This window comes from Hetaerina americana, unplaced genomic scaffold (assembly GCF_022747635.1).
Source record: "Hetaerina americana unplaced genomic scaffold, ioHetAmer1.1.p SCAF_46, whole genome shotgun sequence".
NCBI lineage: Eukaryota > Metazoa > Arthropoda > Insecta > Odonata > Calopterygidae > Hetaerina > Hetaerina americana.
The window spans coordinates 1,777,001-1,921,179 of NW_027287052.1; the positions used below are offsets into that span (position 1 = coordinate 1,777,001).

At 39.1% G+C, this 144,179-nt stretch overlaps 5 protein-coding genes and 2 long non-coding RNA genes across 7 annotated transcripts in view; all 7 read right to left on the reverse strand.

Annotated features, from left to right (window-relative positions):
- Positions 1-12,952, reverse strand: part of LOC139693291 (uncharacterized) — a 13,002-nt gene extending 50 nt beyond the window's left edge. The window contains exons 1-6 of the mRNA XM_071591403.1: positions 12,650-12,952; positions 10,480-10,919; positions 7,954-8,188; positions 5,298-5,465; positions 4,407-4,599; positions 1-588 (exon numbers count right to left, since the gene is read on the reverse strand). The exon at positions 1-588 is cut by the window's left edge and continues 50 nt beyond it. Of these exons, the coding sequence (XP_071447504.1) occupies positions 107-588; positions 4,407-4,599; positions 5,298-5,465; positions 7,954-8,188; positions 10,480-10,919; positions 12,650-12,952 (1,821 nt within the window). The 3' untranslated portion in view covers positions 1-106. The remainder of the gene's footprint in view (positions 589-4,406; positions 4,600-5,297; positions 5,466-7,953; positions 8,189-10,479; positions 10,920-12,649) is intronic.
- Positions 12,953-15,993: 3,041 nt separating this feature from the next.
- LOC139693292 (uncharacterized) lies at positions 15,994-18,939 on the reverse strand. Its single transcript, XM_071591405.1, has 3 exons — positions 18,844-18,939; positions 17,790-18,011; positions 15,994-16,611 (listed from the first exon to the last, which is right to left on the reverse strand). Exons 1-3 carry the CDS (start codon positions 18,874-18,876, stop codon positions 15,994-15,996), a joined length of 873 nt encoding a protein of 290 aa, XP_071447506.1. The 5' UTR covers positions 18,877-18,939.
- A 22,075-nt stretch (positions 18,940-41,014) lies between these two features.
- On the reverse strand, positions 41,015-74,327 carry LOC139693317 (colorectal mutant cancer protein). The gene is made up of 14 exons (XM_071591432.1): positions 74,257-74,327; positions 71,381-71,616; positions 70,555-70,668; positions 67,903-68,209; positions 65,707-65,906; positions 62,177-62,485; positions 61,431-61,577; positions 58,249-58,401; positions 55,045-55,787; positions 51,801-52,065; positions 50,215-50,382; positions 46,885-47,087; positions 44,794-44,896; positions 41,015-41,649 (listed from the first exon to the last, which is right to left on the reverse strand). The coding sequence occupies exons 2-14, from the start codon at positions 71,390-71,392 to the stop codon at positions 41,521-41,523; spliced, it is 2,853 nt and encodes a 950-aa protein (XP_071447533.1). The 5' UTR covers positions 71,393-71,616; positions 74,257-74,327; the 3' UTR covers positions 41,015-41,520.
- A 58-nt stretch (positions 74,328-74,385) lies between these two features.
- On the reverse strand, positions 74,386-79,712 carry LOC139693323 (uncharacterized). Its single transcript, XR_011702037.1, has 3 exons — positions 79,519-79,712; positions 79,203-79,355; positions 74,386-74,570 (listed from the first exon to the last, which is right to left on the reverse strand). It is a non-coding gene; the product is annotated as an uncharacterized lncRNA (long non-coding RNA).
- Positions 79,713-83,797: 4,085 nt separating this feature from the next.
- Ude (Uracil-DNA degrading factor) lies at positions 83,798-96,380 on the reverse strand. The gene is made up of 4 exons (XM_071591435.1): positions 96,316-96,380; positions 92,525-92,761; positions 88,648-88,977; positions 83,798-84,231 (listed from the first exon to the last, which is right to left on the reverse strand). The coding sequence occupies exons 2-4, from the start codon at positions 92,759-92,761 to the stop codon at positions 83,998-84,000; spliced, it is 801 nt and encodes a 266-aa protein (XP_071447536.1). The 5' UTR covers positions 96,316-96,380; the 3' UTR covers positions 83,798-83,997.
- Positions 96,381-118,590: 22,210 nt separating this feature from the next.
- LOC139693326 (uncharacterized) lies at positions 118,591-128,048 on the reverse strand. The gene is made up of 2 exons (XR_011702039.1): positions 127,918-128,048; positions 118,591-125,519 (listed from the first exon to the last, which is right to left on the reverse strand). It is a non-coding gene; the product is annotated as an uncharacterized lncRNA (long non-coding RNA).
- A 124-nt stretch (positions 128,049-128,172) lies between these two features.
- The window catches only part of LOC139693315 (protein couch potato-like), a 280,979-nt gene continuing 264,972 nt past the window's right edge, over positions 128,173-144,179 (reverse strand). The window contains exons 8-9 of the mRNA XM_071591430.1: positions 140,696-140,775; positions 128,173-128,219 (exon numbers count right to left, since the gene is read on the reverse strand). Coding sequence (XP_071447531.1) covers positions 140,712-140,775 — 64 coding nt within the window. The 3' untranslated portion in view covers positions 128,173-128,219; positions 140,696-140,711. The remainder of the gene's footprint in view (positions 128,220-140,695; positions 140,776-144,179) is intronic.

Here is a 144,179-nt window from a genome sequence, read left to right on the forward strand (position 1 = left end):
GATAAACAATACATTAACGAAGCAAATCAATGCCCATCTCTTTACAAAGTAATAAACAAAATGCTCAGCACTGGTTGCACACACCCCAGCCGAGAGAAGGGGCCAATTAACAAGATTCAGCGGCATTTCCACCCTCAATTGCCTTCTCCCCCTCTACTCCACCGCCAGACAATGGCCTAACCACCTCCTCCTTCACAGTCACCTCTGCCTCTGCTACCGCCACTGTGGTACAATCACTGCCATCCAAATTCCCCTCATCATCATCTGTTACCACCCCTGCTGCCACTTCCTCCTCAGCAGTTGCCGTCGTCAACATCTTACCCCCCTCCTCTTCTCCCTCTCCTGCTGAAGCCACTGCCTCCGCCACCTCCTCGACTGGCAGCACTGTCTCCACACACAAGTTGCTGCTGGGCGATGGCATCTCCTCCCCACTACCATCACCACCTGCCCCCGCCGCTGCTTCAACCCCCTCCTCCTCCGTTTTCCTCTCGGGAAGCAGGGTGCACACAAGTGAGCACCACAGTGCCGTCCTTGCATAGCGGGAAGCCAGACCCAGCTCGTGGATGCCAGATGCCAGTGCCAAAATATCTGATCATGAGCAAACATCCCAAAAAGAGAATTACCATTGCACTGCCCTGCAAGCACATGCCACTACTGTGCATGTGGTCAGAAAAGAACATGTAAAGCTGTTTGAAAGTATGATACATTTTTGTCAAATTATCGGGTTGAATAACAAAATAAATGTGCCGAAGTTTCCAAAAAGCTAGGTCGCTCATACTGAAAATATTGCAATGTTTCCTTTCATGGGGTAAGTATATATGTATTTTTAAATTCATTTTTAGCTAGTTGGAACCTTGTTTCAATGCACTTAGGTAGCAAGTTTTGACAAAAAATAATGATTGCATCATTTATTCTTAGTGCCGTTACGATTTGACCAATGTGGCAATTCCCAGAGGCATACGTTGTCCGTGCAATAAATGTGCAAATTGATGGAATCTGGCGGCCATGATGCAGACTACAGCCCCATCCTTGATATTCGCCTCAGATTTCGCCCCCTGCGACTTTCCCCTGTTCCCAAAATGCAAAAACGTGATTAGGGGACATCACTGGGAAGATGTGGAAGACACAATAAAGAAGAAACGACGTGAAAACTAAAAAGCCTAACTGCTTAGGACTTCCAAGGGTGCTTTAAACAGTGGAAGAGAAGATGGAATAAGTGCATAGCCTACGAATGGAGAGCAATTTGAAGGGGACAAAATTGAGGACTAAATTTTGCAAAATAAAGTTTTTATGGTCTCAGTTTGCATATTTATTGGACAGGGTAGAATCTTACCCGACAAATGGAAAGACATAAATGTCAGCTCATCAAGAATGTGCTTTCAGGGATTCCTCCTAGACCTGGTCAACTTCTGCCAAAATAATGCCTACTCCCAGCAGATTACTAAACCAACACTAGACAACTCAATACGATGAACTGGAGGGTGTGGCAATGAGATCCCACCTCTCTCGATCAATCGCAAATTTACACATGATGAACTTTGACATCAAACCCAAGGAGTCATATGCAAAGACACCTTCACTGATTGCCTGGTGTGTGGTTGACACGTTCAGTATCTGATCAGATAGGAACGATGAGTATTTAAAGAAGTTTCAAAAACACTTGAATAGTTCCATCTACTTTATCATGAGAGAGAGCAGGATAAACAACTTCCTCCTTCAAACTTTCCAGGGACCAAAAGATGGGGTAGGACACAAAAGAACAGAACATAAGGAGTCCAGCTATTTAATTCCCGCCACTTCCTGTCATCAACCAAGCCAGAAATCATTCATTGGCTATCAAGTCTTTAAGCCACAGAGTTTAAGTCTGAGAGGATACTGCCTCCTAATGCAAGGAAGAGGGAAACCTAATGAGGACAATGGAGAAGAATGAACATCCAAAATCATGGTGTCCAGCAAAATCTAAACACATAATTCCCTGACATTTCTAGGTTTAACCGACAACTTCAATAACTTCATAAAAACAGATGTTGGTGACATAACATTCATAGGCTTTATGGTGCCAGCTCCGAGTGTTTTAGAATCATGAAGACGAATTAACAAGGAAAATTATCAGAATTGAAAAAAATGAATCAGAAGGGAAATATGAAGAACTTAAAATAATTTAATGTTTTTTGCTACATTAAAGAACATTCAAATATAAATTATTTACAATCCATAAAGAAGCTCATGATGTCTAAGAGAGACACATCAGGTTACAGATCTGGTTCCTCCAATGCTCAAGGGAAATATAAATTTTATTCCCCTGAGTCGAAAAGGTTGCCGACCCCAGAGATAACACGGAGAAAAAATATTTCTTAGCACAACACCACGTAATGTTAGATGCTACAACATGGGATGCATAGTAACAGAGAACCTGGGGAGGTTAAAAAATTGAGGGTACCACTGATTGAATTTGTGCTTCAGAAATATACACAGTTCGATACAGTTATCTAAGGATAAAATGAATGGCAGCTGGGGACAGAGAACAATAATGAATATAAAAGAATATAATTTGAAGTCCGCAAGCTTCAACTGGACTGATTCTTGGAGGGAGGTGAAACAGCCCACAATTGCATATTTCTAGAGAAAGGTGTTGCATGAAGAGGAGGTTGATTTCCACTTCACAGAATTGGAACCTGAAGATTACCAGGAACTTAGGCAGACTGCAGAGGAAATATCTTTGAGAATTAAACATGTCGAAGGTGATCCAGGTTTACAAACATTAGCAGAAGAAGAATAGCCCATGGTTTTGGCACAAGGGAATGAATCTTTAGAATTAGAAGTAGTCAAAAATTAGTTGAAATTTTGAAGTTCCAGAACCCTGGATACCATCATAAACTTTATCGATGAAACCTGGGACCCAGACATGCAACAATATTATTGACATTTGAGAACTCTACAAAAGATTTTAATTCATAAGTTACTCCAAAGAAGCAGGCGAAGTCATATAAGCAGCTTTTTCAAAACATTTCCCTCTTTGTCCCACACATCTCCACAGCCTAGTACACCATATGCCAATGATGGCATGTAGAAAGTCTCTATGCAAGTATGTGTATTTACAGATTTAGCTTTTGTAATATATACATACTTGCATATGGACTTTCTATATTCCATCATTGGCACATGGTGTACTAGGCAGCGGAGATGTATGGGAAGAAGAGGGAAATGTCTCCAATGAATGACCCATCATGAAACCACCCAAACTACATGGCAGGACTTCATCTGGATGAAGCAAGTGTTTAGATTGAGTGAGTCTGTATTGGGTTTAACTGGCTGGTTTAAGTTTGAACACAAAAAGAGAAAAATAGAGAAATCAACATGCTGGTCTTTGAAATAGGCCAAATCAAAATAAGAAAAAGAAGACAATAAATACACTGAGTCACTCCAAATTTTTATTAGAGCTGCACTCAAAATGCAAAGATTTACTATAAAAATCTAACAGCAAGTACATTTGTGAGATACATAGCTCCCTCTCCACTAATATCAAATCCTTTTGGAATCAAATAACTTCAATGATGAATCATAATAATGATTCCCTCACCTAAATATAGTTCACTTCTGAAATTCCATCATCTCTCATGAATGAGGCTGAATTATTTGCAAATGTGTACGAGTAACTTCACTGTAATCAGTAACAACTCGTCTCTTATGTCTCTTACGACCAGGCCCAAAATTTTAAACCACAAACAGGTCATTTATCAAGCAATGCACTTGCATACCTTGGTTATCCTTGATCACATAAACAATACTGCCCGTCAAATTCAAAGGAACTGCGGGAGAAGCCACAATGGTAACTTTTAATGGAGTCATCCACTAATGCATGTCACCATGCAACAATTTCAAAGAGTAAAAATCATTCGCATTGACCACGATCTACAAGCACCTGTGACATTGTATGCATGGCATTTTGTCATAACACCTTGTTCCTTTAAAGCCCCCAAAATTTCAGAGTGTAAGAGGATGCCTCGGTGGCTAAACTGCCTGAGCATTCGGCAGGACATAGACGGATCTGGGTTCGAATCCCAGCCAAGGCCAATGATTTTTATGCTCTATCGTGAAAGTGTCAAAGTTCTTTCACTCAGTGTAGAATTTTTTGCAATGTCAGAGAACTCAGACATGGAAAATCCTTCCTAGATCGCGCCAAAGAACTATTATTCCAAATTGAATTCTTGAATCTTTGAACCCCCCCCCCCCCCCCTTTCAGGAAAATTTCCAATGAGATTTTCTGAGTTCTCAAGCTCAGCAAAAGCTCTGAGAAATGAATGGATATGAGTACAAGTTAAATTATTAGAATCGAAACGGCACAAATCAGGGCAGGCACCTTGACTAAAACACACACACACACACACACCCTGTTGCTCACTCACCCTTCTCCTCTTGGATCTTGGGATACACCAGGGGTGGAGGGACACTTGTCAGGGGTGACCCATCTTGTCCCAGCAGCAATCCTCCAGGGAGATGTGCTGCTGTCGCAGATGACGTGGCCAGCAAGGGTGGGTGGTGCTGATGGTGGACAGCGGCAGCAGCAGCTGCTGACATCAGAGACTGGTGCAAATGGTGCTATTTATTGAAGATACCAAGAGAGTAAATCACCTTGCTGAGAATTCAAACTGGGGTAGAAACATCAGAAGAGCATACATGCTAAAGGGATACAGTAAACTCTTGATTATCCATACGCAGATTATCTGTTTTGTGGATTACCCATACTCTTCTCTTCCTAGTGCCTCATAGTTTCAATAAAATTAAAATAGTATGAATAATTTAATGCTTGGAAGATTTAACTTTCATGTACAAATTGATAACTTGTGGGATCCTCTTTAATATGAACCTCTACATGGGAATGCCAAAAGTTTGGCCCCACAAATTTTGATTCGAAGAGGTTTTACTGCACACACATGTATGTTTGAGGTTTCACTGTATTTCAACATTAAATCACACACCTGCCAAAGTAAGGTTGAAAGGTACTCTTAGAAACATCAGCATCTAACCCAAAGGTTTTGAGACCCATTTATGAGCAATCAAATGAACACTATGTGTGCCAGGTTGAGCCCCACTACTGATTTATTTCACTTGTTAGTCATAGAGCAATAAACTGTACCTTGGTCACAGTTTATTTAGCTTTATTACTGATTTATTTCACATGCTCATTGAGGAATGAACCGTACCTTGGGTACAGTTTATTGCCTCGTTGTACTGTACCTCATTAGAGCAAGGTTCTTGTTATATGCCACATATGTTATATGCCAATATGCTCTCACCTGTGCCACTTGGCTCTGATGCTGTCGGCTGTTGGTGTTGGCAATCTCCTCCTTCCTCCTGGACTGCACTGCCTTGATGGCAGCCAGCCATCTCTCAAGGGCCGAGTGGATCCGGGCATGCAGACTCTCCTCACTCAGGCGCTCCATCTTGGCCACCAGTGTTATCACCTGCAGCCAAAACAATATATATATATATATATATATATAGCATATATATATATGCTATATAGCATAGCATATATAGCATATATATATATATAGCATAGTATACAGGTATTATATATATATATATATATATATATATATATATATATATATACTACCTTGATCAAAAAGTTCCCGGAATAACCACCGTGTGGCGCTCCCATCGTTCCGATTTGAGTTCTGTTTCTTTTTGTTAAATTGGTACATCTGTTGTTGATGTTCCCTTTAAATCTTAGTGTCATAACTTGACATTTGCAAAAGTTACGTAGCCAAGAGTACATCTATCTCTGTGTGTGTTGGCGATTTTTTACAATTTCAGAAATGGATTTAAATTTGCAACAACGAACTTGTATTAAATTTTGCGTAAAAAACGGATTTAGTGGCGCACGGACGTTGGAAATGTTGGAAAAGTGTTTCGGCAACGATTCTCTAAAAAAAACGGTCGTTTACCAGTGGCACGAGCGGTTCAGAAGTGGTCGTGAGTCAATCGAAGATGATGAACGCAGTGGCAGACCATCGACATCGAAAGTCGGTGAAAAAATTGATAAAGTAAAAGAAATGTTGGTCAATAACCGCAAATTAACCATCAGAGAAATAGCGGAGGACTTGAACATTGCCTATGGATCCGCCCAAGACATTGTGGTTAATGATTTGGGTTTCCGTCGTGTAGCAGCAAAGTTGGTGCCAAAAGACCTCAATTTCATGCAAAAAAGAGACCGTGTTGACGTCGCAAAAGACATGATTTGCGAGGCTGAATCCGATCCCACATTCATCAAAAGGATCATTACTGGAGACGAGACGTGGGTTTATGAGTACGACACGCAATCCAGACATCAGGCAAGTGAATGGCGTTCACCAAATGAGCCGAGACCAAAAAAACCACGTCGTTTTCAGTCAAAAAAGAAGGCAATGCTGACGGTTTTCATGGATTACAACGGTGTAGTGCATCATGAATTTTTGCCAGAAGGCCAGACAGTAAACAAAGAGTATTATTTGGGCGTTATGAGACGTTTGCGTGAAGCAATTCGCCGAAAGAGACCAGAAATGTGGGCAGAAAACTCGTGGATTTTGCACCATGATAACGCACCGTCGCACAGTGCTATCATTATTCGTAATTTTTTGACGAAAAATGCAACAAATACCATCCAACAGCCACCGAATTCACCTGATTTGGCTCCCTGTGACTTCTTTCTGTTCAATCGAGTTAAAAAACCATTACGGGGAACGCGTTTTAGCAGCCGAGAGGAAGTAATGGAAAAATCGCAGGAAGCACTGATGGACATACCGAAAACCGAATATAAAAAATGTTTCGAGGATTGGATCAAGCGCTGGCATAAGTGTGTTGCAGTCGATGGGGATTACTTTGAAGGGGACAATATAGATTTAGATGAATAAACTTGTATTTTTAATTTTCTGAATAAATTCCGGGAAATTTTTGATCAAGGTAGTATATATCCCTCAACAGTGCCTCTTCCATTAAGCCACGGATAAGTAGACAACTTGAATTTAAAGACCGTGATACTGCAATTTACCTTTCTGAGGTATTCAGTGGTCCAAAAACACTTCAGGTTCAGGTAAGTGTAATTTTGGGAGGAAAAAAATACTGTATTTGTCAAAATATAGGCATTCCTCACTCATATTTATAGTCATAATTTAGGTAAATAATTAATTTCTACCAAAAATATCTTTCTTTTCCTGGAAAATATACCTTATTTTAATTATCATCACCATCTTCAAGTGTCTTATTATGCATTTCATAAAAAACCAGCTGGGATTACCCCTTCTTCATACAGGATACTTCAATAAATCATTTTTACCCTCCCAATCTTCTCTGTATATTGCTGACATTGAGAAGATACCGGGATAATACAGAAAATAGGATAGCTAAAACATGGTTGCGACTATTTTTCTGACTCCAAAATTCCTCAAATTTTCCAGGTTTTCCTGGCCAAAAATGTTTTCTAAAACCCCTCTATCTAAATAAAAAGAACATGGATGAACTAATTCCAAGTAATGCAGGCTTAAACAATCTATATGTATATACAATATAATTCTCTAGCATACTGTATAAAAATCAATGGGATCCTTTTGACCAAATTTGTAAAAATAATTTTACCAATAACCACCCAGAATGTAATTTTTTTAAATATCTATGAGGGAAAGACAATTTATCAAGAAGAGGTACAAGGATCACTTTATACATACACATATAGATAGAGATATTTATACAAACACATACAAAATAGACATTGTATTGTGCATATGTTCCTTTTTTAGCAAACTAGAGTGAGTTCTCTATTTACTGGAGAAGAATGCCTTTTCTCCCTCATATGCCCACCATCCCTGATGCCCTCCACACCCTTCCCTCCAACCATAATGGCATCCCCCTTGGCATCACCACTGCGTGCATTGATGAATGAAAGGTCACTCTCACTCCCTAGCTCTCACTTACCCTAGCGTGCTCTCGCAGCTGGTCCACAATCAGTCGGTCGACACGTGATGGGGACGGGGGCAGCCTAGGGATGGGGATGTTGTTGGCTGAGGAGAGGCGCTTGCCTGGGTGATGACGCGCCAATTCTGCTTCCGTTTTTTTCCTTTCCCTCTCCAACATTCGGAACTGCCCATAGCACTCCTCCAAGCAGGCGTGTAGCTCTGAAGACGGTCCACATCTTCGAAAGAACATTGACCTGAGGGGCAAACAGGAGGGACAATTCAACCTTGATGGATAATACACCCTAGAAAGAGTTTAACACTTTCATTGCTAAACCTATGACATAATGACATAATACATGACATCATATCTGTGGAATTTTTTTTTCTTAGATAAGAAATCAATGGATGAAGGGGCAGAGCTTCACCCACAAACAAAGCTAAGTGTTTCCCGTTATTGTATTTGAGGGTGATGAACCTTTTCATAACTTATTGTGACTTCAGTGATGTGGCTTGAATTTAAAATTTATTTCATCATTTAATTAGTTTTTGCTCCATTTATTTTGTTTTTATAATCTTGAACACTGCCATAAAGGTCCAAGGTCCAAATGCTGATGGACACCACCGTGTATATGGGCCAATTCCTTTCCCTGTGCCGGTTATGGTTTACCAGGAGGCACCCGAAAAAATCACACAGCTTGGGTGCAGCAGAGGTTGTCCAGAGAAGCTTGCCCGGGAATTGAACCTGGGCCCTTTGGTCAGCAGTCCAATTCTCTACCCATAGACTAATGCCACCCACATTGATAGAAGTAGCATTAGCAATTACAGACCAATGTCCAAATCCAATTTTTTCCAAAATCATGGCATATGTTATGAAAAATTGTTATAATAATATGCTTCATTCACCATAGGCAGGTTCAGCATGGTTTCATCATAAAACAAAAATATGTGCATCAATTTCTTAACATACATCACATGAAAAAAAGGTTATTTACATTACATAGGGATATTTAACAAAACAGCATTTTAAACTTATTACACAAAATTCATCTACTGAGTACAAAGGTTCAATAAGCAGGTTTGCTTTGAGATTACACTTGAAATTATTTAAAGGAGATACATTAAAATTTGGAGGAAGTAGGACAAAAAATTTGGCTCCTAGGTGGTATGGTCCTTCACCACTCAAATTAGACAATCTTGCCTCAATGTGTATGGTAAGCTTAATACGTGTATCATGATGAAAGTTAAATAGGATTTGTTCACACTCGTATATATGCATGATATTCTTAAAAAAAAAGATTACATTGTATACATAAAGAGCAGCCAGTGGCAAAACTTTCGGCTCATTACAATTAGAACTGCAGGAGTGTCTGAAAGGCAAGTATAAAATAACTCTTAAAGTCTGTTACTGAACTTAAAAATTCCTTTTGGCTATGGCTTGAGCCACCACAGAATGCCATATGATTATTGAGATTGAAAATTTTAATGATAAAGGCATTTTAGGATATTTAAGCTAGTACTAAAAACAAATATCTTAGCTGAAAGAGTTTTATTAAGTTTAGATTTTAAGTTTTCAAAATACATGGACCATTTTTAGGGATGACTTAATCTGTTCACCCATGAAATTTAGGCCGTCAGCAAAAATTAGGTCCATATCATACAGTTTAACAGACAGTGATGGATTTTTGCCAAAATGTATGCATACTTATTTGCACATTTATTGACCAAATCCATTGTCTATTTATTAAATCAAATGATAAAATTAGTGAATCTCAGTTTAATCTCAGACAGGATATACGAACTGTGAATTCCTGGCTGGGTTTATTTCTTATGTTATAGATGAATTTGAACAACACAATAACACTAAAATTTAGTGTGATCTGAGAAAAGCATTTCATTGTGTTAATTATCATGATAGATTAGACTAGCATGAGGTAAGGGGAACTTTAAAAAATCCTTTAATCAAATATTTCTAGACAAACTCAAATTATTACTGCGAACAATGAAGCCCTGTTTAATATCTCTGTCTATAAAGGCATTTCTCAAGGGTCTGTGCTGGGTGCATTTCTTTTTATTGCCATCATCAATGACTTTTATGTAAATTTATTATTTTAAATCCCTTTTTTATGCAATCACTCAACTCTTTATCTATCTGGTACGAGATTATATGATCTAAGCCAAACAGCATATGAAATTCATGCACCAAGGTATGGGAATTGTTTATCTGTATCACCCGTAGATCTGTTATCTGAGAAATCACACAGCTTGGTTGAAGTTGAGGTGCTGAGAGGCATCAATCAAAATTGGGAAGTCAAGCCCTCCAGCCATTAGTCTAGGGATGAACCCACTAGACTATCATACTGCCCTTCTTGGAGATATTAAAAAAATCCATTTACAGGTATATTTTTTGTAACTTCTTTTTCAACTCTTTTCAACAATTTAAGATGCTGCCAATCAACAGTTTCATGGGTCTTCATTGACTATAAATTTCACTTATTGAATGATGACAGACTAAGGATTCTATCTAATGAGCATATGAACGACCTACCTCCAGGAGCGCAATCCAAAGGCCTGTGGGGGAAGTCCAAGGAATGCAGGGGGGATGTCATATGAGGACATGACATCTCCGCCATGAGCAAAGAGATGATCCGCCTGAGACTGTCCGCCTGGGAAGGAGGTGGTGCTGGCAGCTGCCGTGTTGGCATCCGGAAGGACACCCCCGCTGCAGTGCGGTGGCTGCTGGAGGTGCGGTGGCAGTGGGGGCGGCACAAAGAACTGTCCATTCCCGAAGAGGCCCTGGTAGGAGGGTGGGATTGGATGTGGGGGTGGAGGTGTGGGATCAGCATCTCCGGAATGGTGGAATGGAGGTGGGGGAGCGTGTGGGGGCCTGGGGGGAGGGGGACCCTTGCCAACCCCACCCCTCATGGTCGGAGGAGGCACGCTGAAGCGCGACGATGGGATGCTGCCTTGCTCGGGGCTTGTCAAGCCCTACAATGCACACACACACACATCAACACAACACTCTGCATACAACAAATCACTCTCTCCTCAAGTCAAAATGAATTTTCACGCAAAACTCCAAATTATGAAAATGTACATTAAATTCCCATTGAAACATTTGAAAACCAGTTATTCTCCAATTAACTTGAATATCCAGTAAAAATATTTTCTCAATAGCCTTAGATTATCATTTAACCATATTTTCAATTAATATTTCAGAAACTCCCCTGCAGTGAGCAAGCACTTAATTTCATACAGAGAAAATTGCCTTGAGCAGATCATGCTAGTTAACCAGAAATTATTCACTATCTGGGAAAAGGTTTGGGTCCCAACATGTGCTACGTTTTCTTATGCAATCCAACCCTGTTTTAATAGGAAACAGTCAAATGCAGAAACAATTAATTTCCTCCCGTTAAAACCTTTGTTAAGTAGAATCTCCAGACGATCTCTTTAACCAATGTAGCAAATGAGCCACAGCCATAGGTCTTTTGCATACTCATCTCAATTTTTACGCACCAATGTGAGTGGGAGAGATTTTTATGCAAAATAATATTTATTAGGTCTTACCACATACCTAATATGCTGATACATAAAATAATATTTATAGTTTTTCCATGATTTTTCATAATTTTGACTTTTTTTACCACACAAAAGAGAACCTTTAAATGAGGGTATGCCCTTCGAAATGAATTCCATTAACTATCAGGAGCACAAAATCACAATTAAAATTAGAAAGAGTTAAAAATATTTTAACATGTACAAAATACTTTTCTGCTTTTCCAAAATTAGTCAATTCAACCAGTTAAGGTAGTTTAAGTAACTTATGCCCAAAGAATATCACAGAATTACTGTCTACTTCTATCGCCACAAGACAAAATGAAATTCTCAATATCCGAAATTCTAGTGATACAACTGTCGGTAACAATAACCTTACAGCACTAAGTGAAAATTGAAATCCTTCAATTTATGCAACCTACGGTAATATTATTTAGTCCAACTTACTACAGTGCAGTGGAGTTTTCAGAAACCTGATCTTAGAGGAAAGTAGATGAGTATAGAGATTGAGTGTGGTGAACAATGGTTCAAATAACTAAGATGGAAAGAAAGACAAAGGCTGAAATTTTAGATAATAAGTGAAGGAAACTAATAGTGAAAAATATGAAAGAGGCAGAAAAAGTGGGTTAAGGAGTTACTGAATGCATTGGGTGGTTGAAGGCCATGACAGAATGGAGAATGTTAGGTAGGTGGAGTAGAAGAAAAGAGAGGTCTTTTAAGACCACAGGAAGGAAGAGAGAAGTTGCAAAGTAATGAAGAAGGAAATAATTTGGAGCAAACCAAAGGAAGTTCTTGTGATATGCAGAAAATGATGGGCACTGGTGGTGGTGGTGGGGTTCCATCTCCACCTGCCAACTCAAGAGGCAGAAGATTCCATTCCCACCTGGGTGGGTTTTTCTCTACCTGGGGCATGGGTGTTTGAATTTGTCTTTGCTTTCACTTAAATGCTAAAAAACCCTATGAATACATCAAAAAGACCTGTTTTTGGATTGATGATATCTAAATAAATAATATTTATTTGGAACTCTACAAAGCCTACCATTCTAGGTAACATTACCATGCAATAAATGAATGAATAATCTATAGTTTAACAGCTGCACACACGGAAGAGATAGCTGTGGGCAGAAGAGGAGTCCCAGCACATCAGTGAGACAGGCACTCACCTTAACTGAGGCCCTGGTGACTTCATAGCTGCGTGGGGGAGGAAGGGAGGAGGCCAAGGCATCAGGGGTAAGGTGGGGAGGGGGCAGCGTGGTAGGGGACGGGACACGACCAGAGTCATTCCCCCGGCCCATGGGGGTGAGTGGGGGAGGTGGTGCGTGGTGGTGCAGCATGAGTGCACACGGGAGCACGGGATGGGAGGGGGTTGGGAGGGGAGGGGAGGAGACCGCTGGATCTGCCTTGCGGCTGCTATGGAAGATGGGCGAGAGAGGGGAGAGCGGAGTGGTGGACGACTGCTGTGACATGGCCGACCCAAGCACTCCCCTATCGCCATTTGCATAATCCCGCTGATCAAACATCCCCCCCTCTCCATTCCGTGACACCTGGAGCACTCCCAGGGGGAATGGCTGCAATGGCAATGGAAATAAATGTCTATTAGAATGAAGCTATCATAGGAGGACAAGTTACATAGATAGAATTAAGGATACCTCATCAGGAACACATTGCACCAAATCCATAATATACATATGATCAATCATTCAAGGCATAAAGTTTGATTGCATTAAAGACTGCGCATTTTAAATTGAAATTCACTTCAATTGAAATAGCCATCTTCTCCTTCATCATATCATAATTACATCACATTTGTTTACAGAGGAAATTACAATATTTGAACGATATGAAGAAATATGTATATCTCTGTTTTAGGCTAAGTGCCTCTAAGGGTGGAGCTATTATTTTTCATATTGAGAAGTAATTCTTCAGCCCTTGGCATTAAACTGGCATTGGAAAAGGACCAGGAAGACTGGGGTCCAACATTCAATGGAAGGAGCAAGGAAAACCAGAAAAACCTTGCCTTGAAAGTTAACTGAATAGTTTTGGGACATTCAGCCTGATTTTCGAACCAAAATAAATGCCCATTGAGTCAAATACATCATTATTATAGAGTCATAAAGTTTTCTTGAATGGCCTGCCTGATCAAGACATTATTCAGGGTATTCTATTACTTCCTTTGATCCCTAGTATTTGCACATCTAAAACCTTCTTCCCTTTTATTTCTTTACCCTTCACGTTCTCCGAAATGGTATTTCCCTCACCCCTCTGACAACTAAACTGACACCAAGCAAACCTTGTCAACAATGTAGTAACCCCTCCCAGCCTGCTACTTAATCACCTGACTAATTACCCAGTGCCGTTCTCCCCGTTCATATTACCCATTCCCCACTCCTCTGCAAATAACCCGACGTCAGGCAAACCTTTTTCAACATTGTATTAATCCATCCTCTCAGCCTGCTAATTTATCAATATTACCAATCCTCCTCCTCCCCCTCTTTACACCTCAACTAATCCTCTTCTTCCTCCATCCAAGATACGTATCTACTGCGTTGGACCTGTATTTTTACCTGATGATAATAAACCATAACGAAACCTAGGTCGTAAATAAAAAAATTCTACGTGGAAAAGCCAAGTTGTTTATTTTCAATTTCAACATGAAGATTTTCCACCAAGTCACGCCAGAAACTGTTTCATTAACTCTAAGTAATTAAGTTCTATAGATAAAACATCCATTATGAATGGATTTTATACCTGTCCACTTCAATTGTGATAGACTCCAAAGATGTATCTTGTCAGAGTTCACTCAAGCACTGTTGAGTCAATGGGTGTGGTGGGCAATAATGACACATATGCTCTCCACATTATAGACATCTCTACATCCATATCACTATACTATCCAAATAATGGACTAAGAGACAATGGATGCCAAACCTCAACATTGGGATACTACATTTCTATTAGGGATCTCATTGATGCATAATATTTAATAAAACACAATCATATTGTTCGCCGCTTTCTTTATTCCTTGATATTCTCATCTCCCATGTACGGTACATTTCCCTTTATTCACTCAATTTTATCTACTGCCTCCTTGCATTATTTCCTGTTTACCCCAGTTGTCTTCGACATTCAACTTCCTTATACTCCTTCCCATCCTCATGATCTTAAATTTAACATTGCACACAATTGGTTCTAATTTATGATAACAATGCACAACTTTTACAGTAAAACATTCATCAAAGGAAATATATATCCTTGGGATCAACTAATCAGAATCAATACAGCCTCACGATGACTACCTAATTTTATATGACTTGAGTGAACATACCTTTCCATTAGGAGACCTCCTTGGGGGTTTCACAGCAGCCATCTCCAAGCTCAGGTTGTTCTGACCTGAGCCCATGGATTGAACCAGTGAGGTAGGGAAGGAGCAGGTGGTGCCACTGGCAACAGGCACCCCATCCATTCCCTTCCCCCCTGCTCCCATGAACCCCCCATGATCTGCACCCAGGATCTGCACGTAATTCAAAAACTGCTGCTGGTCACTTGGCATGCTCTGACCATAGAATGGCGGAGGTGACACTAAGAAATGAGACCAAAATACGTTCAGTACAACATGAAAGTGCCATGTCTTGATGTGATATCACATGTTAAATTCAGTTCAAGAAATTAGCAAATTATGAAATGTTGAACATACTCTACTGAACAATCACATGTTCAATGGTAGATTAAGACAATGATTCAATTAATAGACAATAGTTCATTCCTCATCCTTCCTCATCTGCTAAAACAATTTTTCCGCTGAGGAATTTAAGAATGCGTCCTTTCGGAGTTCATCTACTACAGGAACCTCTACTCTTTGGAAGCACCTTCACCTACTTCAAATTCCAACAAGATTAAGAAGATATATACTCATGATTTCTTGAATGAATATCCTATTTTACAGTGGAGCTCTTGTTTAATACATTAGTTGTATCAAATTTAATGCAGCTCATACACATGGGCTAAACAGTTAAATGCTAAAAATTATACTATGAATGACATTTACAACTCTGCTCAATATTTATAATCGTTCAATGAATTAGTCACTCTTCTCACTCAGCTGAAAGACAGCCAGCATTTGATGCATAAAAACTCGAACCCCGACACAAGGATCCCACTTTCGTTCCATATCCTTTACTTCATACTGTTGCCAAGCCACTTGACAAAAAAGGGACTTGAAAGTGGGACTGGGGCTATTAATACATGGGAGCTGCAGTTATGAGAATAAATAACATTTTATGGAAGGTAAACTAGTTTGACCCTAGTCTTGACACAAACAGGATGCGGCAACAACTTCCTTTTATCAAATGCAAAACGCTTTCAAAAAAGGAAGTTATGTTTCCCCACCCTGTATTATTCCAGGATTCAGAGGGTAGGACATAGCTCTCTGAATAGCCCAAGAGAAGAAGAAAGGCAGGCCTAGGGAACACTTTCTGCTCACATGGGAGCATGAAATTAAATATCAATATCAATCCAAAATTTCATAAAATAGACTGGAAACATCAACATGCAAGAGGGAGAACAGTAGAGGTGTGCGAGGAAAGAGAAGGCTCCACGTACATTGGTGGCCGTATTCCATGGAGTTAAGGGCAGAGGGTGTCACATTGTCCATCCCCAAGAGTCCATTCATAGTCCTGGTGGGAGGGGTTGACTCACAGGATGACGGAGAGTAGAGGGAGAGGGGAGAGGGGAACCCAGAGTCAGAGGACGGGGAGAGGTCTGCGAGGAGCACATTGGCCGTAGATGGGGGTGACGACCTCGATGACGGCACGGCACTCCCCCCTCCACTGCCAGAGGACGATGACACCACCACAGTGTGCCGAAGGGCACTATTGGTTGAGGTGATGGCAGGGCTGCAGTAGGGCGGAGGAGGCTGTGAGAAGGCCCCTGAGAGGCGTTGGCTGGTGGCATAAGAGGATGAGGAGGGGTAGTAGGAGGAGGAGGAGGGGATGATGGAAGAAGACGAGATACTGGCGGCAACGTCCAGTCCCTTCTGTAGCGAGGGAGGTGGCGGTGGTGGCTGCGAATCAGGACCACAATGCAACAGAGGGTGCAGCTGGGCTGAGGGCATCATGGGAACATTTGCCTGTAGAGTGGAAAGAGAGAGTTAACGTCACACATGCAGTTGGGCACAATACTCCACGGCTTCCAGGAGACAATGATCAAACTTAATCCTCATTACACTCATTTCAATGAAATGGTATTTTTAAGCTCAACTGTTGGTCATGAATTTTATGGCAAACTTTAACAAGACCAAGTAAAAAAATCAAAATTTCAGTACACATCAAAAAGAGCAGGAAGAAAATAACACTTCCCCGTGGCATGCATTAAGTTACAATCCACTTCAAAGAAGAAGAAGACAGTAAAATCAGCCGACTAGGTCATGGCCACAGTTTTTGGGAGAACACAAAAAATCATTCACATCAATTACTTGCAAAAAGGACAAATGATAAATGGAACTTAGTTTGAATTGTTATTGCACTCATTGAGCGAAGAAATCGAGATAAACGTCCTCACTCCACAAAGAATATAAATCCTCTTCCATCAAGGCAATTTTGATGGTAAAAATCATACAATTAAAGTTTGAATTATTACAGCATCCATCGTACTCACAAGATTTAACCCTAGTGACATTACTTGATTTCCAAAATTGAAAAAAATGACTCGCAGGAAAACAATTCACATGTTCAGGTCATCGCCATCACAGATGCCTATTTTGAGGACTTTCCAAAATCCTACTTTTTGGACGGCTTAAAATAGTTAAAGAAATTTTGGGGAAAGCAGGAGCTGCCGTGCAGTACTCCCTATACTTTCCCAAGCATTTCTCCAAATATTTTAAAAAGGAGATTATATTGAAAAATGGAAAAAATTTACCCAAAATTATGTTTTTCTATTTTTTCGTCAGGACTTATTGAACGAACCACATATATTTGGGCAAATGCATCCTAAATGCCCTGACGTGCAAGCAAAGATGAATGGACTGTCAACCGAGCTACCATGAAACAATCTGCCTTGAAAAAAATGAGGAATGATACAAGAACATATGAAGTATTAGCATAGAAATTAAAATAGCATTTAGCATAAAAAATGCTCATCCTGATTATTAGATTTCTCATAATCTACCCTTCCTGTATGTTTAGGAAAACATAAAGACTAGATATAGCAGTGCAATGGCACCACATCACCTTAACCTTATCAAGGTTAAAACATTAATTACATAAGCCTATGAGGAGATCGCCCCAGGAAAAGTAACAAATTACTCACTTGGAGATGGTCAGGGAAGGTGTCACCATGCAGTGGGAAGCCAATCCCCATACCATCTAGTTGTGAAAGACCAATGAGGTTAGCAGTCGCAACTGCAGTAGCCGTTGCATCTTCATCCAGACCAGACTTCCTTCCCTGTAGGGCAAAATCTACTATATCTCCACCAAGGATGGCAGCCAACCCGCCAGACCCTCCCATGCACCCCATGTCCATGTGGGAAACCTAGAGAAAGGAAAACAAGGAGGGAGGGCATGTATTGCCGCAATTCAAGGCGTTTAAGGCCGTGGAGTTTTCCCAACCCAGCATTCTCTCACTAGCCTTCATTACATGCGCACAGAATATAGTGAGTGGGCATTTTTTAAGTTATGAGAGAAACACGCAGAGAAGTTTGTATGAAGCATATTTATTACACGCCCTTGTTTCCACAAGAATACCCCTACTGCTTGAGATTGGGAATCGAGAACTATTTTATGCATCCGATATGTTCAAAATGCTTTTGTCATTTTCATTCATCACATATAAATAAATGAGAAGAGCTATACATGGCTGCGTAGGTTTTCGCGGCTGTGGTTTGAAGGATTCTGAAACCCAAGAATGCAGAATCCTTCGAAAAGAGCTTTAGTTTAAGGGATAAATAATAACCTTGCTCTTTTACATATTGTTTGTTTCTTATTATTACCTACACTACAGTAAATAAGCATGTAAAGGTGAAATTTCTCCTTTTCCTTTAACTGGCATTTTTCCACAACTCAAGCTTTTTTTTGGGGTCCCAAGAAAAGTGCAAATACAGGGTCCCACTGTACTTTGAAAATTTATTTCGGTGTCACCCAAGAGTTGGCAATGACAGAATGATTTCTTGCTCCCTGCTACTACTATTTTGGGAGAATGGTTCACAGTAAAAGTCATTCGATAAATAAAAGCACATAAAACGATGAGAGGCTCAACTAGCATGTAATAATTCTAATAGACTGAAGTGCAACTGAGACCTCAATTCAAAAATGTGAGTCACAACTGAAATTATCAATTTATCAATGGACCGACCACAATCACTCACCTCCCCTTGGCTGAAGTCAAAGCCGTTTGACATGTTGTGATGCTGCTCATTGACATCACTGTTGCAAATTCCCAGAGCACCCTTGCACGCAGCCAGGTCCCTCCTATGCCCTGCCTGGGAGAAATCTGATGAGCCCACCTCAAGCGGTGACACCCATCCATTATTGCTACACAGCGACAAGAAGTCACTTTGATCACCAATGGGAGGCAGCCTGGGAAGAGAGCAAAACATTTAAAATAGATGATTTCCTCAGAAATATCAACTGATTTCCATCAAGTTAATCGATGAAGTGGATACTTTAGTGTTATGCGCTTGTAAAATGATAACAAACATCGATTTGGAGTAATAAAAGTCTACTTCAAACTTAAAACTTTGTTCCCTATAAAGTCCCTAAAATATCGGAGTGTGAGAGAACTCTGCTAGCTTAACTGGCTAAAGCACTCGGCCGGACATTGAGAGATTCGGTTCAAACCCCAGTCAAGGCAAATCATTTTTACACTTTGAAATTGTTGCATTATAAGCTGAATACAACCTGTCTCTGTTATTGTCAGATTATCGTACTTTGACTTGGACATTCAGAAGATTTGAAAATAAATGCAAACCTTTCTTAACTTTCTGTCAAGGGTCTTTCTTCCATGATATCTGGAGGAATTATTTCATTAGGTAACCTAATAACTTGACTCATATGCTCTTTCAGCAACACTCTTATGATTTCTCATGCAACAAGTCATTCTTTCTTTGTGGAATATTTATGTTCAATATTTCCAGTTTTTGAAAATATTTTTATAATGCAATATTGAGCTTGATATTTATTAGATAATGTTATTAAATGTTTAAATTGGGAATTTTTAATGATCTGCATGCACTGATGTTTACATTTCAGAGTTGGTATATTTGTTATACCAATATAGCATTGTCCCGGCTTATGTGAGCAAATTTGATTGTTACACCATCTGCGTATGGGTTGGTTAATTTCATTCTTTGTTTTCATATTATTACAATAAAGTATGTATTACTGATTATATAAAGATTGACTTGGCCAATATAAATTTATGTCTAGATTAAGATTTCGTCATGATTCTTTTATATAACTGTTACAATGAATGTAATGAATACAGATTATTATGAGTATCAATGCATATATACAGTACTTCACAATCTTAAATGTATTTGCAAATGTGGGGGCATAAAATAAAAGTTAAATGAAAGGACATTAAAACAGAGTTAAATTACAAAGTTTCATTTATAGTAAAAATTACTCTGGAGCTGACTTTTGCATGGAAAATTTATCTTGGATATATTTTTTACTTCTCATTCCAATTCAAACATTTTTTCTGCTGACTATCTATGAGATCCATTACTATGTTTGCTCCCACAACACTTGATAATCTTTGGAGTTAAAGCTGGACTGCATAACCTCATCACATTTCCCATATTGCTGACAGATTATGACTTTTTCTAGCTCTGAAACATCTTTAGTTCCTGAATTTTAATTGCAGCTTAAGTGAATTTCAAACATGGCAGAATATTCCAAAAAGGAGGTTATTATTTGGTCTCTTGAGATCACTGATTTTTTACTGTTCTAATAAGTATTCTTGTACTGTCAATCAGCTAAGTTTAAAGGCAGCCTTAACTATTACCATGGGCACTCAAATTTTAACTAAACTTTACCACCAAATATTTCTTAATTTCCCTATTTCAACTGCACAAAATATGGAGACCAGGGAATACAACACCACAAGGGGATGCCAGCAACAGTAAACTGCAATTCATTGTGGAAAAAACTCAAAATGAAGTCCATATATTCATACTTTAATTTTATATATTCTAACCTACATGTAATACCGTAAAAATGCAGTTTTCCAGGTACATACAGAAATCAACAACATAATGAGCCATTATTTTTTTACAGTAAATTATGGCATTAAGTTTGATTTCAAAAGTTCCTTTCTAAGGAAGTAACATCAGTGAAGCCAAAACATGACAAAAAATGACAAAAAATGCCCTAAAACTTATGTCAGCAATAACTACATTCTCAATGTATTGTAATAATTATTCTATCCTCTGTATCAGATTTAGACCACCCGGCATCTTTCTATCACTGAATTTACTCTTTTAGCTTGAAGACTCCATAATTATCTCAAACATATGTGGCACAGTATTTTTCATTTCCCTTTCTGGACAACGAAGTAACTCCTTTTCTAGCGCAACCGAAATTAACTGATTTTGTTCAGGATATGAACCATTTGTATAATATTTACAAGGACTTATGATAAAGGAAGGTATTATGTAGAGAATTAAAATCATTATCACTTGCAAAAGCAATTTAAAAGCCAGAGAAATGACACCATTATGGGAAAACCCTTTCCCATATAAGAAAATGAAAAAAATAATTCATCTTAACCTACACTTAAAATTAATAATTTAAAAAATATCTAAGGTGATTTATGTTAAAGGACGTACACAAATAGGATTAACCTAATTACTGATGACTGTTCCCACCAATTGATTTAAAAAAAAAGAGAAAAAAATACTTGGGTCACAGAGTAAAAAAAAATTGCACAAATTGAATCAAACTTTGAGGAAGTTACTAAAACTTAAAACAATGGCTCAAACAAGCCCTTCTTTCTGAAAGAGGAGGAAACCTCTTTCAAGTGTCAGCTGGCAATTGCTCTCACCCAAAGGCAGATGGAGAGAGCAGTGGAGCATCAGACTGTACACTGGGTGATGAGAAGAATGGCCGGGAGGAGTCCTCCTCCAGGATTTTGGTGACCAGGTCATGGATGAGGAGGGAACTGCCACCACCAGCACCAAGCTGATCCCCCACCACTGATGGGGAAGATGATGACCCAAACGCCTCTGCTCCAGTCCCGCTCATTCTCATCTCACACACCCCATCATCCCCTCCTTCCCCATTCACAGCATCATCCTGGAAAGACGAGAAACAGTGGGGGGGAAAGGTTAGAGCAGGGCACAGGGCTATGGGGGCACTGCCTCACTGTGCACCACACAGAAACCAATTTATGCTGCCCAAGCATAATACACATTCCATTGATTAAATGTGCAAATCGATTCATTGAGATTTAAACAAGTTTTAATTACATTCAAGGAACTGTAGGAGATGCCACGATAATAACCTAAACAGAATCATCCACTCAGGTGCATTAATATGCAGGTATTTCAAAGAGTGATAATCATTTGCCTTAACCACATTACATATCAAGGCAAATTACTTTAGCAGCTTGAAACTGTTGCATTTTAAGTCTTAATTAAGTTTACGCATCATAAATCCTGCTGTTGTGTGTGAAAAGAAAATAATTAAGTGGAAAACTTAAATATACAGACAGGGTGATAGACAAAAAAGAGAAGGAAATGGAATATCAAGACACAGAACTAACAGTAAAACTGTTCATATAAGTAGGTAAAGTAGACCAATAAACTTTGAGTCCAAAAACTAATAAGAGCAAAAAAAGTATGTTTTTAAAAAGAGTGAGGATATGGAAAGTTTACAAAGGAAGGGTGAAATGGATGCACACTGTATAGAAAGGCGAAAGATATATCTGGGGGCAAGGAATCCATTCAAGCATTCAAATAGAAGTCACGCAAATGATTAATTCAACCAGGGAAAATTTACAGAGAGATGGAGGGGATATGTAGAGGAACTACATATATGGTAAAGGCATTAGGAAATCAATTTTAGACATAGAAAGAGAATATGTTGTAGATGAGGATAACTTAGGCCCTGACATACTTGCATTTAAGAGGGAGGAACTCAGTCAAAAGGTTTTGTTAGATCAGGGTTGGTTCCCATCCAAAAAAAGGAAAAGTCAGCCACATGTGAAGATTACACAACCAAAAGTTTGATTGCACATGCAGCTTGAATGGTACTCAGAATCAAGAAGAGAATGGAGAGGAGGGAAAATTATTACTTGGGGGATGATTCGTTTGGGTTCAGAAAGGGGAGAGGCAAGGGTGATGCTATAGCAGAAATGAGGTCTCTAATATAGAGGAACATAGAATTCTATCAGGACGTATTTGCTTGTTCGGCATATTTTAAGAAGGGGTTTGATAGAGTTAACTGGTAGAATTAATGAATCTATTGCAGAAAATTAGAATTAATTGGAGGGATAAGAGATTTATCTGCAGCCTGTACTTGTCTGAAAACTTTTCACGTGAGAGTGGTGGATGTAGAGACCAGATGGGCAGTACAAGGAAAAGAATTAAAATGGGTAAAGAAGTGTGAAACAAGAGCCATTATCACCCATGCTTTTTAACATATACGCAAAAGAAATGATTAAAGAGGCATGAGGAGAATGAAATATAATTGAAAGTTGACGGACAATTCTAAAATAAGTCAGAATGGTAGATGATCAAGCTTTAGTAAGTCAGTCAACCAATGGGTGGCAAGTAAGGAGTTGTCTGCTGGATAACGTCCTCAACTGCCAACCCAAAGGTCGTGGGTTCGATTCCCGCTTAAGTGGATTTTCTTCCCCCTAGGGCACGAGTGTTCGTAATTGTCCTCAATGTTGTGGTTAGGGGTTGAAGAAGGGACTATATAGGCTCACACTTATCCTAATAGAAGATGATAAATAAAATAAAGTAAATAACCTTTGCTGAGCAGATTGGAAAGTTAGTCTGATAGGTATGGGATGAGAATGAATGTCATCAAAACAAAGGTCATGTGGTTTTTTGAGAAAGATGAATCATAAGTTAAATAATTAAGTAGGAGCTGAGAATCAAGAGCAGGCAAAACAGCTTACCAAATTGGAAGTATTTTGAATAGATTAAAATGGGAAAAGGTTTTTAAGGATATAAGAATAATAGTCTGGGGAAGATGGCTTTCCCAAGGAGGTGGGAATGGATAATAGGGATTGTGATAAGGATTCTAAGAAAGGGTACATCAAACTTTAATATGGAGCATGGTTTTGTAAGGTGGGGACACATGACATTTGTAATAAGATGATATTTGTACATTGGTAGCTTTTAAGGTATGGGTGGGGAAGAGGCAGGGAAAACAAAACGAGGAAGTGCTAGGCATGGTGAGAAAGGAGAGGGATTGTTGGTAGAAATACAAAGGAGACAGAAAAGATGGATGTAGAATGCAGATGGATTTTGAATGACAATGGGATTCTGGGTGAGGATATGGGGGAGAACATTAGGTAAGCAAGAAGGGATAGGAATAGGACATGACATCTCATCCAGCATGAAGGGAGGAAGTACACAAAATTGAAGAAGAATTTATTGCAGAGTCAGATTGTGTTTTGTCAGAAGAGGCAAAGAAATTTATTGTTTTACTGTTGTATAGTATACATCCATCCAAATCCCTACCTCAAACAGTAGAATATCATTGGCAATAATGATTATTTATTTAACAATCATTCATTGTTTAAATAAATGCCCAAATAAAGACCTCTATCTATTTATCTATTGTTAGCCATCTCAACTATAAATCAAGTATTTTAATTGTTTACTAACTTCTAGTAGAGTTGTGGACTAGAGGGTCCACATTTTTCCCAGACAAATATTGTTCACCATGAGTTGTCGACTTTGTGACACATTATAGTACCCAGTAACTCACAGCTAGGTCGCCTAAGGCATTACTGGAAGTAACCTTATTTGCTAATGTGTATAATAACCAACTGAAGCGCCAACTTTGCCGCCAATTATGCTAAATAATTACTCTTATAAATTATCTTAGCATAAATTGTATGGGGAAAAGTTAAGGTTCTATGTGCAATGCTGGAAAACTAATGTTGACAGAATTCCACAAGTTAAATTGTTTCAAAGCTAGGAATTAAAACTGTAGTAACTTTAGCAGAGGAGAATAATAAATGTTTTAAATTATGAGCTGATGCTGCTGAAGACCTGAAAACAATTTGTCAGCATTGGAAGTGTTATTTATGAAAAATTTTGAATTTCTACAAAAAAACTATGTTGCAAACCTACCAAAAATTACAAAAGAATAGTTTTAAAAAAATCATTACAAGCGTTTCACAATTAATAGTATTTCTGACAGAGTAAAGAGTAAACCAGCGCAAAAACTGTGTTTCACATGCATAGGTCTCTAATTTACAAGTAACAAGAACAAGTAGTGATGAAACCGACAAATATCAAGTTGAAACCCAAGGATTTTAGAGGTAAATTAGTCACCTTCAAAAGAGGTAAATATTTTACCAGAGGAAGATACAATCTTAATTCATCCCCGACTGAAGTTGGCTTTTCTCCTTTACAATTGGAATGTCCTATTGAACATTTAAAAACTTTCTCATGGAAGGAAAAACTGTGCAAGTTTCAGGAAACTGCATTGAATTAGACTGAACAAGTGTTGGGTGTAGAAATAACCACAGTAGAAGGCAAAAAACAGAAGCTTGTGCAAAAGAAAGATGCTGATATGGGGAGTCTTTCATTAATTATGAATGAAATAATAAAAGTGGATGTAAAGAAAAAGCAAGTTCAACCGTTAAACATTCTTATTTCTTTGGCGAGGATTAGGAGAAGAAAATAAACGAAGCTTTTGACGCTCTGTAATTTTTTGTTTATCGACCTATAAGATTTGCCCGAGAAAAAGGAGAAAAATTCATCAAAATGTTGCATCACTCACTCCAGCAACCCAAGGGGATTAAACCTACAAGGAACTACCTTAAAGTGTTTACTTTGTGAGGAAACAAACATGCTAAGACACAGCAGTAAATACCCACCCAAACTAACACTAGTGAGCTTCTTGGAATCAATAATTGAAGATTACAATGAAGTGATCCTACTGACTGTTCCTAGTGGGTTTCAACTGATATGAGAGGTATGATTAAGTTCACATAGACTTGAAGGCTTTTTTGAAGGGCTAGGTGGCAAGATAGAAAAACTGAACCAAGAAACTTTTATGGCCAAATCATAGTCAATCTACTTTAAAATTCTGCATAAAAATGTACCATTGGATATTGCTATAATTTCAATACACTTCAAAGAGAACTACTTTTTTTTTAATCCAAAATAAGAACCAGGGCCATCACTGAACTTCTGGTAGAACAACTGCTCACCAAACAGTAATATGTAAAATGTAGAGACATTGATAAAGATAATACAGGTTTAACACACCTTTTTTTTTATATGGTGACCTGACATATGATCTAGGCATGATTTACAAAACTCAGAAAAAGTTTCTCAATTGCTAAAAGAAAATTTTTTGCGCACAAAAGAAAATCATTATTTCCATGAGAGCTGGGCTGGACATCAGAAAAATAAGTACACTTTTTTTAACCCTGTTTTCTTTTATGCATGAGGTTTCCAGTTAAGAGCCTAACAGTTATTTTAGCAGCCAGCCATTGCAAATCAGAAATTGATGGAATTGGGGGAATGGCAAAATGATTGGCTCCAGAAACCACTGGGGCGCATCTGAGTTTTCAATTTTTTTAAAATAAGCAACGCAAAAATCAATTTCCACTACACCCCAGAAGACAGAATGTACCTGGATTTTGAGGGCCATTTAAAAGACATGCAAACACCTCCTGATGTAGGTAGTTTTCACAACTTCAAACCTTTAAATAAATACTTTATGTACTATAGAGGGTAGGAGGATTAGTGTAGATGACAAGATCTCTCTTATGTTGTAGTAGTATTTAGATGAGGCGATTGACATCTGAGGTCATTTGCGCCATAGGGGATGGACAGGAAAGGATGAAGGGGGGAGAGAAACCCAGCGTCGGCATTAGCCTACTCTTGACGAAAGGTGCCTAGGGGTCCACAGCTTAACGTCCCATCCGATGATAATAACATGTGGTACTTCGAAGTGGTGTCTTAAGTAGATAAGGATGAGCGAGACGTCATTGCCAAATTTATTGGCAATGACGTCTCGCTCAATTGGCAAATGGCCTCAAGGGCCATTGACACCATTTTAATGGGAAAGGATAGAAGATTGCTGTCCAATACTCACTCACTCCCATTGTACTTATTGTAGTTGACCACCCAAAGACCATATCAGAAAGAACATACCCTTTCTCAACTGTATGTACAATATTAACCCCTTACTGCAGGAGTGCATTCCATTTGTTGGGATTTTTTTAGTGAAATTGATTAGTTTTTTCAACCTCTAGTTATATGAACCATATGTAGATTTCTTACAATGAAATTGAAAAATTATTGTTAACCATTAGGTCACAGCCAAAATGAAATACAAGAAGAATTCAAGGGGACTATGAAGGGGAATCGGAGAATGACACTAGAAAAGTCTGTGCACCACCAAGGACATAACCCACCAACTGCATGTGCCTGTGAGTTGCCACTGTGCATCTCTAACACAGCGATGGCAGGATCGATACGTAAAAACAGTGCACCTGTACAAACTTACCAGTTTGGTGCTGCATATCATAAACTGTTAAATATTTTAAAGTCATTGCTAACATTCTTTCTAAATATATAAAAACACAGCTGTAGATTTTTAGAATATAGAGACAAAAAGAAAGGACACTCACTATTTGTTATTTGACGTTTTGACAGCTCGGCTGTCGTCTTCAGATTCTGAAGACGACAGCCGAGCTGTCAACACGTCAAATAACATATTCTGAGTGTCCTTTCTTTTTGTCTCTATATTCTAAAAATCCACATCTGTGTTTTTATATATTTGTGCGTCGCCAAAGGGCGTTCCCTTTCGAAGATATTTTTAATATATATATATATATATATATATATATATATATATACATATACACACACACATACATATATATATTAAACCATACACACAGTAATCAACCCGAAGGTGGGTTTGGTTGGTGATGATAGAGTTCACCCAGTACTAAGCCCTATATGGTGTGTGAAATTCACACATCAGGGTAGGTGGGCCAGTTCTTTACCCTGTGCCGGTTATGGTTTCCCAGGAAGATCTGGTACCCGAAAAATCAAACAGCTTGGGTGGAGCTGCAGGTGCCCAGAGTGCCTTGCCAGGGAATTGAACCCAAGAACCTCCAGTCAGTAGTCCAACTCTACCCCCTGGACTACCACGACCCACACATACACACAAACATATATATATATATATATATATATATTATATATATATACATATGTGTGTGTGTGTGTATATATATATATGTATATACATACACCCACCCACACATACACGAGATCTGTCCAATAAATACTCAAACTGAGGCCATAAAAACTTTATTTTGCAAAATTTTGTCTACGTCAATTATGTCCCCTTCAAAGCCCTCTATCTTTATGAGGGTAAAAAGAAACTTTACACTTCCACAATAAAGATTTATTATTTCATGGTCTCATAATGAAGGAATTTCACAAAGTTAAACCTGAAACTGTTATGTTTACTATCCACCTGTTGCTATGCACTTATTACATCTTCATTTCCATTGGAAGTACTCAGCAGTTAGGTTAAGTTTTCCCATTGTTTCTTGCTTTATTGTATCCACATCTTTTCAGTGATGTCCCCTCATCACATTTTTGCATTTTGGGAGTAGGAATAAGTCACAAGGAAGACTTGGTTCTCAAAAAATCACAAAGCTTGGGTGGAGCTGAGGGTGCCCAGTGAGGCTTGCCCGGGAATCGAACCTGGGCCCTCCGTCCAGGCATTCAATGCTCTACCTATATATATACACATTCAAACACAATAACCCACTATAAAGTGAACAAATATTCACATGGATATAGATGTATGGAAAAGGGATGGGAACACATTTCAAGACAAACATAGGAGAGGTGATGTACATGCATATATGTAAATATGTTTGCATATAATATACTGAATTACTTCATCCTCTACATTCTTCACAAGTTATAGTCAAGTAATTATCCATACAAACATTTTTGTGCGCTGTTTCCTTAATTGTAATCTTAGGTTCTTTGAAAGCATTAGTTACTTCTTCATTAATGCCTTCTTAGCTTGAGCTATTCTTCCCTTGTGGTCGGTCGAACTCATTCCATCCCAAGTTAAATGTAGGCCAGGAGATGAAGGATTACACTTACCCAATTTTCACTCCTTGCATTGTGATATCTGCCTTCAGCTTCTTCCTCCCATTCATACAAGCGTTTTAGTTTCCTTCTAGCTGATAGTGATTTCCCCAAGTACTTGATCCAAGAGTTGCTGGCAGGTGTTTCTGCAATGTCATCCGTATTACCAGAGCAAGTTGATTTCTCTTCCATTTTACTTGACTACTTTGATGTTCAATTCATGTGCTTCCTTAATTGCCTGTTCTAGATCCACATTAACTACTGCTGGTGAGAGGTTGCAACTGTGTTTTAACTCCTTTGTTTATTTTGGCTTCTATTTTCCTTCCATTATTATTTGCATGGTTGATATGTGATTCTTGTAGAGGTGGTGGATTATTGTTACATTATTGTTCCATTATTGTAGTCTATTCAAATCCCTTCTACTATCTGGATCCATTCAGCATTGTCAAAGACCTTCTCCAAATCAACAAATAATGATTGGCTTGTTCATTGTGTATCATTTTTGTGGCCACTACCCTTAAGCTGAGTATTGCCATTCTTGCTCATCAGTTGTTCTTCAAATCTTCAGCCTATTATCAAGTATTGCATAAGATATCAGGCTTATTGCTCCATGTTCTTCACATTTATATTTTCTTGGTATCATCTGTATTGCAATCATTACACTCTCCTCTAACTCCTCCACCAGTTTTCCACTGCCATAAATATCCTTGAATATTCCAAAGAGGGTATTCTTTCCTTTGACTTTGAGTGCCTTGATTATGTCTCAATGCCTGGCCCCTCATTTTTCTTCAGATCTTTCACAATTCTATCAAATTTGCTCAGCAGTATTAAGAGTTCCTCTCATGCCACCTCCATTAGCATCTCAGAAACTGTGGGTGATTGTTTTTCTTTCTCTAGCAAATGAAATGTGAGGCTAAAATTATTCTGTTTGCATTGCCACCAAAATTTTCATCGTGGATTTATCCATTATTTAAGTTGAGCAGAATATCTCCATGAAAGACAGGATTTTCAATAACCATTATCTACCAGATTCTAATCACTCACACCATTAAACATAAGTCAGGAATTTATCACATACTTACCTTCTTTTTCTTTATTCCATCTAAATTTTATTTGCATCTAAGAAAACAATTGCCTATTTACCCATATAGGTGCATATTTAACATTATTAGCACATTTACTACACTATACCTGTGAGATAATTTCATTATCTTCCTTATAACAGCCAATGTCTTCATTAAATCCAATTATGAGCACCACCACCACGTGGTATAAGGGCTGCTCCATAAGCTGTGCTGAAGTAATGACAATTACTCCTGATAGATGAACCAATACCAAATAGGTTAAAGGTTTAAGATAAAAGGACTACTGCAAATTAATCAAATCGGTGAAGCAAAACAAAAGTATCTGACACCGGTGGGGTGGCCATTTTATTAGATTCTGCCACATTAAAAACACAAGGGAGGAAGGCAGTAAAAAACCAACTCAAATATTTATCCCAAAAATGATATGATGGCCACTATAGAGACAATGAGTGTATATGGATGGAAACAAAGGGATAATTAATTCTTGAGGACTCTGCCCACTGGGAGAGATGTTGTGTCTTGTAGCAGAGGATGATAGGTCCCCCCACAGACACCATCACATAAAATAGCTAGCATAACCAAACTGAATACACTGGGAAAGAAAGCTTAACCGAGCATCAAACTGGTTAGAAGAGGGTAAAAGGAAATTCTCATGACATGTAACAATTACTACTCAAGGAAAGTTAAAAGGCTACCTTTATTATGAAGAATGGTGTGAATGAAATCCCAACATTGTCGCATGAAGGAAAGAGGTTCTGCCTATTCCCACCAATCTATTCAGCAGTCTAGTTCTACAAAATTCTTAGGGTTAAAATTAAATGAAAACCTTGATTGGCAATATCATATTGAGGATTTAGTTAATAAAATGGCAACGGGAATACATATGATTCGTAAACTGGCTCCAACTACTTCATTAGAAATACTGAAATTAATATATTATGCCAAAATCCATTCTCACTTGGCTTATTGTGTTGTTTTATGGGGAAACACAAGTGCTGCTGCTAGGGCATTCTCTATGCAAAAAAGAGCTTTGAAAGTTATGGCAAACGTGTCCATCAGGTTTCCAGGAAAGCCATTATTTCTAAAATTTAATATAATGACACTACCAAGTATGTACATTTTTTACTGTGCATTATTTGTAAAAAAGAACCCTACTTTATTCTTACCAAACTCCACGGTTCATGCTTATTTGACCCGTGGGAGTGAAAACATACATATTTTACAACAATTATGTGCCAGAAGAGGTCCCCATCACTCAGCTTCGCTTATTTTTAACAAACTGCCTTTGAATATAAAACTTATTTCAAATATTAACGTTTTTAAGACAGAATTAAGGAAACTTCTACAGCCAAAGGGTTATTACAATGTAAATGAATTTTTATATGATAAGTTATGACAACATGTACGCTTTGATGTCTTGCCTGACAATGTTCTATGTCGCATGTATGACCTACAGAACAATAAAGATTATTATTATTATTAATATTTGATTATGTACCTAACACTGCATACCTAAACATTTACGTATAATTGTTAACAGTGACGTTGCATGTAGCAAACATGAGAAAGGTACCCATCACCCATATTCCATAATTTAAGTGGTAAAATATGGTAGAAACATATTGCGTTTATTTTTGCTATAGTAAATAGTCTTTCTCATTTCGTCTTGGTAAAAATTGGCATTTACTTGTCCGATGCCTTTCGATTTTTCACGTAATTCGGTCTCCATATCCGTGACTCGCCATGACAAACCCTAAGAAGGCCATGTAGACTGATGACTAATTAGTGATTTTAGAAATCATCTACTCTATTGTTTGGGCGCTATGTGCCCCACCATTGCCACAAACATCAGACCGGTATCATGGATTGTCACCTGACGCCATCGATATAAGCGTCTTGTGCTCCACAAACACGAAATACGGTATTTCAGAAATACGAAATGGTGGAACTAGGGGAATACAAATAAACTGTTTAATGCAGTTTATCTGTGCTGGGATGGTCGAGACGAGCAGCGGTAAATACCTTATTGTTTTTGAGTTCCACGAGTTACATTTTTTTCTAAAATTCCACGGCCATCAGGTCAATAAGCGTCACATTCCAAATCTTAATTCAGGCAGCGTAATATCCCACTCCACACGGGTTATATACTACTTTACAATAAGGAATACAAAACAAATAGCAATCTCTTAATGTTTTCCGTTGCAGGCAAATATTGCAAAACAACTTTTATGTTAGACCCAAATACTTCAGTATAGGAAAATCATTCCAATTACCTCTTATGTCATGCCAAGAGTTTATGACGTCTAGGTGCATGTGCTAACAATTTATGCCCACTATCTCATATTTTCGGAGCACGCACACTATATCCATCAAACTTTCCACGGACAAAATAAGTAATGCTTCAGAGAATTCTCTATGGCGCGTTTACTTCTCTATGGCTCAATGGCTGCTTAAGGAATGATTTCTAAATATATAACTTGCCTGGCAGAATTCAGCATAGGCCGCCTTTCCAATCATGTCGTGGTAATACCACCGTTGTTGCTGTTGCCCACTGTCGCCTCTCAAAACACCACAGTTCCCAGCCATGTCACTTCGCTCTCCATTATTAAGTGATGACACGTTCTCCAATAGGCTCCGTCCATCTTGGTCGCCCTAATGCGGATTCAAGAATAAACAAATAAATATATGATTTCTTACACTGTATACCAGGTTAATTATTGCTCGACAAGATTTAGAAAAAAACGGAAGAACAATTTATACGCAATCATTAAGTAGCAATGATAATAATAAAACCTTAGTCGTTCGAACTATAATACTATTCATTATTCATTTGTGAGCCTAAAACTCACAGCATATAAGCCTAAATATAAAAATAAAATGATCCGTATGTTATCACATGGGTCATTGATGTTTACCTCCGCCAAATATGATAAAACATTGAATTCTTACTGTTGATTTTCAAATACTAGTTGATCTTACCCAAGCAGGCGGACCTTTCCCCAAATATTGCATTGTTGATATCAAAGACAATGGCCTACTTCCATTTTCCGACTTCTCTGAGTTCTATGAAACAGATTCAAAATATTTTCTTCTCCCAACTCCACGTCCTCCATCCAATTTTGGTTCCCACGAACGAAATTTCGCCACATATACCTAGTCGATATGGCAAATAAAAAATACAGCACGAAATGACACCATGTTGCTCGAAATGGAAAATCTCATCGAGGCTGACTTAATTATTGGGTGGAAATGACACTCCGCAGCCCTTATAATATCATCTATAATTTCATCGCAGAGCAATCTAAATTCTCTCCACTGTAATTGCACAACGCACTTTCTAATAAATTAGATTCTGACACCATTCATATTTTGTATCTTCTAACGCCGAAAAGGTGGCATTGCACTTTGCGTTGATAGTTCCCCGGTAGGCGAACAGCCGCAGCACAACAAAAATACGTTTACCGTCTAACCTGAAAAAGTAGGGACCCCCAGCTGGCAGAATAAGGCCGATGACATCTCCTCACGGTGTCATTTACCTTACGTGACCCTTCTCCGCCGTAAATCTGCAGCCTGAAGGCAAGCTCTCATTTAGCAAACGTCTTTATTCGTTGCCCTAGCTTTCGAGACACACTCGCGTCCTATGCCACGTACCACCACAGCTCACACGGTGTTAGAAAAAATATTAAATATAATGAATGCCGTATTTTAAACGATCACTTATCCTTCATCGCCACAACCGAAATGTTACTACACACACAGCAGACGAGATGACGAGTCAAACAGCATGTGGATCAGGAAAAGACAACACGGGCCATAAACATTGATAGTACACTAAGTGCACTAAACATACCTTTCGTAATGACAATTTGTTTGATTCCAGCAATCTGTGCACGTTACGATGATCGGAAAGAGCCATTTATAACAAACTTCCAGCATTTTTCATATTGTCTTTTAAGATGCAGACTGATGCAGACTCTATTTTTCACGCTGTTCCAATGTAAGGATTCACTCCCTCATACTTAAATCATACCTTTCACATTTCAAGAGTTATTATTAAATACTTTTAAAATTATTGATAGCTCTTTTTTCCCAAAACAAATTCAAATAAAAATATTATTTTTCTATTTAATGTTTTATTGTGTTTATTACACTAACATCCGCTATTGGTAACAGCCATTAGAAATCCGTCTGCTACCTCTGCTTCAGTTGCTGGGTCTGGCGTGCGTCTCTATTTCAAAAGGCTTTAATAATGGTATAAAATTCCCCCATCAAGTTTCCTTGAAAGCATTTGGATACGAATTTTTCTAAAGTTTCGTGGATCCTGAAGGGAGCACTGTAATTGACTCCTGTGCCCAAATCTCTGTACTTGTATTATAACCAAAAGATGATAATAATTTTTTGTCCGGCGATAAAAAAACAAATATCACACAAATGAATTCTTTATGTTTATATTAAATGTAACAAAGATACTGTGAAAGAAAAATAGGCTTCTGTTAAGGTCGCTATTGAGTTCGACTGTTTTTCTGAAAACAAAACAATTGAAAATTTCCTACAATATTTTTTTCCATGGTTAATTGCGTTTAAATGCAGATTGGCTATTCAATGATAGACTCTTTGGGAACTAGCAGGCAGGAACTAAGAATTAGTGGTACGAAAATATGGCATAAAAATGGTTGGAATCATGTGATTTGGTTCACGCCAATGACTCGGATCTGTCAACTCGTTCGTAATGAAATAAGCGATACAGCAATAAACCAAATCGATTCGTCACCCGATGCTATTCCTCGAATGGCATCGGTGGATGTTTCCTGTTACTACCCGGACATCAACTTTAGCAAATGACATAGGTAGACCACGATGTCTTTTATGGTGCCAATAAGTCTTCGAGATGAGTGAAGTTATTACCATATGCATGACGTATGAAGTTAATGGAAGCTCGACAAAATAAAAACTTTTTTCAATCATTGGTTGAAATTGGTTTTTAGCAAAAAATACAGCATAAGCGGATTATTAATGGTCATTGAAAAACTACGCAATTTTGTTAGGTATTATCATGGTAGCTCATATCTGCCGCTCACGTCAAAATGCATTGAAGAAATTAAATATTAATTCAGGAGTGCATAAAAAATGAAAGCCACTTTAAGTTAACGTGAAGCAGAGCCTTATTTCTTTCCATTTTAAAAACTTATACCTACCTTGCTGGCTTGGAATCATGCTCATGATTGATGGCTATCTGCAGCCATACGTTTTGGTGTGAGCAGGAGTTGATTTTGTGCTACATGCCATTTTGTTAAAACCAAGAAATTTTGAAACCCAAAATTTTGTTTAAAATAAAAAAATATTATGAACAAATTTCCCTCTATTTGCCGAATGTAATCACATGCAGTCATATGTTCCAGATTATTTATTTATTATGTGCTATGAACTATCTTTATAAACTTGGCGAATTCAGGATTTAAAAGTTGTGGATCAGTAAAATCTATGGTATGCCTCAAATTGCTGGCATAGCTATACATTTTGACAATTAAATGTTCATCATGAACTCAAAAACAGCAAAAATAATCTTCTTAGCACACTGCAAAATTCCGAAGATCACCTTCAGAAGCTGAGAGCTTCTTGAAATCACTGATGAAGTTCTCTGCTGCAGTTGAATCATAGCTTTCTTCCACCATGCCTCACAATGATGTGCATGCGACTTCTTATCTTAAATTTTTCGAACCACCTACAGCTTCCCTTAAATATTTCTTTTTTGACCATTGATGATTTTATGGATGGTATCATCTTAACAAGGTCGGCAAAAATCGCTTACACCTTCTCACATATGATATTCTCATTAAAGCGATGCATTGTAATTGCATTTAGTTTATCCACACGAGAAGCAACCTTGAAACATCATTGACAATATATAAATATTGAATAGATATTCTTGCCACTCCCTTTGAAACATATATCTCTTTAATATTGCCCTAGGTCTTGAGGACTGTACAAATCAACAAAGTCGACTGATTGTATTTGTATGCTAGATCATCCACGCTAATATCCAGTTCTTGCTTTTGAATTATTTTACTTTTCACCTCAATGGTAAGTTTTATTCTCTTGTGTCTGTCTCCTTGTGGCTTTTTCTTTGGGGACATTTTTATAACTATACACAAAATATTACTAAAAATTACACAGAAAAATTACAAATAATGTCTGAACTCAAGTTTGGAAACATTATGATCACTAGTTACATTAAGATCCTAGCGGAACAAGTACTACACACAAACTGAAGTGGTCGCGTGCTATCACTTTGCCACTTGTAATGCAGAAAGTCACTTGTTAAGGGAGTCATTTGTTATCAATACATTTTTGCTCATTATGCAAATTATTATTGTTGAGTGAAATTCACATTAAGAAAGGCTCAACCGTATTTTCATATCATTATCTTACAATACACACACATTAGTGCCTCTTCCTGTTTAACTCCAATACACTTCTGAAAACACCAAATTTTGGAATTCACAATATAAGTTATGAAGCATTACCTCAATTCAGAATCCAGTGGGTAACCATAAATGTCCTTGATCCAAAATGGGTGGAATATTTTAAATATATTCATTTGCTGTGCCACCCTTCATTCCAAAAATTGTAAGCTTTCACAAAACTCTCACTTTAGGGAAAATCATACTCACCTGTAAGACTTTAATCCAATCTTTGTTGAAAATTTTTCAGCCGGTAATTACCATTTTCAAAACCATTCACTGCCCCAAATTTTCTCAGCCCCACTTAAATGACAGTCAAGTTTCCAGTCTCTTCCCTAAGGAATTCAGAACCTGGAGAATACTTCCCAGATGTCACCTTGAATCACAGACCTTCAGCCTAATCAGGAGATGCTACCAGATAAGATAGTTCCAGATGTAAACTCCACTTTATGATTTAAATCAGGATCATAACTCTCAATTACCTCTAAACATCAATGATTATCAGTCATGAAGCAGTTATCATCAGGATGGGTGGCCAAGAGGCGCAGGGAAAGAGCAGACGGGAAACTAGAGAGCTAGTAATAATATATCGCTGGGTGGCACACGCCATTGTCCTGGGATACACGTGCAGTGAGGCAAATATGGCAAGCCGGAAGGCAATGTTGCATTGGTCATACGTGGCAGCATTTGAAAAATTGTGAATCAACACAATAAATTACCTGTGAACAGGCATAATCCAACGAACGTACTTGCAACATGATGCCAACTTCTAAAGTGGAGTCAACTCTCAATTGTCCATTTAGCAGATTATTCATTTTATTTTCCTCCTGACACCTCAAAATTTTCACAAAAAATCGAAAAGATAATTAAATGCCCTGAAACATCAATATACTTTATGGAAAATACAAAATTGAATTACCTGAGCTTACTCTAAAGTTTTTAATTTCACAAAATCTTAAGCCGTCATTAGTATTTAATATTTTAATTTAAACATTTGCGTACTATCCATACTTTCCCACTATCTTTTCCCTTGCATTAATTATCTCTACAAATTCCACATTCTCCATTAAGGCGAGCAAATACATAACTTTAGTCTGTGACAAATAAGTCATTAACCATCTACACTGAATTATTTTAATTACTATATCATATTTATTTATTCCACATTATTCCGAAAACAGCACTTTGGCCTTTACATCAGACTTTAAACAATAATATAACTATGGAAACAATTACAAACACCCAAGCCCTAGATGGAGGAAAACCCACCTAGGTGGAACCCACAACCTCTGGGTTGGCAGTAGTAGTTTTGAGGGGAGGCGACCGACAGCTAAGGTCATTTGCGCCATAGGGGATGGATAGGAAAGGATGAAGAGTGGAGAGAAACCCGGCGTCGGCATTAGCCTACTCTTTACGAAAGGCGCCAAGGGGTCCGCAGCTTAACGTCCCATCCGACGGACGGCGTACTCACTCAAAGTGCCCTCCACAAAGCACCTCAAGTAGGGATCGAGATACCTCTGAAAAATATTCAACACCGCCGGGATTTGAACCCGGGCCCTCTGGGTAGGAAGCCAGTACGCTAGCCCCCGCACCATCTCGATCCCCCTCTGGGTTGGCAAGCAAAAACTTTACCCCCCCACCACCAGGGCCGATATGATGAATATCAATCCCATCAGCAATCCTTTGGTAAAATTTGTCCTTTACCAGTCAATTGTTTTTTTCTGACTACGTGAATGGTTTAGCTTTCTGAAGAAAACACATTCTGCTATACACTTAATCAGACAGTTCTGTGTTCTTCCAAAACTACATATATAATTCCACCCGTATAAAAATGGCTGAAAAATGCACTTTCCATTACTAAAAATCTCAAATTAATCAAACAGAATGAAAAAGGAGAATTTAAAACAAGACCATATTTTCCTCGTATTTCAATTTTCTGGGTTTTCTGATTATTTGCACTTAATCTTGCATCCAGTAGATAATTGTGAGTTTACCATATGAGTAATGTTTAATGTTAATGATCCCAAGTAGTAAACGTTATTAGAGGAAGCGACTGACAGCCAAGGTCATTTGTGCCATGAAGGATTGATGAAAAAGGAGGGAGGATGGAGAGAAACCCGGTTTGCCTACTCTTAGCGACAGAAGGCAAGGGGTCAAACAATTTAAAGTCCCATCTAACGGACAGTGTACTCACTATAAGTACTCTCCATGGAGCACCTCAAGCAAGAATCGGGACACTACTGAAAAATATCTGCCGCTTCCAGGATTCGAACCCTAGGTGAGAAACTGAAAAAAGATTTTTTTTACCTTACACCCTGGATAACTATTGCTTGAGAAAATCTAGATTTGAAAGGTACATTGGGTTTAGCACAAAATGAACTCTATCCTTATCTATCAAATCAACCTTCAGGTTGGTTACTGTGATGTAGCACACTTATTAGTATGCATTGATATGCAAATTTTGAATATTTTTCCTTGTTTGCATCCAAAGAATTGAGGCAGTATTCAAAGTGAGGGACAATTATTGATTAATCCACTGTGAGCCTTGTCAACAATGATAAACATTAACTTGAACAACATAGCAATTTTTCAATATACCTAATTGACTAACATTATTGAAACTGGGAGGGAATCCACAATGGTGCTGAGATATGTCATTTACATTTGGTATTCTTATATCTGAACCTTTTGTTCTCATCCCTTAGGGGATATTTTGTAACACCTCCACCTGCTTCCCATTTGAATTTTTAAACTGTATTGCTACAGATTTCGTTGCAGATGTGAACATAAAATATTTCGTTCAGCAGTGAATGACACAAGTCCTCCTGCAAAAAAATCTATTTGGTCAGTACAAGGAAAAAAACTCAAGGTAAAAAATAATGAAATGAAAATGATCACACTTGTGGATAAGAGGGTGTTCTCAAGTGCATACCATTCCTCTCAAGGTGAATGGGGAGTACACAATCAAGAACTGAAGATCATGAAATCCTACAAGTCATCATTCTATCTATCCATATGGCTGATTTAAGTACACACAAGCAAGCCCTTAGGTCAAATCCTTGGCAATAAATCTCTAAAGGCTGTCAAAAAAGGAAGGGACCTTGAACTTTTCAGGGCACAGTAGTGATACTAGGGCAGTGCCACTGTGATTGGGTGGAAGGAGGCAGCTTCATGCACATGCTTAAACATTTCCTCCGCCTTTGAGTGAGCCAGTCGCTGACTGCTGGCTGCCAAGTGAGGTGCTCACTTATGTGTTCATCGCTTTTCCATTTTTCTCAAGATGACTGGACAAATTGATTCTGTTGAGTTTTCCAGTTATCATGGCATTCAGAAAGTCTGGATCAGTGCTGATAGTACCCAGGAGATACTGAGCTGCATATTAGTCATGAATCAGACCCAACAAAACTAAGTCGTTCATTCATTTCGAGAGAAATGGATAAGCGATGAACACTTATGCCAGCACCTCACTCGGAGTGACCGGCAGGCAGCAAATGGCTCATTTGAATATGGAGAAACCATTCAAGCCTGCGCATGAGGCATCTTCTTCCACTCAATCACACTGGTGCTTCCCTGGTATCACTACTGTGCACTGGAAAATTCAAGGTGGGATCGTTTCTCGACAGGCTTCGTACACCAGTGGTCTAGTGTTTATCCATCTCGTCTTCACATTCTATGGGTCTGCTGCTGCCGCCTCATCCCTTTTGAGTACAGGCACCTTCTTCTGTGACGATGGAGAAGATATGCAGCTTATTTAAATAGCTTTCTCTTTCATTCACTGGCAAACATTTATTGAATCCCAAAGAGCCAACCAATTGGAACAATCAATGAGCAAAGTGAAGAAAATTAGGCCTCGCCAGCCAAACAGCAGATGTGTTTGTTCCAACTGCATTAACATCATAATTATCATTAGAATACACCATTCCCTTCTGAGCAATCTGTTTTCTTAAACCTTTCTTTTCACCAAATTTCAAAACCCTGCTTCCATTCTAATCCTTAAAACTCAACAGTTGAGTAATGCAAACAAAATGTTATGCTCCAAAACAAATGTTTCCTGATATTTTCTTTATATTTTTCCGCATATTGTATATAATGTTTTAGGAGTATAAAATTGCATTCATGCAAATTAATTTGTAGGACCATAGTACAGGTAGCGTTTGCATTTAATTAAACAGGGAATACTAATTAGTTTATAATCTTGAACCAGCATGCACCATGTCAGCGTATTATGTTATGCTTTTTCCAATACAAGCCTGAAAAATCACCCGTGCTTTATTAAAGCAATCTTTGATTTTTTTAAGTCATGGCTAGAAAAACCATAAATTCTATGAATACGAGGGAACTGCCGAAGGATCATATTGCTGTGAACTTGAGCTTCCTGCTTGGTTACTCTCATCACCTCCCTCATATGTATACACCTAGGACTCTTCATACACCATGCATTTTGTACCACAATTCCCAATTTTTTGTACTTTTTTTATTTCTAATAATAATTAAAGCTTTTTAATAAGTAATTTAAGTTTGCACTTAAGATAAAATACACTGCTTTTCTCTTTCTATGATTTAAAAAAAAAACATTTAAGTCAATACCATCTTCCCAACATTACCACTTTCTTTTTCTTACCCAAGAAGATGCACCATGCTATGAATAATAAGACAATCCATAAGTAGTAGTGCTGTAATTAGAGATTTATTTTTTTATTTCCCCACATTTCTTACAGCATTCTCTCATAAAAGTATAAGGTTTACAAAATAGACGTTAGGATGAAGCCAGGCAATATTCTGTTGGTGGTGCTAAGTTGTCATCTACAAAAGGGAAAAGTATGAGATGGGAGGCATAACACAGTCAAATGTCTCATTTACTCTCATCTAGTATCCCTCGCATGCAATGGGCAAGAGAAAAATATCTGAAGAAAAATATCCTCTCTTAAAAGAGGATGGACTTATAAGCAGTGCTACCCAGCACTATATTAAATTACACAAGATACTAAATGTTGACAGAAATAAGCACTTGGTTCTCCCACGAAGAAAAGGACTATAGATATAAAAGGTTACAAAAAATATTTACAGGCAGTGTTCACTTGTTTGTCGATCCTGGGCCTTAACTCACACATGCACACACACACACACACGCACACTCAACTGGTGCATGTTGGGGGGTGAGCGGTGTTCGCTGCTCACAGAGGCACCTCGTCCTCATGCACCAGGGGGGTACCACTGCTGCACCTGACCTCCCCACGCCCAGCACCAGAGCAACTGCCCCCCTTCTCCTCCAGCTGACCGATCCTCTGCCGCAGGGTGCGGACCTGCACAACATAAACAAACAGAGAGTCAATACAAGAGCTTAAATCATGGTGAGTGCCCCCTCCACTTGGGCTTTGAGTTGGCACCTGCCAGCAAGTTTAGGAGCAGCCACCCACCAAAGGCAATTTGAAGAGAGTTGCTCATCAGGGGTGCAAAACAACAAAGGCCTTCTTGACGAGCATGCAAAGAGTGAATCCTCATATTTAAGCGACATTTTTTTGGTTTAGACTGATTTCCACAAGGTTAATTACGTAAAAATCTCACATTTTTTGTTTCTGAACCTGGGATTAAATTTCACTGCTCCTTATAAATAATTATATTTTTGCCCGGTTTCATTCATAACTAAGTTTTATGCCTATATTAAGAATGTTGAATGATTAACAATATTTTGTAGCAAATAAATTGGTTATTAAGGCATTGGAGATCCAGCCTGGATATCAGGGTTAAGGAATAAGGATCAGGAATATTCGTATGCTTATGAAGTTCTCCTGGGCATTACTGTAGACAATGAACAGTGCCATGGATTTTTAGCCATGTCTGAAATGTAAGATCAAGTTACCTATCACAGTCTTTCAGGGTATCAAGCCCTTTTTCTGTTAACATAAAAGTGCTCAATTTTTATTTCAGACAAATTTGCTGCTTGGAAATGGGCTTCTCAGTAAAATTTTAGAAAATTTTTCTAATTAACATATTTTGTTTGTTAACATTGCTCCAATCAGAAAAGAAGCACATAACACCCTCAACCTTTGACTTGGCAAAATATTCTTTTTATTTCTCCATAAAAATATTAATCTGGGCATGAAAACTAATCTTTGGTAATAACCTTCAAGTGGTTGGCATTTTGTGACATATTTGTGAGTATTCCTTTACACTTGTCCTTTAAACAAAATTTTTTATGTCCATATTTTTGCTGTTTCCTGAAAGTAACTAAGTGGTGGGGACATTATCAAGTAATTACTACCATGAAATAACCAAGATATCAGGATAAACTTTATTCTGAATATTAATTGATCCTTATGTACATAATGTTGTAAATTACAGCTATTAATGTTGATATTTGTTTCAGGAAGCCATAGGTTGAAGTAATCGCAGCATGGAGAAGATAGTGGCTCACAGTGAGATAACGCTCCTGTTATTGGTAATGATAGCCTGTCATAGAACATAGGTGGAAGGAATTTTCAAACTGGGCACATGTCCTTCACAGATGAACCAAGAAATAGAAGACCACTCAGAGACACTGCTGCCACAGCGAAGAAAGAGGAGGACTTTATTCTATTAGACCGAAGAGCAACTATCCAAATGATTATGAATGTGACTGATCTTACCCACGGCAGTGTATGGATAATTATTCACGAAGAACTAAACACTTCAAAGATGTCAGCCAGCTGAGTTCCATGGCTACTGACTTCTTTCCAGAAGAAAATGTGGCACGACCTGTTGTGGGAGATGTTCAATCTTTTGGGGCGAGATGAAGATTTTTTTTGGTATTCTGAAAATAATGGATGAATCTTGATTCTATCAATGTGATCCAGAGACCAAGGAGATGAGTGAGGAGTGGAAGCACAGCGACTCACCTCCCCCAAGATAGCTAAGGTGCAGAAGTCTACAGGGAAGGCCATGCTGTCTGCTATTCCGAACTGTCACAAAACCATTTTAATAGACTACCTGGGGAAGGGCCAGATCATCACTGGTGCCTATTAGAGCACACTGCAGAACAAATTAAGTGATGCTTTTCGGCAACAATGCACCTGCTCAAAAGAAGCAAGCACTGACAATGCACCTGCAATTGTGACCACGGCACTACTGGCTATCAAAGCGACATGGTTTTGAAATTTTGCCACACCCACCCTATTCTCCCGATCTCATCCCAAGCAACTTCTTCTTATTCCCAGAACCAAAAAAAAAAAACATTGAAGGGTTGAAGATTTGACAACAAAAATCTAGTCATCCAACATTGGTTTTCCACGAAATTCAACACATTGGTTTTCAATGCAATCTACTAAGTTCAACAATGACAGCCTTCGAAAGGTTCAGAAATGCTTGGAGAAATGTATAACTCCGGACGGTGACTATGTAGACAAGTCTCAAGAATAAAAAGTAAAAGCCAAAATTTCTACTTTGATCATTTTTTAGCAATAATAATAGTTTAATATCCCCCTCGTATAGGGCAGAATTTTAACTAACAGTGCTAAAAAAATAATTTACTTAACCACAGATTTCGATAATTTTCTTTTTAGTTTTGCCTGGAGGTAAAACATATTTACAGTTGTTTAAGCAAGTTATAATTAATACACTATACATTTTAAATAAGCATTTCCATGGAGGTAATTCTATTTTAACTATCATAAATTCATGCTAGTTTGTGGAGACGGGAATGATAGGTGAATATGTAGTGTGTAAGACTTGAATCTCATGACTACAAATTATTGATCTTCATTTACGGCCTATGATGCTGATCATATAGAGTGGTCAAATCATGCCACAGAGGCCCTATTCCAATAGCCACACTATTCTCCACACTGCAGCAATCCATACATGTGGTACCTTAGTAGGCTCAAGATAGGAAAACAAGGAGATCAACCATGAAAACATCTTCCACATGCCAGAACAACCAAGATGATTACGTACCACTGAAGCTGGATGATACAATTTCTCTTTTTTAACAAAAATACAATTTAATAATAATGGGTATAGCCAAGACTATTCTAAAATAAACCATGAAATCTATTAATAATTAGGGAATTCAAGATATTCAAGAGGCAGTAGAACAAATCACAAGGGAGGACATGGACGTGGGTGCATTAGAAGAAAAATGGGAAGATATTAAAGAAGGGATATCAAAAGCCCCAAACAAATAAAAGGAATAGTAAATAGCAATGGGTGGTGACCTAACATCCCCCACCACATTCCCTTGCGGCGGCTTGCGGGGTATTATGTAGATGTAGATAGGAAAAGGACAAGGAAAGCATGGATTACTGAAGAGACAATTAAGAAGAGAGATGATTTTAGAAGGTAATGATTTCCGTGAACTCTTTAGTGGTCTCTTGAAGTACACTAATCTCATTTTCTGTCAAAAACATTAGTTCTGACTTACTTTTCCTGAGGAAGGGAATGGGATAAGGGGTGGTGGACATGACTATTCCCACCTGTGAAGCATGCCTCTCAACAAGGTTCTCCATCTGTCCCTCCAATGTCTTCAGCCGCTGCTGATATCTTCGTCGGCAGCGTTCCAATGAGTGTGCCAGAGTACTGCCAAAACAGATAAAGTAAAAAAACATAAATAATGCACCCCAGATAGGGAACATTCTCCATACAATAGATTTTCCCTTTGTATCCATATAAAAGTTGAACACTATGCTACATTAATGGTTAATATGAGATGGCAATCTTGAGATTCTGAAATAAATGCACCCATCAAGGAAATGTTTCAATAAATGTATCACCTCAAGTATACATACGAGGGTAAGGTGAAAAGTCCTTGGCCTGACACATGGAAGGCGCTCCAATCAGCAAAAATTTATGATTCCTGCCAGGGCACACTTGCCATAAGTTCATAAGACAAGTTTCAACTTGTTCTCTCAAGTTGTTTCTTTACACGTATTGTTGCAGTAGATGTCTTTTGTGTTTTTGATTAAAATGGAGAAACTTATATTTTGTGTGCTCATAAAATTCTTCATTTTGGATGAATTAACCCCTAAGGAAATTCATCTGAAGTTGACAAAGGTGTACAGGGACTCTGCTCATTCAATGTCAACCGTTAAAAAGTGGGCAACTGAATGTAAACATGGTCACACATTCCTTGAAATGACCAATGTGAAAAATGGCCAAAAACCACAACCACAACAGAAACGTCGAAAAGGTGCATGATATATTTTGTGGAGCGATTTGCCACCATGGATGAGACATGGCTCCATCCACTACATGCCAGAAATGAAACAGCAGTCAAAGCAGTGGGTGGAACCCAGTGGTTCTACACTCCACTCCATACAAGGCTAGGAATGTAACCCGAAGTATATTGGGCAAACAGGACAAAAATTTACAGAGAGGATAAAACAACACCAAACATGTGTAAAGAATAAGAATATAACATCCCTCATTGCAAGGCACCTCATCAAAAGTGACCACAAGAGTGATTTTGTGACTGAAATTCTTCATTTTGAAAATAAATATCAAAGGCTTGAAGCTTTGGATCAGTTGGAACTTTTGAAATGCATCTGTGGCAAGGATGAACTTGGCAACAAAATATTGTACCCCTCCCACTCCCCATTCCTCGACCTACCACTCTTCCAAGTCAACGACTGACACTAAAAGATGTAATTCTCTTTTCCTCCCGGCAACATTTTAACCTTTTTACCCTTCCCCCCTCCCTCCCTCTCTGACCAACTTCCCTCCCCCTACCACGAGGTGTGCATAGCAAGTTTACTTCTAAGAGGACCACCTGATAATGACGTTCAACATCAAAACATAGGTTGTGTTTTTAAATAAAGTGTATGGAATTACAAAGTCAATGATTTCATTTCATTTCAATAAGTTATGCAAATTCCATAAAGTTACACTGGAGACGAAACAGGCATTCATGCGCTCCTGTATACCATCTGAAAAGGTGTTTCATTCATTGCAAATCAAGATCCTTCTTAAATTTTAAATTATATTTTAATTCTCAATAACAAGTATGTATCTTTATGTAATTTGTACCCGTGTATAAATGTTTTTTTTATGATTTTTGAATTAATCTATGCTTTTGCTTTTCTTTTTGTAAAAGAGTTATTCTCCTCAATAAATATTGAAATAAATATCAAAATAAAGAAATAAGAAAATAGTCAAAATGTGTCAAGGCTTCCATTTCTGTAAAAATACCAGGGTCCAATTTCAAATAATATTTACACCTACACTATTCATGAAGTACATAATAAATAAGAAGACTTGAAAAAAAATTCTACAACTCGACGTGAAGCTTAACTTTTAAATAATAAGTATTTATATTCAATTAATTGTAAATCAATAATGATTCAATACTAATAAACTCCTCCTTGGTCTCTAAATATATTAGACAATCCACATTGAGTGATGACTTGCTTTGAGGTAGAAAAAATGTTTGTCCCCAAACAAACATTAATTGTGGATCTCACTCCACTTCACAGAAGCGACATGATGAGTTAAAATGATTTGATGCACTGATTTTTCGTACAAAGGGAGAAATCTAAAAGAATCAAGACAAGAGGTTTTTTTGGAAATACCCATTGGTGCGTCGTAGGTCATTCATGACGGCCGTCGACTGCCTCAACCGCACGTCCGCACTTGTCGCCACCTGCTCAAGTGCAAGGGCCAACTCCTGGAGGCGCCCCTCCAGCCACTGCTCCCTGGATGTGGTCATGCTGTCTGCTTCCACCATCGATAGATCACCCGTCTGCCTCCCACATTTCCCGCTCAACAATATGTCCTGCAACCAACAGGAGGCATGCAAGGGAGCACTTTTTATTCATATCTCCCAAATGCACAACAATGCATTGACTTTGCATTTACACCGACTCCACTCTAAATGCTTACACTGCTTGTTTCTCTTCAACTATTCGGCTAACCAGCTATTACATCAAAATATTTATGTTTAATATGAATTTTCAGCTAAAATTATCTTCAGTTAGATTAAGAATATGTTACATCCTTTTTAATAAATTAATTTTTAAATCTATTCTTCCTCATCCCACTTTCCTCTCTTTCTGAGAATGATTTCAACCCAATTGGACTTTTCTCACCTATAAGGAAAAAATTCGAATGCACTGGCAATCAACTTAAATTTTTGGCATAATCATGTTGCAACAGTTGTCATCCTCTGTCCCAAAGTTCTTGAGATACGTATTTGAGATAAGTGTACATCTCAGGTACACTGTAGGCTGTGCATTGCATGCAACACAGTAGCTTAATGCATTTTTCTGGATTATAGACTCGCATTAGAAATATCTCCAGAAGGTAATGTTTAAATTTCACAACACTTTAAGAATAACTGTGTTGAAATTAAAAAAAAAAATACTGTAGATAGAGCAGTACTTAGAGGGATTGTATCCTGCAGGACAGATGGCTAAACTCTACCTCATTGAGTATATCCAATTAGCTATGAATGGTGGAGAGATATGTACAGAGATTTGATGAGAAATAAGAGAGTGTTCTCATGGAATAAGCAGTTATGGAAAATGAGCAATGCAGTTTGGTGGATGGAGGACACCATCCTTGGGAAAGTCAACCTAAAAATTCTATAAAAGCCTATATAGGTGTCGTGACTTGGTGATTTTCTGCCAGAGAACGATAGGCCACCAATTCCCAGAGGCCTTCCTTTTTATGAATGAAAGGGGAGACCAGAGCCATTGCTGCAGCAACACTCACTGACAAAAGGTGAGGTAATAACTATTTCAATGACTACAGCACTGTGATATTGGAGGCAGAAGGAAACCAACCCAAACCAACATGCCGAGCAGCATCTAACTATGCTATTTGATATATGAAGGGGTACCCAAAAATAACCGGAATAGTGCCGTGATTGGCAGAGCTCCTCATATAAAATCAAACCTCCAGACGATGCTCAAAGACAATTTGTTTTTTTGATGTGAGAGGGATAGTGCATTCTGAACTTGTCCCACCAGGTCAGACTGTTAACTTTTTTAACACTTCCGCCAATTCTAGACGTTGATGGATGTCTTGAGCAAGGTTTGTCATTGAGTGACTTTTCACCTTCCTTGAAACGAGAAAACCATTTGAAAACCACTTGAGTTTTTCCCAGAGCACAACTCTGTATGTTATTTTTAACAGGACAACAATTTCTGCTGTGTTTTTCCAAAACAGGATGAAAAAATTCACAGCGGCGCGCTGATCTATTCAATCCTACATGATGAATTACGAGGAGCAAGCGAAACAGCTTTTGCAAAGCGAATTGTGGTGACTGACCTTGACCTTTCGAGAGGACAAAAATTCCTCCCTAGAACTCATGATGAGTAGTGCAATGCTCACCTAACGGAAGAAATATGTACTGCTTGATCTCCACCAACCGCAGCACTATTCTGGTTATTTTTGGATACTCCCTCGTATTTTTTACTAATTTAAACAATACATGTGATGGAAACCTGTTGACTGAAACATTTAAACGTTGAACAAAGGCCCTGCTTTGATCTGTGGGTACATTCATCCGGAGAGAGTCAGTATGCCTTTTGTTTCTAAAATTTCCTCATGAGCATGCCATCCTCTTCACTGATTGTCCTCTACATCATTTTGATATAAGATTTGGCATTGCTCGTGGATCATCACCTCAGAACTTCATGAGCCAATAGTATCACCCAAACTGTTTTATTAACGCTTTTATTAACACTTTTTCCATACACTTTTGATTTATAATTCCATACATTTTCAAAAAATCAAATCTATTTCCCATTTTTCATAAATACAAGTAGGGAGGCTGATGTGGAAGAAGGGAGACAGGAGGCACAGAGATTTTTCATACGGATATTGAGGGGTTTGGCACATTGCCCTATATAGGAGGAGGGGCAAAACTTTTTGCAATTCAGCATTTCACTTAATAAATTATTGCACATGGAGGAAGTGCACACAGGGAACAGAGAGGGAAGGAAGATAATTTGGTGAGATGCAAAGGGATGACAGGAGTGGTGAAAATGGGGCATGTTTTGCACCTGGGTTGATTGTGCAGTGTCAGTGAGGATATGGGGGTGGTGGAGGATTTAAATAGGGGTTCAGTGTTTTTCACGATGCCAGATGGATAGGAGGTTCATTTTAAGTAACAGAGGGACATCCAAGTGATAAGCTAGGCATCAGCATTAGCCTACTTTAGTAACAAGAAAAGCACCACGGGCTCACTCACGCAGTTTAACATCCCATCCTATAAACGTCACTTAAAGTACTCTCCACAGAGTCCTCCAAATAGGGATCCAGTGAGCAAGGATGAAGTCACAAGCAAAAACAAAGAATATATGTATACCCTAGCCCCTCTTTCACCCTGTTAACAAGCTTGGATCCCTTCAGCAGGGATTGCCTAAATACATTAAAAGTGCATCATCACTAGAAGCTAAAGGCAGGGCAGTGAGACAAAAGTATTCCATTAGGAATTCATTAAAAAATTAATTAACATATTTCAGTGATGAATTGTAATCATCAATAAATGTAATAAACAATGCCAAGTTGAATTCTCATGCATGAGCAAGGATTTTCTAGCGAACTCAAGTGCTTTTCCTGTCACACTTTAATAAAAGATGAAAATTAACCCCTGGATAGAGTGGCTGATGCTTGTAATTTTGCAAGTTTATCTTCTCCATACCAACCCTCCTGTATTAAGTTCACCTCAGTCAATTTAACTTTATAAATAGTTTCAAACTACAAAAGTAAATTAGCTGTCAAAATACACGGCAGGCTACATGTTTCATGTTCAATTTTAACAATTTCCAAATGACTAACATAGAGGCCAATTCATTCTAAAATATCAGACGAACGAGGGGGGGATGCAGTAATGGGCACCAGCAAATACCTACCTATATTGCAGCCAAACAAGTTTAGGCAAAAAGCAGCCTCACCTTAGTTGAAAGGGTGGTATGCTGAGGGGATGTGCCAGACCCAGCCTCCAACCTGCCGTGGTTTGGCTTCAGCAGCTGGCAGAGCCGCCCAAGCTCCTCCCTTTCACCCTCGAGGGCATGCAGGCGAACACGGAGGGCGGCACGCTCCTCACGCATCGCCATCAGTTCCTTCCAAGAAAGAGACAGATACATGCACAGCAATGGATTTGAATTCACAGATTGATGAAGGATGAACGGATGGATGACGACATCAATGAATCACATAATGCAACAGCATATCAAATCATTCAAAGCTCAACTCAAACTTAGAGAAGAGCTAACCACATCACATATTATTGTTTCAGACAACGTCCTGACTTAAAATAATTGTGATTTACAAAATAGTGAGTAATTAAAAAAAGTCCAAGATAAATTGTTTTGGTTTATACATTATAATCCAAGAGAAATAGCAATATATTTTGAAAATCATTTGTAACTATTTATAACTATGAGTTTTCCTTCATGAGAGTTCCAAGGTCCCTAGGTTTTCATACAAATCTCAATCAATAATACAAAAGTATTAACTAAACAAATTTAAAACTCTTATTATTTTTACTCATGTAGTAGGCACTTCACATCACAATTACTACTTCATGAAGGAAGCCACAAGTTGCCACACAAGGTGGGTTATACTTCTAATTAAAAAGGGCAGCATAATAGGCTGTGATTATTTCCTTTAAAGTGACTGCAAAAGTAAAATGATAAATTTTTACATGCAGTGAATGGACAGATTCAAGATTATGGAATGTTAAGCACACAATTGTAGGTTAATCATAACAATAGACCATGGATAAATGACACCAAGACATCCTAAATCCATCGACAGACAGCAAAAATATAACTATTAATAAAAATTGAAGGATTCCATAGGTTAGGCCTTCAATGGCCAGACCTGCATGCTCTTCATATACATAGATAGACCATGTGATACCATCAAAATTATGTTAGCTTTTGCTGCTGGGAAATATAAAAATGGAAATGTGAAGAAAACATGACTAAAATGTCCTGTAAATTATATCTCATGTGAAATATGCAACACATATTATACGTAAAATATTGATTAGAGAGCTGTACAAACATACACAACTCTTCAGTTCATAAGAAACTACTGGGAAGGTTGAAATGTCATACGCAATTACTGTGAAATCTGGAATTGGTGCACCAATGACCTCAGCTATCAGTCATCTCCTCTAATAATTACCGCTGGAATTGGTGGGAGCCCCGATGTTTAAAAACCAAATACCGTATTAAACCAGTGTCAAAAGCATCAGCTGTACAAAATAACTGTTAACATTGAGGGAATAATCCTACTCTCATTTCATGCATCAGTAGGTCAGACAACGTGACAAAATTCGAGAGAGGGAGGGTGATATTCAAGGATTATGAGTTCCCCTTGCTTTTCACAATCAAAATATAATAAGAAGTTAACAAACTGAAATACGTCTTCCTTAGAAAGACTAGATCTCCTTCAACTAGCAATAAGGCACTAACGCAGATGCCACCACACCCAGGGCAGAGCCCATCAAGAGTGACCCTCCACCCCTTACCTGCATGAGCACGGCCACCTCCAGGTCAGCCTTCCTGTCCTCTAGTGAAGATGAGGGGGCAGTGGGGTGGGGGGTGTGGCTCTCCTCTGACATGTGGGGCGGGAGCTCCCCTTCCAAGGCAGATGCCTCAGCTGCCATCGCCCTCGCCTTGTGCAGGCTAATGCCGCAGGATGACAGCTTCCTCAGAAGGGTGGATATATGGCGGCAGAGTCGCCGCAGCATGTCTGGAGAGCCATCTTCCTCCTCAACTCCCAGAGACTCCAGCCTGGTACAGAATGCATACCCAAGTTTAACTCTCACATCACGTCATTATTAAATAAGTGAACTTTTGATTCATGAAGAAATTAAGTAACTACACAAAATACACAGTTTAGCATGTGCAGAAAAACTGGCTGATGTTCAGCACTGAGTTTTCAAAGCCTTTTCGATGGCCTACCTCCGTCATGTAGCTCAAGTAGTCAGACCAATGGCTTTCATTTTTTTTCCAGAAATCTCACCTTTTGCAGTGGGCATTTAATATGGATATTTGAATCCTCAATCCTGCACAGAATATTTGGGGGTTACTTTCAGGAAATGCTGTCAATCCAAAATGAGGGCAATGAATTCCATGATATAAAATAATCTGTCAACGTTTTGTACTTGTATATATTCAGTCAGGTCAGGGGCCATTCTGGCTTTTCAAGCTGTGGCAAATTTACTATTCAAGGGAAATTTGTTTCAAACTGAAGTATGTTTCATAAATTTGATTACCCTCCTCGGACAAATAAAGAGCTTTGTAGCCAAGGATTCAAGTATGGGAATCACCACAGGAAGGGATATCGGGTAATCTATTGGCCATACATTGGCACTTGGTTACATGCACTTAGTTTACCTAGGTGTAATGAGGAAGGTACCGGTTGCAATGACAAAGGGCAACCTCAAGATGAGACTGCTACTATTGGTAATCTACTGGTAAGGGTAGGTTTTGGATGGACACAATCGACCATATGACACAGCTACAACTCCCTTGTTTCTCCTAACAAAACACAACCTCATATGGAATGCAACATTATGTCACTCTTCAATTCCTCATACTTCCTCCTACCCTTCATTCTGTCCGACATGCCTATCGTATTCCTGCCCCTTCCTCGTTTGCATAATGTTCTCCCCTCTATCCTTCTATCCCAGCATCCCATTGCCAGCCAAAATTCTCTGCACCCATCTTTCCTGCTTCCTCCCTAGGGAAAGAGGATGGTTGGGAGAATGCCTAACACTTCCTTATTTGTTTTCCTTTCAGTCTATTTCACCTTTTCTATCCTTCTCCACACCCACATTTTAAAACCTCTAGTCTACACCTACCATCTTGCATCCATGACCATGTTTCTGCACTTAACAAGACATAACTACATATTAAAGTTTTAGAGAGCCTTTTCTGAACATCTTCATTCAATCTCGCCGTCATCAATTACCTCCTCCTTGTGAAAGCTTCTTCGTCAAATGGAATTCTTCTTAATCTTCTGCCCCTAATACTTTGACCATTAAGTAGAAAAGTGCTACGATCAGTTATTCATAATGTTCGACTTCCACCACATCACGCCTACTCTACTCATTTTGTTTTTGACCATTACGTTTTAGAAGTGTCCAAATTGTGTACGTTGTTCCTCCTTAATTAGTTTATGAACTCCTATTTTGATATAATTAAACTTAGCCCATTTTCTTTCTCAAAAACTGCATAACCTTGATGTTGTTTACATTCACTCTCATCCCATAACTATCACACTGAATTTCCAATGCACTCAGCAATGCTCGCAATCTCTGAGCTGACTAACAAATTAAAGCTGGATCATCCGGAAATCGAACTGATTTTATGAAATCCCCGCTGAATCTCATTCCTATCTCCAGTCATTCCCATACTTCTCTAACAGTTTCCTCCACACATACATTGAACAGCACAGGTGATATTGGTCACCCCTGTCTTACTCCAAGGTGAGACTGCAATCCAGAAAAATCTCTGCCTATAATCACAGGTTAGAAACACGGCAGACATGCATTCCATCACAGTAAGTGCAAACGTCATTCTCACAAGAAATTACTTAGATGGAAGGCCAATGAGTTTAGACTACTTATGGTAAAAGGTGGCCTTTTTCTGCTGCAAGGATCTGTATCTAGTTATTTGCTCAGGCATTTTGGTAATTTCACTTTGTTTTTAGGATTCTCCTAATTACCACAGGCAAGCAATTTGGATTATGCTTCTATGTATTTGCTCAAGTGCTTTGAGAGTAATTTGGGAGTTCTTATTGTATCTCAATTAATGTCTTAATTATTGATGAAGTAGATTGGCTGCACAAGCTACAAGTGAGCAAGGTTGGGAAACTTGGATTCATATATACATTTGGGAGAATAGCCTTCCGAAAAAAATGAGTGTCTTCCTTTGTAATTTCACCTCATCCACCTTTTGTATGCAACTGCTAACAACTGTTTCAAGAATGACAAACAAAGTACTGAAGAAGCCAACTATTGGTGATGTGATGAGAATTGAGAGAGAGAAGTATCAGCAGGCAATATCATCTATTTTTTATCTATACTCTACTTTCTGCCTACTGCTGTGATTAGTTGATCATTTAGAGGAGTTAAAAGAGCCACAAAGAATGAAAAGAAGGGTGCTTCAAATTAGCCGAGTATCTTGGTATTAGATTTTTCTATTGACTTTATGAGAAAGTTCTGGGAATAAAAAAAATGAATCTTAGGTAGAAGAGCATATATAGAGTTGTTGCTTGCATGCATATCATTAAATCTAATTTTATTTCAAATCATTCTTAGACTGAGAAGCATTCTTAAGTATTTTCTTTGCAAAGGCAGCAAATGAAGAATTCTTAAGTTGCGGCCAAGATCACAGTATCAATCAGCATCTCAATTAATAATGTCTTAATTATTGATGAAGTAGATTGGCTGCACAAGGTACAAGTGAGCAAGGTTGGGAAACCTGGATTCATATATACATACATACATATATACTTTATTGGCTAAGTAAACACCATCTCCTGGGTGCAAATTATATTATATCACTTTACCCTAAAGACATCAATGATGTTTCCTTTACCCTAAACCAAGGAAACATCAATGATGAACAGAACTAAGGCCCAGAGGGAAATCAAAAACCCTCATCCACCAGGGGCGCAACTCCATCACCTCACTCACGAGGTAGCTACCATGACGCCCATATTCTTGTGCACTGAGAGGGGTTATCCTTTGGTGCTCGACTCACCACTGGAAGTCATGGTTGGAGAGGACCCAGTCCTCCCTCTCGTCCTCTGCTCCATCCGCGGTTGCCTTCGCCACATCCTCCGCACGACACTGGGACATGTCGAGCAGTCTCATCTTTTGGTCTAGGCTCTCAACGAGTGTAGCCACCTCCATCTCCAGCACCCTCTGTGTCCCCGAGGGTGGCACCACCGCCTCCATGCTCCCACTGCTCGTGCTGCTGCCCTCCTCCGCTGCCCGGTTTATCTTCCCATAGCCTCCTCCCTCGTCCACCACGTACATCATCATAGGGGGCGAGGCCTCCTCACCTGCCTCCTTCTTTGAACCCCAAGACTTTCCCAACTCCTCCCGTTTGCGGCACAGCCATGACTTCTCCGGCTCTGATGAACGAGACGGGCTGCCTCGCGAGGAATGCCTCCTCTTGCTGTGAGACCTCTCCGACCCCTTCAAATGAGGCTCTGGGGCATGTCCCTTGGGCATGGGGTTGCTCTGGCCCTGACCCCTACTGCCAGGACTGCCAGTCCCTGGCCTGGATGCCGCCTCTTGACTCTGAATGTGAAGAAGCCTTGAGAGCACATAGGTGGCCCTGCAGAGGGGCAGGGCATAACTGATGGCCGTCGCCAGACCCACAATGTCGCTACCCCTTCGGCCAAGCAGCAGGGCTTGGCGCTCACATGCACAGCGACACTCATCAAGTGAGAGGAAGGCGAGTTCCGCACTGGCACGGTGGGATTCAGCACGGCCCGCCTGGAATTGGTGACAACAAAGACATGCATATTCAACTGTTTGCATAGCTATCGATGCAATCAAAACGATTGACCAGTATGGATGCATGAACGCAAAAGCCCTTGATTTTTCTCTGCAATTCCCCTCAACAGCCATGTAAAGATAAACTGGCATGAAAAACTAGTAAAAACTTTAACAATAACCAAAGTTTTACGTGGTTCAAAAACTTCATGTCACTGAGGCATGAAGCTAAGGATAGGGTGGAGGCCCTTGGGATGTGGGTGTGGAAAAGAATTGAGAAAATACAATCGATGGAAAGAAAAGCAAACTATAAAGTTGTGGGCATGCAGCGTGCGTTTCAATTGTAATATATTTGAATTTCCAGCACCGCTCCTATTGGTCGGAGTGCAATCGAACGACTTTTTATTTTTTTAAAATAATTGCATTACTTTTGGAATGCACTCTGTAGGTCACTTGGAGAAGTTTGATGAAGGAAGGACAAGTGGATTCAAGAGACATTTACTGAGAGGAAACAGGAAGCTGAATTCATTAATAAGAGGGGAGAATTCTGGGAAAGTTAGGTGGAGGGAGGAATAGGAACTTTGGATGGAATTATGGGAAGTAGAAAGTAGAAGATTGGAATGCTGACTGAATGTCAAAACGTGAGCCAGCAAAAGCCATTACTTCAGTGTTTTTTTTCTGCTGGTGATGCCAGAGATTTCCACCCAAAGCTTTGCTCTTCACTATCTGGATATTAAAATGATTTAGCCAAGTTTCACCTGCAGTGATAACCTTTGGAAGAAACTACTCATCTTCCCATAAAACCACCTTCAACTGCAAACAACCTCTACGTAAACATCAAACAATTTCAGCATGAGCACTCTCAGAACTCATTACACACAAATATGTTTCCTGCGTAATTTTTCTGTAACTAAAGTGAGGGTGGCCCCCAATGAAATATTCAGTATTTCTGATAGTATTCTAAATGTTATTCTACTTGAAAAATTGCAGCAATGGTGTTTAAGTGAACTTCCATAAGAGCACTGACAGAATCTCTGGGTCCACCCACCTTAGAAATTGTTTCTCAGCTTTTACCATTTCAAACCGTCCTCTCCCCGTGCAATAGGCAAGAGCAGACTCTTTTCAAACCTCCAGCAGCATAAAATAGGTCTCAGCTGACAATTAACTCAGGGGAAAATAAAATTCCAAACCAAGGCATTGATCTTTGCATAATACCTCCATTATTGCTGTCAGGGGCGAACCAAATATGTTTCAAATTGCAACTGCTCCGACTGCCGTTAATACAATACCACAAAAAACCATAAACACAGTAGGGTTACAATACCAGTAAAAACCATAAACACAGTAGGGTTACAATATCAGTAAAAACCATTAACCCAAAGGTCGGTTTGGTAGGCGCTGTTAGAGTTCACCCAGTACTAAGCCCTATACGGTGTATGAAAATTCACACATCAGGGTGGGAGGGCCAGTCCCTGTGCCGGTTATGGTTTCCCAGGAAGACCTGGTACCCGAAAAATCACATAGCTTGGGTGGAACTGCAGGTGCCCAGAGTGCATTGCCCGGGAATCGAACCGGGGCCCCTTCGGGCAGTAGCCCAACGCTCTACCCATTGGACTACCGCGATCCACGAGTATACAATACACCAAAGTCAAACCAATGAAGCTTGTACAACATAAACTTTAAACTTGAGGTCAACAATATAACATAAATTACATTTGTGCAATATAAATCATGTTAATATAAATAAAATAAACACTTTCTTGAATAGCCCTGGGATTATGTTCATCATTTGAAAGTTGGATCCAATTTCAACTGGCTCCATTCAATTTCCTAAGGAATATTATGCAGGAAGGTTCCATGTTTACAGGCAACTGGGTTTATCACCATTGCATGGGAAATTGATTCTACAATGATTCTCCAGTTTCCAAGGTTTCCAAGACACCCTGACCTTCTGTTGTAGAGTGCTATCAAAAGAGAGAAGAAAACTGAGGTTTTGTTTGCCACGAAGTTGCACCATACTGGCTCATAATTCAATTGGATTTCCCTAAAAATAAGTTCCTTTGGAGGGTCAAGAGGAATCAACCAACATGTAACAATTCAAGTGGCTTCATACTAACTAAATGTTTTCCAAACACATGAGGGGCAGTCAAATGAAAACCGAACAATCACTACAACACTCAGTCCGCGAACAAACAAGGACATATCACAACAACTACATGCATCTGCAAGTTGTCACTATGCACTTCTCCTACCACAGTGATAGCAACATCGATACGCAAAAAGCTAGCTTCTAGCTTTCAGCGGACTATGTGTTATGGTGGGTGGTCTGTTTTCATTTGACTGCCTCTTGTACATTCACGCAGTGGCACCACTGTTGACCTTTCCTGTATTTTGAAGAAATTCCAAGGCCACTCACCACATGGTGTCAAAGTGAAGAATGAAACGGCCAAAGAGCACTAACCTGCCTCTCAACTTCAAGTTCGAGAGCTCGAAGGATGGGGAGGCAACTGCAGGGTGGAGCGTCGATGCCTTGCTCACCAACAGGTGGGCTACTGCTCTCCATCTGCAGCCGTACCACAATACTGCTCTGACATGCCTCAGCCCTCCGGCCCCACTGCGCACAAAGGACAAACAATAACAGTGGAAGCAACACACGTATAGAGCGCTTAATATATAGGCTAAAGACACACTTCTGTCAGTCCAAAAACAGGACATGCCCAAAGAAAGATATTAGGTCTGATAGCAGAGGAGGTAAGACCTTTATGATTGCCTCATCACACGCAACTCTTCTCTAAAGTTGTCGGAAGCAGCAGAGAAGTAGACACAGACAAGTAATGCCACTGCTTATATAGGGACAATAACTGTTAGCATAGTTATAACGAGAGAAAACTAGAAAATATCAAATGAGAAATTAAAAAAAAAGAAAGTTCATCTATATACCTAGGTATAAGTATATTGAGATTAAAAGAAGTTGGAAACTAATACAAAAGGTTAGTGTAATAATAGCGGAGAGGTGGCAAGTCAATGATAAACACACTTTGACAATAAAAGGGTAGCCATGAAAAAAGTGGTCAGTGTTAGAGCATCATTGGCTGACATGTAAGAAGATCAAACATAGTAGTTGTAATACAGGTGAGAATATTGGTGAATATTCAGATGGGAGGGTGGAATTGGAGAGAATAATCATTATGTAATAATAATATTAATTGGTGGAATGGGAGGAGGAAATACTTTTCCCATTCTTGAATCGCTTTAGTTGAAACACTTCAGTCTGCTATTCCATGCACACTGAATGCTAAGTCTCCATAACGTGTGTCCCAAGTCCTACAATTTGGGGAATACTTTTATGTTACATACAATGGTAATTTGAAAAGTCCATGCAAAGTCAGGGAGATAGCTCAACTAATGCATATACACAAATATTACAAGTTATAAACTTTTCTTGGAGGAAGACACACCAATTGTCTGACAGATTGGTGAATTACTCAACACTCGGTATTCATTTGAATTGAGCAAGACAACCAATTATCAAAAAACATTGAAAAGTAGGTATGAAACACAATTACATGCTGTTACACTAGGTTGTCACATTCCCAGGGGCCCATACAATCCCTCCATTGGAGGAATAAGGGAAGAGTATCATCTTGGAATATGGCTCTTAGGCCCAGAATTAATAGCTGGCATCTCATTAAACAATTAATACCTGGTATATTATTTTTAGATGAAAATCTAACCGGCAGTAGCACTAACATATTATGAAAATTAATTAGATTCCAGATTTCATCTAATGGTGCAATATTACAAAATGTATTACTAAGGTGAATCTTTGCAAGCATTCATGAATGACAAAATGCCTTCATTTTTCATTGAATTTATTTTTGGTGTTGGAAAAAATACAGAGAAGAGCAAGTGAGCAAATTTAAAAGAGCATGTCTGAACTCGATGAATAGCTACTCTTCTTTGAGAGTAGAAATTCCACTTGGGATTTGCCCTAAGCTTACTCTTGCCCCGCAAGCAATGCCCAAGTTGAGCATCGAGAGGTCAGTCAGAATGGAGACTCCGTCAGTCGAAGACCCGACAGGAGTTTCTACACACACTATACCAGGAAAACACCAGATCATACGTCGCTCTTCTGTGAACCATATGTTGTCACACTTGGCCAACTATTAGCTAATATAGATTATGCTTTGATGGAGTTAGCCAATTCAATTAGTAAACTGAGAACAATATAGTATTGGAATCATTCAAAAAATCTACAATAAATTAACATCAATAGTTACCAAGTTAATATATTTAAACCTATAATGTAAAATAACCCAAATAGGAATTTACTGATAAGTGATTATTACACCAACTTCAGTAATGCATGAACTTAATATAGTTATTCATTTTGTGAGGACTGTGAACCCTTATACAAATATCCAGATTCCACTGCATTTGATTATCCAAATATTTAAAAAAATATTCACGGCTAGACAAGAGCCATGAATATTTTTCTTTAGCTTTCCCAAGGAGGAGGATGGGAATTGATAACAGGGATGTTGAATAAGGAGGTTAAGAAAAGGCTCACCAATACCTTGATATGGAGGTTAGTTTTGTTTGGTGGGGAAATATGGTCATCAAAGCAAGATGATGGGCGTAGTTTGGAAGGCCTTTGACATATGGGTGGAGAAAAGGATGGAGAAGGTGAAGTAGACAGAAAGGAAAATGAGGAAGAGCTTGGTATATTGGGGGAGGAGAGGGGATTGCTGGTAGAACTCCAAAGGAAGCAACAAATATGGATGCAGGGCACTTTGTTTGGCGACGGTTTGCTGAAGACTTTTGAGTGATTTGGAGGGGACTGTGATTTTGAGCATCATGCAGGCAAGGTATGAGGAGAAAACATAAGGAATATTGGATGGAATGAAGGGAGGAAGTAAATATGTGGAATTAAAGCACAGTTTAATTTAGCATCAGATGTCAAGTTGTACTTTATCAGAAGGTTCCAAGTAATCTTAATATTTAAGGGGAGAAAATTACTAGCCAGCAATTTTCCAATATCCACAGCCATTAATCACTGATTTAGAAATAATATCAACCGTTTGAAAATCCTTTGAGGGCAGGATACCAATTGGATAAAAAAAATGTGTGGTGCAAAATGGAATAATACTTGAATCAGATTTTAAAATTAAAGGATATTAGGATAGTTGGATGCATCACTTTGCGGCAGCAATTCATACTGGAAAAGAAAATACTTTGTTCTTCCACATAGGTTTTTAGTAAGCACGACCTAGGTTTCAACTTACAAATCTTAAACAATTACAGTTAACCTGAAGATGACTTTGTAAGTCGAAACCTAGTTTGTGCCTAGTAAAAACGTATGTGGAAGAACTAAGTATTTTCTTTTCCAGGGAAGGATACACTTGCATAATTAAAAAGGAAAAATAAATCTTTAATTGGATAAGAAGAAAAATCAAGATAGTGCCAACAGAATTCTAAGATGGAATAAGAAGATGAAAAGAGAAGAAAATAAGGATAACAAGAGCCTTCCGAGGAAACATACAAACAAGCCACGCCTTCAAACAAAAATAATTTCCAACCAATGTCAGACAGGTGCCACCCCACACACACATACTTTACACCAATCACATAAGTACGCCATACCTTATTAGATGCACCAGCCCAAACAGGAGCACCATCGCCACCCTCATTGTTGCCACCACATCTTGCTGCAAGCTGAAGCTCTTGTGCAGACGACTCTTCCCGAATGTCTCTAACAAGATGCTCAGCGGTTCGAGAGTTGCAGCACACCTGGACAGAAACACCGACTATGAATCACTTATGCATAACCTAAAATCCACCTTGCTAAGTGCATACAAAAACCATACGTGGGCACCCACATGCAAAAACATATGCACACACGAATGAACACAGTTTGGGGAATAATCGTTGGATGGAACGTCCCTGTGGATGGAATGACTTGTTTAACCAAAATATCAATAATAGCAAGTTTTTTAAGCCATGCACTCAATGCAGCACCAGTTATTGAGGATAGAAATGGGAAAACAACACTCAAATGAAAGTTTTTGTGGAAGAGGGATTGTTTTAGGACTAGAAACTGAGAGAAAGGTGTTCTATTGTTGTTATTGCAGATAGATAGATAGATAGATAGATATGGGAAGTAGAAGTTTCATCGAAGAGTTAGAGTAGTATGGATACGTGTTTATTAGAAGTACCATTACCAATGAAATAATGAAATTGAAAGTGACTTGGATAGTGAAGGCTGATGCTAAATGGAAACAGAAAATGATACAAGCTGGTTATAGAGCACATTTTGTCGTAAAAATATGTCTTATGGGCCAGGAAATATGGTAATCGGAGACAATTGTTGTCACCACACTTATCATTACCCCAAGATCCACCATTTCAGAGGCAGTTATATTTGCGGCATGGCATTCTCGTGAGAGAGAAGGGAGCAGTCCCCCTCGTGGTTCCTGGCATCCCTCATGCTTGGCAGGCGGCACCATACTGCCCTGTGCCCTCTTCTGCGGACTGTCACCCTGTGGCCACCGACCACCCCTTGAGCAGCATGGCACTGGCCTGGGCCTCCCATGCGGCACTGTGGCTTGCTTTGGCTCCAGAGGAGGGGGGGACTGTGGCACCACGGCAGAGGGAGTGATTATCTGAAGTTGCTGGAGGTTTCCCTGGAGTTCCTTCACCTGGTCATAAAAAAGATGCTACTATTAATACTATTACCAATAGATCAATTTCATTATAATATTGATATTGAATTAGTCACTTTTCACAATGCTTAACAATTTGTTGACCAGCATAACGGTTTATGAAAATAAGCAATATCGTCACTGAATAAATAAACTTATAACAAAATAAGCATTTATAAAATAAAAGTATTTTTCCACACAAAAAACTTTATTACACTACTAGAGGTTTTGATGCATAGGCATCATCAGGTATAATAGTACATGGCCAGGAAATATACATATACTCTTACTAGGAGGGGAGGTGGGCTATGGAAGGGAATTTACAGCGGGAAGGGGAGGAATGGACAAGTATCGGAGGTGGCAGTGGGGTGGAGGAGAGGGAGGGTTGTGGGTTGATATGATGAGGTGGCTGACAGAGGAGGGGATGAGGTAATGTGTAGGACGGAAAGGATTATAAATGGGGGGGGGGGGGGAGAAGACAAAGAGTTTCGAATGCACTTTGTTGATACGGACAATGAAACTTCCATAAGAGGTGAGTATCTTACAAAGATGTTTTCATTTACCAAATGTCTGGTAGTAAATTCTACTTTTATTTCTTAACTGTTCCAGCGTGTCCATTTTTTGTCCCTCTTCCTTGAGGTGAACATATGTCTGGAAAAAATTCACTGCTTTTGGGTGAAAAAATTTTACGTTTATTTTTTCAGTAATCATGAATTTTCACGAAATAGAGCCTCAAACCATTGAATTAAGCAATAGCATGCTAGTTTATCGATCATTAATTGGAAGCCAACCATTATACAGACACAATATCATTATAAATATTAAAACCAACGTCTGTATGACATGATATTTAGTAAGGTGTAATCAAACAAGACATCAAATAATCCTGTAACTTTTCCCTTAGCCCATTTGCAGGTTTTACCACATTTTCATAAATAATCAAGAATTCTGACAATAAGGTAGAAAAGTTCCACGGAAATCATATTAAGAATTCATTAATATCATCAATCGGGAAGAAGCCTGATATTCACTATCACGAGCACAGCACATGAAGTTTTATAACCTGAAAGGGAGAACATAACACTGTTCTCACTGTGACACTTCTTTGTCTTCTGGAGGTAATTTAGTCAACTTAGTTCAATGCAAGGCAATTATTCCAAATAAGATAGGTGAATTTTGGATGGCCAACAACAACTAATATAATATTCCTACCTTGAGACTTTCTATTGTTTGCCCAACACCATTTCCTTTTTATTTCTCCATTACTTTTGCCTGCCTTCATGCCATCAAAAAATTCCAATTCCCTCCCTTCATCCCACCCACCCACCATACCATGGCTTTTAACATCACCCTCCTATCTTTAGTTCCTTCATCCCAAATTTTCTGCCTATCTCCGACATTCCTGAACAACTACTTCTCTTCACCTACCGCATTTAAAACTTGAGCATTTGTAGCTTCAACAACTCTGTCTAACTTATATTCTCCATTCTTCACTACACCCACTTCTCAGAGTCCTTCAATACAATCATTCCCAGGCCACAATTATCAGGTTTCCAGGCAGAGCCTTACAGTCCACATGAAAGTACTTTAATAAACTTATTCTTTGCCATCAATTATCTTAAACATAACAGTTTCAGCCGTAACTTTTAGAAATTCCTTCAAGATGAGGGTAAAAAAAGAAACTGCACTTCCACATAAAGATTTAATATTTCACGACCATGGTTTTGATGCTGCGCATCATCCTTGGGCCATACCAAGGTGATTGATGGCTGGAAGTGGAAATAAGACCGAGAATAATATGTGGAAGGAACATCTGGATAGAGATAATTGCATTGCTCTGAGACGGGAAAGTGAATCGTAAGAAGAAAGGAAAGCTATACATGTCTTGGTTAGACCTACAATTCTTTGTAGTGCTGAGACCTGGCCAGATTTAACATGTCAAGGGGTGAAAGATAGAAGTCACTGGAATTAGGATGTTTAGGTTGATGTGTAGAATAGCTGTGAGTGGCAAAATGAGAATGATTACATCTGAGTAACATTTATAGTAGGCTCTTTTGGTAAAAAAAGGCACTAGAAAGAAGGCTGAGATGGTCGATGAGATCACACATTTCTATTTCAGGGCATTTTTGAAAGCTGGCATCATCAAAGCTAGTTTAGCATTCAAAGTCACTGGCCAGCCCCATACGATCATGACTTTCAGGGTCCCTTCAAGTATAACAGAGGGACAATAAACACACAATTTGATTCATATGTTTATCAAAAATCTTTGGAAAAAAATGTGACACATTGATATGTTACTCCCTTGCATATGCAGAGAATATGATTACTGAATTTCGACTCAAAAACAGAATTAAATGGACCACTGCAGCATAAACATGTCCCATCGACTAAAGAGTATCCTTTAAAACAAGAAGTAGTAGACATAACAGTTTCAGGTTTAACTTCATGGAATTACTTCATTATGAGGGTAAAAAGAAACTTTACACTTCCACAATAAAGATTTAATATTTGACGACCATGGTTTCGATGCTGCACATCATCAAAACCATGGTTGTGAAATATTAAATCTTTATTGTGGAAGTGCAAAGTTTCTTTTTACTCTCATAAGTAGTAGTAGCTTAAGGGGAGGCAACCGACAGCTGAGGTCATTGTTGCCTAGAGGGATGGATGGGAAAAGGAGGAAGGGTGGAGAGAAACCCCACGTCGGAATTAGCCTACTCTCAGCAAAAGGCGCTAAGGGGTCCACAGTTTAGCATCATATGTGATGGATGATGTACTCAATTAAAATGCTCTCCACAAGCAACTCAAGTAAGGATCGGGATACCACTGAAAAAGAACTGCTATTTACAGGATTCAAACCGGAGCCCTCTGAGAGAGAGGTCAGCATGCTAGCCACCACGTCAACCTGATTCCCTCTTTAAAAACAAGTCTCTCCAGAAAACCTCCTCATTTTTCCTGGATTTCCAAATTCTTCTGCCAGTCACTAACCACTCGGCTCAAAAACTCTTACCATTAGAATAAAGACTCAACATGGAGGAACAACCCAATAAAGATCACTCCATCTTCATCTCCTATCAAGGTGCTGCAGCCAAAATAATTAGCTATTCTACTTAGCAGCCAATGATGGCTATCGCTTGATTCCAATTTTAAATGGACTGTGGTGGTTTGCAAAAGAGGCACTTTAACAAGGCTGCAGTGGATAAAATAGTTAAACCTACCTTTCGGTGCAGACGCCTCTGCTGCTCCAGGCCTTCCTCCTCTTCCTTCTCCACCACCGAAAGGTCTTGAATGTGAGTGTGGTCAGTGGCATCATCGGGAACCACGGTGCCCTCACCATCCACCAGCTCTGTTCGGCCCGACTCCAGTTCGCAGCAGTCTTGTGTCTCAGTCTCCACTCCTTCCTCCTCCCCACCCACACCTCCACCACGAAAGAAGAAGAAGAATACACACTTGTGAGATGATGGGGGTGGGAGAGGGATGAGGGGGATGGTGGGGGAGAGAGCAGCAGCTTCCCCGTTGTGATAATGACTAAGGGAGAATGGAAGCAATTTATTTACATTCCGTACGATGTTACATATTATTCACGGTGCCTGCTGAGCCTGACCAAAATTTCCCTGACTTTTCCAGACCTACACCGTTGTACACGTAATTTTTATTTACCGAAGGCCTCCAGATCTGTTAAGAGGAGAGATTCCAAAAATATATCAGTCAGTCATCTGAAGTCAAACGATGCCATTTTGGCTTCTTATACACACACCATTTGCTTAAGATGAGATGCCTTTCTAATGCACGAGACTAAATCTGGGGGCATCTGCAGCAGATGTTAATAAATGCCACAAAAGAACTTAATAATAAAGTTCTTCCTCCAAAAGTGATGAAAGTTTTTCTGAAGATGACTCTTTTGCCTTTTTGGTTGAAATGGATGATTTGACATTCCACAAAGTAAACAGGAATAAAACTGGAGTGCTAAAATTTATTGATGATATATGCTCATCAACATAAAGCAAATATTCAACTGCGATAAATGCAGTTTTGGTACCTACAATATTAACTTCTCAACTATTGCTACAGCTGAAAGATTATATTTTATTTTGGAGGATATATCCAACACTGCAAAAAACATACATCTGCCAAGATGCTTGAGGTTATTGCTTCAAAAAGGAAATGAACATATTTTGTAGCCAGGATTGGGAAATGATAAATGAATAAATTAATTTAGTAACGTTTACATACATTTTATACTCTGAAATGACTTTGAAACTGCTTTTGTAATTTGCTCCTAAATAAGTTTTTCAAGTAATTTGAATTCTGTATTTTAAATGCAATTTTGGGAATAATTTTCCATCTAAGGGTAAGGGATGATAGCAATGTTCAAATTTCCCAAAGGTGATGGCATCGAAGAACAGCAGCTAAAAAGATTTACAGGAAGAAGTGGAATAAATTTCCAATCGCAGGGATTCATTTCCAATCGCAGCATTGCTCTTTGCTGAAGATTATTTGGAGCAAATGTACCATGGATGATAAAAAAAAGAGACTTAAGAAAGTGTGAGTTTGATTGTTTGATCAACCATCCCCTGATGCCCCAACTAGTCTTATTTCCATGCCCCCCCCCCCTCCGTGTATCTCAACGTTGTCAAATGCCCACAAAGGAGAGTTCCAGAGGAGAAAATAGTTGAACTTTTGCCCAGACATTGAAATGCAGAGCAGGAATGAGGTCTGAATTGTGTTTCAGACCTCACAAAAGACTATACCAAGTTTTTAGAGTGCTGCAAAGGCAGACCGCCAGAGAAATTAAAGTGATGGGCTGCTCACAAAGGAAATGATTTACGTTATTTCCTGGCCCATAAGATGCACCAGCACTGTGTTCATAAGACACATTGTCTTATACACAAAGTGTGTTATTTTTCAAGTTAGAATTCATGAAAAATTATTAGGTCATAGAGAAAGGAACAAAACAATGTTAACATTTAATATAAATAAAAAGTAATTGTTACATTAAAAAATTAGTAGCTGTAAAAGGTTTGTATTGGGGAAAAAAAGGTAAAAAAGTATTGGGGAAAATTTCAGAAAAATAGATATATTTCAGATATTACTACAATGCCTCAAAATTCTTGAAAGCACATCCCTTGAGCGTCAACACACTTTTGCCAGCGTCTTTTCTACAACTCAAAGGCTCTCTGGTGGGCAGATTCTGGAAGGCTCTGGAGTACACGTGCAAGCTACTTTGATGGCACTTAGGGTCCTATGAGGGAAGATTTCACTTATGGGAATAGGAAATAGCCTGCTAGGTAGGGCTTACTCCAAATTTATTATAAGCCTAACAGCATTTTCAATTTGCACATCAGCAGGGTAGGGGCCCATTACTTTCCTTGTGGTTCCCCATAAAAATCTGGTGCCCGATAAATCACACATACCAGAGAGGTCATCCTGCGTGGTGTCAGCTGCCACCGACTGGCTCCCAGCACCATCCTCCTCCTCCTCCTCTTCCTCCTCCTCCACTTCCCCTCGACCGCCCTCCTCATCGTCCTCATCGTCAGCGGCAGTCGTTGTCGACTCGTCCTCCTCCTCTTCCTCCTCTGTTATCACTCGGGAAGTCTGCCCTCGTATCTTTCGACTTAGCTCGGCTATCACGCAGTGGAGCTCGGTAAGGCGGCCCTCGTAGCGCTGTGCTTGCGAGTCTAGCCTCTCCTCTGCATCATGCACCAACCTCAATTTCTCTAACTGTGGGGGGAAAGAGAGGGGAGTAAATTACAAAGAGACACTACACACCAACATAAAACCAACATCTGGGAAAGCACAGTACATGAAAACATCTAATTCCTCAGTTTTGACCACCGTCAGGGCAGCAGCCTCAGGGTCCTCTTCCGGGCCATTTTCCTTACCCTTTCTTCTTGTAGTAGTAGTTTTTAGGGGAGGCGACCGACAGCTCAGGTCATTTGTGCCATAGGGGATGGACAGGAAAGGATGAAGGGTGGAGAGAAACCCGGTGTCGGCATTAGCCTACTCTTTACGAAAGGTGCCAAGGGGTCCGCAGTTTAACATCCCATCTGACGGACGGCGTACTCACTCAAAGTACCCTCCACAAAGCACCTCAAGTAGGGATCGAGATACCTCTGAAAAATATTTAACACTGCCGGGATTTGAACCCGTGCCCTCAGGGTGGGAAGCCAGTACGTTAGCCCCCGCACCATCTCGATCCCCCCCTTTCTTCTTTCCATGTAGTTCTCAGAATGAGATCAGAGGCACACATTCATTTTGTTGGAGTGCCATCAGTAAAAACTATTTGCCAGCAGTGAGACAGTCTAAATTGGATATGGAAAGACGAACTCATTCTATGAATCACCTGGAAAGAAGAAATTTGAAAATACAACTGACGGGTGAGGCTGCCTCTGACAACCAATGTCGAGCTAAGCCATTGTTTTTTACATTGCTGGCACATTAGGCAATATCGCCAGAGTCTGTCGCAAGTATGTTGCAGCGTAAAGGTTCAATGTCATTACCATGACGACTCATCTCCTGAAGATGGAAAAAAGATCAGTCAAAATAGCAGATATGAAGGTGTACAACAAGTCCAGTGCACCTGCAGGAAATTCCATTTTGGCCAAACTTCAAGATCGCTCAAAAACCAGTTAGAAGGGCACCAGAGGACAACCTAAAATAAATAAGTCTATCTTTCTTCCAATGCAAAATAGTCAAACGTAATTGTGTTATATGAATTAACCTTTTCTTACCATTAACATTTCTATTACATCCCATACAAATTCCAATTTTTCAACGCATGTGGAACTCCATTTTTACACAATCTCATTTTCCAATTTCCCATGTTTGCATAACTATGTGCTGGATTAAAGAAAATTTCACATTTTAAAACAGTTATTCATGTGCATCAGTCTTTTTAAAATAACTTTTTTGACTTCATTTTCTATAAATTCACCTAAACAAAGACAGGAAAGAGCAGTAACGTGAAGAGTTTTAGCTAAGAAGTTGAATATGGTGGGCAGTACAGAGTGCCACTATTGATAACTTATGTGAACCACTTAAACTCAAACTCGGTCTGCCAGCTAAAGATTCATGTTATGAAATGAATATATTGTAGGACTAGGAGTTAGTTTGGTAATTTAAACATTACAAGAGCAACTGAGGGAGACTTTGTTGTAGAGAAGTTGAAATTATGAGGAAAATGACTGGGAGCAAAACATGGTGAAGTGTGATAAACACAAGAACTGGTGACTGACAACTGCGATAATTTGCAGCACCTCAACACTATAGATATGCATATTAACAGTGATGGACTCCTGAATAGTTAAAAAGTATCAAAACTTGCTTTATCACATTAAAACTATGTTGAATCCAAAATTATGTTATTTTCTTCAAAATATTTTGTAGCCTGACAACGTTTGCACCAGTCGAACAGCAAGGTAGCTCAGATTCAAATGTCTTAAGCTTTTCTCAATAACTCGGGAACGTAAATATTATCCTGCATGAAAATTGAAAGCCGAGGCAAAGAAGAACACTTTTCATAGGGCAAATTCTCCTTTTCCTGCTTTTTTCATTTTCCCCCACTTCACACTTTTCTCAGGGGTCCCTAAAAAATTGAAAATAAGGGGTTTAAATGTGTATCTGAACTGCACTCATGCACAATATTTAAAATAACTGAAGGTGAAAGCCAAAGAGAAAAATCAATATTTTCAAAGGCTTTGTGAGGCAACAATAATAGCTACACCATCAAATAATTTTTACTGGGACAATGGCCAAATACTTGGAAGAAAATTAATTCAATAGACTTCTGCTTGGAAGAAAATTGGTATTCAATACACCCCTCAAACCACAGCCAACTAGAGTGCAGTAAAATCAACAGCCGACCAGGGTGTCCTGGGATAGATGAAGTGTGCTATATTATAATGTATGCATAGAGGATAAATCTCTAAAAAAATCACTTTCAAAGGGTAGATGCCTGTTGCAATGCCAGTGAAACCATTTTCCACCAAGACGAAGCAAGCAAAAGGGAGCAATGAGGAAAACTTCAGGAATCATGATTTTACTTTAAATAATATGTGGTGACCAACCTGTGCTTTGCTAAGAGACCGCTCCAGGAAGTCTCGCTCCTGAGTGACAGCTTTCAACTGTCCTGTGAGGTCCTGAATTTCACTCTTGAGGGACGACAGTGCCGCTAAGTGAAGCTGGAGAGAGAAAGAGAGAGACAGAGAGAGAGTTAACCATTATTCATGCAGAGAACATTTAAATTCAGGCGGCAGAAAGAAAGAAATTACATTAAATGTAATTATAACTTGAAATCCATCACCATTTTGCAGGAAAAAATGTTTTAGCTAAGCTAATGCATTTATTGTAGACCATTAAAAGCAAATAATCAGTTGGCATCAAAAAAATAATTATTATAGGACTGATGAAATCATGGTGAGTACAACAAATAAGGGAAATGCATTTAAATGCAACAATTTCAAAAAGTTAAAAATCATTCCCCTTGACTGGGATTCAAAATCAGATCTCTCGATGTCCGGCCAAAAGCTTTTTCCAGTTAAGCTGCCGAGGCATCCTCTTGTACTCCAAAATTTTAAAGCCCCCAAAATATTGACCTGTAAGAGGACGCTTCAGTAGTTTAACTGGCAAAAGCACTTGGCCGGACATCCAAGGGATCCAGGTTTGAATCCTGGTCAAGGCGAATGATTTTTACACTTTTGAGAATTGTTGCACTAAGTATAATTTTCTTTGCAAAAGTGTGATGAAAAACTTATGTCTCTGGTTAATGGCACGTATCTAGTGTACATATTTGCCTTGCACATGATACACAATCAATGGATTACATCTTTTACCATTTATTCAGTAATTTTCATGTTAGCGATGGATTTTTAAGTAATCGAGAATACTATGAACCTTGTTGGCCATGTCTAGGAGGCTGGCTGTGCCACCACCCTGTGGGATAGCAGAGCTGCCCACCACTCCCGACCCTTGGCCACTGGGCAAGGGAGGCTTCTGTGAGTTGGCGGGGGCTGGGGCTGGGCCTTGTGGTGGCCCACGAATGGTGCCCGGTGATGCCTGAGGCTCCGGGCTCAGGTCACGCGCGCCACTGTCAAACTCCCACCTCTCTTGGCGACCTCCACTGCCAGCACCTGAGGAAAGACGCATCGGTTGCACTTAGTGAGTCAAGCACCGTATTCTGACATCTTCCCCAAGGGAAGGTAAGTTTTGTTACCATAGTTACTGAAATATTAGGTTTTAGATTATTTACAAATGTGTATGTGCACATATATGCACATGCTCACACAATATCACCAGAGTGACTACTTAAGTACTTTGCCGGCGTTTCCTTTCGGCGAATTTTCAAGTTGAAGATGTAGTTGCCTCTAGTGCAGTTTTCTCATTTCTTTCTCAAATCCTCGCAACAGACACTTCAGATGCTTTCCGAGGAAGTATTCTGAAGTAACTGTCAGTGCCATGGGCCAACAAAAATGGGTCTAAATAGTGAATTAATCTTAGGTTTATTAGAGTGTTACAGGGCTGTGAAAGTCTTCAGCAGACATTTCGCACAATCAAATGTTTGATTATGCATCCACTTATTCATCTAAAAGAACTAAAGAAGAACACAATTCTTCATGTGCATTCTCAAATCCTATTGGTTCAAAATTAAAGACTGACAATATGGATTAGGGAGAAAGGATTTTTTTATAAATGTTTCGAAATTACTCTCATCTTCTTAATGTGTGATTTCATGCAAAATCATCTCACCCTGCTTCCCTTGTATGGATGCTGGACTTGATGCTTTCCAAGAGCAATGTAGCCATAGGCAATGCAAACAGTTACACACCAAAATCTAACATAAAACCTCCGACAAATTCCAAAGAAACTGCGGGAGATGCCTCAACAGTGACTTATAATGGAATCATCCGCTATTGTGCATTTCAATGCAACAATTTTAGAGTATAAAAATCATTTGCCTTGACTAGGCGAATTTTACTATTCTTTTTCTATTCTGGGTTACTATTGCGGCATCTCCCACAGTTTCTTTGGAATTTGTCGGAGGTATAAACAGCCTACGTATTTAAAAGTTGGCTTTAACCTCGTGGACTATGGCGCGTCGCACATGAATACGAATGCCTGTGATATTGTATTTACGGTATTTCGTCACAGCATCTTGTTCCTTTAAAGTCCCAAAATTTCCAACTTAAACCCCTCTTTACTGTGCTTAATGTTACGTGTAAAACTGACGGACATGAAATTTTCCTCTAGTTTGATCGATAAATAATATGCCAACAAGGAACAATCTCAAATATTTTCTCTAAAATCCTCAATCTGTTAAAATTACTCTCTCCAGCATCCCTAGCAGTCCTTTGAATTTGTCCGAGGAAAACACTTTCATGTATAAACATTGGCTTCAATCCAATGGACTATGGGGGCACAGTGTGTATGATTGATTACTTGTGACATTGCATGTGTGGTGATTTGCCACTAACCCCGTTTCTTTAGAGCCACAAGAAATTTAAAAGGTGAAAGAAGATGAGGTCAAACACTTCCTCAACAACATTGCAGCGAGTGGGTATCACATGGTCAGACAAAAACTGCTCCAGAGCCCACAAAAATGCATAAACCGAAATGGCAATTTTGCAGAAAAAAAAGAATGTTCAAGCTTTAAAATTATACATCAATTATTGAGAATGGACATTTCTTTCTAATTCTTAAAAAATCGAAGACCTGATTTTTGGGATTACCCTTATAGTTATTACCTCATAAGCCAATTCTCATTACTTTCAATTCTCCCAATGTCAGTTCTTCAAGCTGGATGTGATGCGATGCATGAAAATATAAATCTATGACTAACAGCTATCAAAACACCACCGCCATATTTTTGTGCGCTAGTACAGATATCCTGATATTATCTGTAGTCTGAATAATTAGCCATTCGTAGCTCACTATTAAATATATCACTGCACAAAGTTGTTTTGGGGCAAAATAAAAATTTTGTGCTCCAAAGAGACCAGTTGCCAGTTCAGCCAGTTAATTTCCTTAGCCCTACAGCATTCTGGTAGTAAAAATACAGCTACCCTTTCTAGGGTTTCTCTTTTGGTCAAGAGAAACGAGTATTACAAGTAGAACACTGTTTGTGTACCTAATAACACAGTCTTTTCCCCAATTTCAGTTCTCCTACAGAACTCTTCTTTCCTACAATTGTGACTGGTGATGCCCTAACTAGTTGCACTCTTCCTTTCATTCAATTGATCTTGTGATACTAAAAATGTTCAGTTCAATTTTGTGATTAAGCACCACATCCATGAAGTAACATTTGTCAATGTGAATTTTATTAAACCCATTACAAATCATGAATTTTATTTTCATAAAACTGTGCCATTCTGTCATCTAACACCCATAATTTTCAATATAGCACCTCAAAATTATCAATTTCTTAAATGTAAAAAGCTACATACAGCCCTAACTTCTGAAAGGAAAAATAATCTAAAAAATTAAAATAATTTTAATTTCCACAGTGTGAAGGAGAAATAAGTGCTCTAATCCTATCTTTTGAAACATAATCACTTAACATGTGGAATTATGTGATTTTATCATGTAGATCATGACGTAAAATATATGAATCTCAAGATTGTTGGTAGTGAAATTAGTATCGGGATATTTGAAAATTTTCCGTGTGAAATTTTAGATTTTGCCAGTTTAGGGTATGACCAATGGAAATGGCCTGTGGTATGCATATGTAAAAAGAATGGGATTTATTCATCCGAGGGGTCCCTCAGGCCACCCACCTAAGCTGTTCTCGCTGCTCGTGGGTTGTCGGTACTCGGGCTGCCGGATGTTGCTGTTGCCAAGGGTCTTGCCTTCCCCCCTTCCCCCCACCCACCCTCCCTCCTCCTCCTCCTCTTCCTCCTCCTCGGTGGTGGTCGTCTCTCCTTCGCCCAGGCAACGGGCTGCCGCCTCCACCTGCCCGGCCAACTCCAGTCGACGCCGAAGGAAGCCCTGGTACGAGATGCGACCGTGCTCGTCGGCCCCCAGCTCCCGCATCAGTTCCCCCACGCATTGCTCCAGGTTGAGCTTGCGGCAAATGCTCAGCAGGTCCTCACTTGACGGCATAGGGGGGAAGGGGGGAGAGAACAAAACATTCACTTGCATCCACAGCCCACACAAATTCATGGCTGCTCGGAAAAAAAAAGAGGTTGGGTCCAAATCTTTAACTTTACAGGAATTTTTAAATAGTTTCAAGTGGAATCATTAGATCAAAATTGACCCAATATGAACATTTGAAAAAAAAATCTTTAGAAAGCCCAGGGGTGAATAAAAAAATTCCATCTTAGAGGCTTATGGCCTATTTTGGGAAAACTTAAATTGTTTAATTTTTATTCCTTGCCCTGGTCCCACTCATTAGTTCTACTTCTTAAAATTTATCACACCAACATCATTGGGGGTGCTCATGAAATCCATGCGATAAAAGGTGGGATGGCTATATTAATTATATCCATAAATCTGGTCCCTTAAGATCCATAACTTTTGATAGTCCATCTTCAACATGTATTGTAGTCATGCAAATGTGGGCATGCAATGCATGCCTCACTGCACTTGGGCTGCATGGCTTAGGTAGTCCAGAGAATGAGGTTGTTTTTGCAGTGCGATTAAGTGGCCCCTTTATTGCCTTTTTGGGAATTGTTTGTGGATTGCTTCATTGCGAACATGCAGCACTGTGCATCAGCCAGCCATAAGAGGAGCCGATTTATGAAAGTAATGCCATGTCACAGTGATGATCTTTTATGATGAATTAATACTGTTGTAGGATAATATGATGTATAGAATAGATGTAGGTTTATTGTTTGGTTATCCATTATTAAGCTGCATCAAATCTAGCTCAAGAAATTATAATGCTTTGTGTTTATGTTCACAGAGACGCATTGTACATCAATTCATTATGATAACGTTTCAGGAAAGGTGGCTGAATGATCCACTTGTACGTGGAATATGTGCCAAGTGATGAAAGAAGTATAGTGGAAAAATTTTGATTATTATGATGTTGATTTGACAATGTTGAGTGGCAATTTTTGGTAAGTGTGCTGCTCATTAAAAGAGTTACCAAGCATCCAACAACTCACATTGGAAAAAGGGGGGGGGGGGGAAATGATGTATGCATGCATAAACTGTGTAAAGTTTGCCCGCAGTTCAAAAAATTAAGATAAACTATTAACCCGTTTTATCAATTTCTAGTTTCTAATATATTTTGGAAAAAAAATTCATGTTCCATCATCTCATCTGCATTTTTCAAACGAAAAGGCTACCTTCACCAATTATCAATTAGACTTCAGGCAAAATAGGTTGATATTAGATGCCCTGTATGAATTTCCACATGGGGCTGCAAAATGCTCTTCACAGCAACATCCAAACTATGGGATTGTTCATTTGTTTTAAAAAGCTTTTGATCCACTATGTTGTCACGTATTCTTACAATGCTTGGCAAGTTATGGAATAACAGGACTGGCCCACACTTGATTAAAATCTACTTTAACAGACATATATACGATTGTCCACATTTCTCATCATGACTCAGGGCACTGGTACTATAATTACCTTTTCTTCAAACTAAAAAAAAGATAAAATAGGGCATTCCCCAAAGCTCTCTCTTTGGACCATCGCTATTTACATTTTATAAGAATGATCTTCCTGATATTCTTTCAAGCGTAAAAATCGTTCAATTTGCAGTTAACATAAGTGTTCCAATGCAAGACCTAAACCACCACTAGTTATAGGACAAAGTAAATGTTAGTTTACTATAACTTCATGAATGGACTAAAAATATGTAGACTATCAATAAGGAGAAAAACTATTTATTTAAGCAAAATCTCGCCCCAATAAAAAAAGGCATTAAATAAATAAATGTTAATATTAGTCAAATTTTAAGCTATTTAGGTAACTCTGAAATATCTTCTGGTATCTTTCTTGTCATAACCGTGGACAAATGAAATAGTTGACACACCCACAACACTTAATAACCATGTCACCACACTTTATATCTAAACTTCAATATTTAAGAGCTACCACTACCTTATATATGTTTCAATCTAAGTTTGGGTGCACATTTTACAAATTTTCAGTCCAGAGTTTCCTATGGCATAACTTCTGCACTGATAGAAGCAACAATACTGATGTATTTAAAATACAAAAGAAGACCATAATTATTATGTTAAATTTATTATATCTTAAAATCAATTAAATCTAGGCAAACCCATTTTTAGTCACTCAACTTTCCAACCTTACCATACTTGTACATTTTTGATCTAATATTGTTTATTAGAAAGTAATCATTCAATTAGAGTGAATAAAACCTATGTAGTTAATATATGTCTTTAGACATATATTAAATGAGTTGTTAAACTGGCTGTTCCATAATGTTGACTCATAGTTCGTGCTAATACACCCTTTCTTTGTTAGTACATTCACAAAAACTCAAAAAGAGTGCAACGCACATTCCATTAAGGCATAAAACTGAACAACCTTTCAACAGATGCACTGAGAAACACAATATTCTATCATGTGGATGAATTCATAAAATAATGTAAACAACTGAACTAACTAAACATTTATTTCATTCATATTAAGGGTATGTCATCATCACCAGTAATCTACGGGTTAAGGTTTTGGATGGACTCAATCCACCAAACATTATAGAGACAGTATTCTTGCCCCTCCCGACTAAACATAAACCGACATCCAAAACTACAATAAGCCCCTCCTTAATTCCACATACTTCTTCCTTTCTTTCATTCCATCCGACATGCCTATCCTCTACCTCCCCCTTCCTCATTTGCCTAACATTCTCCCTTCTATCACATTCTTCAACATTCAATTGCTAATGCTCTGCATCTATTTTTCCTCCCTCCTTGTGATTTCTCCCAACGATCCCCTCTCCTCGCCCACCATACCCAGCACTTTCTCGTTTGTTTTCCTTTCTCTCTGCTTCATCTTCTTCACTCATCTCCAAACCCACATTTTAAAAGCCTCCAATCTATGCCAATCATCCTGCTTCAATGACCATTTTTCTGCACCGTCCAAAACCACAATCCATATCAAAGTTTTGACAAGCCTTTTCTTACCATTCTTAACTTAACACCCTCACTCAAAGTCCCTGTATTCGATTCTTCCTCTTTGTGAAAGCTTCTTTTCTCAATGCAATCCTTCTCCTTATACCCCTACTTCTTTGACCATTTAGGTCCAGGACACTTCCAAGAAATGTACACTATTCTTCCTGCTCTAGTTTCTGCCCTCATGTCCAACATTTGCCCATATTTGGCTTAGCCTAAGCTTAACAGAAGCTATTCATTCAACTTAATATGTCACATTTTTCTGTATTGACAAATACCATAAATGGCAGCTTTTTGTATGGTTTTATGAATGAATAAATTAAATTACCATGCTGCCAGTTTTTGTCTTTTATTAGCCTACTTGTTTGTCTTTCAGAATATGCACGTTACATTGTTTCCAAATAATTACAGTTATTATATTCTTTGTGCTCATTTTTAGAAAAAACTAGAACGACCACCATGTAAATTCATTTTTTCTGTTATGTTTACACATTTGTGACACACTAATTTGATGTAAAAGTTGGACCTCCTCTTTCTTATTGACTCATTTAAAAAAAAACTATGGCTATTACCAATGAAGTAAAATGTAAAGTAAAAAGCAAAGTAAGAAAACCCCAGACAGAGTCATTCCTGAAATGTCAAACAATTCCTGGTACTACAAAAAAGAGATAAATGCGATCTCCCTCCACTATTCCACAACTAGATCATTTTCAAGCCTTTTCTTAATTGGATTACGCACCATGTTAGCGTCCGTTTTGAGTTCAGAACTCTACCTTATGTCAAAGTTAATTAATAAACTTATCCATCACGATTTCGTGCACATAACTATGCTATTAGGGATAGTGACAACTTGAATACTAAATGGGGTACATTGGCAAAATACAAGTCACAATGTTTAAATTTTCCTGCATGACTGGTTGCCCGTTCAGTTGATATCAGATTGTACCCAGAGATTCAGAAGAGGGTATATGACTGGCTACTAAACAACCATTCTTATTGGATTAATGCTTTTAAAAATATAATTTTCATCGCATTTATATGTTTATGGTTTCATTGTTTATATACCCAAATTATTCTTATTTTGACGATAGTTAATAACATTATACTATTTATCACATGAATGAAGAAGTACTAATAATGAGCCACACAGTGTATTGACATCCATGATATACGTTGCTAATGTTAGTGTGTGTATTGTATTAGTATGTATCTTGTATTAGGCCATCAAGCTCGTAAATACTTCACCGATGCTTGTTATAATACTATTTGATCAGTTCTATCATTGTAATAAGACTAAAACTAGTATTATTACAACAAACCTCAGTGAAAAGGCATAGTGCCCATTCGTTGCCAACTGTCAAATAACAACTGAAGATTTGATTTGAAGAGTGAAGAATAATTAACATTAAACATGAGTGCAGTGTTTCGTATAAAAGCACATTTCCATGATCTGAAACGGCCGGTGGAATCCTAAACATTTACATAACTGGGGGACATAAACGTGAAAGTTTTCACGTTCCATGAAGCCAATAACTTCGAGATTTGGTGGGAGTGTGCAGATCCTCATGGGGCATAATGGGAAATCCGTAACAGAGGAAAGACAAACTGCCATATGGCCAAAAATGGTTTACCTGTCAATGTAACCATCTCCATCTCCGTCACACGCCTGGAACAGCTTCCGTATCCGTTCCTCTTCACTGATTGATCCAGCCTCACTAGCGGTGTCTTCCGTTTTGATGATACCAGCCATTATAAATATTTATCGCAGCTTCAACGTATTTCAACTGAAAGATGTTTTCTCTATTACAGCCATATGTACACACCCACTTTTACATGCAACACTGACTGCAATCACGGACAACAATATGCGACTTTGATAGCCATCTATATTACAAGCTTCAGTTATTACTAGTCGGAGAAGCTATGGAAGTAGACAGTGTTACTTACCATTTTGAATAACAAGGACAACATTCGTGCCATTATTTACATGACTCCATGTTTAATTTAGCAGCACGTCAAATGTCAAATTTAGTTCTTGACATCGCCGATGACAGCAAAAGCACCATGAGCGCACTTCAGGGACTACCACAAGCGCAACTACTGGGTACGGTGTCAGTGATCGGGACATTTTTTGGGCTTATTCCGGCTCATCTATGAGTGAAAGTTAGAACTAAGAGCTTCAAATTGAATCTCGAATCGCTGAATTGAATTGCTTCAAATTGAATTTCGCTAGTTTTGAATTAAGTTGAACTTTCTGTAATCTTTCCCGGTTGAATATTCCATAATTCAACAATGGTACGTAGAAGATGTCGCGTATTCGGCTGTAACTCAAGATACAAAGCGAACGGTAACTACGGCCGTATAAATGTAACGGGAAGAGTCCACCCCAGCCGTACTCTTATAAATGGGCAAAGGTTGGGTGGGGGAAATTGGAGAAGATACAAGCAGTAAATCAATAAAAATTATAAAAATAAATAATTAACTGTCTTATTTTCATGTACATTTCTCACTATTGTACAATTGCAATAGTGAGAAATGCAATTGGAAAGTGCCGCAATTCCATTACAATTCTTTTTCTTTACTGCAAAATTGGGTACCAGAGAATATGGAAGTATCATTGTAAGATTTTAGTGCTACCTATCAAAAATTTGCATTCCTTTTATAAGATTTGTTGTTAATATAGGCATTTCAATGTGCGGTCCGTTTTTTATTCATAATGTGCGGTTTTTAAATTGAACTTATGTAAATTGGATTCAAGAGTTTCTCCATTAATGAAATATATATTGGCCAATGCAGATGTTTTTCTCTCCAGCAAATATAATCCAAGTAATTTCCTGATGCCGGGCTTCGTTTTGGTATGAAAATTTCTTGTAATTGATAAAATGAAAAATTTCTGGATGACGGTATATAAAATGCGTAATAAACCTTGTAGAAGAGAATATAGCGACTCTGCAGCGATTGACGCCATCGTTACTATCGACCAAGAATGTAACTATCGTAGTCTCATTGTGAAAAACACCTCCCTATTTGAGTGCAATTTGGAAATAAAAGAGTTAAAGATAAAATGGGAGTAGGCGGTCCTGGTGTTGACTTTGACTCAGCTCTGCGCATGAAGTAATATGAAATACTGCGGGGAATAGCAGACGGGCCTGGATTTATGCATGGATGCACGGGGATAATATTTTGGGTTTAATTACGTTAAGGTGTGGATAGCTTAATTAGTCTACAACTATTCATTTATCTAGAAAGAATTTGAGCTCTTGCGCACACGTACAGTTGTGTGGGATGGATACAATTCGCAGGTGCATTGAGTAGCCCAGTGTGAGAAATTATAAATATTTACATCCTGAATATCTGTATTTTTTCTTCGTGGAAGCACTGTTTATGAAGGCTCGTAGACATTGAATCTACGATTTACGAATAGTTTAAATGAAAACATTCAAAGTCAACAACTACTACGAAATATATGTTTGGTGTAAATCTGTGGTTTTTAATGCTTTAAACGTTTGTCAGTCTATTTGTTCCAGATAATTGCACTTTTGAAATTGACTGCGTTAAATAACCAAACATTTTTTATCAATAGCCCTAAGATTCAGGCAAAATATGTAAACAAACTGCACCATATCCGTAACTCAGTGCGTAGTAACGATCGTATTTATTTAGATTTCGACTCTCTTGCGAGTTTCATGATAGTAGCAGAAAATGAACTGATCACATTCCGGCGATGTGGGAAAAACATTTTATATAGTTACGCTTTTATATTAAATGGGTGGTTCATTAGTGAAAATATATACTCTTCCAACTGAATGGGCGAGAGTATTGTAGTTTTCCGAAACAAACTCATCTGGGAATAGATTGGCTCAGCATTACAGACAACATATTGTCAAGGTGGTCATAACTATCAATGAAATGAATTTAATATCTTTCGTAACTACAGTTTTGAGAATTATAATACCATTAATCTTAATAATTTTTATGCCTTCGCGAATTTAGAATGAAACGTTACGGTGTTTATCTGTACAGGGGAGTGAACTAATAAACACACAAAAAGGAATTCAAACATTAAATGAAGAGAAAAAAATACTAAAAACATACGTTGTAAAATCAGTCGGCGAAGATGTGTTGAAGCATCAAAACGAAGTTTTTGCGTGGACCATAGTAGGGCAAGACCATCTAATATTGTTTCATGAAAGCAAAGCTTGTTTTAATGATGATTCTAAATTTGATTTTACATCTTAGAAACTTCAATGATCAGAAATTAAATTTTGCAATTGTTATCCCTCTAGTTAAATCCACTCGAGTTTGTCGCTATTTGCCTTACCTATCTAAAGTTGGCATCATTAACATTTCTACGCATTTTTAATGCCTGAAGTAAGTTTATTTACAAAATGAAATCTACAAAATTGAAAAATTACAAAAACGAAGTATCTATTTGAAAATACTAATTTCCACAAATGAAAAACTGGGACAAACAATCGTACAAATGAAAATTCTCCAGAAAAAATAATTTCATAAATCAGTAGCACAGAGTAAGTGGATCAACTTCTTAAGAATCACCAATTATTATTCATACTGATCAACAAAGATAACACCATGCTGCTTATTTAATATGTGTAGTCACCAAAATTAGCATACAGATGATATCTTTCTGTATAACAATGTCAGTAAGAGTATATATTATACATGGTGGCTTACACGTTGTTTTTATTACAAGCCAATCAAAGTAGGTCAAGCATATTTAGCCAATTAATACCTTTTATTATCTTGAATTTACTTTGGAAATCCTTGAAAAATAAACATCATTTAAATATTACACAAAAAACCTTTATTTCAATCCTTCTCATTCAGAAACAATAACCATCATATTCTTTTTGCGGTCTTAGGCCACAGTCATGGGATCTCATGTATTTTTTAGCACAAGTTGAAATGTGTTTACATTGGAAAGCCATGGTCCTGAGGCCAATTAGCACATTTACCACAGAATCATTAAATATACTCTTTATAGGAAGCATTTCACATGCTACTACCCGCTTCCCTGATGGTTTCTAGCAATGTGACTGTAGATATTCATCAAAGTAGTTGTAGCAGAAATCAGCTGATGAGGTAGAAATTAAAAGCTGAGCAATTCAGTATTCATACAGAGCTAAAGGCAATTTTCCATCTTTGTTGTATTTGTGGATATTTTCAATAAACTTTAATAATGCAATATTTTATTGAATTTTAACTATTCAAACATAACTTTTAGATGTAGGATCTTCTAGTGCATGAAATTCATGTTCAAAGAGGATTTGATAGTTGCACATGAAATAGGTTGCAATTACTGGTTGTCAGAGGGAAGTGAACAAGATGGCTTTCAGTGCATTCTTACTTTTGTCCATTGAATTCAACAAATGGTTTTTCTAATGTAATATTCCCACATTCAAAGCTAAGTACCTAATGCAATCCACAAGTGGCTTTGCTTATTGAAATACTGCAGGTTTTGGCTTTTTTAAGGATGCCATTTGGATACTACTCTTTCTGTGAAGAGGTGTGCTGGATTGGACTTTGATTTTTGTTTCTACACTATTCAATAGATATAAATGATTTTCTCAACAGTTGACCCAATTTTTTACTAAAACATTTTCAACCATTTGAGGCATCCTAGAGACATTAGGAGAAAAATTAATGAAAATGACAACAGAACAATATGTATCTTTGAAAAATGATATGTGCATATTTCATATGTGAAGTCGGCAAATGGTAGGATGTCTTTGGACTAAGTATGTAAACATCCAATCTTCTGCACACAAAATATTCACCGAAGAGCACACAAATGAGTGGGGAGAAGGTGAGGTTCCCATCATGAGGAATGCCAAATCAAGGATAAGAGGAGAGAAGGGAAATTGCCCACGCAGGAAGGTTGAACATGATGTTCATATTTCCTTAGCATGGTGTCATGTGCATTTTCATATATTTTACAAATGAAAACACAAGTGCATCATATAATGGATGCATAATATTGCCAGGAAATTGCAGTTATTCTAAAATACAAAGACATTGTTGGAAATATTACAAATACATAATGGTGAAACAAAAATAGAGCATGTTGCATGATTACATGCAATGATTAAACTCAATCAAATAATGTTCTTCATGTTAGTTTTGCTTCACACTATAAAAATAATTTTCCTTGAGAAGTAAGAAAACACTGTGGTGAAAATTTGTAAAAAATTATAAAAATCAACACTGTAGTAACTTATTATTATATTTCAAACAACTATTGTAGAACAAACATGATTTTTCACAGTCTCATTTCAGAATATAAAAAATAAATCTCTCTCTAAAAAAATTCATCAAGTGAAATGTTAACTAAAACAAGGCACCATTACTTATTTCTCTGCAAAAATCCTCTGGAGGAGCAGCTGGAAAATCCCGAATGAGACACTTTTAGGATGAGTCTTCTGATGATGACGATGACTGCATGTCTTTGTCCTCTTCACCATTTTTCACTCCTAACTTTTCTTTGATGAGTGACATTGCCTTCTTCGTCTTTGTGACATCTGGACTGTAGGCTAGCAATATCAATTGCATATGATCTTTTGTTGGCAATCCCTTTAGGTCAATGTCAGTCTCAAAAAGTGGTAAGTGATTCTCCCTTATCTCTGTCAGTTTCTCTTTCAGCTGGAAAGTGAAGGCAAAAATGAATTTTTATTTTGGTAATTGTATCAATTCATCTTTAGAAATCTTCCAAAAGTTGGATGGAAATGAAATTGGCCAACCATTGGATGGAAATGAATTCCCAAAATTTTTAAATTAAAGAAAAAGCTCATGTATGAGGGTGGTCTGAAAAGTTTCTGACCTCAGAAAATTTCAGAAAAAATGTTTTGTATCTTTGTTAGGTCAGAAACTTTTCAGACCACCTGCATAAGTGTTTGTATTCTGTGCACAGAATTTAAAGATGTCTCTTCAAGCTCTCATTTAATGTTCAAATTTGTTTATGGTACAGAAGACATCACTGAAACAAAGGGTATATAACTGTATACCAACTACACTATATGGTAAATTAAAGTTTTCCTGATCACAAATTCTAAAGCTGATATGAAAAAGCTCAAAACACAGTAGCCTCTGTTGAACCTCATTGCTGATATTATTCATGCATATATTCTAAGTGTGGCAATATAAACTCAGAGACTTGGATCAAATTGTGAGCTCTAGGTAATTTAGTTATTTAAATTTAAGCAATTTGATCATCCATGGTAATGACAGGGTGTCCAGCAACATAAGTGATCAGGGAAGTTGAATGAAAAGCATTTTGATAGGCGATGGAATGTTGAAGATGGTGATATAGGGGAGAATGTTGTGCAAGTAAAGAAGAGGGAGGAATAGAACAGAAGGTATATTGGATGGATTAAATGGATGGAGGTATAATTTATGCAGAATTGAGGATAGTGAGGGACGTAAGGTTCTCTTTTGAGTGAGGCTAAGAGGTTCAGGAGTGCTAAGTCTTTATTTTCAGCCAAAACCTATTCTTAATGGTAGACTATCATATAAAAATCCCAAAAAATTGTTTTACTCGGAAAGATAAAATGAATTTATGGGTTTTAGAGATATTTTAAGAGATTTTTGAGGCCAACACTCTGAAATTTTATTGTAATGCACAAGGAAGAATCAAGTAACTTTGCATTTCCACAGAAGAGAATTTTTACTGTCGACTAGTTTCACTACAATGTGGTATCACCTAGAAGTGGAATTACTGTTTTGACAAAAGAGCCATAAAGACTGGCCGAGGAACTTATTGAATATAAGTCCAGGAATGAAGAAAGCAATTGAGTAAGAGAACAAGGCAGATGACATCTTTACATTTGTCAAGAGCAGTAATGCATTAAAAACTGTACATGAGGAATTAAGAATGAAGTTGCTGCCTTTTGCAACAACTTGTGAACAAGGATTTTTAACTACAATTAACTAAATAGCAAAGCAAAGGAATGGACTGATTCCCAAAGTTTACATACTCAAATAGCATTGACATTGAAAAGTTCAAATTTTCATGCATGAAAAAGAAAAAATATCATTCCTCAATAGCTTGAAGAGGAAACTTTACTGACATAACAAACTATATTCTCCATATACATTGATTGATAATCTTTAATTTTAAATTTTCAAATTTTTTTCCTTTCAACTTTGAAGTGGTAATGTTGGTGAAAACAAATAATTCTATTTTGGTTTAATAGCTGACAAAAGATCCCCACGCTCTGGCTTAGGGCATTCCTAGGTTTGACAGCATAGTGCAAATTTTTGCCTAATTTGGCATTGACTTTGTCTCCACTCCACAATGATTATGTCTCATGAGTTTTATGAAGCATGCAAGGGTTGAAAACAGAAAAAAAGGTTTGCCTATAAGGGCTGCAAGGTTTGCGACATTCCTTTGAAGTTTTTGTTTTTGATAAGTAGAATCATCTCTGTTAGGGACAAATAAAATAAAAAAGTCTTGTGGTGAAAGCATTAAGTCATCTCATGCTTTATATTTACAATTTTTGAAACTGCAGCTTTCCCAGCATTGCTCACCAAAATAATAACATTTCATGAAACAATATAGCCTAGGGCTTATGTAAACCAAATGGAGATACTAGCTTCTGTACCAATAGAATTTACTGAGATAGAGAGAGATTGGGGTAGAACAAAGCTAAGAGAAGAAATGGAGCTGCATGTTTATGCAGTGCCCATGATCCAATTGACTGAAGCATATAATGAAACCAAGCTGGGACAATACAGTTCTATGCTTTTAGGGATGTAGGGTGGGGGTGAGTTGTGCTGAAAGTGGATAATTGTAGCAGCAGGAAGGCAAGTGGGTTGAATGAACTTGCAGACAATGTAAAAAAATGTAGAGAAGGGGGTTTCTGATGACCGAAGTCAGTTTTACCATCAGAAGGAGAGAAACAGACTTCATATTTAAGTGGAATTGGCATAAAGTTCCATGAATTACATTTTATACCCCAGATGCTTTTCCCTTTTTGTCTTCACTACCATCTAAGTAGCGTTCAAAATGTGTTCATCAAAAATTAATTTAACTGATTCCAAGGTAGGTCTATGGGGAAGTGGATAGTGATCCTATTGTGTGTAAATGTATTGATGTTGAAATTGCTGAAATTAGGGAAGAAGTGGAGTCATCTCTATAATTAAGGTGATGGCATGGGACAAAATTATCATGCTGAATTATAGATTAAATTAACCAAGGTGATTGGAACAGCTGGCAGGAGAATGAGAGAATACTATGATTTTCTTACTATTATTGTGTCATTGACGTAAGCTAAAATGCTATTGATGAATTTCAATTAGTTCACTCAGGAACATTCTACCTGTTTTTAAGGTAGGTTTGGCATGGCCCTCAACAGTTATTCACTTCTAAGTATAATGAGAACTTCCCCTTTCTTTGTCCTGCATCTTTTTTCCTCATGACTTCTGCCTGCCATCCATATTTTCTAAAAGGCCTACTCTCTTCCTTCCTATGCCAGGCTCACCTGACATTCTCTCTTCTATCATGACCTTCAACATTCCACTACATTTCAATATTTCTCCCATCCACTTCCTTTGCACTTTTTTGGATTTCCCCCTACAACTCTCTCTCTCTCTCTTTGTACAACCTATTAAAAACATCAGCGTTTGTCTTCCTTCCCGTCCATATTATTTTCTCCATTCTTCTGCACACCTACACCTCAAAAGCCTCCAATCTACACTCATCCTCCTGCTTCAAAACCAGGTTTCATATCCAAACAGCAATTACACTCCATATTAGTATTTACTAATCTTTCCTTCACACCTGTTTTTAGTGTACCTGTCATCAATTCTCTCCATCTTGCAAATACTCTTTTTTCCATAGCTCAACCCTTATCTTAATATCCCCAATACTATGCTTATTTTTGTCTTAAAACCTAGCTCAAGTCCTCCCTAGGCCACCCTTATCATGTATGCTGCAAAGTACTGGCAATGATGAGGAACCTTAACTCACTTCTCTGTCAATCACTGCCTATTCTCTCTAATTATGCTGCCCTTACCTGTGCCATCTGATTCATATACAAGTTTTGAATAAGTCACCTTTCCCTCAATGACTCAAACACACAAACTAGGGGATGTGGCCATTCTATGCTACCAGAACCACCTAACAAATAAAATGTGACATTCCAGGGAGGGTGACGTAGCTATCATAATAATTCTTATTACAAGTTACAACAGAAAAACGTAACGTGCTGAAAATATAAATCAGTCATGAATATTAGAAAAAAGGCACCGATTATATTAATGTATTGGCTTCACAATATACCAGTTTCTATCAATATATCAGGAAAATATACCAGATTTACTGGTGTATACCACCTATCCCTATCACTGACTAAATACTGAAATTCCATAGATTTCATCGTCTCAAGTAAATATTGAGTTATGAAATACAAACAGTTGATTTTATCTCGGTGATAATGACATACTGTACAGGTATGAAGCATTGTACTTATCCTATTCAATACTAAATGCTGATTGTTTTTGATTTTTTGAATCAACATACCATCAAATCCAGTTGTATTTTTCTGTTTTGAAAATTTCAAGAGGATGTTCAATAGAGTGAATAAGGTAGAATTAAATAATGAATCGCAAAGGAAAGAGTAGATTAGAGGGGTAGGAGACTTATCCACAACCTGTGCATATCTCAGATTGCTAGGGTGCAAGTGGAGGATGGAGAGCCAGGATGGGCAGTCTTAGGAAGAGAGGTAAGATGGGCCTTACCTCTCGGTGTATGCTTTTCAATGTACATATGGAGAAAATGCTGAAATAGGCATGGGAAAAACTGGATTTAGAGAGGGATAGGGAGAAAAACAAATCACATTGGGAAATCAGTGGCATAGGTACGGAATTAGAACTCCTAAGAAATAAAATATCTAACAAATATACAAAACTTACACAGGCATTAATAGAAATATATGAGACAAAGAGAAATTTAGTTGATTGACAACCCTCCATTCTGAGCTATTTTATTTAACTTTTGAGATATGGCAATGATCTCTGCAATAAGTAAATGAATTAACAAATTGGCCTAAAAAGTCATACCTTTCTGTTCCGCTCAATGTCCCAAGTCAAAGCTGGGCTACTTCCTTCTTCCTTTTGTTTTTCTTCAACAGGAACTGTTCTCAACTTCTTCATATCACCATCAGCCTTGCGATATGCATCCAGGAATTTTTGCTCAGTGCTGGACTCCATGGGCAGACTGTAACGTTTTGCCAGGGGTACATAAGCTTCAATAACTTCTAGGGGCAAATATGAACAGTTCTCCTTAGAGCGATTGTGGGCACGGTAATCATCCAGCCAGGCTTCAAACACACCCATAGCCTGCTCCATGTGGCGAATTTTCTCTTCATCTTTCGTCCTCTGGATGCAAAGCTAAGGGGTCAAAGTTAAGAAAAACAAAAGGGTTATCTTTATTCGTCAAATCATACGAGGGTCATCCGGAAAGTAGTACCCGTTCGTGCCGCATGAAGTGCTGACGACGCGAGTAGCCGCTGGACGAGGTCAGATAGCTTCAGTGGCTTGTCTGCCTTCTCTGAGCCAAGTTGCGTGACGCTAGCATTGCCTGTGTTGTTTCTGTGATTGTTTAAAATGTTTAAAAAAATTGAGAACGCCGCCAGTTGTGAAGTGAGGGCAGTGATTAAATTCCTCAATGCAAGAAACGTTCGCCCATGTGATATTCATCGCCAATTAAAGGAGGTGTATGGAGACAATGTAATGGACGAGTCGTCTGTTCGGCGGTGGTGTCGCAACTTCAACATGGGGAGGGGGAACACACACGACGATGAGCGTTCGGGGAGACCGTCTGTCATTACAGACCAACTGGTGAGCTCAGTTGACGAATTCGTGAGGAACGATCGGCGCGTCACAATTGATGACATCTGTGAGCATTTTCCCAATGTTTCTCGAACAATTGTTCATGAAATTGTTAAACACCATCTGCATTATGCAAAAATTTGTGCAAGATGGGTCCCTCGCGTATCTCAATGAGCTGGCGGCGAAGGACTATGCAGCAGGAATACAGAAACTTGTCACACGTTATGACAAATGCCTTAATTTGCTTGGAGATTATGTTGAGAAGTAGTTTAAAGTATCCTCTTTCAAATAAAATTTTTTATGTTTGTTAATATTTACTTTTGTGTCTTTATTTCACGAACGGGTACTACTTTCCGGATGACCCTCGTAGTAATCAAATGTGATTTTAAAATAATTAGCTCATGGCATGAAAGAGTAAACCATGGACCTCCTCATAGCATAACAAGAAGAGACTGGTGGACTAATGGTGAACATTTGCATATCAGGTCAACCTTCTGGTTTGAATTATAACTATGGAGAAATCTTAAAAACCACAAATCATGTGAAGCAACTCACAACTAGCCCTCCCTGATGGGGGAGCTGGAAGTGGTAAGTGGGTGCAAGTGAAGGGAAAATGGAGAGGTTTGACAACCCCGCTGATTGACTACAAGGGAGGGAGGAGGCATGGGAGCAAGTAACCATCCGAGAGGAGGGGGAGGGGAGAGTGGAAGGCCCCAAGCGCCCACTTTAGCATCCCGGCTGGCTCGTTGTGCAAAGTTACCACATACTGCGTTTTCAACCCAAGCCCAAAGAACTTGGGCCTGCCCCATGTCTGGCCCAATTACATCAATAATAATGCATTGATATGTCAGAGATTTGGTGCATATTCACATACACAAAAAAAAAAAAAAAAAAATATATATATATATATATATATATACAAATTTATATAGATGGAGGCATTCAAAAGGAGGAGGGAGTTGATGAGAGGGACGTTGGGTAAGGATATTAAGAAAAGACTTGCAAAAACTTTGATATGGAGCGTAGCTATGTACAGTGCGGCAACGTGGTCATTAAAGCAGGAGGATAGATGTAGATTGGAGGCTTTTGAAATGTGGTTGTGGAGAAGAATGGAGAAGGTGAAATGGACAGAGAAGAAAACAAATGAGGAAGTACTTGGTATGGTGGGCGAAGAGAGGGGTTTGTTGGGAGAAATCCTATGGAGGCAGGAAAAGTGGATGAAGGGGGTATTGACCGGCAGTTGGATGTTGAAGACTGTGATAGAGGGGAGAATGTTAGGCAAACGAGGAAAGGGAAGGAACAGGATAGGGATGTTGGACGGGATGAAGGGAGGAAGAAAGTACTCAGAGATGAAGAGGGACCTGATACAGAGTAAGATGCTGGATTTTATGTTTTGCTAGGAGTCACAAAATGTTTTATTTAGTAGCTGTGTCCATCCAAAAACCTACCTTAACCGGTAGATTACCTAATAATAATTATATATATATATATATATATATATATATATATATATATATATATATATATATATATATATATATAATATATATATATACATACTATATTTATATATTGTCGCATTTGGTTAAGTGGAAATTGATATGGAGTAACAATTTAAGAATTCATGCAGAATGCAGAATGAAACAAATTATTTTTCAAAAGGTTTTTACAGCTTTTCTTGAGAACAGGTACTTTTGTTTCATGTTTGATTTCATGGGGAAGTTTATTGAATAATCTTAAGCTCATTGCTGTGGGCCCATGAGCAGTATTGTGTGTTTTCTGAAAAATGGCTGGTGCAGGTCCTTGTGTATTGGCTATGGTAATCGCAGTTGGACATGTACCGAGAAATATTACCCTTTGCATGCAAGATGACATTAAATATATGTATGCAAGGTACTGGTAATTAACCAAGTCTTTTGAAGGGAGGTTGACATGGTGCATCCCAAGGATCATTGCTCATAATATGTATAATCCTCATTTGGAAATTGAAGATTATGCCCACATGTGGGGAGGAGCCCCAAAAGAGGATGCCAAAAGTAGCATGAGAATAAAATTCACCATAGTAAATGAATTGAAGGACCTATAAATTTACTGAATTTCTAATATTTCTTATGATGAAGCATAGGGAACTTAACTTTCTACCCAATTTGAAAATGTGTTCCTGCTGTGATGTTTGTAAGCAGGATACGTCTCGGAAATTGGGTGCTGGAAAGAATATTGGGGAATGCGTAAACCTGCTGCATCTATTGAGAATGCAGCAGAAATGGTTTTTATTGGTGAAATAAATCAGGTTAGACTTGCTATTATTGGGTTTTAGGAAGTTAAGAGAACAATTGAAAATCTGTGTTACTTCAGCTGCTATCTATTTATTTGAAGAGGAATGGTAATCCAACAACTCTGCAGGAAGCATTGGAAGGGCTGACTAAAGGGAGTTGTGGAAAGTTGCGTTGAGAGAAGAGTATACATCAATCATTGAGAATAGACTCACACATTGGACAATAGGCCAAAGAACAAAACTGAAATGAAAAATGAGTGGTTTTTCAAAGTAAACATGGGTGCTAATGGAGGGATGCATAGTTTATTCCTGCAGATGGTAGTAGTTTAATACTACAAACAAAAGTCATGGTAATGGGAACCTAGAAACTAATGCAATCCTTTTAGCAAAATCTAATCTGCTATTGGTAAATTTTAGATGCAATAACCATTTAAATGATTAGTTTAGGGTATAAGCTGAATCACCAACAACTCAATTTTAATATTGCATCCTGACTATGTATGCCTGGGCTAGTAGGATAGTAAAAGATATATTTCCGGCTGCTCCTTCAAAGAATACTCTAAACCTGTAAACTTAAAATTAATCATAAAAATCAAACCAAAGGTTTAGGTTTTATTAGGAAGACTTACCCATTCAATTAAATATGTATTATAAAATAATATGGCATAAGTGCAACATACTACATCCAGTTTTTCAGGATGTATCACCAAATTTATGGGATGATCACATTCAATGGGTAAGAAATTAATTCTCACAATGCATCATCACCAGCTAATATTAATGATTTTAAGAGAAAGTAAGTATATGCAGCCATAATCTACACACACACACCTTTGCACGATGAAACATGGAGTTAACCACATAGAACTGGTAACAGGGATCTCGCCCATCCAAGATCCTCAGGGTTTCCTCAGCCTTCTCCTTATCCTTGAATCCAGCACCCTGGACAGCCACTGACTCACCACCATTTTCCTCACCCTCAGTCTTCTTCCGACCCCAGCCACCCTTGCGATTCTCTGATTCATAAGGCTTCTCGCCTGTACTCTTCTCTGCCTTCACTTTCGGCATCTTAGAGTAAAATCAAAACAAAAATTCCTTCAGATGGTTAACTATTTCTTGTTCATATCAATCAGGGAACATGTAAAAATCATACGTGAATAACTTAGAGATAGGAGAAAACTTTAAAAAGGAAATTGATTGTTCTGAAGAAGAGGGGCCATTTGTTTTGAAATTGTTAGAAAGGAGGGGTTTAAAGAAAATGCAATTGCACATTAAATTTTGAGAAAAAAGTCTCTTTGGCGAAGAAGAAATGAGCCACATTTGAGAATTAGAAAGATGTGAAAGAGGAGTCAATATTTGCTGATGATAAAAGTACATTTGGAAAGGATATTCATGTGAAACTTTTACTTTGATGAGCAGGTCAGCAAGTGCTAAGAGTGTTGGAAACATTGAAGCTGACAGTAGACTCTAATAATTAATATTTAAAAGGGAAAATTTAGAAGATTAAGATATCTCTAAAATTTCAAAGTTTCTGACATGCACTGAAATCTTGGGTTTCAAAGCATTGTTTCTGAAAGTTTTGAGTATTTTTTTGCATTGATAATTGCAATTCTAAATTTTAATTGTCCAAGGCAGAGCAAGAAAAAGGAGCACTTCAGTGATGTTCCAAAAAATATAGAAATTAATTTAAAAGATTATGACCTTAGAGCAGTCATCTATGGAACAAATTCATTGAGAAATGGATTTCAGCCTGGCGCAGGCACAGAGGATAAAGCAGGAACAATTGTAAGGAAAATAGAGTTGAACAGTAAAGTGAAAATGTGAAAAGTAAATCGTGGTGGAAAGAACACTTCACCAAAATATTAAATAATAGCCTAAACCCAGAGAAAAAAAAATAAATCGAGCGATAACAATAAGGAGAAAGAAAGGCCAAATCAAAACTTTGACCCCCATACATTAATAGAAATAATGTAATTATTATGGGGAAATAACAAACCCTTTCAGAACAGAACAATGACTAAAGGGCTACGTAGATGACCCGAACATTATAAGTAGTACATAAGGAGGAGTAAAATAAATACTTTAAAGCTGAGGAAGAAGCAAGAGAAACTGAGTAATAATAACAACATAAAAGCATTTCTACAATCAGAAAGGAAACAAGACATAGATACATATTGGGATCGCAAAATGGCCCATTTGAAAATGCTCATTTATCTCATGATAATAAATAATAAGGATGGACTGAAGGAAATTAAAAAAAGAATTATTTCAGAAAACAGAGCATAATATTCTCTCTCGCACACACATGGAAAAATCAAGAGAGGCTCACAGTCAAAGAATAGTCACAATACACATTAGTTTAATCTGCACAGTGAGCATACATGGCACTGAAATGCTAATACTGATCAGAAAACATTTTAGATCTATTTGAAAGGAAAGTTCCAAGGAAATATGACCCATTTGAAGTTAATGATCACTGTGGGCAAAGATGTAACCAGTTATACTATTTGGTGAAGTTAGTCTCTCATATTACATAAAACGTATGAAAACTGAGGTTATGGTGGGCTAGTCATACACATAGAATGGAGAAGAACAGGACAGTGAAGAAAGCATTTCAAGAACAGACTGAGGGGAGGAAAGTAGTTGGTAAAACTAGTGAAATGTGGGCAAGCAGGGTGGGGACTGAGTGATGTCAGGGAAATGCCGAAAGTATGGAATGGGAAGGCAAATGTGATGAACAGGAATGACCGTAGGCAATAATTAGATGTGGCCAAGGTCAGGTTTGGACTGTGGAACCATAAAAAAGATGAACTGAAGTGGAAAACAGGATTTTTTACTTGAAGTCAACACAAATGCCTAGATGTGGCTTGCAGGGTACTATGTAATAATAAATAATTATAATATACCCCAAGAAAAATGCCCCAGGGTATCTTTATATACTATTGGATTTTTCACTACTATTGGAAACCTTAGGAACGTCTTGACATACTGTTGGGGAAAAGGACAACACTTTATGGCGAGAGCATGGAAACATAAATATACATTTAACATGGGAAAATTTTAAACTACCGCTCGAAATTCTAATTATTCCCGCTGAGATCATTCGTGGAGTAATGCTAATACACACATTACGCGCCATTAAAATTCATTTCGCTTCAAGTAGTTTTTTATAGTACGCGCGCACACGCCCACGCGGACGAACCCACCCACGCACTCACTGATAGAGAGAGGAAATAGATAAGACAGTTAAAGAGGGTTAAGAGATATACGGAGGAAAAGAATAAGCATGTTGGACGAAATTAAGAAAGGATGAACGCATGAAGAATCGAGTAAGGGTTCACCAAAGGGTTTCACGCAGTGCCACGCATAAGGAAGGGTTCGCTATCGAGCAGGAGTTCATCCAAAACTAGCTTGACCGCTGGAATACAATCGATAATAATATTATTAACCTGAAAAGTCCTCGTGCTGATGGCACGTATCCATCACATTGTTCAAAATACCCAAATAATATTTTAGGATATGATTTTTCAGTAATGTGCAGGGTAGTTACCAAAGGCTTACTCCTCGCCCAAATGAATACAATGATGCCTCAAATCGAGGCCAAGTTCTCTCATTCTTTCCGCCATCAGTGTGGACGCGACGAAATTGGGATCTCGCCCAAGGGCTCCAACCCGGCAGAGGCCCCTTTCGGGAAAGCTCTCCGACCCGGATGAACACATGCCGTAAATAACCGATTCTGTTGGAAATTGTGACCTCTGTGGCAGACGCTTAATTTCGGGCTTAACTAAAAATCTCTTTCCTAAGAGGATCCCTACAGAATCATTCATCCGGCTGGAACTCCTTGGGCGCGGACGATTTTGGACGGCAAGACCAGAATCCCATGAACATGACGATATTTGGTGTACAAACAATGCAGTAAATGCGTATGTTCGGAGCAAAAATATTTTCCTCGTGGCGGAGACGATAAGGGACAAAGGAGAATTCGGCGTCAGGAAGTGTTTGGATCAGGGGCGAGTATGTGGGCCGAGATCGTAGTAGAACTCGAGGGGGCCAACGTCTTTCTCTTTGCCTATCCACATGGTGCCCTGCAAGCCACCACTAGGGTGTGTGGCAGGGGGTGATTGCACACCAGGCATAAAATATCAAAAAATTAAGTTTCTCTTAATTTTTAATTGCGACATATTCCTGTAAAGTAATTCAATCACGGAAGATCATGACAACTACAGATGCATGAACTACGTTATCTTGGTAAGATATACTTGCACTTTACGATACACACTAAAATACGAGAGGATCTGTTAATAACAATAAGGGCAATGCTTGATGAGATATTAACAACGTACTAGGCCACTTAGAGAGAGAAAAACATACTTTTTCACCCTTAGCGCGGCCGTATACAGTTATTCCGAACCCTTATCGTTCGCGGGAAAAATGAAATTGCAGGACAGGGAATTTCATCCATCTGTTCCGCAATTAATCTCTCTTAATTTTATTGGCATTGCGTGAAGCGAGTCGCCCCCGTGGATCGCCGGCACCAACCGCCCGGGACCGCTCGTCCGAAAACACATGCCATTTCGTGATCGAGGGGGAGGCTCCGAGGGTGTCGGGAGGGGCCGGCTTACCTTTTCGACCGTCTGCTCTGTGCTGTCGTCCTCCTTGCCCTATTCGCCTGCACGCTTTCACTACGACTAACCCACTCGCTGTTGCTCCCTCTTCACCTCGGCCGTTGAGGGGGCGAGAGGGGAGGCGTGAGATGAGGGAAGGAAGGAGAGTGCGGGGGAATAATGACGTAACCGGCACAATGGTGAAACTTACGGAATTCGCGGCTTGTACTGCTGGGAGCGGGGAGCCGGAATCTTTTGACAAAATCCTTAATTTTCATCGCGCTCATAATCTTCCTTGTAATGGCCTCGGTGGACTTGGAAGGTGGGAACATGAATTAATATGGCGATCCCGAAGTTTTGGCATTATTTCGTGATTGCAGATCAAATATTCGATCTTTCATGCAGTGCACATCACTGTTTCGAGGTGAAATGTTTTTTTTTTTACATTGTACCCTGCAAGCCACCGCTAGGGTGTTTGGCAGGGGGTGGTTACACAACAGACTAATGCTGACCCAAAATACTGTTCCCTCCAAGCTCGGTCGGAAAACGTAATTTTTTATCTTTCATCGCTCGAGGAAAAAACGACATCTGAAATGACATCTGTTCTGCGCTTAATCTCTCGAATATTATCGACATGACCTCTCCTGCCGTCGTAAGATGGGGTAATTAAACATTTTCAACATCACTGCTAATGAGACATCCCTCCAATGTATGCAAGTGATTTAATCTGTAATTTAACATTCGTTCCGTGAGTGATTCCCAGCCTAGCTGCTCTAATATTTTGGATACGCTACTAAGTTTATCGTAACATCGTTTTACAAATCTAGCTGATCTACGCTGCACGCGATCCAATTCAGCGATCAATTCAACTTCATGAAAATCCCATATACTTGCAGCACATTCTATAAATGAGGCCTAACCAGCGACAGATAACATTTCTCTTTAACCTTCTATTCACATTTCCCAATACTCTCTATATAAATTCTAATATTTTATTCGCTTGTCCACATATTCCCCATATATCCCATGTTAAACCCTGGAGAGTCCCTGCTTTTAAGTCAAAGAAAATAAATTCCGGTTACCAGTACAAGACGATTGGGCATGCTTTGGAACTTTAAATAATATTGATTAATTATTTCTTGATTAATGATGCTGAAAACGTTAGTTAAATCGTCTACATATAAACAGGGATTTGCTGATGAGACATATATTAAATATACATTCGACGAACATCTACACAGATTCGCGATGGCTTTCTGCAGTGGGTGTGGAGGGATAATTTTGCATAAATGGTGGGTGAGCATCGACCTTTCGGCGGGTGCTCGCGTCGTTCTCTGGCATTGGACCCCACCAGCGATGGCGGCGAACTGACGTCGACTGTTCAGACAACAATTGGTGGTGTGAGGCGAGAGAACCATCAAAGAAAAATACCCAAACCCTCTCTCTCTCTCCCGTATTCCTAATTCAGCAAGAATCATTGAAAGACGAAGACAACAAAACAGATGAAATAATTGAAGTCGATGTAAAAGCTGCGAAACAGCGGATAAGGGCAAAAAAAACGCCAGGGTATGGTAGGATAAATTGGAAAATAATTACATTAATCCTCGTCTGCCTCACTCGGCTCCTGAGAGATTGTTTGAAACACTAAGACTTTCCTGGCAAATAGAAAACCAGGCAACTTTGTTCCACATTGAAAAATAAATTAAAAGATTCTTCAAATCCTAAAATTTTCCGTCAAATCTCACGTCGGCCAAATGTAAACAAAGTATTTGAAAGAATAATTAAAGAGTAAATAGACGAGGTAGCCCAAGAAGAAACATCGTATCATTCAAATCAATTCAGATTCATGAGAGGAGGTGCTTCTATGCAGGCGATCGGAAAATCAACGAAGGAAATAAATAAGCAAGGTAGGAAATATTTTATTCGTTTTTTTATTGAATTTGAAACGTTTTTCATGGTAAAATGGTAAAATCCCGGTTAATATCGATAAATTAACTAGAAGTTACTTTACTGGCGGAAATACGAAAATTCAACTGAAAAATTTCGAAGCGGAAAAGAAATTTCGATCCTTACATGTGTCTCCCTTAGCGGATCACCGTTATGGTATGTAATGGTGAATGGACCCCTAAGGTCCGAATCGTCAGATAGCAGCAAATTGAACAAACATTCCTGCATTCATTCGTGTATGATACCCTGCATGCCACCGCTAGGGTATACGGAAGGGGGTACATATTATAAGGAAGAACAAAAGACTTAGTAAGCACAACAGAACCCCTGTTTTAAGATAGAATCCCTCTTCGCTGCATTTTGGCCTCTATACTCGTATATAGGAGACGCTGGCTGGCCCGCAGCAATCTAATTGGCTGCTTCTCGTCGGTAAGGTGGAAATACCCTTTTTTTAAATTGCTGTGTTTGGCGTAACTTTATGGAATTTGCATAACATATTAAAATGTAATGAAATTATTGACTTTGTAATTTAACACACTTTATTTAAAAACACGACCCAGGTTTCGACGTTGAACGTCATTGTCAGGTGGCCCTCATAGAAGTAAACTTGCTATACACACCTTCTGATCGGGGGAGGGAAGTTTGTCAGAGAGGGATGGTAAGGGAGGGTGGAGGGGTAAAAAGGTTAAAATGTACCCGGGAGTAAAAGAGAATTGCATCTTTCGGTGTCAGTCGTTGACTTGGGAGAGTGGTAGGTCTAGGAGTGGGGAGTGAGTGGGAGGGATACAAAATTTCGTTGGCAAGTTCATCCTTGCGACGGACGCATTTCAAAATTTTCAACCGATCCAAAGCATCGAGCCTTTGACCTTTATTTTGAAAATGCCGAATATTAATCGCACACATTCACTTTCGGTGAGGTTCTTCGCAAATAGGGATGTTATGTTCTTATTTTTTACACGTTTGGTGTTGTTTTATCCTTTCTTTAAATTTTCGTTTTGCTTGCCCACCCTTTTCTCGCGTCGAAGTCGAGGGTGTAGCCATCCTCACAATTTTAATTATTTGGATTTTTTTTGGAAGCCATAAGATGAATAATTGAAATTTCAAAGGCAAAGAGAATATAAACATTTAGGCATAATTTATGATGAAACGCTAAATTTCCTCCCACGCGTTCACTATACTGTGAAAAAGCTAAAGAATATTTTCCACAATCTTTCCAAAATACTATTTTCCAAATCCAAGATATTATAAGAATAATTATAGCATTCAAACTGGTAGGTTTGTCTACCAGACATAAAACATAGCCAAACCTATTGACTTGCGGAAGCGAAACTTGGGGTGAAAGAATGAAATGCAGAACAACCAGGAAAGTAAAGTAAACTCCCATTTCTGCTTAGTGACCATATCCAAGAGCAATAAACTGTCTCAAGTTGAGACTTAACTGCAAATTCTGCAAGGCACAACTTTTTTCTTCTTGATATCTTTGGGTTGAAAGAGAGCAATGTTCCGGGGTACGCGGTTTTTCTAGATTTTAAAAAAGCTTTCGAAAAAGTACCTCACACAAAATTACACAAAAGGCTAGAAGCCTATGACATATACAAAACTATCCTGGGCTAAATTAAATATTTTTTGAGTGGTCGGGTACAAGGAGTAGCCATAGAGTTTGCTCTAATGCAGTAGAAGTCAATTCTGGTGTTCCCCAGGTAACTGCTATCGGACATATTTTATTCCTTCTTTACGATTCAGTCGGCAAATAATCGTTGTCACTATGCTCCATGATCCATCCTAAGGATATAGCAACTTTAGTTGATGACCTTAATGCTATACAACGTTGGTCCAACATTGGCAATTAGAATTAAACTTAGAAAAGGGCGTAGTGATGAATATTCGGAATAAGAGAAGTTCCCTCCCGAACACCTATTGCATTAGGAATACCGAAATAGAAAGTGTAGACTCGATTAAATACCTAGGCGTTACCCATACTCACGGCCGCTCCTGGGTGAAACGCATTCGGGGAATATGTGGGCAAGCTAGCAAAAAATTAGGAATAATTTGAAGTGTTGGATAGACGCGATGAAAAGGTCCAAGAGAAATGATACATTTCGCTGATTAAGCCTCAATTAGAATATGCTGCTGCAAGTATAAATGGGATCCTCATGAAATCGGATTAATTGCTGGATTGGATCGCGTGCATCGTTGATGAGCTATATTTGTAAAACGCTGCTTTGTTAAACCTAGTAGCGTATCCAAATTAATAGAGCAGCTAGGCTGGTAATCACTCGCGGAGTGGAGGTTAAATTACAGATTGAAGCTCTTGCATAAATTGGAAGGGCGTCTCTTGAGCGATGATGTTGAAAATGTATTATTACCCCCATCGTACTACGTTAGGAGAGATCATGTCAATAAAATCAGAGAGAATAATTGTAGAAATGATAGATTTAAGATGTCATTTTTCCACGAATGGTAAGGGATCAGAATAACTGTATCTGACCGCGCTAAAGTGGAAGAAGATATATTTTTATTTATTTTATATTTAGCCTGGTATATTCACTTGTTCTCATGTTAACCTTAGTTATTGTACTTTTTTATTCCTCTCTTTTGCTTAGGGGAGTATATCTCACTTAGATACTGTAGTACGCATATCTGTAGTTACCTTTATCTCCTAATATTTTTTTATTATCAGTAATCTACCGGTAGGTTTTGGATGAACACAAGCTAGCTAACGGTACAGTGACAATTCCATTGCCTCCTCCTCCAAAAGCCCCTCTTCAAAACCGCATACTTCATTCCTCCCTTCATTTAGTCAATTATGCCGAGTACAATTCGCACCCCTTCCTCGTTTGCCTAACGTTCTCCCATCTACCACAATCTTCAACATCTCATTGCCAATCAAAATGCTCTGTATCCATCTTTCCTGCCTCCTTAGGATTTTCCCAGCAATCATCTCTCCTCCCTCACCATTCCTAGCACATCCTCGTTTATTTCTCTTTCAGCCCACCTCTCCTTCTCCACACCCACATTTCAAAAGCCTCCGATCTATACCTATCATCATGCATCAATGACCAAGTTTATGTGCCATACAAAACCACGATCCATATCAAGTTTTCACGAGTCGTTTCTTAACATCCTTACTCAATGTCCCTGGCATAATTCCTTCCTCCTTGTGAAAGCTCCTTTGCCTAACGCAATTCATTTCCTTTTGTTCCTACTATTCTGACCACTTTAGCGCCATACACTTCCGAGGTGAGTAAACTCTTGCACCTCCGCTAGTTTTTGCCTCCCTATTTTAACGTTTAAATAAGCCTTTATCTTTATCGAAAAACGCATCACCTTTGTTTTATTTACAGTTACTCTCATTCCATACCGATCAGCTTTGCCAGTGGAAAGTATGCACTCAGCATACTTTCCACTGGCAAAGTAATGCTTGATCATCTACAGGCCTGACTGATTTTATGTTTTTCCCAACGGGTATCATTCCTATCCCCGTAGCTCAGTAGCACATCGAAGATACTGGAGAAGCTAGCCTGGGAATCACTCGCGGAGCGATGGTTAAATTACAGATTAAATATCTAGCTTAAATTTGAAGGATATCCATTTATCGATGATTTTCAAAATGTATTATTAGCCCCATCGGACTACGGTAGGCGAGATCATGTCAATAAAATTAGAGAGATTAAGTGTACAACAGATAGATTTAAGATGTCATTTTTTCCACGAACAATAAGGCATCAGAATAACGTTTGTCCAACCGTATGAGGATGAAAACATATTCGGGTAAAAATAAGTTTGGTGTGTATTCACCCCCTGCCACACACCTTAGTGGTGACTTGTAGGGTACTAAAATACTAAAATAAAAGGAATCCCCGATATCCCTGCAGATATAACGTAATCTCTGATTAATGCCTCCCACTCAGCTCAAAACCGGATGCCCACGATCAATCCCCTGGACAAGGCTACAGATCGCGAGCGTCACATCAACAACCTCCCCCTTCACTTCAAATTTCAATTCCCTGAAGGAATACAGAATATCTTCACACCCACGGTCGTTGATGCCAACATGAACCACGACCCGCAGCCGCCGCTCCAACCACCTTCGTCACCAGGGGAACGCCGTCACTAGGAATGCACCATGCCGTCAGGCGCTGGCTCACTCCCCCATGGTCTGCCCTCTCCCGCAATGGGACCATCACATGCCTGACGTTACGGCGGCCTCCCACTAGAATCCACCCCTGCCCACTCTGAAGGTTCCTTCCGGGTGATGCTCTCACAGGGGCGGAGGTAGGGGCTCAGATACCGCTAGGCTATCCTCCGATAGCACCTGATTTCTGTAGGAGACGGGGATGAGGTTTGCCCTCGTATCTCCAATCCCTTACCTTTCTGCCAATCTTTTCCTTTTGAATTTGTTAAACGCTTTCCGAAACTCCTTCTTGGCATTCGCCCTTGATATCTTGTAGTCATAAGTGATCTCATTCCTTTTGTCGCTAGAGATATCGTTCCTTATATTTTTTTATCTTGGGGTAACATAGCCTTTGACACCGTAATGATTTTCTAACGTCAGCGTTGTACCGTTTTAGTTCCTTGTTATCTCTCATAAATTTACTGGGAATGAACCTGTTGACTGCTGAAGGCTAGATGCCAAGGAAGTGATTCCACGTATCCTCAGGAGCTGGTCAACGCCCACTCCTCTAAATATTTGTGTGAAAAACCACAGCATCTCCTCCAAACTCTTTTCCCTGCCCACCTCTCTCCCTGTTCCAAAACACACCTCCTTTCATGGCAAAAATCGTGATAATTGCTGCAATGCTTCCGTCCTGCCTTCTCTCCACTCCATAACCACTCCTCATCAGCTAAAAACATTTGAAGATGCATGCATTTGACTTCTACAATCGGGCTGTCTGACCCCAGATTAGATACATTACATTGAATCCTTTCTCCCCCATCCACAACCGACCTCCCGACCTATTCCCCCCCCCTAACTACTCTATCCCTCTCAGCGCTCTTCCCCCACGTGTCCATCCTCCCCCCCACTTCCTCTCAGTCCTGCCCACATTTCCTTTCTCCCACTCTTCATTTTTTATAACTTTGATAAAGAATTTATTCATCTATTAATAGTAGTTTCTTGAAAATGACCTCAGATGGAAGGGGACTAGGTTAGGGACCGTTTGGAGTGTAAAGGGCGTAAACCGTTGAAATTTAAGTACTTTTGTGTGCAGGTGGTTTGATGTGAAGATATGTGTGAAGTTTGTCTTCAGAGAGGGCAATAATAACGCCTAGCGTGATTCGTGAGGCATAAATAGTGTCGGCAAAAGGGACAGAAGAGGTGGCGTCCACGGAGGAAATGAAATCTTAAAGGGAGTCGTCGTCATGTTCTCAGGGGAGGAAAAATCATGAATACGCCCAAGTCATAGGAGGAGTTTCGGGGTGGTATGGTGGTAAGATGAGTTTCTTTGGGGAGGCCAAGGAAAATGGTTGGCGTACTAAAGTATGAGGGACTACAGCCATCTCCCATAGCGCAACCTTATGTACGTAAAGCACACACAAACACACTCACTCATAAGCATTCGACCTTTCGGGGTACTTTTCCACATCTACATAATACTATGCAAGCTGCCGCGGGAGCGTTTGGCCGGGGGTGTTAGTTCAACACCCGTTAAATAGAATAAAACCACATGCAAAACCAAATCATGTTACCTCTACAGAAATATTAGTTTGATCATGCACTCGATAAATTTTAATCACAGGAAAAAGAAAGTACTTGCATTCAACAATATTCATTAACAGGATACGTATATCCAAATCATGCTGTAAACTTAACTTAAAGCACCACTCCTTTAGGTAGGTCCCTGGTGAGGTCAGCACTAGTCACAAAACTGGATGCGTACGTACGGCTAATCAGTTGAAATCATCTTCACTCAATGAACCGGGTACTGACCACCACTGATTTTCGAGTGAAACATATCCTCATATTATATGTACTGGTCGTACACACATTGGATGTTTTAGTAGACGCTATTTCGGTGAAAAATGCAAATTGTGGCATGGGCATGAATGAGGGCAACCCATTGAGACGAGGATGCCAATCACCGTCATATCCCGTATGAAGATGCCATATGCCATCACCACTGGTAAAGCTCTTTCATCACATTAGAGGTATAATAGAAGATAGAAGTTGGAAGCTATCAGGTTATTTACCATTGAATTTGACTCACGGATATAAGACTTTGTGGACCGAGCGGGATACAGAATTGTAAAGTGGGATGCTGTTTGATACAATCTGCCAACCCTCTCATCAGTATCATCTGTTTCGCAGAGAATAAATGACATGACAACCAAAAAGAAAAAAATAGCCAAGTTTATTTTACTATGGTTCTTTTTTACTTACTTAGAACAAGGAATTTCCGGTCAAACATTACTGGGAAGAAGCACATTATCGAGAGAACACAGAGAACTTGTCGATATTGCTCTTTTGTTCACTGTTTGTCTTTTCGGTGCGTATTCCTGATGTAATAACATTCCATCCGTATATCAAAGAACACAGTGATTTGTCTTTCCACCTGCCGTGCTTTTTTCGTCCTTGGAGACTTGGGTTGCGTCCATTGCGACGACTGTGCCGTTCTTTCCGGATCGTACCCGCACACTCACGACCCATATCCAATCATCACGGTGTTCAAAAACTCAGGATCAGTGTTGGTAGTGCCCGTCAGGACCTGTGCCACCTCAAGACGGAGTTCTTTCTGTTCCGTCGACAGTAGCTTGGCCACAAATGTCGCAGCTACTCTGCGTATGTTCAAATCTTCACGCAAATTTTCAGGTGCAGAGTCATTACTTTTCCCAACCTCTTCGGCAATCCCTCGTACGGTCAAAAGACTTCCTCCCATCACCAGATTTACCATGTTCAACATTTCATTTTATTCTCAACCCTGTAAAAATCTCAATTAGCAGATGACAAAGACGATCGTTTTATATTTTTTATGTCCGTGCGATTTCAAAAAACCGTAATTCGTTGTCTGCCCAATAAAACCACGAACAGGTGCAATTTGGCGGCCATTACGCGGACTCTTGCGCCGACTCAGGCAACTAGCCACGCTCACTAGCGGCGCTAGTTGCCTGAGACCCAATGAGCCACCTGTGCTTGGCGGATCGTCGAGCTGTGCGTATGGTGCCAGTTATGTTAGTTTCTGTTGTCCTTGTTTTTACTGTCAGTCGAAAATGGAAATTGGCGAAATTACGGAGCAACGAATCAACATCAAGTTTTTTGGTGAAGTGCGGTAAAAGTTATCAATAAATTACTGTAATGTTAACAGCTGTTTACGGTGATATTGATCTGAAGAAAACATCCGTTTTCAAGTGGATAAAGCGTTTTAAAGATGGCCAACAAGACATCACGGATGATGCAAAGCCGGGACGACCTTCAACCACTGCGCTGACGACAACATTGATCGTGTGCGGTCCCTTGTCCTCACCGATCGTCGAAAAACTATCCGAATAATAGCTGATGAACTGAATTTAAGAAAATGAACAGTGCCCACTATTTTAACCGAACATGACGGATGAATCCTTCACCACGACAATGCACCTTAACATTCAGCATTGATTGTTCTCCAGTTTCTGGCAAAAAACTTAGTCACCATCCTTGATCATCCCCCTAATTCGTCTCAGATCTCGCCCACTGCGACTTTTTCGTATTCCCAAAATGCAAGAACGTGATGAGGGGACATCACTGGGAAGATAAGGACACAGTAAAGCAAGAAACGACGAGAAAACTAAAAAGCCTAACTGCCGAGAACTTCCAAGAAGGCATTAAACGGTGGATAAGAAGATGGAATAAGTGCAAAGCAACAAATGGAGAGTACTTTGAAGGGGACAAAATCGATGTAGATTAAATTTTTCAAAATTAAGTTTTTTATGGCCTCAGTTCGCGTATTTATTGGACAGACCTCGTACAATGATCGCGTTAAGGACAAATATTTCGCGCATGCGTCGATTACCTTATCACATCTACACCACTTCTTCTACCAATCGGACGTATTTCGGATCTGAATAGCAGTTTTGTACGATACGAAGAAGTGATATGCAGTTGTCCTGAGGAAAAGACATCGAACGACGCAGGCTGAGGTGTTAATACCCCTCAGCATGAAGCATTCTCCCGAAATTTCCTCCCGCTCGGATTAATCGCACCACTGGTGCTCCTCAACCCCTCATCTGGCAGCCATGGGACCACAGAAATTCTGCGGAAGCGCTTCACAAGGTTGTTGCACAAGCAGCGAGTCGTCAGTGAAACGCTGCTCCAGCGACTCTGCTCAGTATTCTTTTTCGTCTTTTTGCCAGGAAACATTATTTATAGGCATTACAGGCTTAAGTGGAGGACATACTTTCAATGGTACACACATACGTTGTCCGCGAATATCCGCAAAGCTGCTGACGAGATATTTCATATGTTTGTTACCATATTTCGCATTTTTCTTTGTGTGTCTGAAAACTGGCGTGTAATCACCCCCTGCCACACACCCTAGCGCTGGCTAGGCAGGGTACCATGTATGCATGCTTATTACGTGCAATTTATTAGAAGCAGCCTGGTGATTAAAAAAAAAGTCCGATGCGGTTAAAACCGGCGGTTTTATAAAAGACCTTTTACATGATGAATTGTGAATTTTAGTCTCTGAACTTCAGGTATGTTACGTGGGTAGGCTGGAAACTAATGCACACATGATTGTAGACTACAAACAAAATGACCTTCAGAAGCGCTCCTGGTGGCATGTGGATGTAACATTCCCCTCAACACGCATGCGCAGGTTTGAGGTCGTTAAATTAATCCAGTGTATTTTGAGAAGCGGAAGTGTGGAGATGTGTTCTGGTGATATGTCATCGCGATTTAAACATCGTGCTGCTTTCGAATCGAATTGAATATGCCTTCACCTCATCGTCCGAGGTGTAATGATTAACCTTGAGGTGTCTCTTGAGTTGATGAAAAAAATAAAAATCGCAAGGCACAATCCCGGGGAAAAAGTAGGATTTCGTTTGTTTTCGTCTGTGAGACGGCCTGTTAGACCCATCGTGCACAGATTTTAAGGTATCCCAATTGTTCAACAATGAAGCTGGCATGTCCCTTGGATATTCCAATATTCATCAGCATCGTCACCATAAAAAGCCTGTAAACGACGATTAATCTCAGTAGGAGTCACTTTTTCAACATTTTAAATTTTGATAATAGCACGCTGTTTAACTCGCGTTGACAATAGCACTAGAACACGTCTCCATACTTACGTTTCTCGAAATACACTGAATTAATGTAACGACCTCAAACTTGCGTAAGCGTATTGAGGGGAATGGTACTTCCATTTGGGACCAGGAGTGCATCTGAAGGTCATTTTGTTTGTGTTCTATAAGCATGTGTGCATTACTTTTCAGTTTACCCTCGTGTTTGTCGTTTCCGGCGTAACTTTTTGGGATTTACTCTACAAATTGAAATGGAACGAGTAAGTTGGTTATTCCGCGCACACTCCATTAAGAACCCGACCTAGGTTTCGATGTTGGAAGTCATCATCAGGTATCATGCCGTCATTATAATTATTCCATCCTCATGATGACGTCCAACGTGGAAACCTTGCTCGGGTTCTAGATAAAGTGGGTTTGGAATTACTAAATTACTTTTTTCATTTCAATGTTCAGGTGTGCTATTTCATGTTTATATTATTACAAAATTACCATGAATAATGCTCGAATTAGCGAGAATTACCCATGCAAACTATAGAAAGTAAACTGCATAAATTGTTTCCCCATAGTTTGTGACTTTTTGCGGTCCCTTTGCTAAAATTCTAGGACGCATCCGAGAAAAATATTACATTGGCTCCGGGATATTTCGAATGAGACAGCATTTCTTTCCGAAGGACGGTTCTACGTGTATTGGATTGGGATGAACACTATCAAATTTTTTCCCACCTATACAATTTACAATTAAATAAATGTGGTATTTAGTGCGAATCTTCCGTACATATTTACCAAACCTGTCTTCCAACGCATCAGTCAATAAATTTTGAACTGCATCTTCAATCTTTAAATATGAGAAAGATAAGAGAATAAGAGAAAAAACCCAATAAAAATATGCAGTATCAAAGTATTTGTTTTCCTTTATGGTATTTCCCTCTGTTATACTCTATCAAAATTCACTTTCATAAAAGTTTTCTGGAATTCTGTTCATTTTTTTAAATTTTACTGTCCCATTTTCATTCTCAGTGTTCTATGTTTACGTTAATATGTAACGCGTTCCACCAAAAAAGGCGTGTGGCAGTGGGTGCATGAACTATTTGGAAAATGTATGGGATAATGGAGAGGGGGGAAAGGGAAAAAGAGCATCCGCTGGTGGTAGCGGACCGCGTGGGTCAGCTCCCCCGCGGAGAGCGATGAGGGGTCAAAGGGGAAGAAGGGGTCCTTAAAGTACAACGGAAGATGGAGTGTGTTCACGTTCCCTACGTTGTATACATTTCAGTCCTACTCGGTATTGCGGGAAGGGATTTGCAAACAAATCATACGATATCAGAGTGAAATGCATGCAAGCAAGCGAAACTACGATGGTGGACTGGAAACTAACGCACACATGCTTGGAGATCACTAACAAAATGACCTTCAGAAGCACTCCTGGTGGCATGTGGAAGTAACATTCCCCGTCAACATGCATGCACAGGTTTGAGGTCGTTGCATTCATCCAGCGTATTTTGAGAAGCGGAAGTATGGAGACTGTTCAAGTGCTATGTCAACGCGGGTTAAACAGCGATCTGTTATCGAATTTTTAACTGCTGAAAATGTGATTCCTACTGAGATTCGTTGATGTTGTTTAAGGGCTGTTTATGGCGACGATGCTCTTGATAGGTCTACTGTAAATCGATGGGTGGTAAAATGTCGTCAAGGTCATTTTTTTGTGGTCTCCAAGCACGTGTGCATTAGTTATCATCCCACCCTAATATTTATTCCCAAGACGTTACTGGTGGCAAGTACCACTCACTCCTATGTACTTTCACTCTACAGTTACTATCCCGCTTGTCCGTGGGACGGATGAGTCGTTGAGTCTGCAGGTCCTGCGTCTATTTCTCGCATTTCACATTCATGATCCAAACGACCAACGTGTGGGGGAATGCCAATTATTGACGAGACCTCCGTGCTGAAACAAACTCTGCTCGGCGAGCTTTGAATTTCTTTAATAAGTTCAACCTAACGTTGAATCTTCTTTATTCTAATGATTGACAACCCAACTCGACAATAATTCCTGACTCTTTTTGTTTTGTTGCAACATCTTTTAACGAATCGGCCCGCCCTGCTTTTGAACTCCTCAATTTTCCGAATGAGGTGTTTTTCCCTCGGATTCCATATTCCTTCATGCATATGCTGGATGGGTCCTCACGAGAGCATGGCAGCATCGATCCTTGACCTTATATTTGCACCTGCCAACAGTAAGTCAAATGAAATCAAATTTTTTATTTAATTTCCCGCAGATTTTACGAATGTGGGGACTCCATGATGATTACGTCAGTGACAGTTAAACCTAGGTATTTTACCGTTTTCGTTTAATTTTAGTATTTTTAGGGGAGGCGACCGATAACTAAGGTCATTTGTGCCATTAGGGATGGATGGATAAGGAAGGGTGGAGAGAAACCCGGTGTCGGCATTAGCCTAATCTTGTCGAAAGGCGCCAAGAGGTCCGCAGTTTTACGTCCCATTCGACGGGCATCGTACTCATTCAAAGTGCTCTCCACAGAGCACCTCACGTAGGGATTGGGATACCGCTGAAAAATATTTGTTTTCTCCAGGATTTGAACCCGAGTCCTCTCGGTGGGAAGCCTTTCTTTACCGTATCAATCACCTTTGGATTATTTCCAGCAAGTTTTGTACACAAAACCCATGGATATTTTAAAGAAGTTTACCAGCAAACATGTGTTATTATTTATTTTCAATTCCCATTTCGTGCACCATTTCGAAATACTATCGAGATCCATCGCCAGTATTAATTGACCCTCTTCCCCAGATACCTTCCGGTAAATCACCGCGTCATCCGCGAACATCTTAATATGACCATTCACTTCGTGGTAGAGATCGTTTACAAAAATCAAGAAAAGCTGGGACCTGATTGAATTTCCCTCATAAAAAGAGACGTTTCAGGCTTGATATGGTGGAATATCATGTTTAATTAAAAATTGGCAATTTTCCACAAAAATGAAATTTATTGCGACCGGTTTTAATGTAACTACATCGCCATCATCATGACCTGTTGATGATGATGTAGTTACATTGAAACCGGTCGTAATAAATTTTATGTTTGTGGAAAATTGCCATTTTTTAATTAAACATTTCCCTTGGGTATACCAGAGGTCACTTGCCAATGGAGAGGGGTTAAAGGCGAGTTTGACAACGGGTTGGCAGACTTTAATATATTTTTTAGGTTTGTTGGCCGTTTGAATGGTTCCTTATTTATTCAATGGGGTATTGGAGGAATAAGGAGATTGAGTACTCGCTAGTTTTTAATATTGGATATAAACCTTTCAGCAATACATTTTAATTTATGTGTTCTGAGGAAGTAAGTGTAGAATGAATTGATTTTGTTGGGTGTCGCACTTTTGGGAAGAGGAGAGTAGTCGGTGGAAGGAGGGGGGAGTTTTCTTCATTCAGAGGTGTTCCGGATATCAGCGTGTCAGCAGCGCCGCGGAATGCATGCGGTCAAGGAACGTGTTTAAATTGGGCGTGTTGTCATTGATTCAATACCCTCCGATGGAAAGAAGGGAATTGGGAATAGCTTCCCACCCCGATTCGAACCTCAAGAGATGGCAGGATTTTTTCCAGTGGGATCCCGTTCCTTAATTGGGCTGATTATTGGATAGCACTGTGAGTGAGTACGCCGTCCGTCGGATGGGACGTTAACTTTTTGGCCCCTTGGCGTCTGTCGTTTACAGTTTGCAAATGCCGTAGCCAGGTTTCTGTCCACCCTACCTCCATATCTTACCCCGTAAAAAAATAACCACCCATCGTAAATGGCACGAATTACCACAGCAGTCGATCGCCTCCTACAATAACTAATACTGAAATATCTGCATTTGAATGCATATTAACGAATGGATCCGTTAGGAGTTACTGCCACGGAATCTCTCGCAGTTGTTTGAATAATTAATCGTGCTAATTTTGGAATGGATAATTTGGAATGGAAGGGAGAACTGTTTTAGTGCAAATACTGCAGACGATATGTTTGCTTGATGTTCATTGATACATAGAATGTATAATTTTGAAGGTGAATATCACATTGGAGAAAAGTAATGGCAGAGTCGGAAATATATGCATGTAGAGGAGAGGACGGTGCGAAAGCGAGGTAAAAGGAGGGAAGGAATGGAAATTTTGGATGGAGTTAAGGTAAACATTATACGGAGCTAAAGTATGAGTTATTGTAATAGAATATGTAAGTTTTAACGGTATCTTGAGTCACGCTTATTAGGGTTTAGGGGTAGAGTAGTGTTTATAGAGCCAGGTTCCAATCAAAAACTAACCTCAAGCCGGAAGACAACTGCAAAAAAGAAATATCTATTTTTAAAGTTAAGAGGAAGCGGCGCCTTGCTTCGTATTTCCCGACGATTGCCTCGGTTTTCTGATTAAGAACGAAACTGCTATATGGGATCCAGCTCTGGGGTTGTGCCATTTAAATATTTAGCCTGGAGGCGTGCCGCACCCGGGACCGACGGTCAAGCTGGTCATCGAACGCTCCTCACGCGGAGCCATCAGGAAAATCGGAACAAATATGGAGCATTTTCTTCCATTTGGACGGAGGCATTCAAATGAAAAAAGAAATGGGCCATGGAGTCAAAAGGAAAAAAAAATAAAATTATCAAATTATCGATACGCAACAAAAAAAACCGAACATCGTGACTTCTTGCCATTTCGAATCGTCGAATTTTCATTGGAAAATTTCTCCTTCGGCCTGAACAGGATTTTCTTGTGTCGATGGATTTTAAAAATTTCATTTTATTTGAGTTTTTTTCTGTTATGTTGAAATCCTATCCATCCCCTATGGCGCAAATGACCTCAGCTGTCGGTCGCCTCCCCTCAAAACTACTACTACTACTACTTGAAAATGAAACTTAGTTCTACGAAATAGCCATCGGAATCCGACTAAATGGTGCATATCTGATTCGAAATCCGTCGTTTTGATAATCATAAGAAATCGACTGGTGGATACGTGAAGCGAGCATGCCTTTGTTCCACAGGGGCATGGAATTCCAGAGCGTGCGCGGGGTCAGGTGGGGCCAACCCTTGGGCGAATTATGTTGCTGGATCCGTTCACCGAAACTGAATGTCACCTGAACGCAAAATCCAATGCACGTGCATTACTACCCACTGATATGACGGATTCACATGGATGAGTTGGGTCGAAAAGTAAAAATTCAGTTTTACTATGCAATTTCAACTATATATATCCCATTATCGCCGTTGCTGTCCATCCTGTATGTAGAGGAAATGATTAAAGAGGCATTGGAAGAACTGGAGGTAGGAATTCGTAAAATCAGTCAGGTTTGCTGATGACCAAGCTTTAGTTTGTCAGTCAGCCAAGGGGCTGCAAGCATTGCTGAGTGAATTGGAAATTCAGTGCGACCGGTATGGTATGAGAATCAATATTAATAAAACAAAGGTTATACGATTTTCTAGAAAGAAAAAGGCTAAGCTAAACATCAAAATGGGAGGGCGAAAACTAGAGCAGGTAGAACAGTTTACGTATCTCGGTAGTGTTTTGGACCAACACGGTCAAAGTAGTAGGGACGTAAGGAGAAGAATTGCGCAAGGCAAAGAGGCTTTCACAAGGAGGAGGGAGTTGATAACAAGGATGTTGAGTAAGGATATTATGAAAAGACTGGTAAAAACTTTGATATGGACCGTAGCTATGTACGGTGCGGAAACGTGGTCATTGAAGCAGGAGGATAGACGTAGACTGGAGGCTTTTGAAATGTGGGTGTGGAGAAGAATGGAGAAGATGAAATGGACAGAGAAGAAAACTAACGAAGAAGTACGTGGTATGGTGGGCGAAGAGAGGGGTTTGTTGGGAGAAATCCTATGGAGGCAGGAAAAGTGGATGAAGGGGGTATTGACCAGCAGTTGGATGTTGAGGACTGTGATAGAGGGGAGAATGTTGGGCAAACGAGGAAAGGGAAGGAACAGGATAAGGATGTTGGACGGGATGAACGGAGGAAGAAAGTACTCAGAGATGAAGAGGGACCTGATGTAGAGTAGGATACTAGATTTTGTGTTTTGTTAGGAGCCACAAAATATTTATTTAGTGGCTGTGTTCATCCGAAAACCTACCTTAACCGGGTAGTAGTAGTTTTGAGGGGAGGCGACCGACAACTGAGGTCATTTGCGCCATAGGGGATGGACAGGAAAGGATGAAGGGTGGAGAGAAACCCGGCGTCGGCATTAGCCTACTCTTTACGAAAGGCGACAAGGGGTCCGCAGTTTAACGTCCCATCCGACGGACGGCGTACTTACTCAAAGTACCCTCCACAAAGCACCTCAAGTAGGGATCGAGATACCTCTGAAAAATATTCAACTCCGCCGGGATTTGAACCTATAGTTTAAAAATTGTCTAAAAAAAGATTGATAAAAATGAAAATAACTCAATTTAATATTTCCGTGGTCCCAGCCACCTTCATCAGAGTATGAGGAGTCGCATGTCATACCTATCTTCAGTATAATTCAGGTGTCAAGTAGCAAATATGGTAGCAATTGTTTATTCTAAGAATCACGTTGGATTGCTATGGACTTTAGCCCTGACTCCAGTCCTGTTATGGATCCCAAAATCACAATGAAGAATGCATATTTTTTTGGGATATAACTGAAGGGGTCAGGTTTAGGTTTAGGTGAGAATAAGGACAAGGAACCAGGACAGATCCGCCTTGGATTCAAGGGCTCAAATATCGAGGATTACCTCAAGAACAGGAGGCAAGAAATTATGTATTTTTTTATTTTGCTTCGCACCATGGAGATATTCTTAACGATGGACTTTGACAAACTGTCTCGAGAATGCCTCTATCTAAAATTCGTTCCCGAGTTATTTTCTCCTAGAAGTGTGTCGAGCGCGCGAGTCAGAAGCCTTTCGTTGGACTCGTCCTTTGGGTTGAGTGTCCTACGTGATTGTCCCTCTCGCGGGTCGGCCCGCATGCGTGCAAAGCGAGCGGTGTTCGATCATGACGGCAGTGTTCCCATGCGTGCGGTGACATCATGCGCCCTACCATAGGTAGGTGCGCCGCCAAAGCTCTCTCGCGAGGCCGATGGCGTCATCCGCTGCTATTCATAGCCTGGGAATGACATAAAGGGCGCAGTGCGCATGCGCGGACTTGTGGGCTGCTTTCTCTTATTTTAACCTGTCTTCTTCATTTCGAGAAAACTCGGATGGGATCCTTTGGCGTGGACTCCCTCCCAAACGAACGCCCCCTGGTGGGGCAACACCGAATCATGAAATATGCGGCCAATATTCTTCCGCGTCCACCGCGCGTGACCCCGGTCGCTTTTAAAACGTTCGCCCATGTTTGCTTTGGTTGAGCGTCGCCTCGGAGATACCCGGAGGTCGGAACACCACCTCTCCCACTCTCATTTAGTCGTCCTACTGAAAGCACAGGAAAGGTGCCAACAATGAATTTTTTTTGGTGAGATTTCGGAAATGGTCGCCGATAATTTGAAGTGATATTTCATACTATAAGAGCAACCGATGTCTTTCATAAGATCAACACATTTTATAATGTACTGATGGACTTCCATTTATTTCAGATGGCATTTATTTCTCGTTTGTGGGAAAGAAAGAAGATCAACCCTGATGCGTACATGCATTCGTTGTAATGAAAATACGAGATCGATATCGGGACAATGAATTGAATTTTCATTAAATCAATAAAGGGTGACATTTCATGAATTATCCTCCATTCAAGGCCACTGGAACCCATTATTTACAACAATATATTGATTATAAAAGTCGCGATTCCAGTTAAGCATTCTTTCTCGTAACTAGTCAATGAGTTTAGTCAAGGCAAAATTTTAGTGACACATAATTAGTATACTCTTGCTCTTGTCGTTAAGTTAATATTGGCATAAACATTTTCGACAAAAGCATCTTCCCAAAATGGAAAACCTGCTTAACAGCGAACTAGATTCATATGGATATAGGAAAATTGATAGCAACACACCAAAGGATGGCACAAGCCTGTGCGGATTCTAGAGTGAAATGCTGAGTGATGTGAACTTGAACATTCATAAGTTTGGCAGGGGGTGTTAAGGTAACTAGTCATGCTATATCTACTGCAATATTTCGACAAACAAATGGAACCCCATGATCCGCCAAAAGGAGACGTGGAATGGGGCGACCGAGCATCATTGACGCCACGACTATTTTATACATTACGCATTTATGCTGCTCGTAACCACTCAACTGACTACTCTAAGATGACGACTAAGGAAACTCATTAAAAACGGCGAGCTCAAATTCAGCGCAGCCACCAATCATCAGGTAGAATTCAACCCATGCAGAATCGGCGATTCACGAACGCATCATCTCTAAAAATTTGTCTAAAAGACACCCCGCCGCGAGCCCTTGGGGCGGGAAGCCATCTCAACGCGGGGGGCGTCATGATGTGAGTTGAGGGGGAGTGTTACTTCCATGTTCTGAACTATTTTTGCCGGTGCCTACCCATTTCTATCTTAATGTTCCCCCTTGAGAAGTTATCGCGAGTGCGCGGGAACAGCGAATGCTTGAATCTATTCAGCCGGCAGTCCATCTCTCTTATTTTGCGGTCAATTTCTTGCGTCAGATGCAAAACCAAACGATTGCTATCTTTGCAATAGGTTTAATCTATCTCCAAGTCCTCGCATATTTAATTTTACCCATCACAGATCTTGAAGTAAATGTTCTTGTAGTAAATTCCTAATGTTCTTTCCTACGAATTTTTCGCAAAAACGTCCACCCTAATTCGTACCTTGTTCGATTTTGCAATCAAGTGTTTTCTGAGATAGATTCCATTCGCTCGCCGCCCGCTCTATTTTGGGTCTTGCTAAAGAAAAATATCAGATCTCTTATAAATTTAGGACGACTATTTCTAAATCAATGGCGATCGAAATTCAGGTGTTCCGGCCTATAGATCTTGGAGGCTGAGTTTCGAGGCGGAGTGGGGGTAAGGGAGGGAGAAAAAGCGTCTCTCCCTTTGTGATCTCGTGTCCTTCTTCGGCTTTCATGTGGCACGAGTGACATGTGCACACATAGATGTCGGAGGTGTAGTCGCCGGGAATTTTATTTTTCCTCTTCCCATCTCTTCAATGCGTGACCCTTCATTTCTTCGAAGTTGAGTATTTGAGAGAAGTGTTTCGGAGGCTGAGGATATAACGGATCGATTTATAAAATCCGAGGTCTTGAGCAATTTTTTGGACAAAAGTGTCAAGCTAGTTCCAAAAAAAGCGAAAGGCAGCACTGTGTGAGGGTACAGATTGACACGACGGCGGTTCAAAAAGTACCCGTGTTTGACGGCAAAGGGCGTTTCTGAGGGAAGTTTATGTTATCATCGGGTTCTACCACCTATCAAACGACGGTGAAACAAATTTCAGACTGATTTAAAGGTTAGTTTGGATCTGGCAACCATTCGAGTAAGACGTGTTTCGTGATTTTCGCTAAGATGGAAAAAGAGCAGTATCGTTCAGTAATTCGCTTTTTGTTTTTGGATGGAAAGAAATGCGAGGAGATAAAAGCAAAGTTGGATGCTGTTTACGGGGACACTTCGCCTTGTAAGTCTGGTTTCGCCCGCAGCTACAGTGATTCTCAGGATCATCAACAAATAGATGGAGAGCAGGGCAAATTACTACTTAGGAGATGATCACTTTGAGTTTGGGAAGGGGAGAGGTACACATAGTATTGTAGCAGCAAGGAGGTCACTGATAAAGGGAAAAATAAAATTACATCAGGAGGTATTTTTTAGTCTGTTGATTTCCTGTAGGAGTGCAAGAAAGTAAATTGCTTGAATTTTATGAATGTATTACATAAAAGAGGAGCAGGTTGGCAGGAGGCTTATCCGCAATCTCTACATTTCTCAGACTGCTCAGGTGTGTCTGACTGACAGAGGAGCCAGATGAGCAGTTTTAGGAAGAGAAGTAAGAGAGAGGTGTGCATTATCATCCACAATTTTCAACTACATGTGGAGGAAATTGTTAATGAGGCATGGGAAGAATATGAGATAGGTATAAAAGTCAACGGAGACTTGATAAATCAGTTAGGATTGCTATGATGACCAGGCTATAGTTTGCCAGTCAGCCAAGGATTTGTAAACTATGCTGAGTGCATTGAAAAGTCAATGCAGTAGGTATGGGATGAGATTAAATATGAATAAAAAAATCCAACCAAAATAATTTGTTCTTCTATTTCTTTCCAAACACGTAATAAACGACTCCTGTGCATATTTTAATGGTATTCTACCAGTTTAGGTAGGTTATCATCATCTACTGTTTAAAGTAGATTATGGATGGACAAAAGCTAGCAAATGGTACAGTGACGATTCCCATACCTACCCTAATACAAGAGAACCTAAGGACCAATAATACAAAAAGCCCCTCTTGAACACTGTATACTACCTTCCTCCCTTCACTCCGTCCAACATGTCTATCGTATTCCTTACCCTTCCTCATTTGCCTAACATTATCTCTTCTAACAGAGTCTTCAACATCCTGCATCAAAATGCTCTGCATCCATCTTTGCTGTCACCTTTGTATTTCTCACAACAATCCCCTCTCCTCCCTCACCCTATACCTAGCTCTTCCTCGTTCATTTTCCCATCTTTTCCCTCGTTCATTCCACCTTCTCAACACCCATATTCTACACCATTCATCTTGCAACCATTATACACACACATAATAAATTAATGAGGGACATCAAATAAAATTGTAGACAATGAAACATCCTTGTTACTGCAGTATAAAATTAAATAATTATCAATTTTTAACACTTCTGATGAGTCATCTGCATTAGTCATACATAATGACCTTTTGACAAGAGATTTATGTGCAATTATCAGGCTGTAACTCATAACCAGTGTGTCAATAAAATTTATTATTTTTCTCCATAACATCCGCAACATAATCCAGCATTTCATTTACTGTCGCTACAACACAAGGAGCATTCTATTTTTTGAATCATTACAATAATGGGCTTTCAAATGACCTTTCAAAGCTACAGCACAAAGTCCCATTTAGCGAACTCTCTTATAATCATTGCACTTAATGCACATTGAATACCATGAATGCATTCCACTCTGGGAATGACTCCTCTGGGACTTTAGTAAATAACACAACCACAAATGGAATTTTATTTCTTGTTTATTTTCCCCATTGTCACTCTTGGACCCTATACAATTTTATTTCATCTAATGATAATGTTAATGATAGTGATAATAATAATAATAATGTTAAACATACAACAAATTTACTTGGGGTAGTCACACAACCACTGGAAAGATTTCTAATCAGAATAATTTTGAACACAGGATATTGGAGACCACGGCAGTTGATGTGGCCATTAGTAACACTTCTCACATGACTAGCATCACATATCATCATCAGGACATCTGCTTTTAAAAAGAAACTCAATTTACCTGGGCATGTACTATGTATATGGATCATCTGTGAGCAATAAAATTATTCCCCCAAATGAAAAATAATCACTTTCTAGGTTCATGCATTATTATAATGATTCTTCCCTTCGTACACTTGAAATCTAACCCCCTCCTACTTCCTCTCTCGTCATCACCATCATGAATGCTTGGTTTTCAAAAAAGGAAATTTGTCTAGAGGCGTATCATTCAAATCATATTACTCAAAAAGGCGACAGAGTTTAGCAGAGATATCTGTTTTTATATAGAGCAAATATCTATTTAAAATATCTTAATCACCAATCACAAAAATATTTATTACACACACGCATCTCAAGTAAACAAAGTCTAGATGGTGGGAAATGCCCAAGGCCACTACAAATTGAAGGTTTACAAAAAAGCATCTCATTAAAACCTTTACAAATTTATTGATTGACTACTTTGCACACCTTATGTAAAATTTTGTAATGCATGCAAGATACCGGGAACAGAGTTTAAACAATCAACAGTACCTATCTGATGAAGTACATCACATAAAAACACTTAAGTAGGTGTGGGGGAAGAACTGAACTCAGTATGTACATACTCCATTGATGTAAGTATGGGGGACTTATGAAATAAACCATCACTACCCTTTGATACCACTGCTGAAAAGTTACAGACACAGCCACACTCGTACTGACAAAGACACAATCATACAATGGTCAATAAACTGTCTTCCTTTGTCTGTCAACAAACTTAAAATCCCTCTTATCGCTAAAAGTCTTAGTTATAATAATAATTATCTTAGTAATAAAAATAATAATAATAGCTTAGAAAATGAAGTATTACTTAACTCCCTTACCATGATTACAATTTCATCATCATCAAATTTGCAGCCCAATATTTTTCATCAAAATCTACATTTCCATTCACATTTTTAATACATCTTTGTATCAACATTGTATAATTTCATATTCAACACAATCTCAAAGAATACAATTGAGTGGGGCACATAGTTTCAATTGATATGTTTATAAGTGGTGTTTCAATTGCATAATTGGCATATTGATTGTCTGCCTCGACAATCTTCTCCTCCCTCGCTTCACACTCCCTCCCACCTTTGTCGCTCATACAATAAAACTTAAAAAAGAGCAGTACTTGAGGAGGAAAAAGGCGATTTTCTTTGAGTTGTGGCAAGTTCTGCATTCCACACCCCCCCTCTCCGATCAGCCTCACCATGGATTGTAAATATATACATTTATTATATAGGTATCACATGATTCCTGCAGCTAGCAAAATTGGCTCAAGAGCAATAAAATTCTCACCTGTCTTTTTTTTTTTTAATGGCAAGGGAATATAAAAACATATACAAAGATGTGGCGAGGGTGATCATTTTGGTCTGGCTCTTTGGTAAAAACTTGGTTACTTCATCTATAATACACATACACTTCACCCTCGCGGTAAACCAAAATTATAAAATAAATAATCAATGCTGGCTAAAAGTTTTCAATTTACACTCACAAAGATATAATGTGTTTGATGGCAAGGAGGAACAATCAGATAACATGTTAAGACTGGCATTAAATGCCAACTTAAAATTAAAATGGACCACAGAGGAGAGAACATGAGTAAAAAAACACGATTGAGTAATTTGGTTCATAAATAAAGGAAATGAATGGACATACACTAGAGCTAGATTTGAGATGTGATAAGCTCATCAAATCATTGCACAAATTATTAATGATCATGGATGCAGGTTTTAAAAGCTTTTCAAATGCATTTCAAATCACCCAACATCTAGTAAGTCAGTGCTTGACTCCTATTGACAGTCAGTCATAACAATTGCTTCCAAAGTTAACAGTAAAACAATTTTGTGAACTATCAAATACCAAATCTTCCATTTAGTAAATAAATTTATGTAAAAGGCTTACTCCTTTTCTTTTTGTAGACATATTCATTTGTATCATTATATATGTAATCAGTTCCACTTGCATACAACATGCACGCACACAGAAGCGATACTAAGGCAACAGATTTTTTCCCCAAGTCGAAAACACAGCACGGTCTCAAATCTTAATATTACACAACAGACTTTTATGTGTCTTTTGGTTTGCAACATTGTCATTTCTTTTTAAACATTGGATTGTTTCCCTGCCATTTTTTTCATGTTCAGGAGCAGGATCTATCCATCTATCTATCTCTCTCTGACCTTTTTTGATACACATGTTTCACACTTGACACCCTGTGATATGTAACACTTCAGAGACATACATTTATATGTGTATATGTTTATATAGAGACTAATTCGTCACATAAATTTGTCATCTCTCTAAAAGAGCATTCAGTTTCCCTTTGACACCTTTTTTAAAAGAAAGGCTTCCACCTGATGACAGCAAGGAACTACTCTATGTCTGAAGAAATCATTTATTTTTTTACTACAATTTTTGCTAATAAAAGTTCACCCTTGAGCCCTTCCGCAAATCTACTTTTTAAGACAAAGACAAGTAGCTCCAAAATCAAAATGATTATAAAGTACAAGGTTCGGATTGCATGTTAACAATTTATATATATATATATTTATATTTAAAAGCTGATATGTATTCATTTTCACACGTGTATTACGTAAAGAGAAAGAGATGGAGAAGGATTCCACTCGCTTTCAATTATGGATATGAGATATTCTTTCACAAGCATTGAGCTGCATTTTTTAAATGTTGTCTTTCACCAGAGACCAACAATGGACGGATTATGTCAAAAAACAACAATCTATTTGCAATCAGCTTCAAAAGCCCAAGTCTTTCACTGCAATAGAATGTTAATCATTATATGGGGAAAATTTAATCCACAACTCTAGTGGTGATCATTTTGATTCACTAATGTTCCTAAATTTTCTTTTTCCAACACCCAAATTATACACTTGGTCATCATTACAGATGCGCTGCTTTGAAGATGATGCAAATGGATTCTGCAGACTCCCTCAATATAAAATTGGTGGCAGGGTAAGGCTGGCTTCCATGGGGGACATTAAAAGGTCTCATTATTTAGTTTTCTTAATACAAGAAAAATGTTTAAATCTTCAAGATTTTACTGAGCCCTCTGAATAATTTTCTAAAAATTTCTTCTCAAGAATCTAGTCAAGCCTATCATAAATTTTTAAGTGACCAGAGATGAAACAAAACATTGTGAAGTGTGTGTGTGTGTGTGTTTGTGTATGATGTAATCTTTGGCATCCACATTGGATGCATTCCGAATGCCCGTGAATCATTTCTCTCAACAAGTTACATAGAGAGGACTCTTGCCTCCCATGTAGAATGCATTCTATAGTAAATAGTTTTTGATAAATACACAACAAAGAATAAATGAGGTTTCCCACAAAAAATAGAATCAGTTTTGCAAGTGCTTTGATCAATTGCTTGGAGAGGAATAGTTGATGGGTGTAAAACACCTCATAATGTTCATGTATTCTTTTGTGTCTAATTTGAAGTACCTACTACAGCCAAACCTTCTTCTTACTCCTAACATTACAAAAATAACAATTTGATGAAATAAATACTAGTCAACACTTTTTCAACACCTAGTCATCATCACTTGGTCAGAGGTCAAAACACCTTCGTGCCCAAAGAGGCACCATAGAGCAAGCCAAATAAGAAGGAAGTGATAAACCCTAACGTCCCTCCATGAGTCGCAAACCCAATCACCAAAAAGAATCTTCACAAGTTTCTCATTAACAAATTTTTCTTGCTTCTTCTTTTGTCATAAATATCACATCAAACTTTACACAAAAAGCAACTAGTAAGACAAAACTATTAATTTTTCCAAGTACATATTAACTTCTGGACTCATTGATTCTACCTTACATTTTAATTGCTATAATAATATTTTTAGTAACACACTACAGGATTCACTTATATTTTTTGAAAGCAATTTCCCTTAAAAGCCCTTTTTTTCCCTCAACTCTCTCACTAAGAATAAATAAAGCCTCGGCACGGTGGGGCTGCCTCCTTCAAAGAACAAATTCCTGCTGATCTTGCTCAGGTTAAATGAAAATTAAACAAGATCTGCGCTGAGCACATGTTTACTTTTGGGCCACTATCACCTTCTGGGCATGTGGCTTCCTATGACATTACTAATGATAACAACATTTCCCTCCTCCTCTGAGACTCTAAAGTCTAGGCACAGGAAAAATAATGTTTTGACAATGCTACATCAATTCTTCCCTTTAGAAAAAAACCCTTGGTTCCTTTCAAATCATGCTCAATCAACCTACCCCCTACAAGGAGATGCAGGCAGACACTCAAACACACACACAGCCACACACGGTCACACGCAAACACAAGCACTCCCACAAATGAAAACGCCTGACATCTATTTACAACAACACATCAGACAGCCTGCTTGGTCACAGACTCTTGTTTAACTGATCCTGATTACTTCTCTTAATCTCTTGCAATTTTATTCATGAAACACTATTCATTAATCACATTGGAGAACAGCAGCAGCATCATACAAGTGGTAAAGTTTGAAGGATGGATGGCTGATATTTTGTTCGACAGTACTTATTTACTTTTTTTGATATGGTTCAAAGTGATATGTTCCTCGGCTTGTGTGGCGCAGGCAGAGTAGCTAAGCCTTGGGAGCTGGAATGGAATCTTGCGCAAGTGACCACAGAGGGGATTGCAAGACCCCCGCACGTTCAAGCAAACATCCCCTGATGCAATGCATCTCTGTGCGTGCTCTGCGCACCCAATTGTATGCCTGGCCATGCCGATGCCCAGTGCGGGCTGGGCCCCCTCTCTCCCTCTTCTGATAAAAACCCGTATTGTAGGCGCTTGTTAGTTTGGTTAAAACATTTTAAAAATGGTTTATTAATATTGAAAAAAATTCCTTTGTATCTTAGTCTTCAAAATATACCATCACTGTCATTCTTAATTTTTTTCATCTATTGTTATATAAACTCCATCAAATATTTTTCACTTAAATCTGCCTTCAGGCACATGCAAAAAATGAGGCTAAAGAAGAGAATTGTTCATGATTTTGTGGAGAGCCAAGATAAAATATAAGACTCCTGTCTCTTCATTGTAGTGAGTTTCTTTATACTCCATTTCTGCTATTTAACTTCATGTATTAATTGTCTTCAAACCCATGTTATTGCTATATTTCAAAAAATTAAAGCACATGCATTGTAAACATAGTATACCATTTACTTTTGGTATTATGATAAGTCTGCCTATCAACGAAAGGCTTTAGCAGTGATATATATATATATATATTAAGCTCTCATTTAACTAAATACTTTCGCAAGATTTTTTATCAAACAAATTCACCCTATTTTTCCAAAATCATTCAAGTGTTCATGGCATTTCAACCACATGGTTGAGTTCCAAGTCAAAAAATCTCTTTCTATGTATTAAATATATGTTTACATATGTTAATTAATATTTACTCACTAATCACCTTATTGAGTTTTAACCATGAACAAATCAACAGACTAATGATGCTGCTTCTAATTATTAAATGTTTATCTACCAAATTTTTAACTTACTTCCTCTAAGTCTTTCATCATGAAAAGGTATTTTATTATCAAAGTAGAGAACATAAAAAGAGCTCAAGTTTTTTATAGGGCACCTTTGGTAAAGAGAAATCCTTCACAAAACCCTTCAGCTACAATACCCAACAACCCAAAGCCTCCAAATCTCACGACTCATGGCATTATCTTTTTCTAGTAATAGACACCTTGACCTCAATGACAGCCAATAGCAATGCCACTGCCAATCTCTTTTATTGAGTTCACCCAGCAAGTGGCATCAATGGTCTCAAAACCTTATCCTGTTGGCTGTTAAGTAAAGTTCCCTACCTCTTACAGACTCAGTCATGAGGCAGCTCTTGCCATATTGTGAGAGTAGTTTGGAAACCCTACCCTTAATACAACAAATGCATAGAGAACAGTCATTTTCATTCTAAATGATTGTCTTTCAGACACTCCAAAATGCAAAAGCATTTCCATCCAATGGGATGTTTCAAATCTTTCCATGAGGGATTCAAATGAGGTACTGATCAAACTTTGATCTTATTGCTGTTGTGACATGTTGCCATCTTGACAACTGTCCTATTAATTTGGCAAGAAATTTTCAAGAGGATTCTTTCTTTTTTTTGCAATCTAAATTGGCAAAAGGATGAAATGCCTTGGTGCACCTTGGGTGATACATTTGTGACCATCAAAGAACACACACATGGACACCATTTTGGTGCCGTCACCCACCATGCCCGCCTGATGTGCCAAACGGCCTCCTCTGCATTGTTCCCTCGGTGAAGTGCTTGCTTCTCTCTCAAGTGTGCTTCTTGGAGATGACAATGTACGTTGCTGTGACGCACAGCTCTGGGAAGGATCACTTTAGTTGACTCCTTGCAGACAGCTTCACTTGAGGCAATCGTGAAACCAAGGACTTCTCTGATTGCATCTTGGAATCCATCATCATGGTTTTAGGAACCTCATTACACCAACCATGTGTCCCAAACTTGCATGGGCTTATATCAACATAAGATTTGGGACAATAAGTCTTTGATGCAGCTAAATAACCAATCCTCCCTTTCAAAACTCTTGAGTTTTACAAATGTTTCTAAGATTGTCCCATTTTCAGCAGAATTCGTCATTACTAACTGAAATGAGAAAGATTGTGATTTCATATTAAATGGCAATATTAAAAAAAAAGATTTCATTGAAAAGGAAGCACTTTTAATTGCTCACTGTTAAATCTATAGAGTGACCTTATTAATGAATCAGCAAGTAATGATATTTAAGACATCATGCATCTCAGGATGGTTTGAGAGGTTGAAATCAACTCAAGACACACAAAACTAAGCACATAATATATATTCCACATGGAGCCAAGAATTTTGAACCCATCAGACTCAATTTGAACCATTTCAAAAAGATTCATCATGACACCATAAGTAAGAGTCAGTTCAGAAAGGTTAATTATGACACTATATAAATAAAAGAAAGGCAATCCAGAGTTAAAACAAATTTGATCAATCACCCAATTACAAATCCAAATTATCAAATAGTATTTATTATTAGATCTCCATTACTTATTATTAAATTGCCTTATTGAATCTTGTAATAATTTATGGTGGAAAAAATATCACCTGTTTGGCTTTTGATACCTCAACTTCTGAGTACAAATATAAATGTACAATTATAAAATTCTCCCAGTGTTATTTGTAACATGCATTTCATCTATCTATTAGTAACTAAAAGTAGGTACCTATATTAAAGTTCTAACCAACACATTCTGTCTTGCTTAGGAGGAATATGATCCATAAGAGAATGATATTTTTTTATTACACACCACGGGGTCCATTCCGATGGGGTCATTATGGCAAAGGAGTTTTTTTAGCTATGGTGTGTAACTGCATGATTTCTGACAAAAAACCTCTTGAAATCTCATAATAACTATTGAGTGGAAATCTTAAAATGAATGCATGATGATGAATGACCATTAGTTCCTAAAACGTTTAAATGACATTTACATGCACAAATCAATTTTGTGCATGACATGGAGGTCTTTCTATAAAATGAATACATGGCCATATATGCATGTTTTTATTTAAGTGACGGTGGAAATTGGAAGCAAAGATATAAAGAACCCCAAACTCTTTGGAGCTTGTGTGCTGAGGAGTGTGGAACGTTCTCTCACCCACTGAACCACCTGCCCTTGGCTCCTGACATATGTATAATGAATCTTCAGCAGGATTATCAGCTAAGCACTATGGCATGGACGGAGGTCTTAGCTCGTACTCTTCCCTGTGGCAGTCCTACACCCATAATTTCTTTCAGATGCAATGTGGCTTGGATCACCATTTCCTCTAGTGCATTTGAGCTTTCAGGACTCAAGACACATAGTTATTGACTGCATTCCAATTCCCCCTTGACATCATTATAACTAACGATGCCTTCTGACCTGAGAGTCTCCTTTAAATATTGCCCGGGTGTGCTTCTCTCTATCCACACTGGAATGATGAGCAATGGAAAAGGCATGCTCATCTCCCTCCTCACCACTACATTCCACGTAACATGGCATTTCTGCATACTTGTATCTGAACAAAGACTTCTGAAAACATCCTTGTCCTAATGTCAGGGAATAGTTCACCACTCATTATGGCTAGACTCACTCCTTAACACTGGGATTCAGCTAATGCATTCACTGGCCTTTTGATAAGTTACCTCACATTGATTCCTATTCCTCCAAACTGGCCTTTAGATATTCACTGGCCTGCAAATTTCTACTAGTATCTGAATTGGGCTGCAAAAATAACCTACTTTTTTCCATTTCCATGTCTTAATTTACCTGGCATCATTCCTGAAATTGCTCCAGCCACATTTACTGAACCACATCCAGGAATGCACTAATTATTTTCAGTACATTAAAACATTGATGGACTTTTTCTCCAGTATTCATTAGGTTCCTCTGCCCAGATAGCAACTCCAAAAATCAACGGTGAGCTGGCCACAGAGCGCAGTAAACGGCAGGTATCACCATAGGGAGAGCTAGACCAACCTTTATTATTCTTTTCTAGTCTAATGTATATTGATTTATTTATTGTGAGAACCACATGTGTTGTGGAGAAGGCACCACATTTAACACATTAAAACTAAAAGTCAAGAATCTCTCTAATTTTTGGTGCACCAGATCTACCTTGAAAACTGCTCAAAGATATGCAACAGATCCTATCCATCAATAGCCTCTGCTCACGCATGCATTTCATACAACTTAACAAAGTGAGTTCTCACGCGTATTCCATTAAATCATGCTCTGTGTCTGTTATTTTGATCAGTTTCGGGATATGAAATTAAAGCTTGTGAAAACGTCCCGAAAATTAGGTTTCTTAGCTTCAGTAATGGAATCAGAGCAGTTTTTTCCATTAATAAAACCTTATTTTCACTTGGTTGATTATAATTTCCCCCAGTTATATCCATGGCAATAATGTCAACAAATACGGAATCCCGATAATCAACAAGATGGCGTGTTTCACTTTCTGTACGCCCAAGACTCACCTCGCCGAGGACGCGTCGAGCGCCGTCCCCCGCGCTCCCCCGCGGCCCCAAGGCCCCAGGAGGCGCGGGGTGGTGGCGGGCGGGGGCAGGAATGTCGTCCGGGGCCTCGCAGTGTCCCGCCTTCGCACTGTGCCCCCTCACCCCGCAGTGGTGCGGCGCTGGGGTTCGCCTAGAGGGTGGGCAGCCCCACGGTGCCCCCACCTCCCCCTCCACCTCCCTCCCCCCACCAGGCGCCGTCCCCGCCCCCCGGGGATATGCAGCTCCCGTCCGGAATGAGCCCCAGGCGGCAGAAACCGAGGAAGCTGTTCACGGGAAGAGAGGAGGGGACCATTAGCGAGCATGCGGACAGCGTGCGGCAACGCAACTGACTCCCGATTGGGGGTCGGATGCGAAGGCGACTCGCGAAGGGAACATGAAACATTTGCGACATTCACGGTGAGACAAGTACATCATTATCAAAATATACCATGCCAAATTATTTACGAACCAGGAACCAATAGTATGGAGGATTGGAGTCCCGAAGAGTAAGGATTACTCAATGGAAAGAATTGGGCAGGAAAAAATAATTACATTTATTTGTTCGTCAACATTTTAAGTCCTCGCTCTTTTGGGGTCGAAAGAGTTTGGATCTTCGGGAAGATCAAAAGTCCAAGATACTATCAACGACATCGGTAAGCAGGTTAAGATGCAGCACTAAGAGAGAGGGTTCGCATATTCAAAGGCTTGAGGCATTTGCAAGCTACGAGTGATGGCAGGATCTGCAGGCTGAAGAGGTGAGGTGAAGAGTCTCCCAAAGTAGATACGCTGACTCCAACATCCAAGCCAAATGGAAGTGCCTATCGAAGGGTGTGGCAGGCCTGTGATTGTAATGGAAGAGCGGAAGGAAGCAGTTTGCAGGCAAAATCATAACGGTCTATGAGCATTGGTGTATGAGACTTTTCCAGAAAGATCTTCGCTCAAGGCTGACGAGGCTTCAATTTCGAATTATTCCATTACAGACGAAGCTGCGATTTCAAAAACGACTTTGCCTGAACGAAACCGCGACTCATAGGAGGCATACTTCAGAAATTAATGATGTACCCTAGCTGGTAAACAAAGGACCGAAGCTTATATGCCAGGCACATAGATTTATATCACGATTAATAATTACGCCAATCTTTCATTTTTTATTTTCACCCATAGGCGCGAGTACTTGGGTAATAGTTAGCCGAAAGGTGTTATTTTTGTGCCAAATACCGTTATCTCCAATAGGATATTCTGAAATCGTTAACTAAAATGAATGCGAACAGAATGAGTTTAACTGGTGGATATGTAAAATGTGTACACTATACGTATATATATATATATATATATATATATATATATATATATATATATATATATATATATATATATATATAGTGACTCCTTGCACTCTGATGAAGGTGGCTTAGACCTCCGAAATAACGAAGTGAGTTACGTTTGTGTTTTGGTTAATCTTTTTATTTATTTACTACAATTCTTTGTAAAATTAAATGCAAGGGTGTATTAAGAATTAGTGGACGTCATAAAGGTGGTATTTGTGAAAAATATATATAAATGTCAAAATTCCGGGACAAAAAATTTTAAAACTTTTTGTGAATGTTTGAAATTGTCTCCATTTGGGTCTTCTTCACTCGAGGCTATGTGAATCCATAAAATCATAAACGTGTGAACGCACTGATTGGAGAGTCTAAAGTCTTCACGCAATGGCACAAACGTTGAAGCGGACATTAGGTCTAGAAAATATATGAGAGGCACACATCAACCTTCCGCCTCCCTCAGATGATAGACTTGGAGGGAGAGTTAGTTGGGGGAAGCGTTGGGATCCCCTTGGAGTGTCATCAATCGAGAGAACCAAGGTGTCGAGCCCGAGATTCTCACTCTTGACCTCACGGACGGAGCGCTACTCTGCGAGCCCTCATTCGAAGGAGGTCGTCTTCCAGGGAAAGGGCGAGGTGAGAGACAGGGGCTGTCCCCGCGGTGGGAAAGGGCAATTGGGCATTGCTAACGGAGGACGGGCAAGGGGGAGCCGTTGGAGAGGCTATTGAAAATCGTGTCGGCAACTGACAATAGAACGCTGTAGGCAGTAAGGTTTAAACTATAGATTAAACTTATTAAAACATTTAAAGATGGGTCTTTTTCCGATGACATTAAGAATATAATACGAACCCCAACGTATTACGGGCGGAGGGATCACGAATATAAGATTAGAAAGATTGACTTCAAGACTGACAGGTTTAAAATGTCATTTTTTCCAAGAACAATAAGAGACCAGAATGCTTGTAATTGAAATCCCCCAGGAGTTAACTCGACACAATAAGTATTAACCTACAAGGTAGGGACTGCGCATGGCTATACGAGTGTATTTATATATTTTTTGCAGGTTCCTCCATCTTAACCCCATCCATTTGAAAAACCCTAACCCCCTCATCCCTTACCCTTTCCTCCTGGTGCTGCACCCCCTGCCACACACCTTTTTAGTGGCTCCCAGGGCATTGATGTAGATGTAAGGTTATGAGGGATTAAGAAGAGTGATGAGATAACAAGACTAGAATGCCCTAATTCCACTCAGCACGGCTTTGATTTGAACGTTGCGTTCACGGGAAGTACACCTATCTATATCGCAAAATCGTATGTAGTCAGGTGCGCTTATTCTGGGGTGAGGAGGATGAAGAGATGTAGGAAGGTTTTCGTTTTGAGGAAGTTTAGCGAGAGATGTAGTTTGTAGGGCGATGCGTACCTCTTCAGATCGCCATTCTCGGAGAGAGAGAGTTCGAGTTTATTTTGATACTTAATGGAGAGTTCAGTTTTGTATCAGGTCAGGCGGGGAAATCCATGGCTATGGAATTTTATTACTGCATCGAGGAAAGTAATGGAAGGACGTGGATTAAGTGAATTTCGTTGTACTGAATTAAATGTAGAAATAAGAATTGAAGTGATCAAGGGAATTATGACCCGGAGGAGGGAGCTGTCCACGCTCGGCCAAGAAGAATGCATGGAGCGGACGCACGCCCGTGACGAAGGCCCCCTTCCTCTGCCGATCTTCTCCCTCCTTCCACGGGCTATGTCCTACGGATCCGTCCACGTTTTTCCCCAGCACAAGCGTCTTCACTTCAACATTAGATCCTTCCATCATACAACAAGGGCACCGTCATAATCGCGGGAATGGTACCATTTCACGCCAACCTCTTCATGAGTCACCTAGAAAAACACTTTTGCCTCCTGAGCAAAATCCCCCACCTCAATCTCCCTGATTCGCTGCCCTCCTCTTTATTTGGGACCATTGTACAATCCCGCACGTTGCCCACATTGATCGCATGCGAGTGGAAATTAATGGGTGCAATCGTCTATGCACAGCTGTGAACTGTAATGCAAAAATATGAGCGAAAAAACAAAAACAATGAGACGTTTTAGCAATATATATATATATATATATTGCTAAAACGTATATATATATATATATATATATATATATATATATATATATATATATATATATATATATATATATATATAGATCCCCCAATAAATAAATTGAGAAATTTCAAGAAATTGCGGGGGATGCCGCAACAGTAACTTTTAAACGGAGTCATCCGCTAATGTGCATTTCAATGCAACAATTTCAGAGATAGGAAAAAATCATTCGTCTTGACCGGTATCCCCGGTCAAGGCGAATCATTTTTACACTTTGAAATTGTTGCATTGAAATATATTGAGAATTACATATATTCCTCAATCTAACATTAGAGGCCAAGAATAATTTATACAATGCATTCATACCTCTCCTTCTCTCTCACTCTCTTTAACTTAATTTTGCTCGTAACCAGGCAGAGTTTTGGTCTATTTAAAAAAGGCCCGTCATTGGCTAGTATTTCAGGTTTCTCCACTGAACGGACTTCAAATCCCTTTGTTTTGACTTCAGTTAAAAAAAACATTCCAAAAACGACGAGGGATAAATTCATGACACAGTACAACAAGATGTACTCGATGGAAGCATATTCACGCTGAAGTTTCCGCGGAGGCTCTCCCAGCGCACATATCGGACTGCCAAACATGGTCACCGTCGCAGTGCTGGCAAAGGAAACGCGAAAGTTTCACTGACTTTCCATTGAAGAAGGTGCTGCGCTGAATGTCTTTTTCTTCATGTCGGCAAGAAGGGGACAAAAACGATGATAGCAGAGGTCATCTGCATTGATCAATCGCAGTCGCCAGCTCCATCCTTTTGGTAAAGGCCCCCTGAAGGCCAGCTGAAGGTTTTCATTAGCGCTCTTCGGGTTTTGAACTTAGGCCAGTGACGTTTCGCGCAGAAGCCGTACTTCTCTTCCCACGCGCGAGCGAGCGCGCATCCTCCGACGGGTGCAAAACGTATTCAGAGAACGATGGAAGAATCCACGTGGAGGAAGGGTCTGAATAAATATCGATCACTGTTCCTCGGTCATTCAATTCTTCCTCTAATCTCAATTGTCATGGATGGCAGTGTCAAATGGCATTTGTCATCCAAGCCCCTTCAAAAATCGTCAACATATCACATTCATGTTTGACTCAGCCTTGTGATTTCTTGAAAGCGAAATTATTTGGTACTTATTTTCATCCTACGACTCTAATATTGATCTATACGTAAAGTGCTCAACTAGTCTGCAATCCCTTAGTTGATGAAACCACTTAGGCGCAAATACGCGAAACGCCTTGGACATAACGGAATTGAAGACAGAATTCCTCAGTTTTTCAACAAGGTTTAAATACATTTTTTTTTACAAAACTACGAATGGGAAACTCTTATGGTTAACGAAGTGTAGTTGGACTAGTATCAATATTAGTCTTAAAATAAATTTTTGCCTCCAACTCTCAGTGATCAATTATTAAGAGTTTAGAAGAGCAAGGAAATTTGCTCATCTCTATGCATATTTACGTAATTCTGCCCAATTCACGTACGCGTATCAACTTCGATAGTGGAGACGTTTCACGGTTCACAGGACGTTTTTGTTTGATCACTGGCCTAAATTATTTTACAACGACCACAGAATTGATACGAGTTGGTACGTCCACCATGCATCTAAATATCGATCGAATATGCTTCGCTCAGTATTGCATATGAGTACGAGTTTATTGCTCAGTAACTTCCGGGGGTATTACAAACATGAGTGCATTTAAAAACATGAAGTTTGTCATTTTTCCTTTTAATGGAATTTAAACCAAAAAACAAAATGTTACTTCAATTGGTACTATCAAAAAACCGAGTTATGAGTATTGAACAGGATACATTCTAACGTTCCTAGAGTCCGATTTAATAAACCTTTCATAATATTTTATCAATGTAAGTATACAAAGCACATAATCGAATATGGATAGGGGAAAAGTTATTACTATTGTTCATTCGTATGTTCCAATAGACAAACCGTTCTGGACTTGATTTTATAGCGATCCCAGGGTATATAAGCAGCGTCTGTTCCCCAGTGACTGCAAAGGCGTCTGATCCAAATGGGGCGGCCATTGAGTGATGGTGTCACGTTAAAAACACTATCAAGGAAGGCAACAGGAAACCACCTCAATTATTATTCCGCAAAATAAAATAAAGGACAATATTGAGAATATGAGTCCTGGTAACTACGGGACTCGGTCAAATCGGTCGTGTGCCGTACCCGGCAGCGGGAGAGGCAAGGCTAGGGCATAAGATTTACTATTTCTCCTCAAAAAGTTAATAGAAAATGGGTCCACTACTGTCCAACATGTCACCTCGTGGCCTTAGATAGTAATTTAATGTTTAGATGCTTCAACGACTGGGGACTTTTGGAAGCAGAGGCTGGTTTGCTATGGAGATGGGACACAATCGAGCACCGATTCACTGGATACTTATGGTACGAAAAGTTCCCTTTTCATTTCAAAACATTTTCTTCGTCTTTCATATAATTTGCGGCTGCTACATATTTAGGACAAGTAGTCCCTGAGACATTCCCCCTCGTGTTGAACGCGCAACTATTGATTGAGGCGGTGACGGATGAGCAGCGGCGCCGTGATAATTCGAAGGAATCTTCGCCGGAGGCCGACCATGCTTTCTCACGGTTGGTGGGAGTGTGTGTCTATGCGTGAGCGGGAACCCGCACACATCGGAGGACGGAATCCTGGCGTGCCGAAGGGTGTTAGACACGCACGTTCCCCTGGAGACTGCCGGGCGGTAATTTCCAAGGTCAACGCCAGACGCGTCGGCATTTGGTCGTCGTCAGGAGGTGACCTCGCTGGCGGAGGGAGGGCTGTGGAATATATTCCGTTGCTCACCTCGCTTAGCTTGTGTCGCAGAACTGAGCAAGGTGAAGGAAAGACCGAGCAAGGCCCGCATATACAAAGGACACCTGGAGTTCCCCTTATGCCTAGGGTTCACCTACGCTCGAAATCCTTAATTGCAATCGCAACTGAGGGGTTAGCCGAACCCCATCGAGGCCGATTCCGTGGACTAGGAATCCTGCACTCCCAGGGCTACCTAACATCGGATTACGACAGAAATTCTGACTCGTACAAAAAAATTAAATACCACTTCGAATTCTACGAGTCAAAATTTTTACCTCGGCTAACGAAATCCTTTCCCTACATTGTTTTCTAGTTATTCCATTGTCATTTGTATCGAATCGCTTATCACAATCATCCACATATGTATGAGCGTGTTCAATCACAACTCCAAACACTGCATTTCACTCCAACATCATATTCATTGCATTATCTCAATAGTTTCAGCCTCAACTTTGTGGAAGTTCATTTTAATAAATGAAAAAGAAACACTTTGTTCCAATCCACCACTTTATTACAGGTACGACTAGTTTCCTACGACTAGGTACCTGAGGATGATGCCGTAGCGTCGAAACTAGTCGTACCTGTAATAAAGTGGTGGATTGGAACAAAGTGTTTCTTTTTCATTTATTTCATTGCATTACTCTAATATTTCATCTATTCTAAAGAATCTAATCGAGTATCCATGCCCGTGAATTGCCTTTTCCTTCATTCATATCAATAATTTTGTTAACTTAAAATTGTTCTTATTTATTTTGTTGGGGTTGAAAATTAGCTCTGCACTAATTCTCTGGCCATTACTCAACAATGATTAATAATTTAATAGGAAACCAATGTAGTCCACATTGGCCACACTTTTCGAAAGAGAAGGCATGCCAGCAGTATTGAGGAAGGTAGCAGGAAACTATGAACATTAATTATTCCATGGTACTATGATGGACACACCACAGATATGAGTATGAATTCAGGCATTCGGTCTGCTGCTGCTAAAGGATTCGGTCTGCTGGGATATGCCTGGCAGATGGCTAAGTTAAATATTAAAATAAGAATTCAAATTCTATTGGAGGTGGAACAGTTTATCTATCTCGGACATGTTCTGGACAAAAATGGTGAAAATAGTGGGACATAAGATGAAGAATTGCATTTGGCAAAGAAAATTTTACAAGGAGGAGAAAATCAATCACAGAGAAGTTGGGTAAGGATGCTAAGAAAAGGCTCGACAAAACTTTGATATGGGGTGTGTCTTTGTGCAGCATGGAAACATAGTAATTGAAGAAATATCATCAAGAAAGGAAAACAAACTAGGAAGAGCTAGGCTTAAGTGGGAGGAGAGAAGTATATTAGCAGTAATCCACAGGAAGTGGCAAAGATACAAAGCAATTAGTTTGTCAATGGTATGTTGGAGACTATGATATAGGGGGGAGCACTAGGCAAGCAAGTAAGGGGTAGGAATAGGATAGGGATGTTGGGAGGATTAAAGGGAGTAAGGAAGCATGTGGACTTAAAGATGAGTTTATCGCCGTGCCATATGTCTAGTGGTTTTTTGTTCGGAGAGGAAGGGTAATCTATTGTGGTACCATTGTGTAGACTCTGTCCATCAAAAACCTATCCTAAATGAAAGAATACCAGCACCTTTTGTTATTTTAATTCAAGGTCTTGACTTTTTGCAATCATTTAGGCAGTTGAATCCTATTTTTAATGTAGCAATCTTTAAATCAACATAAAATTCTATACTGACATCAATTAGTTAGTAACAGAAAATTGTGAATGGATCGTTATACATGAAATCATATAATCTGGAAATACTTATTTGCTATACTAACTTGGACTTTCTCCAGTTTTTTTCTGTGAAGGCATACTTGGTTTATGATAAGTAAATTGACCCACTCCATCAAATGCATTATTATTATGGATCTCAGTAAAGAAATTACACTCAGCTGTTAAGCCATATCTTGTTCATTAAATTAAATTATTTGATAAATGTTTTGCAGTTTTCATACTGTACAACATTACCATCGGTGAAATTAATTTTATTTTATATAAGATGGATCCTCTAATTTGTGCTGAATTGTTTTCCTTTTTAAAGTAATAATGGCTGAAAAATTAAACTTGAGGTAATCTCTAATAAAACATAAAATATAAATTAAGCCTCCAGAATTAGGCTTCATTACCTATATATAATTTTAGAAGACAGTAATAACAGGAAGTGGTACAAATGAATTATAATAATTGGTGTGAAAATTGATTTGTATACTGAAGCCATAACCTAGTGAACTCTGATTTAGATTTAGACTGCAAATTATTTGCCTGAATAAGAGTAATTATTTTGCACTTTTAAGGAAGGCACCTAAGTTACAATACAATGAAGTAATATAATTGTTTTGTATCCATGCTCATAACAGGATGACATTCCTCGTAAATGTAAACAATATTGAACAGCAGAGCTTGGGTGATGGGACCATAGCAGAGAACTTAGAGCATAGTGATTTGATGAGTCTTTTCAAGTAAACGCAAGTGGCTGGTGAAACAAGCATGAAACATTTTCAAATTGGCAAGTTATTTCTTTGGAAAAATACAATCAGATTTACTATTTCTGTAAACTTAATAGTTACCTACTACCTATATTAGTGTAGTTTGACATGCATACATTTGAAGAGGGTCTCTATTTCCAACCAGCTGATAGGACGGTGGCCAAGGCTAGGCAGTTTAAAGATGTCTGGAGCCTTAAACATACTTTAGTGAATAAGGGTTTTAAATAATTTCTTTGACAAGGATTGTGTCCCTGAAGTGAGTCAACATAAATTTAAGGACATGGATAAATTATGTCCATAATAACCATTATTGGTTTGTACAAAACTAGCATCAGTTGAAGATTTAGAAATCTTTTCTTTCCAAAATACAATGTCATAATTGATAGAGAATTGTTTGTGAAAGATTCAATTGTAATACCCAAGTATTACATATTGATTGGAAATTGCCTTATAAATATTATTTTTTGACTTGGTGTACATGATCCCCTCCTAGTTTACATTATTGTAGAACACTAATACTCTGTCACAGATGTGTGATACATGTCAGTCACATATTTAGGTGATGCACGTTTAAATGCTTGATGCAAACCGCAATGCTAACCTGAGAACTCTAACATAATTGCTGATACATTTGAATCATTTTTCAAAAAATAAAATTTGCATGGTCAATGTATAACGTTGTAACAAAATTTCAAATGATTCCAGTTATCCTATGGGTAAATAACTGGATAGGCATTGCATTGCATGTATTGGACTGCATGTTGCAGAATTCTAGTGACAACTACACATTTCATTTCGCAAAAACTACTTGAGTACAAGAAAAGCATGAATGATTATCATGACATTCCATGCGCTTCTCAACAAATGAAGTCATATCCAGTGGGGGGGTATGGGGGAAGACGATCATTCATAGAAATTGAAGTGAGTGGTAGATGCAGTAACCACGAAAACTATGTTCCCCCAGCAGGAAGCTAAGTGACCAGAGATGTTACCTGGCACCTTCCAAGGTAGGTTTTTATCCTTAATTGTGAATGATATGGGGGTCAGTAAGTCATGTACAAATACATGATGGAGAGATGCACTATTTTCCCTTTTATTACATTGGTTTTTCCACAAAGAATCAAGACTGCTATATGAACCTTATGAATTTTGGGTTTATCATTTAATTTAAGATACATGTAAAAAATATTTCATTACTACCAGTTTATGTTTACTCCCCCATGTATTTTGATTGATGAAGTCACATGGCAAGCAATGATTTATTATGCAAATAATGGAAAATGGATCATACACTATTTCTTCCTCACATATTTCTTTGTCACAATGCTTGGGTTTTAAGTCATATACCTGTCCATACTGTAATTTCTGTCAGAAAAATACATGTATACATAGAGCTGAAAACAGTTGCTCAGCCCATGTCATCAGTTATAGTTTAAGATGCAGTAAAATGATTATGTATATACATGTAAGTTAACAATTGGTATTATAAGCTTTTTTAATTAACAATAAATTTATATCAGTGAAAAGATAAGATCAATAACTTGTATTTACTTAGTTATTGAGTCAATAACAATTTTCGAATTATGCTGGGAAAAATTAAATTACACTCTCTAAGGTAAATGTATTGGTAACATTGATTATGTGATATATACTCAGCCATCTACCAAACTTGCTCGGATATCCACTACACTAATAAAGAAAATATCCCATCTATGCAACTATAGCAAGTGAATCAAGTATATAATCAGGGATTTATTTCAATATTTATATTTTTAGGCATGAAGACATTACTACTTAATTAAAAAGAATTAAAAACCACCAATGAAATTGTTCTTCCCAAGTTATTTAGTGTGAGCGAGAATTATTAAAACATACTGTCACATCACTATTTTGTCTACTCTTCCTCCTTCTAGTGGATAGAAGGGAGTTGGAACATTATGAGAAAAGGGTAGGAAATATTTTGATTTGGGGAAAATGTGGCTGTAGTAGTTTGGGATATCTAGGAATGAATAATGGGGGGGGGGGGGGGGAGAGAGCATGGGACAGAAAAGATTAGGCTGGTAGAAATTGGTAGGGAGAGAAAGCGCTATGAAATGTAGGACCCTGGTAAAAGATTCTCTTATGTATTTTAAATTATTACATAGAAACTTATATGAAGCACTGACCTTTATTCATTGAGTTAATTATTGTGAAGTCATAAATCTATCAGTCTGACTAAAGCCTTGGGTTTGTTTCTTCTCACCTAGAAAACTCAGCCATTGGCAGCTCAGGTTTTCTAGACCCAGCAGAATAACTTCCTATGGGTGAGGCACTCTATTTATCTGTCTCTTAGAATCCTTGATAGGATGGGCAACACTTATATGCATTAGTATTTTCTGGTCGAATTAAGATCTAGGAGCATATCTAATACTTCATGATTAAGTATAAACTGCTATATTGGGGTGTGTTCACTATCTTGGTAATCATGTTGTACTTAGACATGTATTTAAGTCATGTCGATAATTTTGCTGACTTAAATAATAAAAGTAAATTTCCCCCTTTGTTCCAAGATATTCTTTATGCAGTTCTCATTAACGAATTTGAGGGCAAGACGACTTATTTTCAGCTGAAACAAGCTGGAAAGCACTTACTCAACAGTCAAGACCCTGTCTGACCCATACATCATTTTTTGAATAATCTTAACAGAACAATTATTTGCTCATTAGAAATTTTTCATTAAAAATCACATACTTCATGTAAGCCATTTACTGCCAAAAACATTAGTGATCAAAATAAACTCTGGGAACGTTTCATAAAATCTGGCGATGGCATTTTATCTTCAATTGTCAATATTTTCATGGGAGATGTCATTAATGCAGTGCACACACGAGAGCAATAAGCTGTGAACTGATCATCTTATGAGCTGATGGCTCTCCATAAGATTCAACAACCTTTTTGGAAATACAAAATAAACTTCCATTGCAGAAGAATGCCAGAGCTGCCAACAAGTCTAAGGACATATATATCTAAAGAAGAATAAGGCGGCCCATTATTTTCTATTGCAGCCTTGTGTTTAACCTGTGAAGTCACAAATTCCCTTTTTCTTTAGTCTTCCATGCATTAGTAGTAAGAGTACTTTTAAAATTGCAGAGATGCTTAGTGGGGGTAAAAAGAGCATTAGAAGCCATTCAACACAACTTATCTGTGTGTGATTTGCCATATATCCATCTCAAAGGTTCCCTACTGGTTACAATCCAGGTGCTGTCATGTACACAAGTAAATTGCTCAGAGATGGATGGATGGATGGATCAGATGGATGAGAGAGCAGTTAGGGGGGTTACCGCAGTGATGAAGAAGAAAGTGACAGATCCAAAGAGGGGAAGGAGGGGCAGGAGAAGAGAGAGGAATGCTCAGAGTCGAGTCAGTCTGTGAGTAAAAGTACGCACGAGGTAGCAGTAGTGATGGTCAAAGAGTGAAACTCAATTCTTTTCCATTCTCAATCATTGGTCCAATATTTTCAAAAGGGCGTAATGGTCCAATCACCCAGCATCTTGAAGCACCAAGGTTGGCACCAGCTGGACAGGCATTATGATCTGTCTCCTCATCTGGTCACATACACCCAGCAAGGAAATGAAGCAAACCTGAGTGAGGTGCCCACGAATGTGGGTGGCCCTGCGTTCCCCATATTCGCCACCCCTGACCCCGCTCTTCCTCCTCCCCCCGCCCCCCTAACGAGGGCCGCGCGCCGCCATTATTACCCGCCCACCACTCTTCGTGACTCCCTCGACCGTGACAGACTCGCACATCCGTTCATTCGTCCTCCGACTGCAGCAGAGAGTGAGAGTGTATAGTTCCGACGGTTTAGGTCTTAAGGGGGTGGGGTGGGGAGGGGGGGGAAGGGGGTGTTGGAAGGCGGCGGGGGGTGGGGGGAATTTAAGGACGCGGGCGGAGGAGTGTTGGGTCCTCACCTGCTGGTATTCCCCTTCAGTTGGTGCTGGGGTAGGACACCCAGGCCGGCCACGCGAAAGGCAGCACCCTCCGGCTGTCCCTGGAACCACCGCGAGACACCAAGCCGGGCGACCGAGGCGACGCGGATGGACAGTTGGAGAGAGAGATAGAGAGAGAGAGAGAGAAAGAAGGAGGGGAGGGGGGTTTGGAGAAGGTTCAGAGTGACGTCATTGGAGTGGCCATTGATGTGCGTGCGTTGGTGCGTGTGGTGGAGAGACATTTGTTGTCGGCGTGTTTATGTCGTGTTCGTTATAGGGGTGGGGAGGGGGCCATTTGCGTTCGGGGTGGGAAGGGATGGGGTATTTGGTGTCGTACAGGGGATGTCCCCGTGTGTGTAGGGGGAGGACACGGAGTGGGAGGGTGTGGGGGGGGGGGAATCGGGGTGAGGAGTTGTCGGAGTGAGTAAGAAACGCGTATGAATAAGAAGAACGGTTGCTTTGCCATCATCATTACACTAATCATGATCGCTATATGCCCTCTCTCTCTCTCTTTCGTTTACCCATAATTCTCTAGTGCTGGTTTTCCTCCCTCTCTCAAACTCTTAACCGCATGAACAAAGGCGCACGTTCGCACAGACCACGCAAACACTAGTGAGTAAACGATGTTCTAAAGCATTATCATATTTCGAGATTGCCCTCTCCAGAAAGGAGAGCCACAATACATTGGTGTACGTATCAGTTTGTTTTTTATTCAAATTCCGGGTGGGCTTCGTTGCTCGACGTGACTTCGAAGGAAGGCAGCACTACTCTACGGCAACCGCACGAGGTGGCGCTGCGGAACCAAAACGAAAGGGTGAGGCTTGGGGAAGAGATTTTAAAAATTTCCTTCGCATGAGCTGGCTCCCGATCACTTGTGGTAAAGCGAGAGCCGCGGATGGTTCAAAATTGTTACAAAAAATCACCATGAAACACACAAGAGTAAAATTTAGCGTACTATGGCATAATAATTCTGCGATATCTTAGAAAACAACTCATTATCGAAAACAAGATTACGTTTAACGCTATTCCGAGGTGTTCCGGGAAAGATCGCTGTTCGTCGCGTCTTGCCCAGCCGCGTTCCCAGGATCGTCCTCCAAACCCTCGGAGGGACGGTGAACCAGTCGAGCGAATGTGCCGCGCCAACACACTCGTCCACCCCGGCCTTCCCTCCTTTCCTCGCTCGCTTCGGCACTCGAAGGGCGCCTTGAATGCGCTCTTTCCTGATTTTCCATCCCGAGACGACTGCTTTCTGTGATCCTCGCTGACCGCGCTTGTTGCTGAGGACGATGAACTTTCACGTCACCCCCCTCCACCGCAAGCTTCTTCAAGTCACAGACCGCCTTCGGGGAACCTGCCAGGACAATTCACTTCGACAACATGCTCCTAAAAATAATTTCCAGAACCACCATAATCGACGAAAAATGTTTTTTTGACCTTTAATCCAAGAGAGAGCCATCTCGACCCCTTTTCGGTTACCTCATTCATTTGTCCTCGGCAAATAAGGTTGATAGTCTCTCCGACTCGAACGAAGCATTTCAGACGCTAACGTCCACGTTCAACACAAAAAGTCCCTCGACTTCGTTCTCTTATAAACGGCTATCCTTCAAAAGTAACTTCAGCTTTAACAACTTCAATGCAATCCCTGGCTTACTAAGAACGCTCTTCGATCTATCTCTACGTCAAAAGTGTGTGGCTAAGTGTCTCCAATCTACCCAATTAGGTACAGGGAGAAACTCTCCCTTGCAACATCCAGTTCGCCAAGCGAACAACGAAAACCAATGCAGAGACGCGGACACAAGTTTCCTTCCCCTCACAGCCATCTTTGTGCATGCCCTTACCCCCCCAAATCCCTCCCCTCCTCCCAAACCCCTGTTGCCTCCCCCTACTCCGGACTTTGATGCTCGAGAGAGGGGATTGCTGTCTCTAAAGAAACCAGCTTCTCAAGAAGGTCAATTACAAGCAAGCGGGAGTACGTAACTTAAGCGCCTGGCTACTAACAGGGGGGCTTGGGAGATTATTTGGTGAAATTCTGCTTGGCATTAAAGTTAGCCTGAATCCAATGAATTCATGTGAAATTTGACTAAGCATATGTAAAATTCAGTTCCAACGAGTTCGGGTGAAAATAAAAATCAGTAATAGATGCTTATTTAATACAGAATTTGACCCTTAAGGTGTGAAGAACTAAAATATTTCGCTTTTCCACGAAAAATATAATTACTGAACAAAAACAGAAATATCACATGCGCATTGATGCTTCGATACCGATGTTGGTTATCACAAAACCGTGGACGATTAAAAACGAGCCAATAATATCAAATATCTTTTTTTTTAATTTTTAATATGCTACACACAGAAATGGCGGAATAATATTTTCAAATGGAATTTGGAAACGTTCCTCTTCTGGAAGCCTTCCGTCCGCTATAACCCGACAACCGACCGATCCCGTCTTCAAACGACTTTTTCAACGCTTCCCGAGCCAAACATATTTCACAGAGGTTGCCACCAAGGACCACCACCAATTTCTCTTCCCCGTCCTTCTCTGGAAGAAGAAAGGACCTGGAATACTCGTGTGCCCACAACTTCTCCGAAGAAGGCAATCGTTTCACCAAAAACTTTAGGAAACATCTCGTGTACTCATTACCTGCAATTTGGTTTTGTGTAAATATATTAACTCTGCGATACAAGTGAATAGAAAAGGCACAGGCGCTTATAAATTAATTAAAAGTTCAATCACTTTTCTTTGGACTATAGCTCGATGGTCGCCTTCCTTCATCAAGAACATTGGAGAGTTTGTTTGTTCCGTCATATAAATCATCAATACGAGTAGTATAATCATTAATATAAATGGAATAAACTTATCTTTTTTCAGTTCCCTCGAATCTTCAAGGAAGAAGAAGTTCGTAAAAACCTCTCTTTAACTATCGGTCGCCTCAGGCTTGTCCGTAGCTGACTGGAAAATTGGGACTTATGGCCAATGGTCGGGAATGGACAAGGATTTAAAAATTAAACTTTTTTCTGACCTCAGGACTAAAATAACTATACAAAAAAGCTTTCCACACGTTAAACGAATAAGTGATACCTTGTCAGGCACGAAGTTATCGACCATTCTCGACTTAAAAACTAATACGCATCATATGCAAATAGCGTTATAACACGGCGATAAAGCAGCGATAAATCAATTTTGAAATTTTTCGTACAAAAGCAAAAATATTTTATTATATCTCTGCATTACGAAAACAACAAAAATCTCGCAGTAAAATATCTCATGATTCAGTTTGGATATTGTACACTAGTTATTGAGGGAAGCAACCTACTACTAGACACTAGTTGTTGAGGGAAGCAACCTACTGCTGAGGGCACATGCGACGAAACGGGGAGAAAATAAGGATTTTGCTGGATTGTAAGATGAAAAGTGAAGTAGGCACGTGGAATGATTAATAAGTGAGTTCTGTGAAGAGTGCGCGAA

Coding starts and splice junctions, on each gene's coding strand:
- LOC139693292 (XM_071591405.1), bottom strand. CDS start 18,876: ATGTCAAACGGCTTTGACTTCAGCCAAGGGGAG. Junction 18,012..18,843: donor TTGACTTCAGCCAAGGGGAG/GTGAGTGATTGT, acceptor TCCTTTCTCTAG/GTTTCCCACATGGACATGGG. Junction 16,612..17,789: donor CCTTCCCTGACCATCTCCAA/GTGAGTAATTTG, acceptor TCCACTCTACAG/GCAAATGTTCCCATGATGCC.
- LOC139693317 (XM_071591432.1), bottom strand. Junction 65,907..67,902: donor CACGCAGGATGACCTCTCTG/GTATGTGTGATT, acceptor TTCGTGGTGGAG/GTGTGGGTGGGGAGGAGGAA. Junction 62,486..65,706: donor AGAGGCGTCTGCACCGAAAG/GTAGGTTTAACT, acceptor TTTTATGACCAG/GTGAAGGAACTCCAGGGAAA.
- Ude (XM_071591435.1), bottom strand. CDS start 92,761: ATGCCGAAAGTGAAGGCAGAGAAGAGTACAGGCGAGAAGCCTTATGAA. Junction 88,978..92,524: donor CCATGTTTCATCGTGCAAAG/GTGTGTGTGTGT, acceptor TTGACCCCTTAG/CTTTGCATCCAGAGGACGAA. Junction 84,232..88,647: donor ACATTGAGCGGAACAGAAAG/GTATGACTTTTT, acceptor TTCACTTTCCAG/CTGAAAGAGAAACTGACAGA.